Genomic DNA, 144,179 nt, shown 5'->3' with positions numbered 1-144,179 from the left:
TGAAGAGCAGAAGGAATAAGACCAAGTTTCTCATTTGTAATTTCAATTAAATTTTTGGGTCTGTAATATTAAATGGTCTATAATAATGCAATGCATGCATGATAAGACTTTATGCTCAAAGGTCATAGACTGACCATAGGAACCAATACCCTAAAACTAAAAGTCATAAGCTTCATCACACAGGGTTGAAAAAGCTCAAGGGCAATGCAGGACAAAAATCTTCATTTTTAAAGTGCCCCGATCGACCGACATTGCATGTTCGAAATGCCTCAGCCGATCGCGCTCAATATTTAATTGTTTTTAATATTGCTCGACCGACCGTCCTTTTTACTTTTACAAACCTCGATCACCCGAACTCATAATTGGCCTGTTTTCTAAAGCATCAGTAGACCGGCCTTCACGTTTTAAATTTGGCTAGCCGATCAAACTTGGTCTCTCAGCAAATCGGCAATTACTCATGGTCGACCGAACCTACAAAGGTTATGGAAATCGCCTTGCCCAGCCAACTGGACACCTTCCATGGCAAACCGAACCCAAAAGTAAATTCAAAATCTCTTAGTGAGGTCAGCCGACCAACCCTTGCTTCGGTCGACCGAACCTCTCGGGTTCCCCAATTTTTTACTGCATTAATTAGGGTTAATTTTTCATTAAACTTTTCCAAAAATATCGGTCATGTCCCCAACGGTAATATTTTTTGAGAAACTTATATAGACTCCTTCATTTCCCCTGATTAGCAAGGAGATTAGCAAAAAACTCTCTCTGAAATTATTTTTTGCTTTCATTGCTTAGATATTCAATTTTCAAATATCACATATACTCTCTCTCATTCTTACTTGCTCATTTTTTTTTTTTTTAAGAGAGCTTTAATTTTATACTCCTCATTTGCAAATCGATTGCAACTTGAAGAGAGTTTGTTGATCATTGTTGTAAACATATTCATATATCATCTCTTGGCTTATACTCTCACATATCCATATACATTTGAAAATCCTTCTTGAGAGTTAGCTATTGTGATTTTTCCCATTTTATTTCATATTGATAAATATTGATTGGGAAAGTTGCATTATCATTGCAAGACTCAAAAGCTTGCTTCGGGCTTTTTGCTAAATATTTTTTAAGGAAGATATCTGATATATCCTACACTTTCCTTTAAAATATTTTTGGAGATATTATTTGTGCATTAAGATCTTTGAAGAGTTCTTAAAATAAAATTTCTTTGAACTCAAAGATCTTTATCTGTCACATATCTCTTTTGAGAGATGATTCACATAGACTCTACTGAGCATAAATCTTTATCATAAAAAGTGCATTTGTGCTTAATGTTGTACAAATCTGCTTGTATTGAGAAGCATTTTAATTGTACAAAAATTGTTTCATGTACCGTTTGGCTCAACCTAGGATTGAGCTGGGGAGACTTCGTCTCATAAGGAGAAACCAGTTTGGCTCAACCAGTTGATTGAGCTAGGGTGTGTTGACTTTGGTGTATTCCCAAGAAGGGGGATGAATTGCATATTTAAAATTTATTCCTAGGTATGTCCAAATTAGAAACAGTAATACTCAACCTAAGGTCTATATATATACTCATAAACCCAAATACGCAGATAAATGTAAGATGTGAAAATTAAATCATGCGCAACATTCATAATATAACATATACGTGTAGTAAATAAATTGCATAAATGTAAAGTGCACACACGATATGTTATCGGGGTTCGGCCAATACTTCCTATGTCCCTGCCTCAACTCGCAAGTTAGATTATTACCACTATTGCTCACTTAATGGGTGGAGCGACACCGATTACAACCAAGTCACATTAAAGCAGGGTTGACCTCAACCTTTACAAACTCTCCTTGCGGGGCAGAGAAGGCTCTAGGTCAAAATCATAGGGCTGACCCCAACCTGATCCTTATGGGATAGATCAAACCCCCTCAGGCCACACCCAGAATACAATCAAATAAACTTTTTTGTACAATGAAAAGTGCTTCTAACACAAGAAGATTTGTACAAGATTTCAGCACAGTATAATCAATGCACACAAATAATGTAAGAACTATAAGCTCAATGGTGTATGTGTGCAATCAACACTCAAAGTAATGACTATCTCAATCTAAGCACAAGAGTGTATCAACATGCTAATCCTTGAAACAACGTATAGATGCAAATCTCAATAACGATTAGGGTTTCAAAGATATCTACCAAGAGTATTCAAAATATCTCAAAAAATATTTTCTCAATATCAAAGCACACATAGATATTCAAAGATGAGCTTGTAAAATGATTTTTGCACACATAAAAATACAAGCCCAATGAATCTTGCAATGAAGATGCAAAGACTCACTAGTTACAAGATTTTTTCCACACAGATTTATTAAATAAAATCGAGGAAAAAATCTATGCTTAAATCTCAATCCAAAATCAAACGAACAATGTATACAATGAGAGTTTCTAGCAAATGATAATGACAAATAACCACTCAAAGTACTCTCACAAAATTTGGTTTAGCAAATGAATGATAGTATGTAAGGGTATAGGGTTTGTATTTGGAAAAATCTCTCTCAAAAAATACGAAGGATATTTTGCTAATCAAAGTGCTAATCCCTCACTAATCTGAGTAAATGAGCCACTATATATAGAGAAAACCTAAATTATAACTGTTGGGGATACATAGGGTTTTATTAAATTTCTTTTAAAAATATTTAGGAAAATTAAATGGTTTAATGTCGAGACCAAACAGTCAATATAACACTGCATAATAGTCGACTGTTCTGACAAAACTATAGACAGTTTCAGGCAAACCATCGACGATTTAGTCTTGTAGACCAGCTTCTCTATTTTCCACCATGTTTTCTTTGTATATGTCTTCCACTCAACATATGAGCCACATATTACTATAGTTTGCTAGCTACCTAGCTTCACTTTGGAGTGAGAAAATAATACTTGTTTTGGGAAACATATACCAACTCAAACAAGTTAAGCATAGGAGACAACCTTGAATACATGATTTTTACCTAAAATCATATATTAGTCCTTTACTTGAATAGATGTACTCTTTTTACTAAAATAATAGGATTGTGTAATTTCTAATGCATAGACTAATGGTAGAGATTCTTAATGGTGGTGCATACATTTAATGACGTTAGGAGCTAATTGGCTTTGCCTATTTAGATTAAATATGATAGAGTTGACAAGTACGGGTGTTATAAAGACAAATAAGTCACTAGTATGTTTGTTATAGATTTAATGGAATGTGACCTTTTGTTGGATGCATAATATGACAAGTGGATTGCACACAAAAGGGTCATTGAGCACACAAACACCCCTACAACATAAATCACTTTGTGAAAAAAAAATTTATATATTGTATTTTTCCAATGAAAACTATCAAAAATTACAACCACCATATTTTTTGTTTACTTTACTAATAGGTAATTTTCTACTCACTTATAGGTAACTTATTTTACATACTTCCCAAATCAATATAGTGAATATACAATTAGATTCAAATTTTTTTAGAGTTTCATTTTATTGTCTTGTAAACATCCTTTAGCATTTGATTAGTTAGTGAACAGATAATAACAAGGTAAACCCAAAACCCATAGTAAACCAATGCTTAAATACTTAAATATTGTTGTCTTTTAAAGCAGTGGGCTATTTGTTTTTTATACTCTTTGGATCTTTGACCCAGAAGGTAACTAACATTAACCTATTAAGTTATCTTCCATGAAATACTCCCACAAGTTGGGATTTTCCACAAAATCTAGAAACTTGTTGAGGAAAAAATTCCAAATGTTGCTGACTCAACATTTACTAAATACGCAAAATTTTTAGATTCACAAATTTTTCCGTAATTTAGGCTTCTATTAGAAATGGTGCGGAATTAATTTCTTAGATCGTTATCATTTTTTTATTGATGGTTCTGTAAAAGATTTTAAGACAATAACTATTGAAACCATCGAACCAAATTTCAAGATGAAAATATAAGCTATAAAGTATGTACATAAACATAAGCAAGGGACTTGTAGTAGCTCAAATGGGAGGAAGGAAACTGGTCAATGGAAATTTTTTTTTTTTTTTGGAAGAATATGTAATTAAATTATAAGCGTATCTTACTAGACACTTAAATATATTTAGTTGTATATTTATTTTAGAACATCATCTCTTTTTTTTAATTGAACTATTCAAAAAAGTGTAAAGACAAAATTATGGTAGTCCTCAAATGACAAAAAATAAAATTCCAATCTCACCCTTTTTCGTGTGTTCATTTAAAATAGAAATATCATGTGTTTCAAAACCCAAATTTGAGCTCTCCACTTTAGAATTTTGTATGTTTGCTACAATAAGAATCAAAGGCTACTAAAATCAATTCAATATTCAGTGTTGTTACTTTGCTCCCTCAACCATTATCTCTCTTATATTTTTTATCAGTAAAGGTAAATATATTGATCAAATGAGTATGTACAAAATACCCCTGGGCATGCCCAGGCAAAAGGGAAACCAAGCCCCCATCATAGTTGCTAAGCAGTACAATCAAAAGGCAAGACCAAACGGCCTCCCAATCAAAGAAACAACATTACATCATAACAAAAAGACCATATGAAAGTAAGACATATCTCCACTTAATTATCTCGCTTATTTTGGTTTGAAGAAACTCTGCATTTGGAGCTTTCAGCAATCATTCCAATTAAAATTGTATTTGTAGTATTGTAGGTGTGAATACTAATTGTAATAATAGTATTGTGTGATAGAATATAAGCACGTCCCCAACAGTAATATTTAGGATTTAAGAATTTGATGCCATGGGCATATTGTTTTACTGGACCAAAGATGACTTGTGCATTTATGAAAAATATATGCATAAAAAGCACCATTTTTTTTTTTTTTTTTGGGTGTGTTATTTGGTGCTGCAATATTTCTTCTCCAATGTGTTTTGATGTATAGTGAGCAATACAAGGAATTGAAACAGCTGAAGGAATGGTGGGTGTAATTCTCATGTCACCCAATTCACCTCCACAAACTCTAAGTAGTGTTTTTGTTTAGGTATTTTTCCTTTTATTTTATTTTTTTATATTTTTAAATGGGATTTATCTATTGTTGGTGTGCATTGATCGAGCAATTCAAAGAATGGAAGTAACTAAAGAAATGGTGGATGTAAGTCCCATGTCACCCAATTTGCCTCCATTAACTTTAAGGTAATGTTTGTATTCAAAATTTTTACTTATATATATATAATGGGATTTTGTTTAATGTCAATTTTGTGCAGTTGATGAACTAAGCTAGGGGATGACTATGGAATAGACTTCAACGTTAACTTCCTTATTTGCCTTTTTATGCCATTAAAGAATGGTAATAATTTTGTGCCATTTTTTTACCTACATTGGATTCAGTTTATCCACCTTTTTTATTGTCGTATTTAGTGTCTTTAACTTATCTTTCAGCTCAACTCCCTTGATCTGTTAGCATCTATAATTGAACGAGGTAGTTTAACTTCTCTTATTCTCAATATATTCAACTATTTTAGTTTATTGTTCATAATGTTTAGTGGATTTTTCCATTTGAATTGAATAAATAATAATTAACTATACATAAAAATACTTTCCTACATATGAAAGTAGAGGTCCCACTATTTATGTAGTGACCCGAAAAATAATGGTATTTAAATAATAAAGAGGGAGGGAAATGGAAACAGAAACAGAAGGAGGTAGTAGACTTCATCGAAAAACGCGCTTTGGGTGTAATAATTCAGGAATTTAATCAAGGACTCGTCGACGAATACAGGGGATTCATCGACGAGGATAACATAGGGTCTCCTCGACGAGGGTATGTTTTGTGGATGAGAAGATACCGAGAGGCTGTTTTCTAAATTCTAAAATCTGTTGACGAGGAGATGGTGTTCATTGATAAACCTTCTTCGTGACCTCGTCGATGAGATGACGTGGCTCGTCGACGAAGGTCGCAGTATAAATAGTGTTAAACTCGGCTTTATCGCAGAAAGTTCACCGAAATTCTTCCCTTTCTTCTCCCTTATGGCTCCTCCTCCCTTTCTTCTCAATTTTGGCCCCGTCGACTGCCAGATCAATGATCTGAGGCCACCACGACGCTCCTGGGAAAGTTCTCTCTAAGTCTTCCGGAACGGATCGTCGGTGAGACGAAGTTGGATTTCATCCCAGATTCAGGGTAAGGTCTTTTTGTCAAAGTTTGGCTTTCCAGCAGTTGCAAAAAATATAGTTCGCAAGGAAATAGTGATATTTTGTTCTGGGATATATGATTTTTAGGGTGTTGAATGGGGAGCTCTGCGGGTGTAGGACCCGTCACAGTAGGGGATTTTAGCAAGAATCAGGTAAGGGAAATATGCCATGATAGGCAAACCTATTATGATTCAGTATAAATTATATGTTTTTAGCAAATTGTTATTTGGATTATCTATGTAGTTTCATAGCCTGAAAATGTTGATATTTAATTGTGTGGCATGAGTTAGTATTAGCAGTACAAGGTTTCCATAATTTTCAGAAGACCATGATTTTCAACATATATGCAAAAACTTGTATTTTGAAGTATTTTCAGAATATTATGATATATCTATTTCAAAACCATAACATTCAGTTCATACAGTAAATCGGATATTTTAGTTATTCAGTTGAGCAGATATCTCAGAAACTCAGTTATTACAGTTTACTCAGCAATTTATATGATGTTATGGTCATTTCAGATGTTACAAAATCATGATAAAAACAGTATTTTAGAAATATCAGTTACATATATAGTATCAGACCCCGATGGACCATATTCAATAGCAAAGCACGATACCGTAGCTATATTCAGTTCAGAGTGCAACCCCTATTCAGATAATAGGTGGTATTCAGAAGTCGATCATGCCTGTGTTGTGAACAGACTCCCCATCAGATATGGGTTAAGGGGGTCGATCTGGCTGTCGAAGTTCAGTTGACTTACCATGGTCGGCCATCTAGGCTAGGTCCCGCCCTCGAGCCTCACAACCCTGTCATGAGGGGTTAATTCATGACTTCAGTTATCCATCCACAAAATTTTCACAATTATTATTTATATATATTATGATCAGATTTACAGATGACAGTTATACTTATAAGTATTATCAGTATTATGAATAGAACATTCTGAATAATTAGTTTATGTTAAGTTTCATAAGCATGTTTTACATGATAATAGGTATTCAGGTTTTTCTCAATTTTGTTATATATAGTATCTTATTTCATATCAGATTTTTTCCAAGTATATGACTCACTTGCTACACCCTAGTAATAGCATGTTTCTTTTTATGGAGCGTCACCTCATCCCATTTAATTGATATTTTTCAGGTGATCCAGCGATGGGAGCATATCAAGCTCGCAGATAAAAGGGCTTCAGTGCTGCCTATTGCTAGAGTGAGTATTTTGGAGAAGGTTTTCCTTGTATAGTTCTAGTCTTAGATGAGGTATATTTTGGGAGATACAACTATGTATTTATATTGTGGGAGTATGTTAGCATTCTGGTATTGTACGTTATGGTATTATATTCGCATATGGTTGTGATTATATGATTTTAGTTTCTCACTGCTTAGGTTGATGGTTTTATATTAATTAGAAGATAACAAAGTAGTGGAATTTCATAGTATTTATTAGTAAAAAAAAAATTAGGTTGTTACAATCTAACCCCCCCCCCCCCCCCAAAAAAAAAAAAAAAAACTAAAGAAGATGAAGTTTTAAACCAAAGACAACAACATAGGCAAATGAATCAACATCATATGTACTGTGGAACTGAGTTGGTTTTTATTTTTGAAGTTGTGGTAGGTGTGGGGAGGGACATTTTTATATACTTGTAGCGCACTTCTGGTGAAAATCTTTAAAAGTTGATTACGTTTTTCTTTAACTGTTGTAAATTGGAATGAAGTTCTTTTTTTTCTTTTTTCTTTTTGTTAAAAAAAATAGACGATGATACTTGGTTAGATGGGATATGGAACTCTTTGCAAGCCTGAGTTTGAAAAGCATTATGTTCTCTCCATTTCACAAACAAAATTGAATAAATCACTTAGAAAACAAGCAAATTTTGTAATAATAATTTTTTTGGCCAATAAAACAAGGGGTATAAGAACAACTAGGAATTGATGTTTTTTGTTTTGTATTTGCTAAGGATACCAATATTAAGGAGTTTCTAACTCTTTATGGTTCTCCATAATTGTAACCTTATATCCGAAAAGTTGGAAAAATTGGTTAATTGGGAGAAGTTTCTTATGTATATATGTTCATTTTATTTCATTTGGGTTCGTCTTTGCCTTTTTCTATGCCTACTTTGATTCTTATTTTCCCCCTTTATTCTGCCGAATTTGAAGGTGAGAATTATAGCCTGAGATGGGTTTCTTCTTCTTCATCTTGGTTCTTGTTCTTATTGTTGTTGTTGGTGTTGCATTTTTCTTACTTTATAATTATCTCCCTTATATTCTCCTCTTGTATCATGTGATATTAGTTATTAGGACTTGTAGTCGAATTTAGAGCAAATTCACTATCAAAATTGTACCTCTCCACACAACTTATGCTTCTGCACCATTATCATTGAGGAGTCATTACAGGGGGCAAAAATTATAGTGGTGGAGGTTGCTCATATCCTCCACATGGCCTCCTATGGTTTGCTACATCATTGTCAATGAATAAAAATTTGAACTTAAAATCAATAGCTCTAAAGTTACTTTTTAATATTGTTCCATCAATTCTTTAATCCATCTAGTACTTAGTTTGCAACATACATGTTCCAATTGCCTACTATTCTTGTAAATCTATTGGCTGCAGCACTTGCTAACATCGCAAATATAGCTACGCATTACTTCCTAAATATTGCAAGGATCTCAGTATATTATCTATTGTAAGTCATGTTAGATCCACTCAAAGAATAGGGAAACATCAGTTTGTATGGTTTATTCTCATGTTTTTTTTTTTTTCCTCATCAAATCCCACTAAGTGAATCTAATTCTCTTAGTGTCTAATTCTTATTTAATGAAAATTGTACCATATATTTAGCCTCTCTCTCTCTCTCTCTCTCTCTCTCTCTCTCTCTCTCTCTCTCTCTCTCTCTCTCTCTCTCTCACACACACACACACACACACACACACACAATATATATATATATATATATATATTTATACAAAACAAATACAGACCATTTTACCTTGTGCCCCTTTTTTGGATACATCTATTGGACCTTTTTTTTTTTCTTGAGGTTTTAATGTAATAATTTTGTGTAGTAGTATATTGCAATTATTAAATATTTATCTTTCTTTATTTTTTTATTTAGCCTTTTGAAACTTTGTTATTATTAGTGTTGTTCAAATATTGTTTGGATAGCATTTGTCATCTTAGTTTTTAAATTTTCTATTCAAAGATTTGGAAAAGACAAAATGGGCTATAATTTTAACCTAATAATTTTGGTTTAATTAACATCAACTAGCAATATTGGATTCTATTTTCTTCAAACTTGATCCTACAATCATTAAAGTTTTAAATCTATAATACGTTATAAACTATTTAAAAGGGAACAAGAAACAACCATGGATTTCCTTTGGCAGAAGTGTCCTTGCCATCATATGTGATAATTGATTTCTCTCTCTCTCTCTTCAATCCCTTGTACAATCTCCTCCCCCAAAAGAAAACTTTGATAGGGCAAAGAAGGTAAAATCGTTATTGAGTTTGGTGCCAAAGGTAGGAACTGAAGCTATATTTTTTTTACCCTGGTCACTTCAGTATTCAATCCATACAAATAGACATATACAGTGTGACCTAACTGTTAGCTTTGGTGTAATCCCAAGAGGGGGAGGTGAATTGGAATTTAAAACTTTTTTCCTAGGTTTGACCTAAATAGCAGTAGTACATTCACAACTTAGGGTCTGTCTATGCAGTTCCAAATGCGCAGATAAATATAACGTAAGGAAATTAAAATCATGCGCAACATTCACCAACTATAATATATACGTGCGGGAATGTAAATTGCAGAAAGATAAACAGTGCACACAAGATATGTTATCGGGGTTCGGCCAATACTACCTACGTCCCCACTTTAGCTACACTAGCACAAGGATTGCCACTATAATGCTCACTTAAACGGGTGGAGCGGCACCTAAACAACCAGGTCAATTAGCACAGGACTGACCTCAACCTTTACACAATCCTTACCGAGCTGGATTACCGCCCCCTCAGGCTACACCTGGAAATACAATAGTATTCTCTCAATCAAATGGTACAGTGATTATGCTTTCATGTAAAGCATAAATGTACCCAATACGCACAGTCACATGCACATCAATGATATGGATATAGTGTAAGCTCAGTGATACAAATATTTGTGCTATCAACACTCAATATGGTATAATCAGTGAGATGCTCAAGAGTGTTCAATACAAGCAATATCTTGGAATTTAAACAAAGCACAGTTCAGTAGCAAATCAATATTCCAAAGATATGAATTAGATAATCAAACTAGTTCAAGAAGATTTTCCTCAATGAAATAAGCACAATATTAGTTTGAAAATATTTTGCTTGTTGAAAAATCTTTGCACAACAAAAATCAAAGCTATTGGACACTTGCAATAACAATGCAAATATCCTAAGCTCACTTAGTTTATCCCAACACAAGATTTATAATATGAAAATCTGTGGGATAAACCTAAGCTAAACTCCCCAAAAAATATCACAATCAACCACAAAAATGGGAGTTTCTAGCAAACTCTAGCACTCACAAGCACTCTAAATATGCTCTCACAATCTCAGAATGTATCAAGGAAGTGAAGATTTTAGAGTATTTGGACAAAGAGTGTATTTTGAAAAGAGAGGATTTTTTGGCTAATCAAATTGCTAATTATTGCTAATCCTCACAAATAAGCCTATATTTATAGGCAAGGCAAAAAATATAATCGTTTGGGACTTGTTGGGGATTATTAAAAAAGTTTTAAATAGTTAAAACACCATTAACCCAACTTAACCCAATTTTACCGCAGTTAAAATAATTTTAACCCGCTGAGGTTCGAGTGGCTGAACCGTAGTTTAGTCGCCCAAACAGGCATAGTTTTAAAAGTCTTTAAATTCAGTCCAGTAGCCCAAGTTTGAGTTTGGTGGCCCGAAACAAAGTCAGAAAGATTTCTTCGTAACTTCGAGTGCCCGGTCATAGGTTCGGTAGCCCGAACTTGTGTGTTCAGTTGCCCGGGGCTCAATTTGAACTACATCCCTCGGTAGCCCAATGTTGGCCTGACTAGGCTTGTCAATCAGTTTTGGTGATAACAAACAAAGGATATTTTAACTTGGAATGTTTAAGTTTTGATGTTTCAGGAAAATAAGGATCAAGTGTGAACCATCGAGATAATTAAACTAACAAGTGATCCAAAGAGAAGCTTAAAATAGCTTATTACTAGACAAAGCATTGGAAGATAAAGCTAGCTCAAGCAAAGATCCAAGCGACTGCAGAAGCAAATAGAATGAATATCTCAAACTTAGCATATAAAGTATTAAGAAATCCAATGTAAGTACTTCAAAGTTTAAATATCTACTGAAATATATTTTGAAGCTCCTTAAGAGATCTTAATGGACTTAGAGACCTATTCAAAATACCTCGGAATAAGTTTTATAAAGAATAAAAGAAAGAGAGCTAATCACTTTTTATTATTGAAAAAGAAAATTCAGAAAGCAATCTGTTTAGATGACTGAAGTTCTGATCAGATGTCTGAAGTAACAACTTCAGATGACTAAACCTTATGTTCAGATGACTGGAGAATTACTTCAGAAGTCTGAAGATTTTCTGGTGAGAAACAGAAACTGGCAGTAGCAGTTCAGATGGCTGAACTTGGACCTCGGTCATCTAAACCCGACTCTTCGGTCATCTCAACCTCATCTTCGATCATCTGACCTTGTATCAAGTGTAATTTTTTAACATGCTCAGGAACTTCAGATGACTGACCTCGAGTGTTCAGCCATCTGAACACTGTTAACGGGTAGAAATTTCAAAAAATTTATTTTTTAAATAACCGTTGCTTGGGCTCCAAACTTTCTAAAATCTTGGGAAACACTCCAAGGAAACTTTAGTAACAAGGAAACAAGTTTGATTGCCTATAAATACATGGTTTTCTAATGCAAAACACACTAAGTTCAGAAAATTGATCATAAGCTCTCTTGCTCTAAAAGTCTCATCTTGTTCATCTCTTGCAAACTGAGAGTGTTGTGATTCTAAGATTGTTATTCATCAATCCCTAAAGTTATACTGCTGATTTCTCATCTAGAGAAAAGGGAGTTTGGTGAAATTCATTCCTAAGCTTCAAAAGGGTATATCATTCTTGATGTTTATCTTTTGAAGTACATAGTTTTGAATTATACTAACTTGCTCTTTGTGTGAGCGTTCTTTGTACACAATATTCTTATTGTTTTGCTTGTAGATTTTGGACAATTTCAGGTTGTTGGATCGTTGACCTAACAAGGGTATATTGTTTGGAGAAGGTAGGCTCTAGCCTTAACAAAGGAGTGATTGTAATCGGTGTTGTTCTGCCTGATAAAGGAACTACTATAGTGGAACCCTTTGGTATTTTGCCAAAGGCTAGGACGTAGGCTGTGTTGAAGCCGAACCTCGTAAAATATTTGTGTCTTTCTTTCTTCTTCACTTATTACTTTCTGCTCAATATATTTTTTTATGTACTAAAGTGCAGACAGCAGGGCTTGAAATTAAAATCAAAGTAAGACTCTTGATATTAAAAAGTACGTTTTGATTAATCGTTTGCAAAAATTCAAAAGGGAGTACGTTGGTTAATCTGCAAAAATCTTGGTCAAGAGAAGTGCAAACAAAGATTTCATTCAAAGAAGGTTGCAAATTTCCACAGGGCAGCTGATAAAAGTTATAAAACTCTTGCATGTTTGTTTAAATTGTTTACTTTAATTGGTTGGATTGTTTATTTAAATATCAGTATCTTGTTGTGTATTTATTAGTTGATTACTTTATTTTCTTGTTGTCATACTAATACAAGTAAGTAAAAAAAAAGGGGGAATAAAAATTCTAAAAGAACCCAATTCACCCCTCCCCCCTCTTGGGAAGCTATTCCCAATTTCACCCGAGTTGGTGGAAAGTCCCTTTCAAGGGGTTCGGGCGCCCGTGGACAGTATGCACAAAATGAGTCGGTCGCCCAAGAGCCTAAGTCAACTATTGACTTCTCAACAGTTTAGGCGCTCGAGGAGTTTTAAACTCCTGGGCTTCGGTCGCCTGAACTCTCTCAAATTTTCCCGTATTATTCAATTTTATTCATTTTTAACACTCCTCAATTTTGTATGATATATGCGCATGAGTGTTGGGACCTAAAGTCATACTAAGGTCTTATTGAGGTCATTTTGAGATAGTCCCAAACATCCGACGTCGGTCGATCTTCGATTGACCAAAGGGTGCCCTAAAGTCATTCGGTCCATGTGGTCATTCTACGGTCATTTTGAGCTTACCATATATCTTATATGCATGATATGCAGGTAAGTAATACAAACCATATTCCCAATTACTATTACAGACTCATATTACATTAATTGAATTGGTAATACAAATTAAAATCTTCTGGGTCTTCATGTTGCTTCAAGTGTCATTCCTTGAGATGTTCATCTAAGCCTGCACAAACACTTGAAAACCATCAAATACCTAAGTATTTGTCATTATCAAAATCGAGTGTGACTTATAAGGTCAACACTAACGAGCTCTCATGTTAGCATATTTTGGATAGACCTTTTTTCTTTACAAGTACCAAGATGCATGATGTTTTAGACAACTTTTAAAAGAATATTCCTTTTAGATGTTCAAAACAACCTCTCCCCTAGAGTTTCTCGTCTCTCATTTATATCTCAAATCCCCTTCTCATTTAATTTTTTTTTCTTATCTCACTTCTTTTTCCTTTTTAGATTTCCATTTTGGTGTAATGAAGTTTTGACCATGAATATATAGTTTCTTTGTCAGGTGTCTACTAGTAGTATACATCAAATATTGCATTTTGTTAAATATGTTTTAGTTAAAAGTATATGAGAAATATATTTTTTAATTGATTTAGAATTCAAATGGATTAAAGGTTTATTTATTGGGCAAAATTTTGCTACGTAATTTTTTATTTTGGTGTAGTCCCACTTAGCCTTTTATGTTTTAAGCACACAACCATTATTGTGCAAAAATGCTTATGAATAAAAAAATTAAGAGACATTAATTCCTTATTGATGGTCTTCCAAATAATCTTTGATAAGTGAAAATGCTCATGAAAAATATTGTGATCCCAAAAATAATAATTAATTAATTAATTAATTATTAATTAAGTAATAGAATATAATAATATTATATATATATATATATATAAACAATCCTTCCTCAAGATTGAATTTGATTTCAATTTGAGATACCCCCCAAATTGCTGCACGTTGACTCTCTCTCTCAAACGTCTCTCTCTCTCTCTCTCTCTCTCTCTCTCTCTCTCTCTCTCTCTCTCTCTCTCTCTCTCTCTCTCTCGTCTCTCTCTCGTCTCTCTCTCCTCAAACTCTTTCTCTCCTCAATTTTTTTGGCGAATCTTGCGCCAATTGAAGAATAGAAAATATCCCTGGATTCCAAATTCGACCACCAACATTTAACCGAAGTGAATTCATCATTTGGGCATTGTAGGCACCACTCCTAGGATAAGGTAAGGGGAATGAATTATGTCATTTATTTTAGAAATTCATTCGGTTAAATCATGGTATGTGATTACTTGATTATTGTAATTGGTTTTCTGAGTAATTTTATGGTATGAAAATTATGGTTTATTTATTAAATTGTTGTATTTGATTAAATTAGATTTTTGGGAATATTTTGGAATTAAGTTAAACTGTAGGGATTTGATTAAATTAGATTTTTGGGAATATTTTGGAATTAAGTTAAACTGTAGGGATTTGATTAAATTAGAATTTTAGGAAAAAACCTAGTATTATGAGTTTGAGAAAACCCTAGAAAAGGTTGTATATTATTTTTCAGCAAAACCAATATTTTTCTTGGGTAATTATAGTATTAAGAACTATTACTCAAATTGTGTGGCATGAGAAATGACTATACAATTATAATTAGAATATTTTATGACGATAACGATATAGAGCAGATTATGATTTTATATTGAGCACAAGAAATGTCATGTACATGATTTTATACTGATTTTAGAATTTTATGAATATGATGAAAATATGATATGGCAGCTTTATGCAGTAATATGGCACAACAGATTTATGCTAAGTTAGGGAATGACGGCTCTAAGCCGAGTATGATATGTTATGCTAGTTTTATACCGAGACAGATATGTTATGACAGTGAAAACATGATTTATACAGATTTATGAAATGATGATTATGAAATGAGATCACGTTTACATATACATTATATAAACTGTACTATATGATATCAGAACCCTGATGGACTAGGTATGTTCAGAGCACAGTGTCGTACCTAGTTAGCAAGATCCAAAACAGTGTATTTCCCCTATGTGCCGACCCGAGAAGTGTTGAGAAGAGTAGGATGGGTGGACCAAGTTGGGTGTATAGCCGACAGTGCTGCCACACTATTCAGAAAGTGTTGGTGTCAGAGCCGATTAGCCCCGAAGTGTTAAGAAGCATAGGATACTCACTGTGTGCCGACCTGAGAAGTGTTGAGAAGCATAGGATGGGCGGACCATGTTGGGTGGGTAATCGTGCATAGTTATGTTATATTTGACTTAGCCTAGTAGGCCAACCATGGTTAAGTCCAGCACTCGAGCCGCACAACCTGATCATGCGGGGTTAATTCATGATGTTATGCTAGAACCATCAAGGGAAAGAAAAGGAAGTATCTTATGTATATATGTAGTTTTATGAAAACAAAATTATCTACTACGTTAAAATATGTTTTAGTAGAAAATATGTACCTTGAAATGTATAGGTGTGAGTTACGATTGTTATACAGATACTTTTTCAATTACAGTTTAATTAATAGTTAGCTATGTTTAAATATGCAAAACTCAACACACTGACAATAATTTATTCCATCTTATTGAAGAGGTGTCTCACACCAATAAATATTTCAACATTTCAGGACCACGAGGGGATCGAGCCTAGAGCTTTAGGATAGGATATAGATAGTATTATTTAAAGTAAGTGTTGGTGAGATCGATTATGTATATAGTGATATTTTTGATACATCTGGGGGTTGTATTGTAGTATTATTTTTGGAGATTAACATATATAATTATGATGACATTAGTGCTCTAGTATTGTATCTGGGATATTATGTTTTTGATTCCGCTGCATGGTAGATATATGTGATGAACAGGTTAACCCGGTACCCACTTAGGGTTTGTGATATTATAGCATGGTATCAGAGTTTAATATGTGGAAAAAAAATATAGCAGAATTTTTGAGTCATCACAGTTTGGTATTAGAGCCTAGGTTGCTAGGTTTTGTAGAGTTCAGCGGATAACAATACCAAAGTATAGGAATGGATCTTCATAAGGGTAGGAAATGGGTAGATCAGGATTTTAGTAAGCCATCATTTAAGGATAAATAGGAATTTGAGGTTTCTTCTCACAGCCTGGAGACAAGAATTTCATGGTTGTTTCCGTGATTTTCCTGAGATGACGGTTTCAGGAAAGCCATGGTAAACTATCGTCGGGTTTTGTTTCTAAGGTGCAGCACTAAATCTTAAATTGAGATCATGGATATAAGTTGAATGGTTATATGAGGATATTTTATGGATTCTTAGTTAGATAAGTATACATATCGTGTTATGATATAGGATTCTAAAATTTTTTTATGCCTCAATTTTAGGATGGACCCTGGAGGTAAGAACATGAATGCTGAAGGTAGTGGCGACATGGAGGCATCCAGTATGGGTGGCAGTGACTCTGATCACGTATTGCATAGTGTGGCTCAGCAAGTTATGGTAGAAATAGCACGAAATTCTAAGGAACATGATTGCCCACCAGCTGATCAGGGCTGCACAATCAGACAATTTACTCGTATGAATCTTCCTGCTTTCTTAGAGGGAACCTACCTAGCTATAGTAAAGAATTGGATCCAAGAGATTGAGAAAATACTGAAAATGCTGCATTGCACTGATAAACAGAGAGTTCTCTATGCCACATTCAAGTTGACAAGTGAGGCCAAGCAATGGTGGACAGCTGTGAAATTACTGGAGGAGTAGAGACCAGTACCAATAGCCATGACCTGGAGCCGATTTAAGGAAATATTCTTTGATCGATACTTCCCCACTACCTCTAGAGAAGCTGAGGTGGAGGAGTTTCTAAATTTGACCCAAGGACACTTGACGGTTCAATAGTACGCGGCAAAGTTTGTTGAGTTGTCCCGCTTTGCCTCGTACATGGTTCTAGATGAGGCAGAAAAGGCAAGGAAATTTGAGAGAGGCTTGAGACATGAAATTTATGAGCAGGTAGCCGTTTTATAGGTGCATGATTTTTAAGAACTAGTGGATAAGGCCACCGTAGCAGAGACGAGTAGGTAAAGGAGTGCTGGGGTGCAGAGTCAGAGGAAGAGACCCATGCCTCCTGGATTTCAGGAAGGTACTAGTCAGGGTCCATGGAGGAGAGATAGAAACAACAGAGAGCAGAGACAAGAGGTGAGGGGTCGAGTATGTGACGCCCCAATTTTTCATGAATTAGTAACCTAACCCGTCTCTATATCATGCAAAACACCAATGATACAATAATGAATGAGGGTCCAACCCCGTGGGGTTCCCATACACCCTATACACATTCACATACATAACATATACACAGCGGTAAATGTTCTTTCTATACATACATTGTACCATACCAGAGTCGATACAAAAGGAGTCTAAGCTCCATAATACAAAACATAAACCCAGGTGCCAGCCAAAACCCAAAACGACAACCTGATATAGTCTTAGTACTTACACAAGTACTTCACGCAATACATCGACCACTACGCTCCCAACACAAGGACGCTAGTTCTGGTTACTCAAAGGACCTGAAAATATGTACGTACGATAGGGGTGAGACACCTCTCAGTAAGGCAGATCTAGGCTATATCGGTGTGTGGCATTTAAGTGTTATTATGACATAAAACATACACAGTTCAATACAGTTCCAGTATTTTCACAAAACAGTTCCAGTATAGTGCTAATCACACACACACATGATCGGGTAACCTGATGTCGTCACACCCTTTGGCCTGAAGCCAGCCCGCATTACATGGCGTCCTCGACACATGGCGTAGCCCCAGGCTCCCATGGCATCATACTGGTACATCTGGTGGATCCACACCCTTCGGTGATCAGCCGAAAAAGGCAATATTTCATGCCCTCGGATATAGAGCCAGACACTCTTGCCACTGGCAGGTGGTATTTCACACCCCCGGATATAGAGCCAAGCACTCTTTCACAACCTAGAACAATTCGGAACCCTGTTCCTATATCTCATTTCAGAAATCACAACTCATGCATGTTCATATAACAATTCATTCCACACTCGTTTGGTAATCTCAAAATCATGATTTTCAAAAATACAATTTAAACAAGTCAAGGCACGGCCACATCCATAACACATATATATAACACAATATATCCACGGTTTTCCAATGAAACCAGAGATGCAACCCAATGCCCCCTTTTTTCCCAAAATTGTAATATGAAAATCCCATAATTTTACCCGTTAGATTTCCAAAAATAAGTAGTCAAAACATACGCAGGACCATGAACCATAGTTCTACCAAATCTGATTTCGAAAATAGCTGATATAAACAGAATCCCTTTACCTTTCCCCAAAAATCCAAACCCAGACTCTACGGCTCCTAAACAGCGAACTGACTTCCCAAAAACTATAAATCACAATATAAAACATACTTACAATTCCATTCTCTATAGTACTACCAAAACGAAAATTAAACCGAGCCTTACCTCGATTTTGGGTCAAATCCCAAAAACGCTCAAAACGAAGATTCGTTCCACAAATCTCGAAGAGAATCCTTTCCTAATCCTTGTAGTAACATCGGATCGTCGATTCTAACAACATATGACGAAAAATCTTGAGAGAGAGAGTGGAGTTCAAGTTCTTAGAGGGAGGGAGAGAGAGAGAGAGAGAGAGCATCTTGATATCTTAGCCATGAAGCAATAGAAAATGATATTTATAGCACCTTTGACTCGGCCAACCTCGTCGACGAGGCGGCGTCTTCGTCGACGAGTCCACAAAGGGAGTTCGTCAACGTAGTGGTGACCTCGTCGATGAGCCTGAGATTTTCGGATTTCCTGAAACCTCTCGACTTCTCCTCATCGACGAGCACCTGTATTTCGTCGCCAAACAGTAGAAGGGCCTTCGTCGACGAACTCTAGTTTCGTCGATGAAGCCTGCTCAATTTACTGTTTTATCCTTTCCTTATTTATTTATTCCAGATCTCACGGATCGGGTTCTTACAACCTCCCCTCCTTACAAAAAATTTGTCCTCGAAATTTGTAATATCTCATTCACGAACTCATTCACACCACCAAACACAGACTCGACTCTAGAAAGAACCGGCGGCCACTTACACATAGCACCATCACCATACATACATATCCTCACTTCTAGCGGAGGAATATCGTGGTTACATACATAAACTGTCTTAGGAGTTTACAGTAATACACACTCCCAACGACTAATAAGTTTCAAGTAAAATATCATATTTTCATTTCTCATATATCTCAACCAATAATTTTTAGAAAATACTGTTATAATTTATTCCCCTTACCTGACTTATTGAGGGGTCCACTAACACCCTAAAACATACACTTCTCGGCGTTCATAGTTTAAAATCCTAAAAATCACATTTTTCCCAAGTTAAACAACTCATTTTCCAAAACAACTTTTGTTTAATACTTCCTAGGTTTCAAATACTCCAAACATTAAACCCTAAAATATCTTACTTACCCTAATTTTGGGATGATGCCCCGGAACCCCAAACTGAAAATCTGTTTCTCCTAAGTTGTAGAAAATCTTCCTAGGAACCTCGTGGTGGTTCCTGATTGTTAATTCGGGCTTTAATGGAGTTGGAATCGAAAAGAGAGAGAGAGAGAGAGAGAAAACCATAGGTTTAGAGAGAGTGAGTGAGAGGAGAGAGAATTACATACTGAAAATAAGGGTTTCAATATTTATAGCCCAACATTCGTCAATGAGCTCAAGTGATTCGTCAACAAACCCATGAAGGCACTTCGTCGACAAGAAGGCTAGTTCGTTGACGAACCTGAAATTTCCCAAAATTTCCCAAACTCTCGGTATCTTCTCATCGATGAGACACGTGTACTTCATCGACGAAGACTCTGGGTTCGTCGACGAACCCCTATGCTCTATTTCCCTTTTTCCTTCTCTTTCATTTATTTTATTTTCCTCTCTCTTTCTTTTATTACTTTTATTAATTTAATTTTTCGGGTCTCTACAGAGTGTACCTTACTTGCCCTAGATGTAACAAGAAGCATGTTGGGGAATGTCAAGCTGGGATGAACAACTGCTATTAGTGCGCTAGGCCCAGACACGTGGAACAAGACTGTCGTGTGCCACCCAGTATTATGTATGCTCCTAGAAAATTCTGGGGAAACAACCAAGCACCCCTGAGACAGCCAGAAGAGGAATACCGGCCAAGCACGGGTTTATGCACTAATACCAAGAAAGGCTGTAAAGACCCAAAATAATAATAATAATAAATAAATAAATAAATAAGAGAGAGGAAGGAAAATTTTAAAAGGGTCAAAGCAAGGTTCGTCAACAATTGCCCTGGTCTCTTCAACGAACTACTTGTAGGATTCGTCGAGGAAGTTCAGTATTTCGTCGACGAAGATATACTAAGAGGGTGTATTTCAGACCCAATGGTTCGTCGATGAGTTCTTTACCTTTGTCGATGAATTGCCTTCTTCACCTCGTCGATGATGCCACGTGGCAACAGTTTATATATATGCAAAAATCACGTTTTAGCGTGAAATTCTTTTCATATTTCACTTTCTCTCTCTAGAAATTAGGTCCCTCTGCCTTCTCTCTAAAAATTCGGCCTCGTTTCCCCCCGATTCGACGATTAGAAGCAACCACGATGATCCTAGAGAGATTCTCTACAACTCAATCGGAGCAGAATTTCGATTTGAGAAATTTGGGAACCATCCCAAAATCAGGGTAAGTAGGTTATTTAAGGGTTATTTGGCTTGTAGGTTTTTTTGAAACTAGATTTGGTTTTAGATGTTGTTATACTAGTGTTTGGGATGATTAAATTTGGGTATTGTGAATTCAAAGTTTTTAGGCTTATACTGTAGGCAAGTTAGAGAACCTAGTGGGTGTTCTCAAGAATCCAGGTAAAGGATAAATAGTTTATAAATTTAGGAAATGTGAGTATGGAAATTATTCTGAAAATTTAGTTGATTAACAGGGAAATATGTGTGTGTGTAATTTCGGGATTGTGAAATTATGAATGCTATGGGCGTAAGTTAGAAATCAGTAAACGAGCCTAATTTGTCTAGTAAGGGAAATATGCTATGCTAGGAATTTAAAAAATTTTATTAGTAATATATATGTGTTTCGGGGTAAAGTATAAATTATCTCTATTATCAGAAAATACAGATTTTAGTACAGGGATTTTTAGTTATTTAGTTGTGTGGCATGAGTTAATATTAAAACAGTTCAGAATTTATACAGTTTTTCAGAATATCATGATTTACAGTATTTTTGCACATAAATATGCTTTATCAAATTTTACAAAATTATGAATTACAGTGTGTATACATAAAGATATTTTACAGACAAATATTTTACAGTATTTACAGAATATCATGATTTCCAGAATTTCAAAACCATAACACTCAGATATTACAGTTTATTTAGTTTATATATTACATATAAGATATTACATTTAATTCAGTCTGATATTATAGTATTTTCATATCAGTTTTACAGCGTTATGGTTATTTTGGAATCATGATGAAACAGTAAGATAATTATATATACTAGTATTATATAATACTAGACCCTAATAAATTATTTAAATCGAATTCAGTTAGCAAAGCACGATTCCATTGCTATTTCAGATCAAATTGCAACCACATATCTCAGATAGTGTGTGGATTTTTGTCAACTGTGCCTTAGAGGGATTGCAAGCTCCCCAGAAATCTGCATTAAGGTGGCTGGTTTGACGAGGGAGAGGCTAGTTACCGAGCCTTTTGAGGGATTGCAGTAAGGCCAGTCTGAGGATTGATAAAGTATCAGTTGATTTATCTTGGTGGGTCAACTAGAGTTAAGTCCCGCCAATGAGCCGCACAATCCTGTCATGAGAGGTTAAATCATGACATATAGTTTTTCAAGGTAGTTTTCACACATACATACATACATATATATACGGATTTATAGGATAACAACAGATATATTATAATATTAGTAGTATGAATAAATAGAAAGCTCAAAATAATCCAGTTGTATTTTAAGCCACACAGGTGTGAGTTATTATAAAGACCCGAAAATTTAAAATGATTAAAATAATTAGGAAAAAAATAAATAAAGTTAATTAATTAATTAAAATTATTAATCAATTAATTAGTTAAATATTATTAAATTGATGTATTAAATAAATAAATAAAAAGAAATAGTATGAAAGAATTAAAAAAAAAACTAATTGAAATAAGATATATATATATATATATATATGTAAAAGTTATCTTCCTGAAGCTTTTGTTTTTTTTTATAGAGGAAGTCGCCCCTCCTGCGTCAGTTGCCACTCTCTCTCTCTCTCTCTCTCTCTCTCTCTCAATTTCTCGACGGGTTTGTGGCGGATCGAGAAACGAAAGGTGTCGTTGGATTCCTGGTTCCACTACCGATATTTCTACTGAAGCAAGTTTGTCGTGGGAACGGCTTAGGTACTACTCTTGGGGAAAGGTAACTTTTTCTGATTTTCCCAATTTCGCTTTAAATCTATCTCTAAATTGACGATCGGGTACCACCACGTAGTCCTAGTCGCAGCTGTCGTCATGTTGGCGTGGGTAAATTTTTAATTAGGGTTTTATAGGGCCCACTCCAAAGCGAGAGTAGGATTTGGGGAAATTTGGCAAATTGGGTATATTTGCGGGTATAACTATTTATTTGGAAATTATGGTCCTACGAAATATTTAAATATTATTTTATTTAGGAATATTTTAATTGAACTAGGGTTTTTGAATCAGGGTCCGGGTGAGCGCTGCAGGCATCTGTGTGGGATTCCTCTCGGTGTAGTTCGAGAATTCAGGTAAGGGGAAATTATATATTAAATAAGATTTTATGAAATTAAAGGTAATAATTTATGTTATATTATATGTATGTTTTGGTGTGAATTATTAAAATGTCAGCCATGTAAAACTATGATTTTTGAGCCTAGGACCACTTATTTAGTTATGTATTTGTGGAAACGAACTAAAGAAAGTGGAAAGAATTTTCTGGATAATTATGCAAGAAATGGAAATTGTGTTTTCAGTAGTAAATGCTAAATGTGGGTTGGCATATTTTACAGGAATATGTATGAATTTTACTGCTAAATTGTGTGACATGAGATTCTGTGCAAATATATGTTAAATATATGAGATACAGGCTAAGTAAGTAAAACATTGAGAATAAAATATGAAATGGACTATGTTGCTTGTGTATGTTAAATGCAACTATGTAAACGTAAGACAACTGAAAGACAACCATGTTAGCAGATCTAGTACACTTCTGTTTAGACTAACTTATGACAGCTAAAAGGAGCTGTAGACTAACTGATGATGGCTAAAGACCAGCTGTAGTACGAAGGAAATGAAATGAAAATGTTATGTAATGACTATGAAATGGCCATAATATGAAATGACAAATGTGAACGATGAAATGTTGAAATCACGTAAAGTGAAATGCAATGAAATGTAGACGTTATGAACATGAATATATGTGTATGATTGAATAATGACAAAAAGGATAATGTATTATGATACTAGAAGTACCTATGTATGTAGAACATGTTATGATTGGGCGGGGTGTACTCTTTGCTTGAGGGCTTGCTGAGAAAGGCGAGTGCACTAGTTGCTTTAGATGTGGCAGTAGCTGCATAACGCACTAGGGTAAAGGGAACCTACTTGTATGGGCCGGTAGATTTTCCTATCCTTAGGGCCTTTGCCGGAAAGCTATTGTTGAACGGTGTGAGTATGAGATCAATTGGACACTTGAGGGCTTACTGAGTAAGGTGAGTGCTCTGGTATGCTTTAGTAGTGTGTAACATCCTCAAAATTTCTCCATTTTTTTTTTACAAATTACTCTAATATTTAAATATAATGGGCACCCCTATGGAGCAAAAAACATAAATCACATAACCACATATACATGTATATACAATACCAAAATTTAGTATTTTCAACCATAGCTACATAATACATCTCTCTTTCCAGTGTTAACTACCCAAAAATACAAAACCTTACACAAAACTTACCCTATAACTAAGGTGACCAAGTGATCACTATCCGCGAGCCTGATCTACTCGCCTAGCTGGCTTACCTGAAAAATGTTAACGTAATGGGGTGAGTCAACGCTCAGTAAGTGGAAATATGTTATTACTAGTGTGTGGCGACCAAGTCATAAAATTATAATAATAATATTTAAAACTGCATGATCTGGCAAATCTATAAAACATATGTATAAAAGCTTAAAACATTTGTATCATCTGAGCTTTCTATCATTCATACTGCTATAACATACTACATACAATAAAAACTATAAAACTGTATACATATACATAACTATGTTCTTTCCCTGGGACTTTGTATGTCATGATTTGACCCCTCATGACAGGGTTGTGCGGCCCGTAGGTGGTACTTAACCTGGTCAGCTCTCTAAGTAAGTCATCATACTTTACACTACCTCAGCCTAGCCAAACTGCATCCACTCCTAAGCGCGGGACTGGCTACTACCTCGTCTAACCGACCCCCTTTACCCAGTGTACTGGGGAGCTACATCCTCTCTTAGTACAGTTAGACGGTACCCACACACTATTTGAGATATGTGGTTGCACTCTATCTGTATATAGCAATGGTACCGTGCTCTGTAAACTGTATCTGTCTGTAATAACTCCATAAGGATCTGATACTATATAAGTACATCTATATATATATATATATATAGATATACCTTTGCTGTTTTCATTATGTTTCCAAAAGAACCATAATGCTATAATTCTGTACTGTAAATACTGTAAAAATCTGAGTAACTGTAGCATCTCGATGCTATAACTATATAATCTGTCTTTATAAACTGTGTGTTATGGTATTCAGGAAAACATAGTGTTGACTCTACGAGTCCAATCCTGTTTTGATAATGACAAATCACTTGGTATTTGATCTGTGCATTGAGTTTGTGAACATAAATTATATTAAGCATGTAAGGAAAGATAACGAGTTATGGAAGCCTTCAAGTAAAACTTACAAATCTTGGAAAGCATCATAGAACTCAAAGAGTGCGAGAATCAAGATGCAAGCGGCAAAGTTCAAGAATATCTTGGGAATGGGTATTTCGAACTCATGTACTTACATTTACGTATGATTTAATTTGAGGCTCAACATAACTTAGAATGATTTTAGGATTCATCCATTTCATGTACATCATTAGGAAACTTACATGGGCTTAGAAAAGTTTTTAAAATCATGGAAAACTTGTTTTATAAAAGACCCAAGCAAAGAAGCAAAGAAAAATTTTTAAATTGGAAATGAATAATTGAGAAAAAGGGGACTTCGGTAGTCTGAACTCAACCTCAGTCGCCTGAAGATTTTCTTCGGTTGCTTGAAGATTAAGTTCGGTAGCCTGAAAAATTAAATGGAAAAAACAAAACCTGGCAGAGGTACCTCGTTCGCTAGATCTTGGAACCTCAGGCGCCTGAAGTTGTCACTTTAGGAGCCTGAACCCCACTTCGATTGCCTGAACCTACAGGAAACTTACAAAATTAGATTTTTATTAAAAGGACTTGCGAGCCTTTTTATTGATCCAATGGCTGAGATCAATCCTAAGGATAATATACTATATATTCTGAATATATAAACCCTAGAACACATGTTAGACACACAAGAAAGAGAAGAACACACGTTGTTGAAAGAAGATCGATAATTTGCTTCTAGTGCTATACGATTGCCTATACTTCAATCTCCTATATTCAAGCTTAGGCAAATCAACTCAGATTTTCAAAGGGCATTCATTCATTCAACTATACTTCAATCTAGTATTGAGGTTTGATCTTTCAAGTTATTATTCTTACGAACTTCTCATCTCATCTCATTGCGTGTTCTTGACTATCATTAGAAAAGTTTTGATCTTGAGTGTACATAGTCATATAAAAATTGTTTGTGAAGAGATCATTACTTGAGAAAGTTTATTCAACTTGGTTGATTTATCTTTGATTTAAGGGTATATAAATATACATATATTTTTACATAGAGCTTATTATTGAAAAACCTAGTTTGATTAAAAGATTGATCTTGAAAGTACCTATACATATACATAGCTATTTTAAACAAGATAACCAAGAACCCTTGTTGACTCCAAAGCATTTCAAATATTTCATTATTTGGGAGTTTTGATTAAAGAGGAATTTGTGTGTTGAAGCATATCATACATTAAAACGATTGTATCGTTTTCATACATTCATAAGCTTCAAGTTATATCATATGTTAATGTATTAGGATTTTGAATTGTACTCTCCAGCTTTTGTTAGAAGCATTGTTTTGAGTGTTAATTTTCAGATTCTATTGTATACACGGTTCAGTGTGTGAACCGGTGTGAGAGGAGAGAGTTGTATCTCTTGTAAGCAGCGGAGTAGGAGGAAGTTGTGCCTCTTGTAAGCAGCGGATTGTAAGGGAAGCTCCGTCCCACTTTAAGGAGCAGGGTTTTAGTGAATCCTTGAGTGGTTGCTTAAGGCGAGGACATAGGCCAAGTCGGCTGAACCTCGTAAAACTGTGTTTGCCTTCTCTCTTCCCTTTACTTTTTATTTTCAGCATTGCATTTAAATTTGGGTATATTGCATGTATAGGTTGGATAGCCTTACACATACATAATTGAGTAACAAGAAGTTGTTAGTAAATTTATAAGAAGGGTTTAAGAGGTAAATTAGTGTCAAATAATTTTTAAATACCCAATTCACCCCCCCTTGGGATTACACCTGATTCAACACATAACAATCTGTAAAAACTATGATATACTGAACTGTATAAAATATATATAAATCTGTTTATTAATCATTTTTTGAATAACTGTATGTACATGCTATATAACATGATATGCTGAAATATTGTATAAATTTTACATCAGGTAAATATCTACTCAGGCCACACAACATTAAAACATTCGTTCTGTAAAAACTGCATAATAACTGGTATATATGTATCTATGAAAACTCTGTTAATATTCTTAAAACCCTAGCATAGCATATTTCCTTTACTTTATCTCTGAAAATCCCCTACTGTACTCTAACCCGATACCCGTACGGTTCTCCATTCAACACCCTGAAAATTAATTCCCCCAGAACAAAACATCAGTATTTTTTCGTGTATTGTATTTCTTATAACTGAGGGAAAGACAAATACCTAATAAAATGTCTTACCCTGAGACTGGGACAAAATCCAAACCAACTCCACCAACGATCAGCTCCAGCAGACTTGTAGAGAACTTCTCCAGGAGCATCGTGGTGGCTTCAGATCATCAATCCGGCGTGAATCAGGGTCGGAATCAAAGAGAGAAGGAGAGGGGAGCGTTTTAGAGAGAGAGAGGGTTAATTTGCGCTGAAATATGATAAAAAATTGAGTTTTTCACTATTTATAGGGCCAGATTCGTCGACGAGACACGTCACCTTGTCAACGAGTCCTTCAATAATTTCATCGACGAACTTCCTCCCTCGTCAACGAATTTCAGACTGTCCAAAAACCCCTCTTGGCATCTTCTCATCGACAAGGCGTGGCTTCATCTATGAGGCCTACTTATGAGCTCGTCGATGAACTCCCTGTGTTCGTCGACGAGGCCCCGTGTAAATTTTTCGAGTTATTCCATCCAAAATGCAATGTCGTCGACGAACGCGAAGCCTGCTGCCTCCTTCCGTTTCTGTTTCCATTTCTCTCTCTCTTTAATATTTAAATATCATTATTTTTTGGGTGGTTACATAGTGACCTTTGGGTTACCTAAGTATCAGAGCAGAGGGGTGCTACTTGTATGGGCAGGTAATCACCCCTATCCTTGGGTAATCTCATGAGTTAAACCTTTACATGTGATTGTTTAGATGCAGAGAATGATTTCAATGTTTATGAAAATGCTTTACAAATGTTATTAAAATGATATTTATATGTCTCATGTTAGCCACACGCTGTGTTTAATATATTGTTTCTTCCTTTACTAAGATGTGTCTCACCTGAGTATGATGATTTCTTTTCAAGACATCCTCGGGGTTGAGCTTAAAGAGCTCGAGGGTATTTAGCATTTTTTAGGAACATAAAGATAAAGGGTATATGTTTGTTAATACTTGGGGATGTATATATTTTATGTTTTATGTCGTTATGTTTTAAGTCTGTTGAGAACAGAATGGTTGTGAATATACTGAAATGTTTTGGAGATTTGTGTATTTATGGAAATACATGTGATGGATGGATATGGTGAAATTTAGATAGGGTTAGTAAACTCTGGTACTACGAAATTATGGTATTATAGGATTATGTTGTATGGAGATTTTGTTTATGTTCTCCGCTGCGTATATATTGACTTATGGATTATAAGGGATTTTATCAGGTATAATGCACCGGACCCGGGTTTAAGGGTTCGGGGCGTTACAATTATACTGTGTATAATTTTATAGGCTATCTCAGTTTTAGTTATTTATCAATAAATTATTTATGTAAACTCAGTTACCACACACTGGTAATAGCATATTTCGTCTTACTGAGCATTGTCTCATCCTAGTAATTTAACATTTTTCAGGTAATCCAACTAGACGAGCAGATCAGGCTCAGAGATAGGGAGGTTGGTTGCACTGCCGTGTTTGTAGGGTAAGTGTTTCGAGGAGAAAATTATTTTTGGGTAGATATCATGAGTTTTGATAGATGATACTGGAGAATTATGTTTTTGTGTATGTATATTTTGGGGAGATACTGAATTCTGGTATTGTGTATGTCGCGACTTCCCGGGGACGCTTGAACCCCGGGCGGCGAAATTAAAATCAATTTGAATTTTCAATTAAAAAGATGAAAGTGTCGGAGTCGCCACTAACCTTTTAGTGTGGTTAGAACACATGATTACTACCCCGTTAGGGGTAGAATCGGTTTACATTGCCAGAGTTGGGGTCGGGAGTTCGGTTACGCAAGAGGAAGGTACAAGCACCCCCTACGCGCCCGTTCTTACGAACGGTACCTAAATAATTTGAAATTATCCCTAAGTTAATCTAATAAGTCTTTAAATTACTCCTTTTTATGAACTTATAAATATATAGGAAAAATAAATAAATATATACATATATATATATTCCCTCAGAGCTTAGGGTACGTGATGCCCGAAAGCTCATACCCCTGCAATAAAATCATAGGGATTAAAAATCAAAAATACTTTATAAAATACGCTCCCAAATTTTAGAAATTTTATGGGTTTTCCTAAGTATGAAAATACTAGTTTTGGAGGTTTTGGATAATAGATATAATAATTTAAACATGATAAATAAATAAATAAATAAATGAAATAATAATAAACTAGAGTATTAGGATACCATAATATGTACTAATCAACGTATATAATAGAAGCTAAAATATCTAACATACCAATAATAATAGAATATAAACATATAATATAGACTAAGATAATGAGCATACCATAATATTAAAATACTACATATGTGTTATAAACAAAAATACTTAAACATACCATAATAAACATAAACACGATGATAACAATAATAAATATCCACAAATAATATAATATGTAATAAATTACTATAATACTATATATACTAAACATACCATATAATAGCATGATACCAAAACACCAAAAATATTACCTAAAATATTAAACTTACCATAATAATTAACATACTAAAAGTATTATAATAATAATAAATATATAGTATTACTCAAGATGCTATATTAAAAATTACCTAAAATACTAAATTATATGCACGATGTTACTTATAAATCCTAAGTTATTAAATACCTAATATTACTAACTTTCTAGAATATTAAAAACACATACAACTATAGTTCTAAAATACCACATATACTGCAACTAATTTACTAAAAATTCTAACATGACCAAAATTATAAAATACTAATGATATAATATAAAGTTAACACACAATATAAGTATGAATAAAATATCTTACACATAAGAACCACAACAAGATGTCAATCCAAACCCTAAGAATACATATTAAGACAATACAAATTTTACAATATAAATGCCATCATGATAAAATCTTATAATATAAACCTTACCTCAATAAATACAACGAATAACGAACACACCCTAAAAATACATATTAAACATTAAATTATATGCCCCATCAATATAACCCTTACCATGCGAATATTCTATGCATTATCACACTAAATATAATAGTAACTTACCTAATATATACCAAAATGTCAAACTCGACCTAATAATCGATACCCTTGTATGTGAATATGTCAAAGTTCTAAAATACTGATACTAAATGTGTTAAAATACTAATATGAGTATGCATATATTAAATATAACAACAATAACAAAAGCGAAAGAAAACCCATATATGTTAGATATTAAAATATATACGACATGTTATACAACAACAATAATAATAATAATAAATAAAAACTATACATGTAAAATGATAATACCATATGATAATAATAGCCCCATAAACAATGATAAAATATATACACAAAATTAACAAAACAAAAACTAACGAGCATAATATAATAACCCCGCAATATGTATATGACAGCAGAAATAATATAGAATGTAAATCTATATACATAATAATAATACAGCTACTCCCCTGATAATCACATGAAAATTTCACCTTGGAGAGCACTGTGACTACAACCGTGAGGAACTGATGGCCGGAGATCCACGGGGGTACCACCGGGAGACGCCGACGGCGACGGGAGCGAGCGACGGCGACGGTGGCGGGAGTGAGTGGGCTGCTGGGTGGTTGCTCCTGCGGGGACGGCCAGAGGAAACAGTGGCCGTGAGCGGTGTCGCTGGAGGTTGCAGGGAATGCCGATGGTGGGAGGTTTCGCCGCTGGAACTCGCCGCTAGAGTCGCTGCTGCTGGGGGTCTTGCCAGAGGGACCAGTAGCCAGAGCTGGGCTGTGACAGTGTTCGGGGTTGTAGAGTCGGGAGCGGCGGCGGCAACTGTTGCTGGTTATGGGCTCTAGTGACTGCAGGGGTAGCCGGAGTTCAGTTGGGGAGAGGATAGAAGATGGGAGAGAATGGATGGTGGCTGGAGCGTGGACTGGAGCTGCTGGTACTGGCTCGCCGGCAAGGGAGTCTGCAGGAGGAAGGAGAAGAAGACGAAGTTGTGGCGGCTGTGTGCGTGTATCGGCGAAGTTGGGTGTCGGCCGGGGGCTGGGTGTGCAAGAGAGAGTGATGGGAGATGAAGGAGATGGAGAGAATTGGGAGAGTTTTTTTTTATTTGTTTTTCCGGCCTCCCCTTGTGTGAACCCTTATTGCCATTATATAAAAAAAAAATTCCAAAACCCTAAAACAACTTTCCTTTTTTTATTTTTCTTATTTTATGGTATTTTTTCTTTTGGAAATAATATTATGAGTATAACTACTATTATGGTAATAAAGAAATAATAATAATAATAATAATAATAATAATAAGGTAATAGAAATAAATAAAATAATAACAAAAATAAATAATAACAATAATAATAATAGTAATAGAATAATAATAATAGTAATAATAATATAAGATACTAAAAATAATAATGATAGCAAAATAATAATAATAATAATAATAATAACAATAATAATAATAATAATAATAATAATAATAATAGTAATAATAATAAGACTAATGAAAATTAATAATAATAATAGTAAGAATAAATAAACTAATAAAAATACTAATAATAATAATAATAAAAAGGGAACCCCTTGTTCTATTTGGTTAGGGCAAAAATAGGGTGTCTACAGTGTATATGGTTGTATAATATTATGTTTTCCACTGCATAGGCTTTCCCAGTAGTCGTTACAGGGGTATCAGAGTAAATGATTATCAGTCTATTTATATATTATTATTATTTTTTTAAAAACAATGGTATGAAATTTTGAGGTCGTTATAGAGGCGGAGGCTGCAGGTGACGTGGTGACAGGTACTATAGCTATATTTTCAGTTAAAATTGTTGTTTTGTTTGATTCAAAAGCAACACACTCGTTTATTTCTCAGGAGTATATCAGACTATGTGGGATGGAAGTTCAATTATTAGACACCGAATTATCTGTAGCTACACCAACAGGAACAATCGTAAAATGTAGAAAGGTGCTTAAGGATTATCTAGTGGATATTCAGGGAAAGATATTGCCCACTGATCTTGTAGTGTTTGATATGCATGGGTTTGATGTAATTTTGGGAATGGACTGGCTAGCTGCCAATTATGCCAATATAGATTGCTATAAGAAAGAGGTAGTGTTCTGACCTCCTAGGGAGCAGGAGTACAGGTTTGTTGGGTCAAGTGTGCGCTCCTTACCACAGATATTGTCAGTTATTCAGGTGAGAAGGTTACTCCTAGAGGGATATCAAAGGTACTTAGCTTATGTGAAGGTAGCATCAAAGGAGGAACTAAAGTTGGAAGATATCCCAATAGTGAGGGATTTTCTTGATGTGTTCCCGGAGGATCTACCGGGGTTGCCTCCCGATCGTGAAGTTGAGTTTGCTATTAACCTATCTACGGGAACAACGTCAATTTATAAGGTTCCTTACAGAATGGCTCTAGCAAAATTGAAAGAACTAAAGGAATAGATATAGGAACTATTAGACAAGGGGTTTATCAGGCCTAGTGTGTCACCCTGGAGAGCACCAATGCTTTTTGTTAAAAAGAAAGACGGGTTGATGAGGATGTGTATAGATTATAGGGAGATAAACAAAGTGACGATCAAGAATAGTTATCCTCTTCCCCGTATTGATGATTTGCTTGACCAGCTTCGGGGGATATATGTTTACTCTAAGATTGATCTCTAATCAAGGTATCATCAAGTGAAAATCAAGGCAAAGGATGTTCCAACGGTTGTTTTCCGAACTAGGTATGACCATTATGAGTTCTTGGTTATACTGTTCGGACTGACAAATGCTCTTATTGCATTTATGGATCTGATGAACAGGGTTTTTCATGAATACCTGGATCAGTTTGTGATAGTATTCATAGATAATATTCTAGTTTATTCGAGGAGTTTTGAGGAGCACAGAAATCATTTGAGGCTAGTACTTTAGTTGTTAAGGGAAAAGAAGCTTTATGCTAAATTTAAGAAATGTGAATTATGATTAGAGAAAGTTGCATTACTTGGACACGTGATATCCAGGGATGGTGTCTCAGTGGACCCTAGAAAAATAGAGGCAGTAGTTGATTGGGCGAGACCAAGAAATGTTCAGGAGGTTAGGAGTTTCTTGGGTTTGGCAGGGTACTATCTCCGGTTTGTGGAAGGATTTTTGAAACTAACAGGTCCTCTGGCACAATTGACGAGGAAGAATGTAAAGTTTGAGTGGAATGACGATTGTGAGCAGAGCTTCTAGGAATTGAAGCAGTGAATTGTCACTACACTAATTTTGACTATTCTATTAGGAGATGGTGGATTTGTGATCTATAGTGACGTGTCTTTAAGAGGACTTGGGTGTGTTTTGATGCAACAAGGGAAGGTTGTGGCGAGAAGAACTATCCTACGCATGATTTGGAGTTGGCTGTGGTGGTTTTTGCACTAAAATTTTGGAGGCACTACTTATATGGTGAAAGATGAGAGATATTTACATAACACAAAAGCTTGAAGTACTTCTTCACACAAAAGGAGTTGAATATGAGATAGAGAAGATGACTTGAGCTGATTAAAGATTATGACTATACCATCAATTACCACCTAGGGAAAGCTAATGTGGTAACTGATGCGCTGAGTCGTAAGTCAGAAAGTGCATCAGTATCAGCAATAGTAATTCAACATTAGATCACGATGGATTTAGAAAGATTGGGTATGGAATTAGCAGAAGGAGATCACTAGGCACTCATCCCCAATCTAGTAATTCAACCCACTTTATAGGAAATAATTAAAATTGCTCAGATGAAAGATGTGGAATTGGTAAAGATTGTGGATAAGGTGCGGAGTGGACAGAGGACAGATTTTAATATCTCAGATGATGGAGTGTTGAGATTCTGTACCAGACTATGTGTACCTGCTGATGTTGAGATTAAAAGAACTATCCTAGAGGAAGCACATTGTTTCCTTTTATACAGTGCATCAAGGAAACACTAAAATGTATGGGGATTTACGGGAATCTTTTTGGTGGAGTAATATGAAGAAAGAAATTGCTTGATATGTAGATTAGTGCTTGACATGCCAACAGGTGAAGGTTGAGCATCAGAGACCGGCGGGACCGTTGCAACTGCTTCACATTCCCGAGTGGAAGTGGGAGAATATTTCTATGGATTTCGTTACGGTATTATCACTGGCACTTCATAGACAAGACGTTATCTAGGTAGTCATTGACTGATTGATGAAGATTACCCATTTTTTTCCAATAAGAGTTAACTACTCCATGAATAGATTGGCATAATTGTATATGTAGGAGATAGTTAGATTATATGGCGTACTAGTGTCCATCATATCGAATTGGGACCCACGGTTCACATATCAATTCTGGAAGAGTTTGTAAGGTTTCTTGGGTTCTCAATTGACATTCAGTACATCATTTCATCCTTAAACCAATGGATAGACAGAGAGGACCATACATATACTAGAGGATATGTTGTGGACCTGTGTGCTGGACTTTAGAGGTAGTTGGGTCTAGTATTTGCCACTGGTTGAGTTTGCTTATAACAACAGCTATCAAGCTAGCATCAGAATGGCACCGTATGAAGCATTGTATGGTTGAAGGTGCCGACCTCCACTGTTTTGGGATGAGGTTGGTGAATGGTGGATTTTGGGGCCAGAAATTATACAGCATATTTCTGAGAAAATTAGACTCATTAGGGAAAGAATTAAAACAGTCCAGAGTCGACAGAAAAGTTATGTTGACACCCGTAGACGAGAGCTGGAGTTTGGTGCGGGGGATCATGTATTCTTGAGAATTGCACTAATGAAAGAAGTGATGAGATTTGGGAAGAAGGTTAAATTATGCCCTAGGTATATTGGGCCATTTGAGATACTGGAAAGAATTGGTCTAGTTGCCTATAGGTTAGCGCTACCCCCGACACTATCTAGGATCCATGATGTGTTCCATGTATCTATGTTGAAAATGTACATCCCGAATCCTTCACACGTGATAAGCTATGAGTCCTTGGAGCTTAGAAATACTCTATCTTATGATGAAGTGCCAGTTCAGACCTTATACTAGAAGGATAGGAATTATGCACCAAGAAGATCCCGCTAGTAAAAGTGCTCTAGAGTAACCATGCAGTCGAGGAAGCCTCATGGGAACTAGAGGAGGAAATGTGCCAAAGGTACCCACACTTGTTCAGCGAGGCCCAAAGTTAGACAGATAATGTAATCGTTTAGGTAAGTACTAGTTTGTATGTAAACAAGTTTTGTGCAAGTTAGGTAGTTGAGTGTAATTAATTGTAAATCTAAATGTCAAAGTTTTTATGTTGAATGGTTTTAAGAGAGTTTTTATTTAGGCTATTTGTAATCTCCAAAAGGCAGTTTATGTAACCACGGTATTCCTCTACCATAAGTGAGTGTTATTAATAAATTTGGGATGAGACCGCTATGTGGTTGGCCGCTAGCTCTTTCTAGAGTTTGGTAAACAATTCTGTAATTTCTATAGAAGATTGCAATAAGTAATGGTTAGCAAATTTAGGAGGCGAAATTTTTATAAGGTGGGGAGAATGTAGTGATCAAAAAATAAAATAAAAAAAATTAAAAATTAAATAAATAATATAATATAATAATATATTAATATAATATAATATAATAATATTCTAATATAATATAATATATATAAACAATCCCTTTTAAAGAATCAAGAAGGATTGAATTTGATTTCAATTTGAGATAACCCCCCCAAATTGTTGCATGCTCAGTCTCTCTCTCTCAAACGTCTCTCCATCAACTCTCTCTCTCTCTCTCTCTCTCTCCTCAAACTCTTTCTCTCTCCTCAATTTCTTCGGCGAATCCTGTGCTGATTGAAGAATGGGAATTATCCGTGGGTTCCAAATTCGACCACCAACATTTTAACCAGAGTGGCTTCGTCACTTGGGCATCGTAGGCACCACTCCTGGGATAAGGTAAGGGGAATAAATTATGTCAGTTATTTTATAAATTCACCTGGTTAAATCATGGTATGTGATTACTGGATTATTGTATATGGTTTTCTGAGTAATTTTATGTGTATGAAAATTATGGTTTATTTATTAAATTGTAGCATTTGATTAAATTAGATTTTTGGGAATATTTTGGAATTAAGTTAAACTGCAGGGATTTGATTAAATTAGATTTTTTAGGGTATTTTAGAATTAAGTTAAACTGCAGAGATTTGATTAAATTAGAATTTTGGGAAAAACCTGATATTGTGAGTTTGAGAAAACCCTTGAAAAGGTTATATATTATTTTTCAGCAAAACCTATATTTTTCCTAGGTAATTATTGTATTAAGAATTATTACTCAAATTGTGTGGCATGAGAAATGACTATACGATTACAATTAGAATATTTTATGACAACATATAGCAGATTATGATTTTATATTGAGTACAAGAAATGTTATGTACATGATTCTATACTGATTTTAGAATTTTATGAATATGACGAAAATATGATATGACAACTTTATGCAGTAATATGACATGACAAATTTATGCTGAGTTAGGGAATGACAGCTTTAAGCCGAGTATGATATGTTATGTCAGTTTTATACCGAGACAGATATGATATGACAGTGAAAACATGATTTATATCGATTTATGAAATGATGACTATGAAATGAGATCACGTTTATAGATAAATTATATAAATTGTACTATATGATATCAGAACCCTGATGGACTAGGTATGTTCAGAGCACGATACTGTAGCTAGTTAGCAAAATCAGACAATGTATTTCCCTTGTGTGTAAATCGGAGAAGTGTTGAGAAGAGTAGGATGGGCGGACCAGGCTGGGTGTATAGCCGACAGTGCTGCCACGTTATTCAGGAAGTCTCGCGCGTCAGAGCCAGTTAGCCCCGAAGTGTTGAGAAGTGTAGGATACCCACTGTGTGCCGACCCGAGAAGTGATGAGAAACATAGGATGGGCGGACCAGGTTGGGTGGGCAATCGTGCGTAGTTATGTTATATTTGACTTAACCTAGTAGGCCAGCCATGGTTAAGTCCAGCACTCGGGCCGCACAACCTGATTATGCGGAGTTAATTCATGATGTTATGTAGAACCATCAAGGGAAAGAAAAGAAAGTATCTTATGTATATACGTAATTTTATGAAAATAAAATTATCTACTACGTTAAAATATGTTTGAGTAGAAAATATGTACCTTGAAATGTATAAGTGTAAGTTACGATTGTTATACAGATACTTTTTCAGTTACAGTTTAATTAATAGCCAGCTAAGTTTAAATATGTAAAACTCATCTGCCACACACTGACAATAATTTATTCCGTTTTATTGAGAGGTGTCACACCCTAATAAATATTTCAACATTTCAGGACCACGAGGGGTTTGAGCCTAGAGCTATAGGACATGATATATATAGTATTATTTAAAGTAAGTGTTGGTGAGATAGGTTATGTATATAGTGATATTTTTGATACATATGCGGGTCGTATTGTAGTATTATTTTTTGAGAGTAACCTATATAATTATGATGACATTAGTGCTCTGGTATTGTTTCTGAGATATTATGTGTATGATTCTGTTGCATGGTAGATATATGTGATGAACAGGTCAGTCTGGTACCCACTTAGGGTTCGAAATATTATAGTATGATATCAGAGTTTAATATGTGGGAAAAAAAATATAGCAGAATTTTCGGGTCGTCACAAGAAAAGCAAAACCATTGTACACTAAAAGTTCATAAACATCTTTTTATCATTTTCAAATTACTGATCACGAGGCATGGATGACATATGTTTTTCTTCCTAATACTAAGAAATTGAATAAAAACACAGTACATCTCAAAACCCATCTCACGTCATTGTTGTGTCCTGCTATAATACGATATGTCTAAGTTAGTTTAGTTTACCTTTTCTATTTTTATCTATTGATAAGGAGAGAAAAAAAATTATACTGAAAGCATCAAACTCAATACTTCCAACAAAATCATTAGTATTATGTAAACCTACTTAACTAACTTTTAAGTAAGATTTTTTATAATGTCCTAAAAGTTAAATCATCAAAATTTTCTTTTGGTGTTTGGAAAAATGGATTTTGGGGCTTGAATTTGACTTTGTGGATTTAGAAGAAATTTAATTTAATTTTACATTATATTTTATTCAAATTAATAATAATTCAAATCTAAGATCTTAATTCCATGTGATGAGATGTAGTGCAAAGTTTTTTTTTTTTTTTTTGAAGATGCCATTGGTTCTATAGAAAAAAATATTACTATTAGTCAACACTCTATCATGTATCAAATGATAATTTTGACTATTAGTTTTCACAATGAAATGAAGAATTTACTCTCTTATTTACTGCTTTATCACTTGTGAAAATTTCACAAACCTTTCCTCAATTTTGTCAAAAAAATTGTGGAATTTTTCTAATATCAAGCATGTCATAATTTGCTTGACATTTGATTTTTAGAACATTTATACTATTTTTGAGCTATTGTTTTTGTCAAAGCTCAAGTGAGCCAATGCTTTTGCCAATAATGAACAATATTAGTTGTATAATTTTATTTTATAGTTTACAACATAATTAAATTTTGCACCTTATCGTATTAATAATAATATTAGATAGTCTTTAAAGTGTATGATTCTTTTTATCCCAAAAAAAATAGTTTATTAAAATTAGGTTATATATATATATATATTAGTATTATTATTTGCATATAAACTAAAATTTGTGCCACGAGCCGCGCCCGTGCTACCATGACAAAATAAAATATAAAATACAAACTCTATCATTAGTGATGAATCTCTAAATATTGTTGTGCTAATTTATTTGCATTAAAGGTAAAAGTAGTAGAATTAATTTGACGGTTTATAAATATTTTAAAGCTGTCATTTTTGGTTTTTATTCATTATTTTAAGGGCAAAAACCTTTTCCTAAGATTTGATAAAAGGACTAATCTTTCATGAGGTTTTAAAAATTCTAAGTTATGAGATATTTTATGAAATTTATTAAAAAGATATAAATTTCTTATTATATTTTGTGAAAAAGTAAGGTTTTTTTGATAAAAGATTTATATTTTTTTTGATAAATTTTTGGAAAAGATTATGATATTTTTCAAATTTCGGAGAAGATTGTAACATTTATTTTTAAAACCTCAAAAAATTTTCATGTCTTTTTAAACGCGAGAGTTTTGCTCTTATTATTATTATTATTATTATTATTATTATTATTATTATCATTTTTTTTTTAAAGTGCTATTAACAATTTAACGTGAAGCCAGAAGCTAAGAACCACAAATTCATCATAAACAGATGACAGGAAAAGGCTGCAGTCAGCTGATCCCTCCACATTTCGGAGCTTCTTGTCCAAGGTCTCTGTGGGGTTTCAATTGCATAATTCTTCTCCCGCCAAAACAGATGCTTCACCTCCCCACTGCAACGTCCACTCCACTCCCACCTCTTATTCCATCTCTTCCACACCTACCCAGAAGGGCCGCTTCTTCTAATCCCCCTTCTTTCTCACCACACCCATGTCCTCACAGAAACATTCTCGCCGAAAAAACATCTGGGTATCGGAGAATTTTCGTGGGTAGAAGTTCTTCTTCTTTGGGTTCGCATGGTTCTCCTTTGGCGCACGACGAGTTCGGTGACGAATTGGGCCGCCTCTTGGCGCTGTTGCCCGACGGGATGCGGCGGCGGCTTACCGAGCACCCGGAACTTCACCGGTTGACTGAAGTAGTAATGGATTTGGGTCGGAAGCCATTGGCTCGGTTTCCTTCGGGCGACTTTGTTTTGTTGGATTGTCCGATTACGTTCCAGGATCTTGAACATGCTATTTCCAGGGTAGGCACGATTCTTGCGTAAACTAAATTTATAAATTCCTTTTCCGAAACGCGATGTGGGTGGGTGTTATATGCATGTCTGTTATTACTTTTTTGTTTGTCATTATGTTGGAATTATAACTGATTTGATTAACTGGATCGGCTGTATATGTGCTTGAGCAGTCCCATAAAGGGACAAAACACGTCGCACTATCATTAGTTGGGGTTATTCAGGTTTATTTACATTTATGAACAATTTGATGTCTAGTATGAGTTTTTTGTGCCACTACTCGCTACTACAGTTGCCAGTTGGTTTGGGCTTTGGGGACTCAGTTCTGTGTTTCTATTTTTCTAATTTGACCCATGACTATAAGAAGTGGAAAGCTTTGAAATCTAAATAAAATTCTGCTGTTGGGATGAGACACTGTTGTTTAATTCTACTTTCAATTGGAGTTGGGTGCAATATTGAAGTTATGGTGGTGTCTTTGGCAAATGGTGATGGTGGTGAGAATAACGTGCTGGAAGGTATAGTTGGAATAAGTTGCTAAAATGGTGGTAGGCTAAGGGTGGTGGGGGCCTTCTTCTCTAAGGCAAATCAAAGAAGAAGGCCCTATAAGGCTGTCAGTCCTGACATGTGCATCATGTGTTGTGAATACAATGGAACGACATGCATTTTTTGTGCATTGCAGGGTGGCATTGCAGCCTTGGAAGTTGGAATGCCCTCTTTTCATAGGCATGGGAAGAGTGGGTGGCACTAGGAAAGGTCTGTTTATTGAATACCTTTTCTTGGAAAGAATAGAAATGGTAGAGTTTTTTGGAGTGGGGCTGTTTTTGCCATTCTTTAGATTGGGTCGCAGCTATTGTGGGATAGAGTGACTTTTTCTAGTCATTGTTTGACCTCATAAGAGACTGGAAGGCAGCGCTTTTGTAATTATACTCGTATTATTTTTATTTGTTGGTGCATTTTTGCTTTTTCTCTGGTCTGAATCTTTGGGGACGACTCCTTGTCATCCAAGGCTTTTATCTAGTTGGTTGCAGTTGATAGAATTAATACCAATAACTTGCTGTAGGTTATGAGGTCTTTGAAGGCTATATCTACAGACATCTGCATTCTTTGTTTTAGTTGTTCAGAATCTGCATCGCATTTGTTCATTCATTTGATTATGCTTGGAGGGTATGGAATAAGCTATTTGGTATTTTAGGCAAATGTTGGGTGACTTTAGATGCAGTGGAGGACTTTTTGGCAATTTCTTTCGTTGGGTTTGACAGAAAAAGGGAAAGGGAAGCACTCTGGAAATGTGTTTTTTTGGCAGTCTTTTGAGGGTTGTGGATAGGGTTGCAAACAAACCAAGCCGCTCACGAGCATCTCACGAGCTCTGCTTTATAAGGGCTTGTTTGGGCTCATTTGTTGTCTAAATGAATGAGTCCCAAACCCGATTTTTAGGTTTGATTTGTAAACGAGCTGAGCGTGAGCACAGGCAGGCTTGACTCATTTTAGCTTGTGAGTCGGTGAGCGGCTCGATAACTGGATCGAATGGGCTCGTTTATTAGGCTCATTAAGGAGCTCAATAATGAGCTTGTTAAAAGATTCGTTAAGTTGGCCCAATCCCAAGAATCCAATACTGGGCCAACCACTCAAGGACAAAGGCACAAAGCTTGGTCCAAAGTAAAAAAACCCTAGAAAGTGAATCTAGAGTTGTTCAATGTTCACACTGCCTTCTACGCTATGTGGCTACGCCTTCTGCTCTAGTGCCTCTTCTCTTCAGAGTTGTCTAGTCTGTCTGTCTTCCACTCCTTAGAGTTGCCTTCTATGCCTTCTGGTTTCTGCCCCTTCTCCCTATTCAGCCTTCCACTCTTCTGCTTCACTGTTGCACGACCATTACTCCACAGCTTGACCACAAAGGGAGATCGGTGTTGGTAATCAGTCGACCATGAAGGAGATTAGCGACCTCAAAGGAGATCAATAATCAGCCATAGATCTCTTGGCCATTGGAGTCTTGGGATATAGATCAGTAGTCGGAATCATGCTTTCCTCCACTGCTGCATCTCTTGGCCTCAAACAAAGAGCTAGGGCATTGATTTGTGGTCATCGCTGCTAATCATTTCATTCATTTTTGGTAGAAGGCCGATGCTCTGATTTCGTAGTAGAAGGCTCTAATTTATTAGAATGCTTTGATTATTTATGGTATATCTTTGTTTTTTCTACTTCCCCTTTTCTTTAGGTTTTCATTTTGAAACAAAATATTCTTTTGGTTGTGTTCCCCAGGTGATGGAGCTATTAGGGCCAGTGATAACGATATTTTTATTTCAAACAAAATAGGTATATATAATTGTTATTTATTAGGCCATGTATAAAACTCTCGCCCAAGCCTGAGCCTGAGCTTTAGCCTGAGCCAATAATTTTAATCTCGAGCTGAGCTCAAGCCCAAATTTCTGAGCTCAAGTCGTGGCGAGCCGAGCCCGAGCCAAAGCCGAGCTCCCACTCTACTAAGCTGAGCCTGAGCATGCTAAAGCTTGGCTTCTTTGCAGCCCTACTTGTGGATGGAGCGTAATGTGCGTATTTTTCTAGGGAAGAAGTCGTCTCATTTGTTGATTTGGGAAAAGATGCGTTATTTGGCTTCTCTTTGGTGTGTGGGGCAGGGGAATTTTAAGGGGGTGAGCTTATCTTATGTTTAGTGCGATTGGCGTTATGTGTTAAGAGTGATAATTCGCATTAGTTTTTTCTCTTTTGTTTTTTAGTTTTCAGGTTGTTTCTTTGTGTTTTTTATTTGGATTTTCTAGACTACGTTATGTCGTTAAGTAAATGTCTTATTCTCCTAGCATTATATTCTTATTCTATTAATGAAATTTTTCTTTAATTTTTCCAAAAAAAAACTATTGCATTTTATCCAAAATGATGGTGGTGGTTGTGTCTATGATGTAATTCTAAGGGTAGTTTGATGGTGGCTCAAGTGAGGATGGTGGTAACTACTAGTGCAATTTTTAGTATGTCGGAATGGAATAGAATGGATTTGTTCACTTTGCATGTTCATCATATAATTTTTTATTCCATTCTAGACTACCAATTTGTGTAATGGTTGCGGATATAGGGCAATGGTGTGGTGGTGAATGATTGCCAATTAAGTGATATTAGTGATAATGTACGTCTGTGGGCTCAGTGTTTTTGACGTTCTCCTGGTTCAATTGGCAAAAGCATGGTGGAAATAGTGACGCATCAGGCATTTTAAGGATTTCATGGGTGTTTTAATTGGGGTTCTAGTAAAAGGTTTTAGGTGCTAAAGGTTGGAATTTTTGTTAGGATAAAGGAGTAGGACCATCAAAGCTTGATAAGTGAAATGGATAAATTGTTGGGTAATGCTGGACTCTCTAGTTAGCAATATGCAAAAGACTTATTTTATATGCAGATCATGGTAGCTGTTGATGACGACTTTAAGATATTTTAATGTCAAATGCCAGTGAATGTGTCAAAATATGGAGTACAGACTGCACTGCCATTCCTAAAGATAATAAGAGTGGGCAATCAATCATCTACTCTTCCTATGTTTTCTTTTCATTCCTTCCGTATTTTAATTGCTCTTTTTCTCAATGTCATTACTTGTAACAACCTCGGTTTGGGTATATTTTCTGATACTAACAATTCACATATCTAGCAGACAGCCTTTCAAACATCAGGGATGCTTGGTGGCAGAAAGACAGGGACATTGGTTGTTGTTCACCAGGCACTGTTTGCATCTGCATTTATTTATTTTGTACTCTTCCCATTTTCTCGTTTTCCTATCATGTTATAGGGTTAGCTTTTGATGTATAATCACTCTATTTAAATTTAGGTGTTAATTCCATACAATAGACGAAGGCCTGTATATCTAGTACTTTTAAGTAATTACTATAGCCCAATTATTTGGACTCCTTTGGTATCTTCCAAAAGTTGTCTCTTTTCCTCCTTCGCTTGAAATTTGGAAGCAGCAAACTTCTGGCCCTATTCCATGATGTTGCATTGCATCCAACAACTATAGTCATCTTTCTCATTCAATATCATGATTTATTTTTCTCGTACTCGTCTTCTCTCTATGCCTATACCAACAACTATAGTCATATTTCTCATTCAAAATCATGATTTATTTTTCTAGTACTTAGTATTCCCTCTATACCTATATGGATATATTTGTTTGTTTACTGTTGCAAACCTGAGAGATCTTAGTTGATTGGCAAAAAAAATAACAAGATTAGGGTCAAGGCGATAGGTAGAAAGAGAAAAAAATGAGACTATAGAGAGAATTGTTGGCTTGAGGAGAGAATCCTTGCTTACTCTCCAAATGCAACCTACTTAACTAAAGTATTTCTATAACACGAGTACCTACCACACAATAAAGACATAAGTACTCAAAATAGACCTATGCCACTTCAACCCCCCCTTCGCTGGAGGCATGTAAATGTCGCCTAATCGGCTTCTTACAACAATTAGACAAGGCAGGTTTAAGTAAAGAATTTCTAAATAAATTCTCTAGCTAATCAGAACTCTTCACAAATGAAGTGCTGACAACCTTCCTCACAACAAGCCTCATGAAGTGACCTTTAACTTCGTTAGGCTTTGCCCTCTCATGGAACACACAATTGCTGGCAATGCAAATGGCAGGTTGATTATCGTGCTCTAACATGGTATTAGAGCATGATCCTATCTAAACCCTATTTCCCTCAGCCGTTGCCGCAAAACACTATTCCTGCTGTTCTTCCCTAATCCACCTCCATCCCATACTAAACTAGAAAACCAACCATATACCCATAATCAGTCTGAAAGTTGAATTATCTCACTGTTACTCGGCCGAATATATATTTTGCAACAAGTGTTGCCAGTCAATTTCTAGATTCTCGGAGGATAAGTCATTGGGACGTAGTAATTTGCATCTTGAGGTATCTCAAAGGCGCACTTGGCGGAAGTCTTTTATATCTTGATCAGGGTCACACTTATATCTATGCATATACAGATGCATATTGGGCTAGATCACCTTCCGATCGGAGATCCACCACTGGGTACTGTATCTTGGTTGGTGGTAATTTGGTTTCTTGGAAAATAAGAAACAAATTGTGATGGCAAGGTCAAGTGCTGAATTAGAATATAGAGCTATGACTCACAGTACTTGTGAACTTGTCTGATTGAAGAACATGTTGGAAGAATTGGGTTTTCCGCATTCTCAGTCCATAAAGTTGATGTGTGATAATTAAGTTGCTCTTCATATTGCCTCCAACCTGGTCTTTCATGAGTGGATGAAGCGTATTGAAGTTGATTGCCACTTTGTTTGGGAGAAATTTGTGCAGAAGCTCTGATACCATGTTTGATTACCACTTTACCTTGAGCCTTTAGGTAAAGTGGTAATCTAACAATCACAAAGCATATTAATAGGCTTTGTTATTCAAAGAAAAAAAATCTTCGACATAAAAGACTACAACCGTACTAACTCATTGACCAAATGGGACATCTTGGTTCTTGATTCAGTGCTAGCTTCCTATAGACTATTTCTTGTTACACCAGGTAAAAGGATTACACAAATGAGACATTTGATCTTCAAGAGAGCTAGTCCAAAATTTCAAAGCTTTCGTTACACCTGTGTGCTGACCCTTTTCTTGGAAAGTTCGAAGAATCCTACACACTGCGTCCAACTATATCTACTTAGAATCATGGTTTAAATTTTAAAATAACAGCTGTTACATAGCGTAATGATCATTAAGTAATGGAAAAATTGCCCACCAATATTGATTTGTATTGCATTTGTGGTTCAAAAACAAAGAATGAAGCTGTAATGGCTGTTACTCCTTCACAACAATACTGTTGCCGAGGAGTAACGGCTATTATGGCTTGTCACTGCTCCTAAGGCTGCTGACATGATTTGTATGCGCAATTTTCGACCTTTCTTCCATTCTTTTGCGCAATCACGGTTATCTAGGCTGTTTTCCATCCTTCTATAGCACATCTCTACCATTTTGAAGCCTCAAAACTTAGATTTTGGCTTTCAAATTTGAATCAAAGCATTGTCTAGGTTTTGGACTGGATGTAATTTCCCAGAATCTTGGTTTGCATCCAATTCCTCTTTCTCAAAGTTGGATTTCACAGATCCAACTCCCAAGTATTTTGTGTCATACGCAAGAAATTAAAACACTTCTTGATCTTGGAGGATGTAGGGGTCTTAGCTTAGGTTTTTTTGCACTTAGTTTTTCTTCCTATTTTTCATTGGGCTTATGTTCAAATCAATCAATGCCCATTTTTGACCGGGTGTTTTTTAACTTATGAAAATTCAATTCTTACATTTAATTGCATAATTGAGCGAGTTAGAGACATTAATTAGCATTTATCCTTGTTTTTTTTTGTTTTTATTGATAAGGATAGAGTTATTTGGGTTTTCAAGCACCTTAAAGGACAAGGAAGTGATTTTCCTTGCCTTCAAGGGCACTCTTGGAAAGAAGAAGTTTTTAGGCAAACCCTAAGAGGCTAAGGGAGAGGCTTCAAGGAGGTCCATCTTGGAAGCACGCACACAATGGGAAAGAAAGAGGGCTTACATGTTCAACAAGGAGAGAGGAGGAGACTCTATGTTCAAGAAGAGAAGGAGAGCACATGTATGCAAGTGGAATTGGATTGATTCTATTCTTGCTGGCTCTATTGTTTGATGGATTATCTCGTGAATCGAAAGCACTGTTTTTTCGGATTTCTCTACTTTTATTGATGCTTAATCTATGCAAGATAGATCTTTTACTCTCACCTCATGTTTCTTGCAAGTCTCATCACCATGGTTCTTTGTATAAGCATGTTTTCTTGACATAAAAATTGAATTTTATCATTAAGAATGCATGTTTTTTGTTAAATATATTCTAAAGATGTATGCATGTTTTGAGTCCATGAGTCTATGTTTGCCAACATGTTTGAAAAGGTTTTAGGGTTTGATATGTTTTCTTGGTGTTTGGAATGTTAGGTTTTTGAGTTCTCATTACAATGAATCCTTCTTGGTAGGATTAGGATTTTTTTTTGAGATTTGTATGTTGTATTTTATCTCCTTGTAAATGTTTGGATGATTTTTAATTCTTTTTTTTTTGTTAGTTTTCTTTATTTTGCTTTTCATTATGGAAATTTTTGTATGGGTTTATATAATTGGATAGTAAGAGCATAAGTAGGTTTTATAAGCATAAGTAAGTTCTTGTCATTAGTATTATTGTTGTTGTTGTTGTTATTATTATTATCACTATTATTATTATCCTTATTATTATTATGATTATGATTATGATTATTATTGTTATTATTATTATTATTATTATTATTATTTTGATAATAGCTTAGTTCTTTATTTTTTTCCTATTTATTAAAAAAATGCTAGAAAAATCTAAAAATTACATATGTATTAAAAAATTTTAAAAAAAGGAAAAATTTAGAAAATTTCAAAAAAATATAAAAGTGAAAAAATAAAAAACTAATTGCTTAGGACTTCTTTTTTAGGATCATGATTTCCTTTTAGGTGTCTGTGAGGTATTTTCCCTGCATTCCCTTCTTTGATTTTGCTCTTTCTATTCATCTGGCCAATGATATTACCCTAGCTTAGAAATTTGTATTTGATTTCCAAAATCATGAATTTCCTTCTCATTTAAAAAATCTCAAATTCAAAATTTTCTAATCATATCTCAAATTTCTTTTTGAAATACAATTTAAATTTCTTTCCAAACCACCTTTTAACTTTCCTTCTACTTCAAAATTCAAAAATTAAAGATTCAAAGCTACAAAATTAGATTCTTGCCTTCTCTCTTTGGGATTCTGAAGCCACATTTTATTCCTTTTTCAATCTTTCCTTTTTAGAAACCACAAGATTTCAAAATATTATGTGTTGTCCATTCTGTCTTGAATCACATCATCATTGATGTTTGATTTGGCCGATCATAGGAAAACAAATCCTTTCAACCCTCCCTTTTAATGATTTCTATTTTAAACCTTTGGGCTAACAAGGAATGCCTCTTTGGCTGTCCTTTTTCGTCCCAAAACTACACCATCATTGGTGTTTGGCTTAGGCGCACAAGGGGGATTTTCCATCTCTTCACCCTTTTATTCCTTTCTTATTTTAGCAACATAGGACCAACATTTGATCAATGAAAACAACTGTTCTTAGAACAGATGTTGTTAGGTGCATAACACCTTCCTTATGCATAACTAGACTCCTACGACCATCTCTTAGTTCGTACATCATTGGGGTTTTGTTCGTAGACTATTACGGTTTCTCTCATTTGATCTCTTCCTCAAAAGATTAGGTGGCGACTCTGTTTTGTTACAAATTCTGTCCATTTCTTCTTCGCCACATCACATGGCGGACGAAATCTGGCATCGACAAAATCACATTGTCTACAAAGGGAACCAATCATTTTAGTAGTCATTGAATGATTTTAGTTTGTTATTACATATTCTTTATTTATTTTTAAGCTGAAATGAAAATTTTAATTATTTTCTATTGCCTAATATTGAAAAAATTAATTGTTTGACTAACTAATATGTACTCTATGTATGATTTAATAGTAAATCAAATTAGTCATTGAATATTTTTGAAAATAAAACTTCAACTCGCTATAGTAATTGTTTTTTTAATAATATGCAGTTAATAATTAATGCTTTTTAAATTAGTAATTAGTAAATTATTCTGTTTATTAAATAATATTTAGTTAGTTATAAGTTACTAAATAATAAATATTATTTGCTTATTTTTTAGCATATATACTTGTATTAAAAAATTAATCTGCTCTAGCTATTAAATATTATTAAAAACTAAATAATATTTATGTTATATAATATTGGTAGTCATTACTATTAATTATTGTAGTATATTGTAGTTACTTACTAACTTGGTTACTTGTTTTGTTTTCCTTCTTTTAAGATGTCATGCGACAAGAAAGGGAATGAAGAAGGTCCTATATTGGTTGGCATTTTATTGCTCCCATCGAGGGTATTAGGCATGTTGTAGTTTGCAAATTATTCGGGTAGACTATTATAGGAGGTATTAAACAAGTCAAACAACGCTTGACACATAAAAAAAGTCAAATTGTTCGTTGTGCAAATAATATATAACACTAGTTAGGAACAAGTGATGAAACCCAAATTATAGGAGATGATGAGAATTTGAGTGAAGAGGATGAATTGACGAAGAAAGAATGAGGCTTGCCTTACAAGAGAGCTTACATTTTCACTAGAAGGTAAGAGATAGAGATTTAGGGCAATAATTAGAGGAGGGAGCAATACTTATGAAGAGTTTACCTTAGCAGCAATAGTGCGTCAGTCTTGATGCCCCTAACTATGGAATAAGGGCAATGAATCTTACTTAGGAAAGAAGCAAGAGTGCCAAATAACCAAAAAATCAATATTAAGCTCTTGAAAAGTTTGGAAAGAAAGTTAGGCAAAGGGAATCTAATGTTAGTATGTTAATGAGCATTTATGCAGTCTATGTTTTAAAAGGTGAAGGCATAAGGTGAGGTGTTTTAACCCTTGAGGCAATGCGTAAGCCATAAGGTGGTGTTGGGGCATAAGCCTTTTGAGAATTTTATTTTTAGATGAAAATATGAAAAAAAAAAAAAAATTACATATATCTTGAAAAAAAAGAAAAAAAAAAAAAGAAATCACAAATACAATTTAAAAAAAAATCAAATATAATTTGTGAACCACTTGATGGGCATTCAAAAATTGCTAATTTGAATTCATTTTCGTAAATCATGACAAGATATAGCCATAACATTACAAAGTTCGTTAGATCTAAGGTACAACTCTCAATAATTTTGGAAAGGTTGAGGTTCAAGAGTTTTAGAAATCAACTCATATTATGACTCTTTTTATATAAACATGGAGTTAGAATTTTGTAGCAAATTCTAACTTATGAATCGCACACCCAGGATGTAAGCCTCAACTAAAAGGCGCAAAAGGCATGCTTTTTGTACAAATGCGTAAGCCTCAACATGTAATGTGCTAGCTTTTTTGGGATTTGGTATTTTAGATTGAGCCCTAAGGTGTTCTAGGCAAGGCATACCTCAATTGAGCCATTTAAAAACATTGGTGCAATCTATGCATGATATTGTTGTAAAGGTTTGAAAGGGAGTGAAAGGCTCTACCTTGTAGAAGGTCCTTGATATTTATTTGGAGTAAGAGTGCTGGGATACGAAGGGGTATGTATCCTCCCATACTGGCATATGGATGGAGAAAGGTGTCACCAAATGTGTGATGGATGGGCAAGGCTGTTGAAAAAATTGTTGAATAATTGGGTAAAATGGAAGACCTAAACTCTGATAGGTTTCTCCATCTATTTATAATATATGTCTAGTACATAGGAATGACTATAATACCCTTATTAACTCACACTTAATACTAACAAAATTCTAACACATAATAATAATGCTAAATGACTAAATAACCATTAACACTCCCCCTCAAGTTGTAGCATATATATCATACGCTCTTTGCTTGTTACAAATGAATTTCACATGTGCATCTCCCAAGGCTTTAGTGAACAAATTAGCAAGCTGAAACTTAGACTTCACATGAGTGGTTGTAATGAGCTTCTGTACAAGTTTCTCCTGAATAAAGTGGCAATCAACTTCAATGTGCTTTGTTCGCTCATGGAAGACTAGGTTGGAAGCAATATCAATAGTAGCTTGATTATCATACACCAACTCCATAGGCTAAGAATGTGGGAAAACCTATTTCTTTCAACACGTTCTTCAACCAAATAAGTTCACATGTAGTGTGTGCCATTGCCCTAAAACCTTGTTCTTACAACATGCTCTTCAATCAAATAAGTTCACATGTAGTGTGTGCCATAGCCCTATACTCTGACTTAGCACTCGACTTGGCCACCACAATTTGTTTCCTACTTTTCCAAGACACCAAATTAATACCGACAAAGATACAATACTCGGTTGTGGATCTTTGCTCGGAAGGTGATTCGACCCAATCTGCATTTTTCTATCCTTGAATATGAGTGTGACCCCCAATCTTGATATAAAAGACCTCTCCTTGGTGCACCTTTCAGATTTTTCAAAATGCAAATTACTGCATCCTAGTGACTTGTTCTTGTGGAATCGAGAAACTGACTCACAACACTTGTTGCGTAGGATATATATGGTCGAGTGACTATGAGATAATTAAACTTTCCAACAAGTCTCCGGTATCGACCTGGTTTAGGCAACAAATCACCCATATCTGGAACTTGCTATTGGGGTCTAGGGGTGTATCAACAGGTTTGGATCCCAATAGTGTTGTCTCATTTAAAAGATCAAGAACATACTTCCTTTGTGACGAGATCTCGATACTTCTATACACAAGAAGCACTTCAATGGTCCCAAGTCCTTGATTTGAAACTTAATTTGTAGGAAAAGATTTAGGTCCTGGATGCCTTGATCATCATCACAAGTGATCACAATGTCATCCACATACACAATAAGCAAAATCCTGCCAGATGGAGTATGATGGTAAGACAGAGTGATCTATTGCACACTGATGAAGGCCAAACTCAAGTACTACAACACTGAAACGGCCAAACCATTCTCTTGAAGTTTGTTTTGTATGGAAGTTTGTTTTAATCCATACAAACCTAACTTCCTCTAAGCAACAAACCCAGGTGGTTGTTCCATATATACCTCCTCATGAAGATCATCATGTAGGAAAGCATCAAGCATTCTTTGAATCTAACTGATGTAGAGGCCAATAAAAAGTGGTGGCTAAAGTAATGAACAAACGTATTGAGGCAAGTTTAGTGACCGGAGAGAATGTGTTTGAATAATCCAAACCATATACCTGAGTATATGCCTTAGCAACAAGGCAGGCCTTCAAATGAGCCACAGAAACCATTAGGATTTACTTTCACATTACACACCTAGAGACAACCAATCATAGACTTATCAAGCGGAAGAGGTACCAAATCCCAAGTATCATTATCATGTAGTGTAGGCATCTCTTTAATCATTGCCGTCCTCCACCCAGAATGGGATAGGGCTTTAGAAATAGATTTTGGAAGAGCAACAGAAGATAGAGGACTAACAAAACAATGATAATAGGGTGACAAGAAATCATAACAAACAAAATTAGAGATTGGATGTTGGGTACAAATGCGTTTACCTTTTTGAATGGCTACAAGAGGATCAACATCATAGAAAATAAGATCATCCGGTGAGGGAACTAGAGGCATAGTAATAGAAGATGCTAGAGGAGGCACTTTACCCTTAAGTTTCCGTGTGTATACTTGCAAATTGGGATGATCCAAGCAACAAGAAGGACTTAAACTGGATGAAGATGTAGGAGAATTGGGCATAGATAATAGGTTTGGATCTGGAAGGCAAGGTAGAGGAAGGGACTCATCAAGGTCAACTGAACTCAATGAATCAGAGTAATATGGTGTAAACTCAAAAAGGTTGACATCAGCAGAGACAAAGAATCGATGTAAAGTAGGACTATAACATCGATATCCCTTTTGAATATAGGAATAGCCCAAGAAAATATATTTGATAGCATGGGGATCCATCTTATCCATTCTTGGAGTTCACTAATGGACAAGGGACACAAAACCGAATATACGAGGAGGAAGGGGGAACAAAGGAGCCTTAGGGAAGAAAATTGAATATGGGATTTTACCACCAAGGACAGAGGATGACATTTTATTGATGAGGGAGCAAGCTATGAGCACAACATCACTCCAAAAAACTTTAGGGACATTCATTTGATGCAATAGGGTACGAATGACTTCAAGAATATGTCTGTTTTTCTACTTTGCAACTCCATTTTGCTGTCGAGTGTGGGCACAAGAGGATTGATGGATCGTAACAAAGTTAGTCATATAAGTATTGAATTGGGTGCTGAAGTACTCCTTAGAATTATCACTACAAAGTATCATGATTGGCATATCAAATTGAGTCTTTATTTGGTAACAGAAGGCACAAAAGATTTCAAACAACCCAGAACGATCTTTCATTAAATATGACCAAGTCATCCTAGAGTAGTCATCAACAAATGTAACAAAGTACCGAAACCCCAACTTTGATGTGACACGACTAGGGCCCCAAATATTAGAATGTACTAGCATGAAAGGACTAACCACCTGTTTGTTGACCCAGGAAGCAAAGGGAACACGATGATGTTTGCGCAATTGACAAGACTCACACTCAAGATTAGACACAAAATTCAATGTAGGAACTAGCTGTTTCAACTTGTCCAAGGATGGATGACTAGGTGACAATGGATTTGAAGTGGTGTAGCTGCCACCGTGTAGGCAATGGGTGGAGAAGGCAACTCAATGTAGTAAAGTCCACAAGCCTTATGTCCTGTGCCAATTGTCTTTCTCATCTTCAAATCTTGATAACCAAGAATCATGAAAGAATGTGATAGAACAATTTAGTGACTTTTTAAGCTTATTAACTGACATAAGATTTAAAGGAGATTTAGGAATGTATAAAGCAGAAGAAAGAGAGATGGAAGGAGTAGGATTTACTGTTCCTATCCCCTTAACAACAACGGTGGACCCATTAGCAAGGGTAATTTGAGGTAGTCTTTTAGGATGCTGCAGGTTAGAAAAGAAGTTGGTTGCACCTGTTATATGGTTAGTGGCAACAAAATTGATAACCCAAGGACTAGTAGGAAGGATACCGGATGACATACATATTGTAGGATTACTTTTCTGGGCAAAAGACTCAACGTGAGAAGATGCTTGTTGTGACGGTTGATACTGTAGAGACCTTGAATACTCCTTTGATATAATCACAATACGCGGTTCACTAACAAGTGACTAACAAGGGAACCATACTTTTGAGATTTGCAAACTCCATCCCAACATTCCCAATGATCACAAGATTAATTGCTGGAACAATCGAAACAACCACAAACAAGTCACAAATAAATCAGTACAGGGCTACCACAGTACCAAGAAACTCTGACGCAACCCCAAGAAAGCAACACAAAGCACTGGAACGATTGGAGAGGTGAACCATTGAAACTACCATGGATAAATCACCAATAAACTTATATAACACTGCCACAGCCTCACAAAAAACAGCTTATGAGCACAGCCACTGCTCCAAGAGAGTCACCAATGACTGTTACTAACACCGAACAACTAACAAATTACCACGAGTGCATGGTCACATCAAAGATTGGATCTTTGAGTAAAAACCATGCCCCAACAGGCTAATATTTTGTTATAAGGAAGGAGTTAGAACATTGAATCAAAAAACACAGCAAAACCCACTGTTTCAGACCCAATAAAGTCAATAACCATTGATAAACAGCTTCATGAGGCATCAAACAACCACTCCTTGGGTGCCACACATGGGCAATTAAAAAAGGTGAGATCTTTGGATAAAAAACATCATGAAAAACTACAATAACTTGCTAATAGAGGGATTGGATCATTGCTGGATGATTTCAGGTCACAAACATGTCTGAAAGTAGCTTTATCTGCCGGCACGTGGGGTTGGCCCTGGCAGCCTTCGGCTGGCGCGTGGAACACTGTTTGGAGATGGGATATCAGTGGGGGGCAGATTGGCAGTGTCTCTGGGTGACTATGGTGTTGTTTTTGCACAATCTATAGTAGATTTGGTGTTCTTGAATTGGCAGCGTCACCAATAAAATTTCCATCAATTGGTCTGACTTTCGGTTGCTGCTGGTTGTTTTCTAAGGCTATAATGTTGCTGGAAATTCGTCTATGATGGTAGACATGCAGCAGATTTTGGGGTTTTAGGTTTCGGTTTTGATGGTGGTGGTAACAATTAGGGTTTAGGTTTCAAAATCATGCTCTAATACCATGTTGAATAATTGGGTAAAATGGAAGACCTAAACTTAATTATAGGTCTCTCCCTCTATTTATAATATATGTCAAGTGTTGGCGTGAGCTGTAAATTAGAGAGATAAATGAGAGAGATTATAGATACAAATCCCTTCAATAAATGGTCAAAGAATCCCAGCCATAATCCTAGCCTTAAGTTTTGTAAATTATTGAAAATAGAGAGTAAAATATCTCTATTTATACTTGTAATATTTCTGAGGTAAATATATTGAAAAATGGCTGTTTTTAACATGGTATCATAGCCAAACCTAAACCCTAGCCCCCATAGTTGCTCACCGACAGCCGTCTGAATCTCCTTGGAGGTGATGGTGGGCTTCTTGTTGTAACGAACGAGAGCCCTGCCTCCAGCTCTACGCCCGCCGTCGCCTTCCTATCCTTCAACGGTGACAGCCTGATCCTCTCGGCACACAGCGTAAAGCTTGTGCGTTCCCGACAACTGCCTCCACCCTCTGTAACCGTCACTGACCTCCAACGCCATTATCTTCGACGTCATCTCCAGCACTCCTTCACTGCCGTTTGCACTGACGCTGATCCCTGCTCTCTTGCAACTCGTCATTCTGTTGCCTCAACGCCCAAGCACCTGAGGTCATCCTTCGGCGTCATCTCCGTCGTCTTCATCCTTAGTCGTTGTTCCACCTTCACCACTTACAGCAGATCTGCACGTGGCCTAAACACTCAGATGGGAGACCCGAATACCCCTTCCAAATCTGGTGATGTCCCCCTTGACCCAAATACTATTCTTTCTGACCTTTTTACAACCAAGATGGCCGAAGCCTTGACCAAGGCTCACACACCTACTAGTTTTCCAGAACCTGCCGCCGTCCCAATTGGAATTAAGTTAGATGGTTCCAACTTTGCTCTTTGGTCCCAGGTGGTGGAGATGTATATCTCAGAGAAGGACAAACTGGGCTACATTAATGGAGAATTACCCCTCCATCTCCGACTGATATATCTTATTGGAAGTGGCGAACGGACAATGCAATCGTCAAAGGATGGTTGATTAACTCCATGGACCGGGCTCTAATTGGCAATTTCATCGATTTCCTACTGCTAAACAGGTATGGGATTCGGTTGCTACAACTTATTATGATGGAGGTATATGAGCTAAGGCGGCATGTCTCTCGTCTCCGGCAAGGTGGTGGATCCTTGGAAAAATACTATACCGACTTACAAGGATTATGGCGTGAAATTGACTTCCGCTGACCAAATCCAATGGAGTGCCCAACTGACATACAAAGGTACAATAATATGCTTCTAGAGGATCGAGTGTATGTTTTTTTGGATGGTCTGGACAATAAACTAGACAACATTCGGAGTGATGTACTGCAGCTGCACCCGTTCCCTGTCGTGGAGCAAGCCTATGCCCATGTTCGGTGAGAAGCTCTCTGCCAGGTGGTGATGAATACGGTGGAGCATGCAGTCCCTGGTGGAGCCGTGCTTGCCTCCCGGAGCCTTAAGCTTGGTCAAGGACATCCTACACATAGCCAAACGGTTTCAGGTTCCTTTAAAACCTCTCGGTCTTCTTCCAATATTGTTTTCAATTGCACGGGTATCCTGATTGGTGGCCCGAATTTCAAGAAAAAAAGAAAAAGGAAGCAATGCAGGTTAATGGTGGCACAGGAAAAGTTGTTGTGGCTACAGTTGACCCGTGCCTTTCTCTCATTCCTTCTAGTGACTTGACTCACGTGACAGCCTCTCCTCCAGACTCAGGTATCTCTTGTCATGCCCTACTTAGTCATGGTAATGAACTGGATAGTGCTGCATGGCTCTTGGATTCTGGGGCCACAGACCATATGACCTTTGATCCTGCAGATTTTACCTCCCGCTCACCTCCCCGACGCACTAGTATTGCTAATGCCAATGGAATTATTTCACCTGTCACAAAGGCAGGCTCAGTAACTCTATCACCTTCATTACAGTTGACAAATACTCTCCTCATTCCTTCCTTATCTCACAAACTCTTATCTGTGAGCCAAGTTACTAGATATTTAAACTGTATGGTTTTAATGTATCCTAATTCTTGTTTTGTTCAAGATATTGGGCGTGGTACTAGGAAGGGGGGATTATACTACATGGAAGACTTCAGCTTGGGTCGTGCACATCAGGTGTCCTCTCGGGAGTTCAAGATTCAACAGATATGGTTGTGGCATCGTCGTTTAGGTCATCCCTGATTTGGGTATTTACAACATTTATTTCCTGATTTATTCTCGACTATGGATCTGTCTACGTTTCATTGTGATGCTTGTATTTTGGCAAAAAGTCATCTGGCCAATTATCCATTACGCTTGAATAAAAGTGATACTCCATTTACTTTAATTCACTCTGATGTATGGGGTCCCTCTCCTTTACCTATTGTCTCTGGAGTGCGTTGGTTTGTGCTGTTTATTGATAATTGCACTAGAATGACTGGCTTTATTTGATGAAAAGTAAGGATGAAGTGTTTAGTATTTTTCAATCCTTTCATGTTATGGTTCAGACACAATTTGCCTCCTCAATTCGAGTCCTTCGCTCGGATAATGGTGGGGAATATGTAAATCATCAGTTCAAGTCTTACTTTCAAAAACATGGTCTCATCCATGAGATGTCATGCCCTCAAACTCCGCAGCACAATGGGGTTGCCGAACGGAAAAATCGACACGTCCTTGAAACTGCTCGGGCTCTCCTTTTGAGTGCCCATGTTCCTACTCACCATTGGTCAGATGCTGTGACCACTGTGCATTGCATCTCACCAACTGCCTTTCCTCTAAACTCTTGAAGTTTAAGACTCCTCTTCAAGTTCTGTCAGGTTTCGTTTCACTACCATCTATCCTAATGCTACCTCCTCGGATCTTTGGTTGCGTGGCTTATGTTCACCTTCCAAAGAATCAACGTACCAAATTGGATCTGTGTGCCCTTCGATGTTTGTTTCTAGGGTATGGTACACACCAAAAGGGATACCGATGTTATGATTCCACTACTCGGAGGTTTCATACTACCATGGATATTACCTTCATGGAATCTGAACTCTTCTATTCTTCATCCTCCTCCACTCCTTCACTTCAGGGGGAGACACCAAGTGAAGAGATGAAGTGGTTAAGTTTTGATTGGCTTGAAGACTAGAATAATCAGAATGACGATTCTATGGCAACACCATACATGATCACAAGGTCTACACCAAATGAGGAATCCCCCTTGCCTATAGTATTCACGGACTTATCTCCTGAGAATATTCCTGAGGTAAGCCATACTATTACACCCTCCTTTACAGATAATATAGAGTCCTCTGTTGGATATATCTTACCTTTTAGGCACAATCGTGGTAAACCACCAAGTAGATACTCACTAGACAGAGAGGAAAGGAAATCAAGGTACCCAGTTACCAACTATGTGTCCCCGGAAAAGCTACTTGAACCTCTCAAGACTTTTTTGAAAGACCTATCCACATGCCAGATTCCCACGATTGTTCAGGAAGCACTAGCCGATCCTAAATGGACATAGGCTATAGAAGAAGAAATGGGAGTATTGTTAAAGAATCAAACATGAAGGTTGGCTCCACTACCCAAGTGGAAGAGAACCGTTGGATGCAGGTGGGTTTTCTCTGTAAAACACAAGGCAGATGGATCTATAGAGAGATACAAGGCGAGATTAGTCGCAAAGGAATACACCTAGACGTACGGAGTAGATTATCAAGAAACATTTTCACCCGTAGCAAAATTGAATAGAGTCAGGGTTTTGCTATCTCTTGCTGCTAACTTGGACTGGCCTTTACATCAAATGTAAAGAATGCATTTCTTCCTGATGATCTCGAAGAGGAAGTCTACATGGATATACCTCCAGGATATACAACCTCCTCAAAAACTGAGGTTGTGTGCAAATTGCAATGGGCATTATATGGATTAAAGCAGTCACCTCGGGCATGTTTTGGACGATTTAGTTTGGCAATGAAGAAATATGGGTTTTGTCAGAGTAACTCAAACCATACACTATTCTTGAAATATCAACAAGGCAAGGTAACAACATTAATTGTTTATGTTGATGATATGATTATTATAGGGGATGACAAGTAGGAAATTGCCAGACTACAAGAGCAATTGGCCATTGAATTTGAGATGAAAAATCTAGGAGGGCTGAAATATTTTTTGGGAATAGAAGTTGCTAGATCAAAACGAGGTATATTTCTTTCCCAACGAAAATATATTCTAGATCTATTATGTGAAGTTGGAATGTTGGAATGTAAGCCAGTAGACACTCCGATTATTCAAAACCATAAACTTGAAGAACACCCAATTCAAGTTCCAACAGACAAAGGACAATACTAGAGATTGGTTGGCAAGCTTATTTATCTCTCACATACTCACCTGGATATTGCCTATGCAGTAAGCGTAGTAAGTCAATTCATGCATCAACCCAGTAAAGACCATATGGAAGTAGTAATTCGGATCTTATGATACTTAAAATCATCTCCAGGAAAGGGACTGTTCTCAAAAAATAATCATCTTAGGATTAGTGGCTATATAGATCCAGACTAGACAGGAAATGCTACAGATAGACGATCTACCTCAGGACACTTTACATTTGTTGGAGGAAATTTGGTCACTTGGAGAAGTAAGAAGCAAAAAGTGGTGACACTATCAAGTGCCGAAGCAAAATTCCGTGGGATGTCCAAAGGACTATGTGAACTTTTGTGGCTAAAAAGACTTATGTCTAAAATAGGTTTCGCCCCTACCTCTAAGATGGATCTTTTCTATAATAACAAATCTGCCATTGCTATTGCTCATAATCCCATACAACATGACTGGACCAAACACGTGGAGATTGGAAGGCACTTTATCAAGGAAAATTTAGAAGCTAAAATAATTCGGTTTGCATTTGTGAAGTCCGAAGACCAACTGGCAGACATTCTAACAAAGGCAGTATCAAGCAAAGAATTCTACAATTCACTAGACAAGTTGCACGTTGAAGATTCGTTCACTTGAGGGGGAGTGTTGGCGTGAGCTGTAAATTAGAGAGATAAATGAGAGAGATTATAGATACAAATCCCTTCAATAAAGGGTCAAAGAATCCCAGCCATAATCCTAGCCTTAAGTTTTGTAAATTACCGAAAATAGAGAGTAAAATATCTCTATTTATACTTGTAATATTTCTGAGGTAAATATATTAAAAAATGGCTGTTTTTAACATCAAGTACAATAGGAATGATCATAATACCCTTACTAACTCACACTTATTACTAACAAAACTCTTAACACATAATAATAATGCTAAATGACTAAATAACCATTAACAAACACATTTTGTCAGAGGAAAATTTGGCAAAAAACCTTTTTTATGCCTTATGTGTGTCTTTGGGCCTAGTCTAGATGTGCTATATGAGACCCTTGCAAGAGTATGTAAATGATTTTGTTGTCATTAGTAAATGTTGGGGCAGTAATTGAGGGAATGGATTGAGAAATTTTTTTAAATTAATTGTATTTTATCCATGTATTTTGGGAAATGAAGATTGAGGAGTCATCTAAAATCAAAGGGATTATTACATTTATTACTTGCCCCTCAACCTTCGCACTATATATAGTGTGTGTAGGGAACGTAGGGACCCACACAAATCCACAGAGTGTTCAGAGGGGTGAAATCTTGAGGAAAGACCACTTGGAAAACGTTTGGGTTTTGTGGGTGAACAAAAAAAGGAAGAAAGAAAAGGAGTTAAAAAGTTTTTTATTAGATGATTATTGTTGAAGAATTGGGTAAATTGGAAGACCTCATCGCAGTGATAGGTCTCTCCCTCAATTTATAATATATGGCAAGTACATAACAATGACCATATTATCTTACTAACTCATACACTTGCTCACGCTTATTAAGACGACAATAATATAACAATAACAATAAATAACTACAGAAACTAGTAACAATCTCCCTTAAGTTGGAGCATAAAAATTATGGCTTGTTATGAATGAATTTAATGTGAGTACCTCCCAAGTCTTTAGTCTTAGTGAATAATCAGCAAGTTGGAATCATGTGTCTTTGTAATGAGCTTCATTACAAGTTTCTCTTGATCAAAGTGATAATCAAATTCAATGTGTTTCATCTACTCATGGAAGAGTGGTTTGGAATAGCAGCTTGATTATCACATCATCTTTATAGGCCAAAAATGTGGAAAACCAAGTTCTTATGACATGTTCTTTAGCCAAATAAGCTCACATGTAGTGTGGGCCATAGCTCGATTCTCTAATTGCACTTGATCTGGTTACCACACTTTGTGTTTTACTTTTCCAGGATACCTAGTTACCACCAACAAAAACACAATATCTAGTTCTAATCTTCTGTTGGGAGGCGGCCCAACCCAATTTGTATCTATGTATCCTTGGAAATAAGTGTGACCTTGATCGTGATATCTCCAAGGTCCATTTTTGAGGTATATCAATATACGAATGATTGCATCCACTTTTTCTCGAAGAATCGAGAAATTGGCTTATAGATATATTGTGTCGAGTGATCGTGAGGTAGTTCAACTTCCAACAAATCTCTGGTATCTTTCAGGGTCAACTAATAAATCGCCACATGTGGCACTAACTTGTTTTTAGGATCCATGGGTGTATGTTTGGATCCCAAAAGATTAGTCTCATCTAAAAAGTCTAAAACATACTTTCTTTGCAGGAAAACGATCCTTATAAGATATTTGGATACTTCTATACTCAAGAAGTATTCCAATGGTCTCAAGTCCTTAGTTTGAAATTTAGTTTGTAGAAAATGCTCTAGGGATACCTTGATTATCATCCCAAGTAATCAAAATATCATCCAAATACACAAGTGAATAGTTAAAGGCTTGAAGCAGTATGACTATAAAATATAAAGTGATCTATCGTGCATTGCTAATGACCAAACCCTAGTACTAGGCACTAAATTGACCAAACTATGCTTTAAAGGATTGCTTCAGGCCATATAGTGAGTCGACAAATTAATCATGACTTTCTTTAAGCAACAAACCCAGGTGGTTGCTCTATATAGATCTCCTTGTGAAGATCACCATGTAGGAATACATTCTTCACATTAAAAGGACATGTAGAGGCCAATGACATGTGGTGGCTAAGGAGATAAATGAAGGAATTGGTGCAAGTTTCGGGAAAATGTGTTACAATAATCCAAACCATACACCTCAGTGTATCCCTTAGCAACAAGATGAGCCTTCAAACGAGCCACAAAACCATTTGGATTGACTTTCACGGTATACACCAAGCGTCAACCAACCATAGAATTGTCAAGAGGAAGAGGCACTGGTTCTAAGTATTATTATCTTGTAACGCACACACCTCTTCATCCATTTCAATCTTCCCCTCAGACGGGATAGGGCTTCAAAAAGAGTTTGGAAAAGCAATAGAAGGCTAAATAGTAACCAAAAAAAAAAATAGTCAGAGGGTGACAAGTAATTATAGAAAACAAAATTAGTGATTGGATGTTGGGCACAAGTGCGTTTACCTTTCTGAGCAGCCATAGGAAGATCAGCATCTTGGGAAATAAGAGTAGCAGAAGCTGGAGGAGGCTGTCTTCCTTTGAGTCTCCGCCGTGTGTACACCTTGCAAATTCAGATGATCCAATTGACGAGGATGACTCAAACTTGATGAAGATGTAGGGGACTTTGCAAAAATAATAGGTTAAAGTAAGGCTTGGTAGAAGAAGTGACTCATCATGATCGACTCAATGGATCAAAATAATATGGTGTAGATTCAAAGAAGGTGATATCAACAAAGACAAAGAAACAAAGAATTGAGGTAAAGAACGGCTGTAACATCGATGTTCTTTTTGAGTACAAAAATAGCCTATAAAAATACATTTGATATCATGACGATCCAACTTATCCATTCTTGGACTGATCTAATGGACAAAGGACACAAAGCCAAGTATACTAGGAGCAAGTGAGAACAAAGGAGCTTTTGGTAGAGGAAGGGACTCATCATGATCGACTCAATGGATCAAAATAATACAGTGTAGATTCAAAGTAGGTGATATCAACAAAGACAAAGAAACAAAGAATTGAGGTAAAGTAGGGCTGTAACATCGATGTCCTTTTTGAGTACAAAAATAGCCTAGAAAAATGCATTTGATAGCACGAGGATCCAATTTATCCATTCTTGGATTGATCTAATGGACAAAGGACACAAAGCCAAGTATACTAGGAACAAGTGAGAATTAGGGAATTAGAGGCCTTGACTGGTTTTATGGATACCATATATGGTGCATCGGTGAAGGGGTTCGGTGAGGATAAGATGTGCTGGAAATCTGATAGAGAGAAGGGCTTCTTGGTTAAAAGGTTATTATGGTATTTTAATGGGCTCCAAAGATTGTGGCTTTCCTTGGAAAAGTATTTGGAAACAGAAAATTCCATCTAGAGTAGCTTTTTTCATTTGGACTGCTGCTTTAGGGAACTGCTTAACAATTGGCAATTTACGAAAAAGAAAGGTTTGGATATTGGATTGGTGCTACATGTGCAAGTGTAATAATGAGACGGTTGATCATCTTTTTATTCATTGTCCGGTTGCAATGGATTTGTCGGTTATGGTGTTGGGTTCGTTTGGAGTGAGCTGGGTTATGCTGCAATCTGTAGTGGGACTTCTAGCATGTTGGCAAGGCAGATTTGGTCGTTATTGAAATGGGTTTATTTGGTTCATAGTTCCTCATTGTTTATTGTGGTGTCTTTGGAGGGAGAGAAATAGTAGGTGTTTTGAAGATAAGGAAAGATCCATTTCGGACCAGAAGCTATTTTTCTTTACAACTTTGATGGATTGGTTGGCTGCTTTGCGAAACCAATCATTTTCTTCTGTTTTTGATTTACTAGATTCTTGTAATTTCTGTTTTTGATTTGTTTACCCCATGTACACTCCTTGTGTACTTGGTTTTCATTTTTGATATCGATAAACTTATTACTCATAAAAAAAAAAAAAAAAAGTGAGAACAAAGGAGCTTTTGAGAAGATGATTGAATATGGAATTTTGGCAACAACCATAGTGAATGGCATTCTATTGTTGAGAGAGCAAGAAGTCAGCACCACATTACTCCAGAAAAATTTGGGAACTTTCATTTGATACAATAGGGTACTTCAAGAATATGCCTGTTTTTCCGCTATGTAACTCTATTTTATTATGAAATGTGGGCACAAGATGACTAATGGATCATACAGAGTTTTGGTGGGTACTAAAGCATTCTTTTTCATTATCACTACGAAGGGTACATTAAACTGAGTCCTTATTCGAGAACAAAAGGCACAAAAGATATTAAACAACTAGAATAGTCATCCTAGAGTGGTCATCGACTAATGTAACAAAGTACCAGAAACCCTTCTTTGATGTGACACAATTAGAAACCTCAAACATTGGAATTGACTAACATGAAAGGGCTGACTGCCTGTTTATGGACTCAGGAATCTAAGGGAGCACTGGTGTTTTTCAAGTTGACAAGACCCACACTTGAGAATAGAGAAAGAACTTAAAGTAGGAACTTCTTGTTGTTGTTGTTTTTTGTAAAAAGGATGACCAACGTCACACTGGACTTGGAAGTGGCATAGTAGCAATACTGCAGGCAATAGGAGGAGAGAGCAACTAAAAGTAGTGAAGTTAGCCTCATGCCTTGTGTCAATTGCCTTCCTCATATTTAGATCCTAAATAAAAGCAAAAACAAGGAAGAAGTTTACAGAATAATATAATGACTGTAGTCTTACTCATAGACATGAGATTGAAGGAGGATTTAGGAATGTAGAAAACAGAAAGAGAAAGATTGAGGGAGTAGGATTTACTGTTCCCATAACTGTGGCAGTGAACCCATCATCAAGGATAACTCAAGGTAGTTTTTTAGAATTCTGCAGGGCAGAAAAGAAGTTGGTTAACTTTCTGAGCAACAGAAGCGATGTGATGTGCCTGTAGGGATGCCTGATACAGCATGAACCTTGAATACTCTGGAGACAGTTATAGTATGCTATTTATCAATGGCTGAACAAGTAACTGACGAGGGAAACATAGTTTTGGGATTTGGCAAATCAGAAACACAGAGTGAGCAATGTACTTTTGTGACTCATGGTCTTCCCTTTGACAGCCGGAGCAAATACAAACACATGACGATCAATATAAACAACTGAAGGAATCACAAACACGCAAATATTTTCGAGCCCCAGTTACCTCAGCAAACATTGACAGACAGCATCAGGCATTACCAAACAATCATTCCTGGAGTGCTAAACATCAGCAACTAAAAAGGTGGGATCTTTGGACAAAAAACCATTGCCAAAAAACTCAATAATATGTTTATGGAGGGATTCGAACTGTGTAGTATAAACTCAGGCCACAAACATGCTTGTATGAAGCTTCATACAAGCTTTGATGTAGACCTACTGCTTGAGGCATAACAAGTAATTGTAAGAACCAGACAACTTAATGGCTGTGATTTTTTACATTTACAATATCAGCCAAGATTTTCTCTATGGATGTCATAGGGACTACCCTCAAAATAGCACAAACCACAAAGAGGATGCTGAATAAAAGCAACTGGATTCTGCTACTACTGAAAGGTGATCTTAGCTAAAAATAAATAAAAATCAATTTGGTAGGAACTGCTCAGGCAGATGAGAAAAACAAACAGAAAACAGATCCCTTTCAAGTCAAACCAGTGCAGTGTTGTCCAACCTAACCACTACAAAGATCTGGGACGAAGCATATGCTGATCACAACAGCTAGCAGGAACCTAAAAGAACAGAAACCATCACAAGTCAGCAATTAAGCTGCCTGAGAGGAGTTGTAGGCATGAAGCCACCCACTCAACACTTGGGAGAAGTTGCAGAGATGGAAAAATTCCATCTGGGGCTTCAAGAAGTGGTCTTGACCTCAAAAAACGACAGCCTATTGCAGCCTGTGAGGAATCACAGACTTGAAGAAAACATACTAGAAGTCCAAAGAAAAAAGAGAAAAGAAAAAGAAAAAATCAAAACCAGCCAGAATCACAACCAAAACCAAAACAGAAGCACATCACAGACACAATCAGTCTTTCAATGATAAGGAAGGACTTCCTTCATAGCTATATTTTGTCACAAACAAACAATGGATTCAACACAGGATGCTTGTGGCTAGACAGCTGGGAGAATTATACACCGGAATGACTCAACATAGAAAGGAATTTGTTAGGTTACCACTTTATCTAAAAGCTTAAGCTATTAAGTTGTGGGCCAACAATGTGTATCAAGCTTTAACACTGGCACACGTGCAGCCAGATAGCATGTGGAGAGATAAACACATGATAAATTACACACACTACAGGGGATATAATAATTTTTAAACACTACATAATAAATGCAGGCAATGAGACTAAATCCAGGACCTCCTGCTAACCAGCTCTGATATACCATGTTAGACAAGCACTTTACCTAAAAGCTTAAGCTATTAGGTTTTGGGCCAACAATGTATATCAAGTTTTAACAGAAATTAAGAAAAAAATAGGCTGAAGGACAGGAAAATGAGTTTATTGCTCTGATACCATGTTAAACAATTACTTTACCTAAAAGTGTAAGCCGTTACTTTGTGGGTCAACAACATCAAGCTATTAATCACTTCCTCTCATATGCGATCCTGTCTTGCATTTGAAGAGGCAAACAGATGAACTTGATCAGGTGCACAAACACAAACAGAATGATGCACTAACTGATGTAACAGGTGAAAAAGCTGATAACATGATTTGAACCTAGGATCTCCTGGAACCAAAGCTTTGATATCGTGTTACAAACTTGAGAGACCTAAGTTGATTGGCAAAAGACTCACAAGATTAGTGTTGGGGCAGCAGATAGAAGAAGAAGAGGGATAGTGGAGAAAGGAATGTCCCTCTAGAACTTACCTATTTAATTAAAATATTTTCTTATGGCATATATACACCTATCCTCCCCCACCCAAAAACCACATGCGTGCACACACACGCACATGCAAAATAAACATAAATACTCTAAATATTCCTGTTGCCACTTTTAATGTTAACGATATGAATATATGCTGATTTCTGATAAGAGTTTCTTCTAGTGGAATGCTTCTCTTAGAGAGGATTGATGAATTGAGAGTTTGTAGGATTATACCAAGGTTGGTTTTATTGGATCCTAGACATTTTTTCGTTTTCAAGAGTATTTTCCTATTTTTTTGAGTATGTCATTGTGAAATGATGTGAAAATAGAGTTAAACCTTTTCATAGTATAAGATATAGCTAAATTCTAGAAATGGTATGTGATGCCATTTGACTTATATTTGACAGACTTACATCTTCAACAATTGGACTTTGTTATATAAACACTTTACCTAAAAGCTTAAACTATTAGGTTTTGGGCCAACAATGCATATCAGGGCCTTAACACTCCCCTGCACGTGCAGTCTGACAACACATGGAGATAAACAAATGATAAACACCAATTATAGGGAATAATCTAGTTCTTAACAAACTAATAATAAACGTGGGCAACAAGACTAGAACCTAGGACCTCCCGAGTCTTGGCAACCAACTTTGATACCATGTTAGATAAACACTTTACCTAAAAGCATAAGCTATTAGGTTGTGGGCCAACAGTGTATATCAATCCTTAATAGACTCAAATTCAAACTTTCATACTCATGCCTCATAAAGATATCTCCGATCTTCTATGTTAGATTTGTATATTGTTGTCCAAATGAAGGCTCTCGGTATCATATATGTCTTGAAAAGATAGGAATTCATAAAATATAATCTGGTCGAGCTTATTTTTCTTAGTAGTCAAATTTGAAGGCGAGCTCAAGCACATGCTCAAAGTGTTCAAGCCTAATGAATTTGAGCACTTCTTTAAAGTGATGAGGGAAAGTCAAAGGAATAGCATAGACTTAATTTCAAATAAATCTATTCTATGCATGTTCCTAAGCTAACTTGAGCTTGAATGCCTCTAATCAATAGTTAGGTCTTAACAACCTTTTTACAAAATAAAACTTAAGGGTACAGCTGCTCCTTACTTCTATTTAACCTGAGCTTGAATGCCTCTTATAATTTGTTAGGTCTTAATAGTTACAAAATAAAACTTATAGGTACACTTGATCCTTACTCCTATCTCTCACCCCCAACAAGAAAGTATCTTTTTTAAAAATTTGATTTTTCAATTTTTTTTTTCAGTCATACTCAAGCTATATGCCTCTCTACTGTGAATCAAATTTCTTTAATGACATTTGATGCTAAAAGTGAATAAATCATGCTTAACGTTGGAACATCATTTGTAGGTTGGTGACTTTGCAATTGACAATCGGGCAGGCATTAGTAGGACTTTACATCGCATTAGTGCCATCCGAAATCGGAAGGGTGCAATTATTGGCTTAACTTGTCGAGTTGGTCGGGCAATATCAGGAAGTGCTAACTTGTTGCGAGATATGGTTCGATCTGGGGTTTCATTATTGTTAATTGGACCTCCAGGAGTAGGAAAAACCACAATAATCAGGTTAGTTATTACTGCATCAAAGACATTTTATATGCTTTCTAGGTCAGAAAAAATTTTCCTTTTTATTTTTGGCTAACTTTGAGGTCAATGACATGTTCTAAGGGCATAGTTTTGTTCTCACGTTATTACAAAAACTTATATAAAAGGATGAGCTAAATCTTTATTGTCCTTGCCATTATCTTTTGTTTGTTGCACTAGCATTTGTTTGGTGACAATTTTGTTGCCCTTGTTCCTGTGAAAGAGAAGGAGAATTGGAGAAGTAAAAATGGGGTTATTTTCTTCTTGTTAATTGTCATATTTGATATTTCTTTTCTTTTTTATGATTGGAACAATTGACAATTTTATTCATGCAATATTTCTTTGATGATGCGTTCTCATTGTCTTTTCGAAAATGACTCTAAGAAATAGAAATAAAAAGTGGAGATTATATCTTATCATTATTTCATTGTGACCTAAACTAGTAAATTAGTAAATTGTTGGAGAAAAGGCTCTCTGATTTAAAACTAAAGCATGCGGAGGTGGCAAGGCTCTACAAATGGAAGTTTGCTTGATATTACGGATTAACTACCGTATATAAATTTTTGGGCAAAAAACACTCACCTCCCCTAAGGTTTGGTAAAAAGACAGATACCTTCCTTGAAGTTTCAAAAATGCCACAAATGTCCTCGAGGTTTCAAAAATGCCATAAACCTCCCTTAAGGTTTGCCAAAAAGACATAGGTCTCCCCTAAGAAAACTTTTCTTTTTTACAAAATACAAGGGGAGATTTATGTCATTTTGACAAACCTTAGGGGAGATCCTTGGTAATTTAAAAACCTTAGGGGAGGTCTCTGGAATTGTTAAAACCTCAGAGGAGGTCATTGTCTTTTTGCCAAATCTCAGGAGAGGTTAGTGTCTTTTACCCTAAATTTTTCAGATTCCCATTCAATATAATCTTATCTAGTTATTATTATTTTTAAATATAGATATTTTCTCTATTCAAACTCCGCATGTGATGCACTTAATGTCCTAATTTTTTCACACATAGCCGGTCCCAAGCCCGGGTAAAGGAGGAGGTTGCGTTAGGTAGCTGACAGCCAATGTAAAATTTGTCAAATCACTATGATATGAATCCTTACCGAATATTTGCTGGGGCGTCTCCTACAAGTGACGTGTTGCACTTGAACTACTTGGGTGTAGCGAAAAGTGGGTTAGGTCGTCGCCTTGAAGTGATGCGTCGTGTCAGCGCCTGGGTACGGTGTCAAATATGCGAGGGTTCCTGCATTATTTTTGACGTGGATAGGTAAAGACGTTAGTTTAGGAAACTAGGATTAGATTAGCATCTTGGAATATAGGGACACTTACGGGTAAAAACATGGAAACTGTGGATACAATGATTAGAAGAAGAATTAATATAATTTGCCTTCAAGAAACTAAGTGGGTGGGGGAGAAAGCTAGAGAAAAAGATAACGTTGTGGATGTAACTAGAGTAAGAGATTAAATTATAAAAATCAAGATGGTATTAGGAGAAGAGATAATAGATATCATTAGTACTTATGCTCCTCAATTTGGCTTAGCAGAAAATCTTAAGAGACAATTTTGGGAAGATATGAATTGTATTATACAAGGCATACCAGGGACTGAGAAAATATTTATTAGAGGAGATCTGAATGGACACGTTAGAAGAGATAATAAAAATTATGAGAGGATACATAGAGGATATGGATATGGAGACAAAAATGAGTATGGGGAGATGATCTTAGACTTTGCTATGTCATATGATTTTAATATAATGAATACTTGCTTTAAGAAGAGAGAAGAACACTTAATAACCTTTGAAAGTGGACAAAATAGAAGTTAAATAGATTTTTTTTTTTTAACTGGGAGGGTAGATCGTTTATTATGCAAGGATTGTAAAGTTATTCCAGGTGAAAGCTTGACCACACAACATAGAGTCTCAGTGTTAGATATATGGATTAAAAAATGGAAGAAAAAGTATAAAATAAACCAGTGCAAGAGAATTAGATGGTGGAACCTAAAAGGAGAAAATATAATAAAATTTAAAGATAAAATGATCAAAGATGGGGATTGGACCATAGAGGATGGGATAGATACAAATACTCTTTGGAATAGATTAGCTAGCTCTTTTAAAAAGATAGCAAAAGAGATTTTAGGTGAATCAAGGGGAAGATTCTCGAATAGCAAAGAGAGTTGGTGGTGGGATAAAGATGTACAAAAAATCATAAAGAAAAAAGGAATTTGGTATAAAATGTGGCAAAAATGTAGAAACAGAGATAACTTTAAAAAATATAAGGAGGCAAGAAAAGATGCAAAAAAGGCAGTTAGTGAAGTTAAATATAGATCATTTAATAGTTTGTATGATAGATTAGGTATAAAAGAAGGGGGAAGAGATATATTTAAACTTGCTAAAGCTAGAGAAAGGAAGAGTAAGGACTTAGGAAATGTAAAATGTATAAAAAGTGAGGATGATATTGTCTTGGTTAAAGATGAAGATATTAAGGAAAGATGACGAAGTTATTTTAGTAAGTTGTTTAACGAAAACCAAATAGAAGGCTTAAACTTAGAATTGTCAAATGAGGAAAAGACAAAATATAAGATTTATTCACAAAATTAGAGTTAACGAAGTTAAGTTTGCACTAAAAAAGATGAAAAATGGGAAAGCTATGAGATCAAATAACATCCCAATTGAAGTTTGGAAATGCTTGGGTGATAACGGAATTATATGGTTAACTAATTTATTTAATACAATTGTAAAAACTAAGAAAATGCCAGATGAATGAAGGAAAAACACTTTAATACCCATATACAAAAATAAAGGAGATATTCAAAATTGTAATAACTATCGTGGAATTAAACTTATGAGTCATACGATGAAACTATGGGACAGCGTAGTTGAACAAAGATTAAGGTTAGAAACGAAGATCTCAAAAAATCAATTTGGTTTTATGCTTGGGAGATCTACAACAGAAGCTATTTATCTTTTAAGAAGATTAATGGAAAAGTTTAGGGAAAAGAAGAGGGACTTGCGTATGATATTTATTGACCTTGAGCAAGCATATGATAGGATACCTAGGGAAGTTCTATGGTGAGTTTTAGAAAAAAAGGGTGTATGTTGTAGGTATACCAATGTCATTAAGGATATGTACGATGGAGTAATGACTAGTGTAAGGACTATAGATGGAAAAACTAGAGAATTTCCAATTACCATAGGTGTACATCAAAGATCTATTTTGAGTCCTTATCTTTTTGTTTTAGTGATGGACCAATTGACTAAGAGTATTCAAAAGAAGGTTCCATGGTGTATATTGTTTGCAGATGATATTGTGTTAATTGACGAAATTATGGATGGAGTAGAGGCTGAGTTAGAATTATAGAGAGAAGCTTTGGAATCTAGAGGTTTTAGGATAAGTAGAAATAAAACAGAACATATGAAATGTAATTTTAGTAATGATTGGAAGAATATTGGAGACAAAGTTAAACTTGATGATGAAGAAATAAATAACACTTGTAGATTTTGTTACCTTGGATTTATTATGCAAGCTGAAGAAGAAATTGAAGATGATGTAATGCATAGAGTTAAAGCAGGTTGGGTAAAATGGAGAAGTGCTTCAAGTGTGCTATGTGATCATAGAATACCTTTAAAATTAAAAGGGAAGTTTTGTAGGACAACTATAAGACCAGTTATGCTATATGGATCGGAATGTTGGGCGACAAAGAAACATAATATCCAAAAAGTAAAAGTTGCCGAGATGAGAATGCTTAGATGGATGAGTGGTATAACATTGAAAGATAAATTAAGGAATGAACATATTCGTGGTAAGTTAGGTGTAGCTCCTATAGAAGATAAGATAAGAGAGGGACGACTCAGATGGTATGGACACTTGTAACGTAAGTCACATAGTGCACCTGTGAAGAAGAGTGACTTAGTTACTGTAGGGGGCAGTAGAAGGGGTAGGGGTAGACTTAAAATAACTTGGGAGGAGATAGTGATAAAGATTTAATATCCTTGAATCTTTTAAAAGAAATGGTTCATGATTGCATAAATTGGCAGAAAATGATTTATATAGCCGACCCCACTTAGTGGGACTAAGGCTTGATTTTGTTGTTGTTGTTGTAGATATTTTCTCTATTCAACAACAACAGCAAGCCTTAAGTTATGAAAGTTATAAGTGGTGTTTAGTTGTGTTGAAAATAAGTGGTATTTGGATACTTATTTTTATTATAGGCTACTATATGATTATTTTTAAACATATTTTAAATTACAAATGTCAATATTATTTGATTAACAATTTCATTAATAATTATTTTATATGTATAATTAAAATTTGAATATTATCTATCAAAAAAAGAATATAAGATTATTATTTTTTATTAATAATAATCTTGTTATTAATGTATATTTGTAACATATTAATATCATATTAAATTACGATAAGAACAACATTATTAATTAGATTTAAAAATTTAATTTATTTAATGTTAATTTAAATTAATAAATAGTTCTTGTTCAATCCATAATTGAATTATAATAAATAATGTGTTTTTAAATATATTTTAAATAAAAATATTAATATTTTATAATTAAAAATTGAACTGATAATTATATTAAATTATAATTAAAATTTAAATATTTTCTACTAACTAAAATAATATAATAATTTATTAATTAACAATAATCTTGTTATTAATTTATATTTATAACATATGATTATCACATTATTTATGTTAAAAATGGTACTAATAACTAAATTAAAAATTTTAGTTTATTCAACGTTAATTTAAATTTATTGATGGTTCTTTTCATTCATTCCAGATTTTAGTTATTTTAAATTAATAACTAATAGGTTATAATGCATAATAAAATAATATATGAGTAATTTTTAATTAACATTTTAATTAAGAATTATGTTTTCTATTATTTTAATTAACATTTAAATATTATTATTAAGTAAAAATAATATAATATTTTTTTTATTAACAATAATCTTGTTCTTAATTTATAGTTATAACATGTGATTATCATATTACTTTATGTTAAAATAATATTATTAATTAAATTTATATTTTTAATTTTTAATATTAATTTAATTCGATAGATGGTTTTTTTTTCTTCACTCCAGAATTAAATTATGTTTGATTAATAATTAATATATTATAATACATAATAAAATAATATAGGATTATCTTCTAATGTATTTTTTAAATTATAAAATAGCCACTAAATTTTCTTATATTTACAAAATGGCCCCTCCTATGAATAATGCCACTTATAAGTGGCCAAAAAGCTATCTTAGATTGTTTCTCAAAATTTACTTAAGTAGTTCTCAGAAAATGGTTCTTGAAAAGCACTTTTTGCATTAAGTGTTTTTTTAGTACAAGCCAAGCCAAATGCTACTTTTTTTTTTGTTAGAGTGCTTATTTTAAGTGATAAGTGCTATAGGCACTTTTTTTAAGTGCTCCCAAATAGGGGGCTAAGACCTTTTTCATATTACTTTTCTTACCAATGTTTTCAAGAATAAGGTTTATTCAATGAGCTACACATGTTGTTCAATAGAGATTGGGTTTCTTTTGCATTAACAATTTCTCTCTCGCCTTCATTGCGGCTTAATTATGAGTCACTATTTGGACAATATTTTCTTCTCCAATCTCTTTAACAACCTCGTCTATTAATCTGAAATGAAATTACAAGTTTAATAACTATTATTACTATTACCTAAATTAAAAATATGCAAGTCTATAAAACTATTTACACAAACAATCAAAATTAGAAAATTATTTGAAATAATATTTAACTATTTGGCTCGACACATCAAGGGCATTAATTGACTTATGGATAACCTCCTGGTAACTAGTTTTGATACCATGTTAGATTATCACTTCACCTAAAAGCTTAAGTTGTTAAGTTGTGGGCCAACAATGTATATCAAGCTTTAATAGCACTCTTGCTTCTTTCTAAAATAGGATACGTTGCCCTTAGTCTAGCATTAGGGATATTGGGATTGATCCATTGTTGTACACTACCTCCAACTTCTCGAGCACTATGTGACCGAACTCGATTGAAACCATTAGCACCACGGCTACCAGAACCACCCCCCTCTTCATAAATATCACTCCTTCCTTTAGTTCTTGCTTGAAAGCTCTATCTCTCTTCTCATTGTTGTTGTGACTGTTTGCTTTCTTGTTGGGCAAATATTATTATTTCTTCTCTGAGTCCTCATTATCACTCAAAATTCTCAAAATCTGCTCTAATTTAAGCTTCCACTTGCCTTTTTTGTTTATCTCTTTTCTTCTCAGCATATTGTTGTAAATGTTTCATCATTTGTTCTCTTACTTGTGCAGTTACATTTGGACATCCAGCCACTTGACCCTTTTTATGTGCCAAGTGTTGTTTCAAGTGTGTAATACCTCATTTAATAGTCTTTCCACACAGCTTGCACATAATAACCTAACAACATATCTTTTATACAGCATGCACATAATAACATATCTTTTACCTCTTCAGTTACTTTCTTTTCATGTGACATCTTGATAGACTTGATTTGAAGGTCGCTACACAAAACACATAATAAATGCAAAGTTATAGTCCTTATGGAAATGAAGATATAATATAATTAGAAAATACTAAATAATCATTCAATTTTTATATAATCTTACATAAAAAATAAAATAAAATCTTTGGTTTAAAAAATAAATAGTGTAGTAGCACTCAATTACTCAGTATTTTTTAGCTTGCTTAAATAAAATAAACTGACTAACTAAATAAATAGATAAAGTTAAATACCTTATGGTTTAAATATATATTTTTTTACATAATATAAAATAAAATCTTTGGTTAAGAGAATAAGTAGTTAGAAGTTACTAAGTTAGAATTACAAATCTACATTTTGTATTTAAATATTTAATATTTTTTGAATTTCTTAAATAAAATGGTACTCAATTACTTATATTATTTTTTAACTTGCTTAAATAAAATAAAGCAAGTTAATGGCTAAATAAATAGATAAAATTTTAAAATACCTTATAATTTTAACTATTTTTTACATGAGATGTAAAATATACTTATATTTAATTTTTGGTTAAAAAGAATAAATAATTTGCAACTAGACATGAGATATAAAATATAATTATATAATTTTTTATTAAAGAGAATAAATAATTTACAACTAGAATACTACTTGGTCTTGGTATTTAAATATTTAATATTTTTAACTTGCTTAATAAAATAAAAGATTCAAAATCTTTGAATAATTAAAAATTTAAAATATTAGATCTTTCACCTATTAATAAAATAAGAGTCATATGATAAGACAAAATGTTAATTATTTATATATAATATATTTAGAAGGTGTTTGATGAGATGAGGGAAAATTCTGGTGCGACAGGGACAAATCTTTTAAGGAGAGACTCTAGAGGAGAACTTAGCATAGTGGAAGATTCTTTTACAAACAAGGAGGTTGGGTGCTGCAATGGGGAAAGGAAAGAAGAGGAGGTTAAGAAATGGGGGGATATTTTGGATTTAGAAAGTTATGGTTTGAGTGAATTTGATTGTGGTGGGGGGTTATTGTTCTATGAGAGTCAGAAACAATATGTGTACGCTTTTGATTCTTGCAGCAAGGTAGGGGATTTATCTAATGTTCATCCTGCCCAGTTGGAAGGTTTGGAGGGAGCGTCTATTTTTGAAATGATGGTTTAGTCAACAATTCACAGCATAGGGATAGAATATTGCCTACTCCTGTCGAGGAAATTCCCAAGGAGGATATAGAAGCTCAAGATCTTTTGGATAAGTTGGATTTAAAGTTGAGTGATATTGGAGGAAATGAGGTTCACTTGGGTGGTGGCCAAAGTTGTAAATTGAAGGGTCAAAGAGAATTAGAAAATTTGAAGCATTCGGTTAATTATGATGGAAAGGGCATGAAAAGCGGTTTTCTTGGTTAATTTTATCTAGTTTCTTGGTGTGATCTTTGCTTTCCTTTGATTTTTTTTCTTTCTTTCTTTTCTGTTTTTTTCTTTTTTTGGAGAACTCCTTGTCCCTGCATGCTGTACCTTCTTTTTTCCCTATCTAATGTACCTTCTTTTATTATATAAAAAGATATATTTATTTTAAGGTCAGCAACTCAGCATTCTCATTTCTCAGCAATCAGCACTCAGCCTATCTGCTTTAGTCCCTAAAATAATATAAATAAATACTCGACAGTAAAACAAAATTTAAAAAAAAAAGAAAGGAAAGAAGCATACCTAAAGAGGAAGGACCGACGGAGGACTCTGGTGGAGTCTCAAAGACCATAGGAGAGCTGGCGAGCTGCTGCAGTGCTGTTCTGCCGCTGCCTCTGCTGAACAGCTGAGGAGATTCTAACAAGGGGTTAGAGTGCTCAAGGGGTAAGATTGGAGCCTCCTAACTCGATTTCTTCCCAAAATAAGCAATGATGGCTGGAGATTTGCAAGGAAATTGGGGAAACAGAGGGGAAAAATTGCTGGCCTGCTGGAAACTGAAGGGTTCTTCTTCTTCTTCAGCTTCAAACAGCAAATCAAAGGTAGAATTCTTTGTCTTGAAGCTTTGGGCTGGTGGATCTAGCAAGGACGAGTTTTTGGGAGAGGGAGAAGGAAGGGAATCATGAGAAACATGTGGGAATTGGACAGGCATGAGCCAAAACCCACTATTGGCACAGTAACAGTGCATAACGGGATGCTATGGTCTGTAATGGGACTGTAACAGCCATTACTGACAGTTATGGATGCATTTCAACTGTCACAGTCGTGAATTTTATCCTTGCTGCAATGTTAGTTTGTAATGGTTTTGGTAGCTCAAAATAACATTATATAATGGCCGCTATGCTATGTAATGGTTGTTATTTAAAACCATGCTCCCAAAACCAAACCGTATTACTGTTACCTGCATTGAAACGAGTAAGAGAAAAAGAAATGAGTGGCTTGGGAAACAAACTTCCATGGGCTTGCATGCAAAATGGTGCTGCTTCCTTCGGTATCCCACCCATTCTGATAAACTCCATACTTTTAATCACCTTGTGCCACATGGGTTTAACCTCCACAGGAAATCTCCATAACCAATATTCAATTAAAGAGATGTCTCTATTACTAAGTTCTAGAACCCACTTAGGTCTCCTAACTAAATCCTAGCCAATAATTCAATCCTTCTTATTCTCCCATGTACTGATCCATAGAAAACAGATATGCCTCTCTAAAACGTATTACTATAATTAGTGTCTCTCTTTCTAACCTCCGCTATGCTTGTAGGAACTTTAAAAATGGTTAAAAAATTATATGGGAATGTTAGAAAGAGAAGCATTAATTACAGTAATACGAACTCCTTAAGATAAGTAAGCCCTCTTCCACCCCTAGAATCTCCTACGCACTCTCGACCATTGGATCCCAAAAGCAGCGGACAGAGGGTTGTCGCGATGTCTCAGAGGGCTAACTCTCGAAAAATATGAGTTGAATCTCCAAATTACCTTGATCATATGGCAAACTTGAAATACGATGAGGGGGTAATGCATATGGATGAGAAATCGGTCAATACATGGTCCAATGGAGTTGCCATTATCTTGTTTTCTCTAGGTGAGGTTAGAACACCTATTTAATATACTACCAGTTCATTGGTCTATAAGCTACACCTAGGTCCAAGTAAATTGATAGTCAATGGTTTGCGCTACGAAGTAGGATTTGGGTGTACAGTTATGCAAAAGGAATGTACTAGCACCCCTTCATACCCATACAATGGATGGTACCTGATTAGCCTAAGTTTACCTTTGAAATCAACCATTCAAGACTTTGATTCTTCCATTTTATTCAATTGCCAGATTTTTAAATGTTGGATAGACCTGCAAAAGACGGAGAGACGAAGACTATGCTCACCTCAGGATCCCCAAAGGCGTGTGAAAGGCACAACTCACAACGATCCCCACAAGGATTAGTTGTTTATTATGTTTTTTCCATCTTAAATGTCTTATTTACCTGAAATTTAGATGTTGGGAGGCCTTGCACAAGACAAAAACCTCCCTTACCTTCAGTTTCTCCAAGGCATGTGAAGACATAACCCCCTAGTCCAAAGGAAGGTTTTATATGGAAGTTGATTTTTTAATATCCAAACAACACATCTACACATGCAAAGATAAAAGAGACATGCAAGCAAACAAGCTAAGCAACACACGCAAAATAAACATACAAAACATATAAGAAAAAATGCTCACCAAGTTACATGGAAACATGCGCAAAAGGTGTGCATCGAAATCAAAGAATCTAATAGAATCCCCATCGAGCAAGCTCAAAGTGATTTTGTTAGATTCTTTGCCCCTCAGGAGATGATTGAGGACGACATAACCTCGTTTTATTGATTTCCTCTTCATAGGGGTGTGCACACACACAATCACATGAGCATAAAAAAAACCGGCGGGTCAACCCAATAAAACTGAGTCAACTCAATCAAAAGAGCATTCAGCTCAACCCAATCAAATTGGGTCAACCTGGTCCCTGGTCAAATTGAGTCAAAGATAGGTCAGCCTGGTCAAACTGAGTCAGAGATGGGTCAGCCCTGTCAAATTGGGTCAACCCAAGTCAGACCAGGTTAACTTGGTCAAATCGAGTCAAATTATTATTTAAAAAAAGGGAGGTGGGAACAGGGTTTTTTAATGGCCAAATGGACCGTTGGTGTAGAGACCCGAACCTTCATAAACTGGGTTCGTCGACGAAGGATCACATTCGTCGACGAATTTCTTCAGAGCCTCGTCGACGAAATTCAGAGCCTCGTCGACGAGAAAATGCCGAGAGGTTTTGGGGGTTCTCGGGAAATCCTCATCGACGAAATTTAGAGCCTTGTCGACGAATTTTGTGGTGGATTCGTCGACGAAGACGCTGCCTCGTTGACGAAGTGGACCAGGTCAAAAGCCCTATAAATATCCTATTTGGTTGCTTAGAGGCTAAGTTTCATCCAAAAAGCTCTCTTTCTCTCTCTCTAAGCTGCGAATCTTTCTCTCTCTCTAGGATTCTTCGCCGTTCATCGTCCGTTTCCAAAAACGGAGGGTACTGCGTGGATCAGAAGAGAAAACTCTACACTTTTAGTGGATCGGATCGTTGTTTCGAAGAGTTTCGGGTTTTCCCAAAAATCGAGGTAGGAATCTGATCCTAGTTTTGATTGGATATTTGGATAGTAGTAGAAAACATAGTAAGGTTATGTTCTGTGGTTTTAGGTTTTCGAGATCCCGGGTTGTTGATTTGGACCGTGTTCGTACGAAGTTTCATTTTGAGTATAAGGTAAGGAGAATTTGATTACAATAACATATTTGAAAAACTATACCGCTAAAAAGCTAGTTTATGTTATTATGTATGATTTAACTGCTTATTTGTGAAATTCTACCGAGTAGAAATGCCGGTTTGACGATTTTACGGTTTTTGGTAAAAACGAGGATTTCGACGTGTGATCTCCAAATTTTACAAACATCGTTTATTTGTGTTTATATTATAGTAGGAGAGGCTCGAATCCTTTATTTATTCAATTAAACTATGTATATTGAATTTCTATCATTTAGTGGGTTTTTGAAGTAAACTTGTGTGATATATGTTGAAATGGAAATGAATGGAAATTTCTATACTATTGATATAGAATATGAGAACGAAGTTCCAAATTTGTTATACTGAGAATGTGATAAACGGAGGCTGGTGATACACCGAGCCGCATCAGTAAACAAAGAGGGGTAAATTGAGTGGAAAGACGCCGGTTTGAACCCAATGCTATTATTTGAAATTGTGAAAAATACTAGAATTGCGCAGGTTATCATATTTGTATAAATTGAATTTATGATACACGAAACCATAGCTTGAGAGTCCCGGGAGGGTTGAAAGATACCTTCTTTGCAGGATTGAAATAAACTACTGCCATATGATACGGCGCGATATCGTAGCTAGATGTACACGTGCAACCACACGTATTAAACGATGTGGGTACCAAGATGGTCGGCTAGCAGGGTGAAACCATTGGCTGATATTGGGCCAATGGAGGTAGTCGGATCGTAAGTAGGTACTCGACAGTGTCTGCACGAATAGGGTGTTGGATGAGTATCAACGCACAACCCGAGCCATAGGGTAAAACTCGTTATAGGGATATTTTGCTGTTGGTCATCTGATAAATCATTAAATGGTCGAAAGACAGATGTGTGAATTTTGTAATATGAATAATGATATACCTGATGCATAACTGTATTAAAAATATTTGATTTATATTCCAGATGTTGAATGAAAATATGCATGTATGCAGTCACACACTGTTGTAACTCCTTCTTCCTTACTGAGAGGTGTCTCACCCTATCATACAACCTATATTTTCAGGTCCATAGTACATTGGTTCTAGTAGCTAAAGGGACCGGGGAGATCATATTTTGGGTTAGCTTACGTAAGCATATGAATCTTGTATTAAACTTGATGAAAGTCCTTTTTGGAGGGTTGTAATATGACGATTATTCTAAGTCCGAATTTATGTAAATTATGGATGTATTAGTGAACTCTGGTATAAGACTAGTAGAAATCCCAATGGATGTTTATGTTTTTCCGCGACATTTACATCAAGATTATGTATGTTTTACACCCTTATTTCCCTGTTAAGGGCGGGTTGTTTCCATATCTTGAACTGGTATAGGTATTATGTATGAATGAGTGACACCTGGGTCCGTATAAAGGGCCGGGTTGTTACAGCTGACATGCGGCATACTCCATCTATGAGTTAAAACACATGCACCCTTCTCTATTTTTTTCTCTTTCATCCATGCATGTGCGCGAGAATGGGGGCGGCCATTGCCGCTGCCTCTGGAGCTGGTGCCACTGCTGCCAGCCACCAGAGACCTCTCTAGTCACCGCCAATGCCTCGCCTAGAGCTCCAGTTGAAATTTTAAAAAAAATAATTTTCTCCTCTCTCTCTCTCATTCTTTTGCTACTCTCTCTTCTCTGTAACCCCTCGCCCTCCGGCCACTCTACTCACTCTCTTCTTGTGGTTTTCTCTCTCCTTGACTCTCTCTCTACTCTCTCTTCTGTGGCTTTCTCTCTCTCTCTCATCTCTTTCTCTCTCTGCATTTCTTTCTCTCTCTGGTTTTTTATTCTTGATTTCAGTTTCTCTCACTTGACTCTCGTGTCTCTCTCTCTCCTCCACTCTCATTTCCTCTGAACTCGCATCTCTCTCTCTCTGCTCTCTCTCACTTTTCTCCTCTTCATGCTCTGTTTCTCTGTTTTCTTCATTCTGTTCTCCTTCTTCAGCCTGATTTTCAGTTTCTCTCATCATTCTCTCTCTTTTTCTGTTAATTATTTCATCTTTTCCTGCAAACATACACAGTGCAATGCCTAACATTAGTTTCCTCTATACTGATTCCACCATTGCTCATGCTTAGATCCTAGCATGCAGGCAAACTTGATAGATTCTGCTAAATTAAACTAGACAGTAAATCATACCTGATTTCAGTTCCGCGTTGAGAATTATAGCACCAGAAATCCAGATAAGGTCTTAAGAATCTCCAGGAAAAGTGCTTATGGAGACCCATCTATTCTCTGTTGCCTCACTTCCTAAGACAAAGCTGCAGTGTTTTATCAACGGAGGAACTCCAATGCCACAGAAGCTATTTCCAGTGAGCTAATGATGCCCAATTCAATCAAAACATATCTAAATTGAGCCTGGAGAATGTCATAACGAACCAAGACCTGGAGAATTCACGAAGCTTTGAAGAACTCCTTGAGAAATAGCCACCACCATGTGATCTTCTTCCCCTTCTCGTTTACTGCTTCCCCCTTTTTCTCCTCACAAGCTGCCTTAAATAGGCCAGCTCCACTCAATTTGTCCCAATATTCTCGCCTGGCCATTTTGGGGAGGACCTGCCTGCATTTTTATTTTAATTTTATTCTCTCTTCTTGATTTGTTGGTCCAATGACAAGCATCCAGGTGGATTAAGGGTTGAGAGAATAATTGGTGTTTTGATTAGGGGTTGATAGAATAATGGGTGTTGAGTGGGAATGCTTAGGGTGACCTATAGGCGAGTCAATGAAGGGGAAATCTGTGTGTGCTGTGAGTGTATGTGAGGAATGTTGGGGGAGACAAAATGGCACATGTGCAGATATATGTGTGTGAGGATTGGTCTTGATGAGAAGGGTTCAATTTCAAAAACTTTAAAGGTCCAAATGGACTCGAATTGGGAAAAGAAGTTAGATTCTAGTCTAAGTTGGACATCTGGGTTGGGTTGAAGTATTCCGGATTTCAATTCACGATCAGAAATGGGTATCTACAGGGGTTAACCCCCTAAAGTTAGACCTAGATAAGACAAGGGCGACCCTGAAGAGAACAGCCAGCTAAACCTTGAAGTCCTCTAAGGCACTGCAATCCATATTAACCACTGCACTTTTGGACACGTTGATCCTCAAACCTGAAATCTTAAAAAATTCTCAAGAAGTAAGGACCTTTTGGAGTTTCTCAGCTACTCATTAAACTCTTTCAATCAATGATATGCATCAGCACTTAGTTCATGCTTTATATTCATTATTACTGAAAGCAATCTTCTTTCTTACATGAGCATAGCCACCATGGATGTGTTGGGCGAAGAACTCAGCAAACTCTGATTGGTGAGCTTTAAACTTTAGGGGGTGAAGAAATAAGATCAATGGGCTGATGAGGCGTACAACCATGAATAGACTTTGAAGGACTATTATTGATATACTAATTGATTGAACTGTAGTTGGCAGACTTTGTAGCTGGCAAGACTCAGTGCCAAATGTTTACCTGTTCACCCTCAATACACAGGTTCCAGGGGCCATGCTTAACAACCTTAGTTTGACCATTGATTTGTGGATGAAAGGCAGAGGGAGACTGTAAATGGCTGCCAAAAAGTTTCCAAAATGTCTTTCAAAAATAGCACATGAATATAATATGATTAATTTCCTGAACAGAATATGGGGGAAGGCAGACGATGGGAGTGTACTACTTCAGTGAAGACTAGCTTAGCAACATGGGAAGCATCGGCACTCTTGCTACAAGTGGTAGATCGTACGACTTGCCCACCACAAGAAGTGTAGAATCCTGTCAGCTCTTTTGGAAGGAAAATGTGGTTTGGTGGAGCAACGTTTGCCCTTTAGTTTTTGACCTATCGCATGTAATTTCTCAAGAAAACAGAGTTGGCCAAGGCCTGCAGGTTTTTCCTCTGCCATCGTTCTATAATGTGCTTGAATGAAAGTTTAACTTGTCTTTTATTTTACAGTCCAGTCAAGTCTATACTCTGAATGACAGGAATCTGAAGTTTTGTTGGTTGTCATAATTATTTTAATTATTGAAATCGCATTTTTATTAGAGGTTCGGATGCAGGTCATGTTTAGGTGATTCCATAAAGATTAAAGTGGGATCTTATTTTTGAATTTGAAATGTGTCTTGGTCATTGTTCATGAATCTTGTATTTAAATATATCTAAGGAAATTTATTCAGTCCCCATGTTTGCTTAGTGAATAATCCATAATCTCATTAGCATAGTTGATCCCCAAGTTGGCCATGGAGTTAAAAGTTATGATAAACATTAAAAAATTAAAATTTATAGGACATCAGATACACCCAATGATAGAGACTATATTAATTTTAAAAAAGAAAAAGGTAAGCTGAATTACCTTTGTAGACAGCTCATGGTTCTCATACATAAGCATGAACAAAAGAAAAAAATATTGAAGTAGAAACAGATTGATTTTTATTGAAAAGTACTGCAGGTGCTTTTTTTTTTGGATAAGTAAAGGAATTGTGTTTTACTGGGCACCAAGGGGGTGTCAACCCATATACAAAAAGGGGAGCTCTAGACATAAAGTCATTCACTGAGTCCTCATATGAAAATTTTCTGAGTTCCTGAAAAAAAGTGTTTATCAAAATATCTTTTAATTTCTGAAAACAGATAACTCCTTCCCCCTAAGAACCTTCTGTTGCACCTAACATAAGTAATCCCGAGTTTTCATCTACTGCAGGAGGGATGTCACTCAGATACATTTCCTGAAACAACAGAATGAACCAAACTCTTCAAATACTAGCAAATAATTACCTAATGTAGACTCTAGAGTGCCATTAAGAGAGCTGGGGAATTCTTATCCAAACGGAAACTGATAATGCTCATGATAAAACTCCAGTTTTGACTTAAATTGTTGCATTCAGTTATTTGTAGTGATAACCTGTGTATGTAAAATTTACAGGGAAATTGCACGGATGCTTGCCAATGATTACAAGAAACGGGTTATGATCGTTGACACCTCAAATGAGATAGGTGGGGATGGTGATATTCCTCATGCAGGAATAGGTACTGCTCGTCGGATGCAAGTCCCTAACTCTGATATGCAGCATAAGGTATTAGCTGGAGCACCCCTCAGGATATTCATCCTCCATATATCCAATAAAATTGCAAAAACTGAAATTATTTTGGAAGGGAAAATGCATGCCCACAGCTCAAAGTAGTAAAAAGGAACATTGTTTATATATATATATAATATATCTTCCTATCAATCTCCATGATTTTTGCCCATTATGGAGATAAATGGATTAGATGGATGAAACTGCTACAATAAGTGAAATGTCTGAATAACATGCCAGTTAGAAAGCCTTCTGTAGTATGTTTCTCCAATGAGCTAATATTTGCTAGTGATCTCGAGAAACTATATCCCCTTAAAATGATACCTTTTCAATAATCTGAGAATCTCGGGATTTAAAAATTTCATCATTTATGAAATTCTGTTATTTAGAAAATTTCTTATCTAAGCTAACCCTAATCTGTTCCGGTTTTAGTTGAGCCCGTTCTATTAATTTTCATTTTTATCGAATTCTTTCTAGGTAGATGAAGATACATAAATGGTCATGGGGACCATGAGATACAAAATTTTGATTGGGATCTACCCAGTGGTTGATACTGTTTAATAATGTATTGTTTCATTAAATGGCCATTTGAGGCTTATTTTGATCCCTATTTCTAGGAAGCTTTTCCATCCCATCTAGATTCTTAGAATGTTGCCCAGTGGTTACTTGATTGCAAGGCTCATGGTGTCTTATTCAATCAGGCATGCCAATAATGGATTGGATTCTGATCGTGATCCAATCTGATAGGTTGATATGGTTTTTGGATTATGATTTGTTAACCCAATAACGATCTGACTTTAAAAATCTGTTAAGCATGCAAGGCTCATGGTGTCTTATTCGATCAGGCATGTCAATAATGGATTGGATCTGATCGTGATCTAATTTGATAGGTTGATATGGTTTTTGGATTATTATTTGTTAACCCAATAATGATCTGACTTTAAAAATCTGTTAAGCATGGAAACAGATGTAGATAGTGCCAAATCTAATCTATTCAGGCTTGGTTTTTAAAATGATTTATTGAATTTGGCTCCATGGCAGTTGCTGCTCGTGACTTCACTGCCTAACTTTCAGCCACTGCTCAATCTCATCAATGATAGTCCTTTTTTATCTTAACTTTTAAAGAGCCATGCTTTTCAAAATAAAGCTCTCTCTCTCTCTCGCCAACACTGCCCTCACCCATGGACACTCACATGAATGACTTACTTATCCACTCAAAATAGACACATCTTTGTGTTGTGAGTTTCATTATTCTTTTTAGTTTATAGTTTCCTCTTCTAAAAATAGAATTTTACGCAGCTATTAGATATGATTGGGTTTTCAATTTGGATATTTGGACAGTGACAATTTTTTACATGACTAGATTCAGGGGAGCCAAGGTTTTCAGGTTCTGACAATTCATAATCTTGGTTGAGGACGATTCAATATAGGATAGAGGTGAATCAAGGCAAAGGTGGTTTTATTTCTGTTCATTAAGGGTAGGCATCTTCGTTGATTCTGGGGGCTTGTTTTCCAAAATTGATGAAGGCAGCTGATGAGGCTGCTTTGCACATGCGGCCAGACTTTGGGATTGGGAAGATGGTTCAGGAAGGTCACACTGAAAATATGTGTCTTGAATTTATATGAATAGGAAGGCTCTTTTGTTAGGATCAGGTAAGGACAATTCCTGAATGAGGGTGATACGGTTGGATTCTGAGTTGTGCAAAAGTTCTCAACCAGAGTTGTGCACAATATTTTTTTTAAAGAGAAACATTGCTGGGAGCCTTATGCATGTGTAGAGCCAGGCAGATATTATGATGAGTGATTTTAGGAATTAGGGTTCTAAAGGTGGAGATTTTAAGGAGATTAAGAATTGGGGTGATGTGCTGGATGAGGGGAGTGAGTTTGACACTATATGTGAGCATGATGATGGATTATGATATGAGAAATGTGGTTATATTTAGATAATTACTTAGATGTTCGCATGAGTCAAAGATTCCCAAGGTTTCTTTGGAATGAGTACCTATTTTTAGAGACGAAGATATAATTTAGATGCAGATGATGATCAAGCAAAGGAGGAAAATGTTCCCAAAGGGATTGTATTTTTCCAACCATCACCTCTTTAGAGATAAAGGTTAATGAAAAGGACATAGAAGCTCAAAGATGGGATGAATGGGATTGTTGCTTTCTTTCCTAGGGGAAAAAAATAGGTTGGAATGTTGGATTGTGGTAAAATTTGTGAAGGCTCAAGGGATTTTGAGAGCTTAAAGTGCTCTATAAACTATATGAGAGGAAGAGTTTTAAGATGTTCTTCTTTAAAAAGTTCTTAATTTTAATTAATTAATTTTTGTTTCTTTCTTTAGTCTTGAGGATGTCTTGCCCTAATTTTGTTGTACTCGCGTTCTCTCTCTCTTTTTTTTTTCCTAAAAATTTCCTTTTGCTACATAAACAAATTGAATAGATTTGAGGAATTATTTATTTATTTTACTGTTGGATTGGACCAATGATTTTTGTTGTTGGATTCTACTAGGATATAGCTTGATATATTATGAACGTGTTATGTTGGTTGTGGGATTTCAATACCATCAAACATATCTGGAAATCAGTTTTGAGTTGAAGCATCCTATTTTTTCCTGCTTTAGGTTCACCTAGAGATAGGATCATTGAGGGCTGTTTGGTTGTGGAAAACATTTTCCATTTTCCAATTTTTAGTTTTCCTCAAAGAACTATAAAAATTTTAACTTATTTTTAAATTTTAAAAATTCCTATTAAAAATGTAGAAAATAAAGAATTTGTTTAAATGGACAAAATAGTTTTCCATTTATTCATGTTTTAATTTTAGAATAATCACAAAAAAAAAACGACAACTTGTTTTCCCATTATCCTAATTCTATGTAAGGTAATATTTAGAATCATGAAATTTGGGGCTTTAATTTGGATTTGTGTGGACTTAGAATAAATTTTATACATAATCTTCACAAATTAAAGTTCAAGATCAGAATTCCATGCTCCAATATGCAACGTAAGAGTTTGAAATCTAGAAAAATAATGAAAAGATGTTTTCCAACTTTTCTATATAAATTTGGAAAATTGGAAAACAAGGTGGCATGTTTGTAATTATTTGAGAAATTAGAAATTAAAAATAAAACTATTTTCAAGCAAAAAGTGCCAAAAATGTTTATTGTTATTTATTTATTTCATACAAATGTCGTAAAAATGAAAAATTAGCTAACTTTTTTGTAATTTTTTTGAAAAGTAAAATGAAAAATGAGAACTATTTTCCAAAACTAAAGGGGCCCTAAGTATTTTTTTCGAAAGGAGGGTAGATGGTGCCAATTTTAGTTACACTGCATATCTTTTATTTTTAAATATTAGATTTTCCCACTCATTGACTTTCGCTCATAATACTCTTCCTTTTCTCTTGCATTCTTGTATTTTGCAAATTTAGAATCCTTCTAAAATGAAGACTTTCACTTGGATTGAAATCCTTAATAGGATCAATTCTGGTGATTTGCTTTGTGAGCAGACACGTTCTGGTTTTTTCTTTTTCATTGCTTGGTACTTTGATGCGAGACATGTTTGATTTTTTTTGTTTTTACTCAGTGCTGTTAGACTACCACTTTACTTAAAAGTTTAAGCTGTTAGGTTGTAGGCTAACAATGTATATCAAGCTTTAACACTCCCGCGTGCGTGCAGCCCGAAAGCACGTGGAGAGATGACAAATGATTATAACACCCATTACTGGGAATACAGTAATTGTATTTTTTAAGTGACACACAGTAAATGCAGACAACAAGACTAGAACCTAGGACCTCATGGCAATCTAACTTTGATACCATGTTAGATCATCACTTTACTTGAAAGCTTATGCTGCTAGGTTGTGGGCCAACAATATATATCAAGCTTTAACAATTCTTTTTCCTTGGGTATTTGGAAAAATTTGTTTGTTATTATTGGAGAGCATTGGATTGTTCACATACTTTTGGAAAATTAATGTCTTCTTTGTTTTAGGGTATTTGGGAAAGAGGGGAGGGCTATTTGGAAATGTTTTGTTTCATAGTTATTTGATGTGTTTGGTTGGAATGTAATGCTATAATCCCTCATTTTGCTGCTAGCCTAGAAAAATGAAAAAGACCATCCTACTTCAAACCAAACTACCAAGGAATGTAGGAAGCACTTATAGAAAAGTTCTTTTCTGGAAAAGTATTTATCTGGAAAAGTACTTGTCTAAAAGTAGTCTGAGAATCTGAGATTATTTATAATTACTTTTTCAGATAAGTACTTTTTTCAGAAAATGCTTTTTCAAATAACTTATTTTTATTTAGGAAAAAAAAAAGAGTAGTTTAGAAAAGTGGTTTTTAAAAAGTAGTACTCATTTAAGTGTGAACCAAATGCTAGTTGTTAATCGTCCCATCTGGGATAGAGTCCAAAGGGGGGGGGGGTGAATGGACTCTTTTCACATATTTGAGCTTTCTCTACAAAATAAAACTCTTGGCAAGATTGCAAGCAATTATATCACAATATATAATGAAAATCAAGTACAAGACAAAAATTAAAGAGTGAAGGGAGAGAAAGCTTAACACCGGTATTTTAATGTGGTTTGGCACCAAGCCTACGTCCAAGCCTTAGCATCAAGTCAAGGATTTTACAATCCACTAAGATACTCCTTCGCCAGCGGAGCAAGCCTTACAACTCGGGTACCAAAGCCTACACTCGGGAACAAATCCCTACCCACTCACAAAGAGCCTTCGGTTCACAAAGAACCTTTTACAAGATGATGGATAATACAAAGCAATGCTCCTCACAACAAGCTGATATCAAATACAATCAAATCTCACACTACTCTCTCAAGGAATGATTCAAACAAGATAAGTGAGCAATAGAGATTGAGCACTTGGAATGAATAACTAAAATGCAAAGTGTTAGGTTTTGAATAAAATGATATTTTTCACTATGGACTTGTATAAACACCAAAACCATGCTAAACAAGTCTATGAACTTGTATTTATAGCCAAAAACCCTTACTAGCTGTTATTGGACTCTTGATAGCAATTCCCAAAAGAAACTAGCTGTTTTCTAGCCGTTGGTGCGTTGTTCACGATGCATCTCATCGACTAGTCTACCCTACTCGTCAACTAGTGGCCCCCACTTGTTGACTAGTGTCCCAAATCAGAAAAAGTAATCAACATGAAAGTTGTGGGATTTTTTCTTAGCTTTTCATAGACACCAAGATCGTCCTTTTTGAACTTTCCTAGCAAAAGTTATGCCCCAAATATCGAAGAGTGTTCAGGAAATTTGATAGGTGCATAACTGAGGTTTTAAACCTAACCAGAACCAAGTTTGTAAAATATTATAGCACTAATATAATTTAAAACTTGTCCTTATGAAATTTATTTTGAATATAAGATACCTTATTTATGAAAACATATTTGAAAGCTTATTTTGATATCTTATATGCTAAGTATGTCCTTTATAAAAGCATGCTTGACTTTCTTGAGGCTTTAGGACATAAAACATGTTCTGTCAAACCTGGGACTAAGTATGAAAATGTTCTTAAAACTAGGATGTTGAAAACTTGTCCCTTATAAAAACATATTTTGAGTTAAGGATTCTTTTGACAAACTCTTAAATTTAACTTTGAAAACTATGAAGGTTGAATTTGTGACTTAAGTGAAATCCTATAAACTTATGTGTCCTAGTATGCATGTGCATTGCTCAACTCTTTGCTCAACTCTTGCTCAGAAATCGTGCATGAAACAAAACGCAAGGGTTACATAAATTACTTCCTCAACCACAATCTCTATTACATATAATTTCTACATTATGCTTCCATGGATGTGCTTGAGTCCTTTCCAAGTGAGTGTCCTTTTGATCTTTCCTGCTTGACGTCTACTCGGTCCGATCTTTGCCTTTGATCCAATGCTTCATGTATTTGTCACTGGAACCTGTACTAAACATGATCTGCAAAGATAGGAAATACTAGGAACATATAGGTTAATATCATCAAAACATATAAACCAAGATTATGTAGCCCCCAAGACTAACAATCTCCCTCTTTTTGATGATGTAGAACCTATCACTATTTTACTTAATCTTTGCATTCGTGTTTATATTTATCATAGCTTATTATGCAAAGATAAGTTTACCTAGAACCACTAATGGGTTGTTATCATCAAAGCAAGACAATGAAGTTCATGTAGCCACTAAGGCTAACACTAGTTATTGACACAAGTACTTAAAAATAAGTACTTATGTAAGTGTGAACCAATGCTAGTTATTGACGTCACACAAGTACTTAAAATAAGTACTTTTCTAAAAAAAATACTTATTTTTTAAGTTGTTCCAAACAGGGGCTAACTTGTAGAGAGATTGGAGAGAATTGCTTTATTTGTCTTGAATAGTATTTAGTTTTTGGTATTTTGTTTCTTTATGCATTTTGCTTGGAGAGTGCATTGTCCTCCTTTTAATATCTTCTCTTCTTATAATTTTTTTTTATTATTTAATGACCTATAGTCAAGGTCTTAAATTTCAATTTTGACTCAAATTTCGAAGCTCCAAAAGTACGGAAATTTCGATTTCGATTTGAAAAAATAACGTAAATCAGTAGTAAAGCATGGAATTCTTTGTGAAACTTTAGAAATGGTTAACAAACATAATAATATAAGTTTTAGGACTAATATATTACATATTAAATACATATATGTTTTATATGAGGTGGAAAAGTTGTAAAATAGCATGTGTATCAAACATATTTGTAAGATAATGTACATTAAACATGTTCAGTTAATAGAAATGAAATTTATAAATCATTTAAATATGATTTATTATACAAATAATGATAATTTAGAAATGAATGGTTGAATAAAATGTTACCATAAGGTTATTTTTTCATATAATTTCAAAGCACTTGTAATAGTGTTTTGTTTCAATAAAATAAATAAACTAAATTAAGATAGAATCCATTTCACTCCTAAATTTCTCATTTGAATTCTGACGGAACTTCATCATATAGTTAAAATTTCGATAAGTTTCGCTAAAATTTTCGAGATTTCGATAAATTTTGGATGATTCGATGAGATTTCGATGGAAATTATGCAAGACAGAAATTGACTGTCATTTCGATTTCGAGGGTGACGGAAATCGGAAATTTTCGATGGAAATTTCGACAATTTCATGGAAATTTAAAACCATGCCTATAGTGTAGTACTTCATGCACCTAATTTGGTTATGAATGAAGTTACACTTGATATTTCTGTTGACTTGATAGGGTTAATTACTTGGGAACTTGATTACAAAATTTTCTCTGTATTAAGGCTGTTAATTTAAATGATACATTTAAGATTGTTTCACTGAAAAGAGTTCCACGATGAGGCTCCATCTTCTGTCTTAATTCTTATTCAGGTTTTGATAGAAGCAGTTGAAAATCATATGCCTCAAGTGATAGTAATTGATGAAATTGGCACAAAACTCGAAGCAATGGCTGCAAGCACAATTGCACAACGCGGAATTCAGCTGGTTGCCACTGCGCATGGAGTAACAATAGAGAATTTAGTAATGAACCCTTCACTAGATATACTTATTGGAGGAATACAGGTGAGACAGTTAATTGATATTGATTTCTAATTGGCCAGTGCAATTTAGTGTATGTGGTCGTTATAACCTCTTTGCAAAAACGGACTTTGAGACAGTTTTGAGTACTTGGATTAATATTTTGTGGCAGCACAACCCCAAAGTAACATTTTTTTGTTGATACTCAAATGGTTTTTAAGAAGAATATGCTTGGATCTTTCCAACTTGAAAAAAATTGCCGAACTAGGATCGACTTTTCTTAGTACTTATTGAATGATATGTGGTTATTATGGTTGATTGACCAGTTAATGTGTTCAAACCTTTTTTGTTTTAGTGTCTCAAAACTCTCACTGGTATGACACTTGAAGCATGTGGAAGGTTGCACAGCATGAAGTGCAGCTAATTGCTGCTGCTTTTGGATTAACATATAGCAATCTGAGACTGTCATGGAGTCAACATGCATGCATAATTTTTTATACAATTTTGATCCCTAAGTGACACTCAAGAAGTTAGAAAAAGGAAAGAGGATAGAATGAAACAAAACAGAAGGATTTTTCTTTTATCAAGAAGTTTGACATATAGAGGTAGCTTTCTTATTGGAGGAGTTACTCAAAACAATTATATTTATAACTGTTCCAGCAGCCTACCTCAGGCTGTGGCTGTGAATTGTGATGCAGCTTTAAGCATCCTTCATTTTGGCAATATCCTGTTGTCTACATTTCTTGCCTAAACTTGTGTTACAAAACTAAATATGTTATTACTATGTTGCTATTTATATAAAACACTTACCTTTGAAACACTAATCTAACTTCCTATGATGCACATTGATCTGACCTAACTAATTTGGTTGGGAATTTCCTTTGTCTCTCACCCTCATTATGGATAATGGTGCTTAAATATCATAAGAAATTGCTTTGCAATCTTTTTGTTGTCAATCTTAGCTGCCCCTAAATCTTGATTCGCCGGTCATTCTTTAGTTTCTTGTATCTAATATTACTTCATATTTTGAATTTAGTATGTTTTAAATTAGCCATTCATATTATTAAGGCTTGATATGCATTGTAAACCTAACAACTTAAGCTGCTAATTGAACTGGTAATCTAACATGATGTCAAAGACATGCTTGCTAAGATCCTAGGATCTTGTTTATTGTCAAACTATTAAAATTTCCTTGTCCCATAATGAGCTATATTTATTCTTACCTCTCCACTTGCAACTGGGATGCATAATTGGGGTTTGATATACATTTTTGGCCCATGATCTAAGCTTTAGATAAACTGGTAATCGAACCCATACATCAAATTTTGCATTTCTTGGTTGCCCATTTATGAGAATTTCATTGGTTGGCAATATTCTATCATAAATATGAGTTATTTATTTATCTTGACCTATACTTGTTTTATGTGAGAAGCAAAACAAATTGGGGTAGACTAATTTTTCCTTGGACAACCTATCGTTTTATCATGTGAAATAGAATATATGTTACCTTGGCTAGTACTTAGTCAACTTCCACTCTGGATGTGTAATTAGAAAGTCTTTTCTAGGCTTAACATGAAGATGAAAACATCTTGGATTTCAACGATATTTGTATCAATTTATCATGTGAAATAGAATATACGTTACCTTGTCCAATACTCCAGTGACCAAGTCAACTTCCATTTTGGATGTGCAATTAGGAAGTCTTTTCTAGGCTTGACATGAAGATGAAAACATCTTGGATTTCAACGATATTTGTATCTTAGGGTTCCACAAGTACTATGGTGATGGTTTACTTCGTGTATTATTTGTCTACTTTTAAGATTCCAGTAGGGGATTGCTAATATAGAAAATATTATGAGAGATTCTTGTGTCTGAAGTTGGGGGGTAATCGGGATCATTCAGTAAGTTGGGAAGGGGTTTGCACGTCTAAATTGGAGGGAGGGGTGGCTGTTGTAAAATTTGTGTCTAATAACATGGTCTCGTAGGTAAATGGTCTATGGTGTTATCCCCTAGAAATTATTCTGTTTGGCATAAAGTGATTAGAAGTAAGTTTGGGTTGGGTGGAATAGGTGGGTACCAATATTAGTTTGTGATATTCTTTAGAGAGTCCATGGAGGTCTATCTCTTAGATTTATCCTTTATTCACTCCTCACACTAAATTTGTGATGGTGGTAGGGTTCTCATATTTGTTTTTGGAAAGACCTGTGGTTGGGAAATGATGTTTTATCCACATATTTTCCTTGTCTCATCCAGTTGAGCTTAGGGCAGAATAATGTGATTTCCTTCTTTGCAGTTGATTTGTTTAACCCTCTGATCTCTTACGATAAAGTGCTAATGGAATTTTCTTCCTTGTTGTCTTTATTGAATATTTGTCATCTTTCTTCAAATAGGGGTGTTTGTTCTTGGTTTTTGGATCATTTGGAGGTTTATTCTTGTAAATCTTTTTTTTTTTTTTTTGAGTTCTTGATCCACTCCAACTCTTCCTCTATCTTCATTTATTTGGAAGGCCAAAGCTCCTCCAAAAATTAAAGCTTCCATTTGATTGATTATGCTCCATAAATCGATACCAATAACTTCTTGCAAATCACCAGACCTTTGAAGGCTATATCTCCATATGTTTGTGTGCTTTGCTATTTAAATTTTGAAATAACATCTCATATTTTTTTAACATTGTGATTTTGCTTGGATGATTTGGAATAAGTTATTTTGTGTTTTGGGAGAAAAATGGTTATGCTTAGTATTGGTGGAGGAACTATTGGCTACTTTTTTTGAGGGATTTGGAAGAAGAAAGGAGAGGGCTGTACTTTGGAAATGTGGTATTTTTGCAATATTGTGGGGATTATGGTTGGAGCTAATGCATTGATCTTATCAAAGAAAAAAATTTGAATTGGCAGCTAGTTTGGGAAAAGATTCATTACTTGGCTTCTTTTGGCATGTTAGTTTGTGGTGTTACAAGGGAGTTAGCTTTATGGAAGTTCAATGAGATTGAAGAAATTTTTTTGAATTGATATTCCTCATCTTTCTTTGTTATTATTAGTTTATTTTATTTTATTTTGATTTTGATTTGTTCCAAAATTTTGGCGGGAGATGTCTTATTCTCCTCTTTGTAAAGTCTTCTCATATTAATCAAATCTCTTCTTTTGATATTGTCGCAACATTCGGACCTCGGGATGGTGAGGGATGTGAAATTTGTGTCTTTTAGGTTCAATAGAGTTGCCACTAATTTGTTATTTACCAACACGTGGTTAGTTCACCTACTTACTACTTATTAATTGGTCTTTAGATTAATCCTAAGGTCAAGGAATCAATAGTTTCGGTCTGCTCTCACCAGAGTTTGGTTAGGGAGTAGGTTATGTAAGGGGAAGGTCCTAGCGCCCGATACACATTCATTCCACAAATAGTACCTAATTAACTATGGTTTATCTAAAGTTGACTCGAATGACTTTACATTAACACCAAAACTGTTATTCGAAAAATACAAAACGCTGTGCGATTTCAGAAATGTCTAATAAGACCTCCAAAAAAGAAGGGGTCTTGCTAGAAAACCTTTCCTTTTATCCTTTTTTTAATCATAGGATCGTACACTCACACAAACGCAAATATGAATTAACCATGCAATGCAAACATATTAAATAGGCAAAAGTGAACCAAAAATACATCCCTGGTCTTCAAAAGTTCATGGTGAATTTTTGAGAACTTTTTGAGATTGTTTAGACAATTTTTGAATATTAGGGGTATTTTGATCATTTTGAAAAGTTGCGAGTATTTTGCAATTTTCAATTTTTTTTGTTTAGATTTTTGTTAAAGTGACGTCATCATACACTAAATACCTACAAGTGTACACATTCATAACAACACATTTTTTGAGTTCTCCTTTATAATCAACTACATTAAAAATGAAATATTAAGTAATTTATCACACTTTTTTTTTCTTGCACCCAATAATGATAAAAATGGAATGCTAAATAATATATTACTCACACACACAAACATTTTTTCATAAGCAATAAGACATTTTTTATTTTCTTGTACAAACAATAAAAATGATACAAGACACATAAATACACAAGTGGCACATAGATATGCTTCTCTATGGCCAAAAATGCATTTTGTTTTGGATTTTCTTTTATAAATATCCACAATGATATGCCAATATTCACACACACACACACACATACATATCTTTACATGACCAAAAACACATTTTTTTGGATTTTCCTTGCAAATAACTACAACAACAATGAAATAATATACCTGTACACATGCATATATTTTGCACACAACCAACAAGACATCTTCTTGGAATTTCTTTATAAGCAATAATATAATGAAGAAGAACAAATCCATGCATACACATTTTTTTTATTTTTTTTATAAATAGCAATTGCAATGAAATACCAACAACAATAAAAGCACCCAATATGCATATATGCTCCATTTTTTATTTGTTCTATAACAACAATCAATAAACACATGCATACACCCACAAATGCATACACTTATATAACCATGTACATACACATTAAAACATCATGAATACATGCATGAATGTTATCATAGACATAAGCATACAAATCATATACTTACCCAAATACAATCATGCACCTATATTTACATGCATATACATGTTCATACTTACACATGCATGGATTCAAATATACACTGTTAAAGGTTATTTTAGTCTTTTAGTACTATTATTGTGTTAGTATGTTAATTGGTGAGATTTAGTAAGGGTATTATGGTCATTAGAATGTATTTTATTTTTATTGTAAGTGGAGGGAGAGACCTATCTTCAAGTTGTCATTCATTTAATCAAAATCTCAACATGGTATCAAAGCGTGATCTGACCTAAACCCTATCACACTCAGTTGTTGCTGAAAAACACCTTCCTATCACTGTTGTTCTCTAATCCACCTCCACCCTTCAGTATTTCACGAAACCAACCATATAGCCTAAAATTGAACCCTCTGAAGCCTAACCTTGCAAAACCCCATCAGTAGAGTGTGCTTCATGCGCCCCCACACGTCGGCAAACTACTGGTAGTCCCGACTCCAAGCACCGACACATGAGAGAGATTCTAGCCACCTCTTTCTAATTTTTTCCTCCACAATGATCAGTCCCTAGACTATATTATCAAATGTTGGGCTTGTGTTTTGCTCAAAGATACAACCTTTTTCAACCATGCTCTTGTGGTAATTTGTTAATTAGTGTTCGATGTTTGTAAAGGTTCTTTTGTGAATTCTTGGAGCAGTTGTAGTGTTCGTAAGTTGAGTTGTGAGACTGTGACAGTGTATATCAATTGGTAAGTGGTTCACCTCGTTTGTGGTTGTTTTAGTGCTTCAAATCGCTTTGGTTGTCCCGATCAGTTTTGATTATTCTCCTTGTTTGATATTGGTGTGGCTGCTGGTTTGTGAGTGTTGGAATGGAGTCTATGAATCCCAAAAGCATGTTTCCTTCATCATTGCCACAGATAACAACTCAAAAGTTGGATGAAAAGAATTATGTTCAATGATATAAGGTTGTTCAGGTTTATTTAGCCCAATTAGGAAAATCTGACCATTGGCTCTAATTTGATCCTTCTGATGAGAAGAGAAAAGAAGTGTGAATTCAGGTTTATGCTTTGATTGTTTCCCCCTTGTGGAATTTGATGGAGCTCCAGATTGTTTGGATGTGGATGCATCTAGACACATGCAAGGAGATTTAAGATTATGCCAAGCTTCTATGCTCTTGTAACATTACATGTATATATGATTTATCCTAGGAATACTTTCAACTACAATAAGGAGACGAGTATTGCAAATTATTTTGGAGAGATGAAATATATCCATGAGGAGCTTAACTTCGTGCAACCTATAACTGCCGACGTTCATGAGATGCAGAAGTAGAGGGAGCAAATGACAAATCTTCGGGTTCTAGCTAGCTTGAGACTCGAGTTTGGGGCAGTCTTGTCTCGGGTACTTAGTAGTGCAGAGTTGCCTGAAAGTTAAGGTGTAATTCCAAGAGGGGGGTGAATTGGGTATTTTTAAATTTTATGTGTGGGAGCTTAATCAATTTTAAAACTTATTTAACACATGCTCTAAATATTTTAATCACCACGGAGTATTTTCTATAATCAATATTCCTAAATATGAGAAAGCTTAAACTTATATATCAATATGTAATCAATCACAAACTATGGATAGTACTTGTAGCAGGTCAATATTAATAATGAATACACTCAACCACACTAAGATTTATGTTAGAGCTTGAGTGAGTAATGAACCAATACAATACAATATCAACAGATTTAATCAAACTTAAATTAGTAACTTTAGCAGAGTTTGATTGATATGGATGTTCGAATCATTCACAACATTCGCAAATCTAAACAAATCATTCACAGCATACACAGCAGATATACTTCAATATAATTATGCTTGAAAAGTAAAAAGAGATAAACGAAAGAGTGACACCGGATTTTTTTACATGGTTTAGCAACCGTGTCTACGTCCTTGCCTTAAGCAACTTGCTATGAGAATTTTACTAATCCATTCGTTCAGTAGGTGGAGCACCTCTCTCCTTCAGTAGGCAGAGACACCTCCCAAGCAAGAACAACCCTCTTGCTTGTCAACGATTCACATCCAGAACCATCAGTTCACAAATAAATCAATAGCTGATTTTGTACAACAAGAAAACTCTCTTAACATATCAGATTTGTACATGATTAAATCACTATGATACTCTCAAAAGAATATTTGCTACGAAGCTCAAGAGATTGACTTGGTTTTCTGGGTTTCAAAGCTTAAAATTTGAATTATAAAACCAGAAAAATATTTTCAGAGAAAGGAACGACGCAAAGCATATTTTCTATGTAAAAATCAATGTATTCTCTTGCCCTAACACGATTAGGATTAGACTTTTATAGCTAGGTTTGAAATTTGACCGTTTATGCAAGTTTTGGTAAAAATATATTTCAAAATCGGAAAGATATCTTGCTGTTCGCGAAAGTCATCACGAGCTTCGGTCGACTAAACTGGTAGTTTGGTTGCCCGAACCAATTAAAATTATGAATTTCGAAGCAGGCAGTAGCTTTTTAGTCGACTAAACATGACGTTCGGTCGCCCGAACCAACACTGTCTGGAACTTTAACAATGGCAGTAGCCATTCGGTCGAATGAACCATAGGTTTGGTCGCCCGAATTCTATGATGCTAGACCAGTTTGTTCAGACTTCTGCATTCGGTCGACTGAGCATAAGCCTCAGGCTCTCGAACACCCTGACATTCAATGTTCTTTTTATTTTTGATTTCAAAACTTATTTGTATCCTTTTGAAATGATATTTGGACTTTGTAAAAATATTTTCTAAGTCATTAAAAAGGTCTCTAGGTCCAATAATTAATCCTAAAAGTTTCACAACAAACATAAATTTGAGAAGTACTTATGTGAGACTTATTATACAATACACATGGAATACTATCTAAGTTTTCATGTCTTTAAGCTTTATCTTCATCCAAACTCTTCTTCAATATCGATAGTCATTTTTCATTTTACTTGTATTCTTCATGGCTTTACACTTAAACATCATTCATTGTGCATGTAAGTTATAATACCTGTAAAAGCACTTGATAGCACAATCAGATGCCTTGGTTTGTCATTATCAAAACAAGATTAAGCCTTGTTAGGCCAACATTGCCATCATTTTCCAATGGTTATTCTCGTATCCTTTGCGTTTTTTAGCACACAGTCCTCTGCTCTTGTATGTAGCTTTGAGAGAATAGCCTTTGCTACACGTGGTGATTCTAGTTCTCTACTAAACAATTGCTGAAGTTATCAAGGTGGTTGGAGCGGTGTGGTGGTAGATATGGATGAGGTGGAGGCTCTCCTCGCAAGTGCACTCATTGTGGACGAGGTAATCATACTTTTGAGTAGTGTTGGGATCTCCATGGTAGACCTTTATGTGTTGCCAATGTAGCAACCACCGACTCCACACCTTTGGGGCCAAGTGGGGGCAACTTACTGTATCTATGTCAGAGGAAGAGTATTCTAAGTTCCAACAGTATCAAGCGTCACACAAGCTTATTTTCCCATTTCTTCTCGTCCCAAATAGGTAATCCCACAACATGCCTGTCATCTAGTACTTCTTATCCTAGTCCTTACTAGGTTATTGACTCAGCTGGCACTGATCATATCATAGGTATACCTAATTTCTTCTCTACTCTTCAGTATCTTGCAAATTTAGCTTGTGTTACTCTTGCTGATGGATCCACCACTACCGTCAAGGGAATTGGGCCTGTAAATCCCACTTCTTCTATTTCTCTTCCTTCGATTTTATATATTCCCAAGTTTCCTTTCAATCTTATGCCCGTTAGCAAGAATACTAAATCCATGAATTGTTTAGTAACATTGTCCCTTGATTCTGTGGTTATTCAAGATTTGAAGATGAGGAAGATGATTGGCGGAGGGCATGAAGCTGGTGGACTTTATCACTTTGAGCCGCTATCTCCTTCCACTGTCTACACTACTGCTGCCACACCTCACCAAATTCATTGTCACCTTGGTTATCCTTCATTGGAAAAGTTGAAACGTCTAGTTCCTGATTTGAGTTCTGTGTTTAGTCTTGATTGTGAGTCTTGTCAATTGAGAAAGCATCTTTGTGCCCCTTTTGCTTCTAGAGTCAATAAGCAGGCTGCAAGCTCTTTCATGTTAGTCCATTATGATATTTGTAACCTTTGTGGATGATTATTCAAGGATGACTTGGTTATATTTAATAAAAGATCATTCTAAGTTATACCATATATTTTGTGCCTTATGTTATGAAATAAAGACTCAATTTGATTTGCCAATTCACGTACTTCAAAGTGATAATGCTGAAGAGTATTTTAGTACATAATTCACTACTTATATTACTTAGTTTGGTATTGTTTATCATTCATCTTGTGCCCACACTCCTCAACAAAATGGGGTTGCAGAGTGGAAGGCATATCACATATCCTTGAAATCACTCACACCTTACTTTATCAAGTGCATGTACCTAAAGCGTTTTGGAGTGATGTTGTACTTATTGTTTTCTATTTGATCAACAGGATGTCATCCTTTATTCTTAGTGGTAAAATTATTTACTCCATTCTCTTTCCTAGTTCACCTTTATTCTCTCTACTTCCTCGTGTATTCGGGTGTCTATCCCTTGTTCATCAACTAACTCTTGGGGTGGATAAGTTGGATCCTGGTGCTATAAAATGTGTATTTCTAGGCTATTTATATACTCAAAAGGGATATCGTTGTTATAGTCCTATCCTACATTGCTTCTTTGTTTCTACAAATGTTACCTTCTTTGAGTCTACACCTTACTAAATTCAATCCTCCAGTTCTTCTAATATCAATGAGTCTTTTCCTTTACCTAATCTTCTAGATTCTAGTTTGTTGTCCTTACCCAATCAACCACCTGTGTCTCCATGTAGTTTGAGTCTTTCTCATCATCTTGATCAGCCTAATTTGCAAGTATATTCACGACAATGGCTCCAAGGAAGAGACTCCCTCTAGCTTCTACTACCACACCTTTGGTTTCCTTGTTTGATGATCATATTTCCCACAATGTTGATCCTCCCCTTGCTGTCCAGGAAGGTAAATGCACATGTACACGGCATCCCATTTCCAACTATGTTTGCTATGACTTCTTATCCCCCTCCTATTATTGTTTTGCTACTACTCTGTCATCTGCTACCCTGCCTAAATCTATTTCAGATGCCTTTGCCACTCTAGGTGGAGGAATACCATGGTTGAAGAGATGAATACTTTACAGGAAAGTGATACTTGGGACTTGATATCTCTTCCTCTTGACAAGTTTGTGGTTAGTTATCGCTGGGTATACACTATTAAAGTTAACCGTGATGGTTCTATGGCTTGTTTGAAGGAACGTCTTGTTGCTAAAGGGTACGCTTAGGTGTATAGTTTGGATTATTTCGACACTTTTTTGTTGATTATCAAACTTACATTAGTACATTTGTTCATCTCCTTGGCTACCACTTGTCACTGGCCTCTATATCAGTTAGATGTGAAGAATATCTTCTTGCATGGTGATCTTGAGGAGAATGTCTATATGGAGCAACCACCTGGTTTTTTTGCTCAAGGCAAGTCAGGCTTAGTGTGTCGGCTAAAAAATTATCTGGTTTAAAACAATCTCCCAGAGCACGGTTTGGTCGATTCAGTGCTGTAGTACTTGAGTTTGGCCTTCGACGGTGTGCAATGGATCACTCTGTGTTTTATCATCATACTTCATTAGGTAGGACCCTTCTTATTGTGTGTGTGGATGATATTGTTATTACAAGTGATGATGATAAAGGTATTCAGAGTCTTAAATGTTTTCTACAAACTAAGTTTCAAACCAAAGATTTGGGATTGTTGAAATACTTCTTGGGTATAGAAGTATCTATCTTGTATAGGAATTGTTTTGTCATAAGGGAAGTATGTTCTTGATCTTTTGGATGAGAATAGACTATTGGGCTCCAAACCTATTGATACACCCATGGATCCTAACAGCAAGTTAGTGTTGGACATGGGTGATTTGTTGCCTAATCCTAGACAATACTAGAGACTTGTTGGAAATTTGAATTATCTCATAGTCACTCGTCCAGACATATCTTCTGCAACAAGTGTTATGAGTCAATTTCTAGATTCTTCGAGGAGAAGTAACTGGGACATAATAATTCGCATCTTAAGATATTTCAAAGAGTGCACTTGGGTGAGGTCTTTTATATCGAGATCAAGGTCACACTTATATTCAGGGATATACAAATGCAGATTGGGCCGAGTCGCTTTCTGACTAAAGATCCACAACCTGGTACAATATCTTGGTTGGTGGTAATTTGGTGTTTTAGAAGAGTAAGAAACAAACTATAGTGGCCAAGTCAAGTGCAGAATCAGAGTATAAGGTTGTGGCTCACATTACTTGTTAACTTATTTGGTTGAAAAACATGGAAGTATTGGGTATTCCACATTCTTAGTCTATGGAGTTGATGTGTGATAATCAAGTTGCTCTTCATATTGCCTCCAACCCAGTCTTTCACGAGCAAACGAAACACATTGAAGTTGATTGCCATTTTGTTCGAGAGAAACTTGTGCAGAGGCTCATACGTATGTGAAATCTGATATGTAGCTTGCTGATTTGTTTACCAAAGCTTTGGGGGGTGTTCGTGTTAAAGTTTATTTGTAACATGGTAGGAGCATATGATATTGATGCTCTAGCATAAGGGGGAGTGTTAAAGGTTATTGTAGTCATTTAGTATTGTTATGAAAGTGTGTTAGAATGTTAACTAGTGAGAGTTGGTAAAGGTATTATGGTCATTAGATTGTATTTGATTTGTATTATAAATAGAGGGAAAGACCTATCTTTGAGTTAGGTCATTTATTTAATCAAAATCTCAACAACTCTGGACACTGTAGTTTTACACTTTAGCTATGTGCTTCGTATTCGATGATTAACAGGCACAATAGTGCTTCCTAGCTTCACAAAGTTTCATTCACTCATCATTTGTTTGTTCTTCATGAAGATTATCTTTATCTCTCTTAATACATCTTATGGAGTCTAGGACATGGTTTTTGCTCTTTATGATTTTGAAAGATTTAGCTTAATTTTTTTCATCATCATTCAAAATGTTCCTATGTCTTAAGTTGTGTATCCTCTTGGGCATCATCATTCTCTTTTTCATTATCATCATTGTCCAACTCCTTCTTAATTCTTTTTAGAACTATAGTCCATTTAGATCACCACTTTATGTAAGAGCTTATTAGCTTAAGCTGTTAGATCGTTGACCAACCACATATATCAAGCATTCAAGCCTTAACAGTGATATTCTTATATGATAATTTAATTTGTGACATTGAATGGAATTATAAATATTGACAATTTTCATTTGATCTTGTCAGTGCTGAATATCTTTTATTGTTGTCTTCTTTCTTATTTTCCTTTTGTATTAGTTCATGCTCGATCAATTTTGAGCTAATTTTCAATTAGGTATCTCATATTGCCTATTAGATTATTGTGGTGGATGTGTTTGTGTCCATTTTTCTATTCTTTTGTATCCTAGACTCATAAATCATAATGTGCTTCCTTCAGCAGAAGTGTTCTTCCAATTCATTTGAGATTTTTAAGAAATGAACTTGACTCATATGGTCTGGGTAACATTGCATGCCTTTTGATTTTGATTTGTCACATTGATGTGTTCATTTTTCAGAGTGTGACTCTTGGGGATGACGAAGCAAGTAGGCGAGGTGTTCAGAAGACAGTGTTAGAGCGGAAGGGACCATCAACATTTTGTTGTGGTGTGGAGATAGTCTCAAAAAATGAGTTGCGAGTTCATCATAGCTTAGAAGCAACAGTGGATGCAATTCTTTCAGGCAAGTTTCGTTCTTATTTAATTTGTGTGTGTGTGTGCGTGTATGTGGTGTATGTTTGCTAATTTTCTTTTGTTTCATTTATTAATTAAGTGGTGTTGATAGTAAATTGGTGATTTTATTGTTTGACTTGTTCTTGCTGGCATAGGTCGATACCCATTTGTTGAAGTTCGCAAGATAAAGTCGGAAGGACTGGAAGAAACTGTACAAAGGAAACCTCTCATACAGAGTCCTTTAGAACAAAAAAATGAAAAAATTACGGCTAATGGCATGCAAGAGACTGTTAATGAAAAGACTGACCCCGATAAATTGATGTCTGAGTTTCCTTCATCCACGGGGGAGAGTTCTTGTGAAAATGGGGCACCTCTACACCTATTTGTTTATGGGGTAAGACATCACTTCCTATTATCTGATAAACAAATGCTATCAAGATTGTCTATACACCCTCTGGAAGGATTCCTGTTGATGATCAAGGGGAGAGAGTGACCCTGAAAGTTAATTTATCAGTTGCTGCATGAAAATATTAAAATTATCTTATTATTTCAAAGATGCTTAGAGCCCAACTATAACTGCCCTGTCCCTTGCTCCTGTTTTACTTATCAAATGAGTCTCTTCTCAGCCAAAATTTTCTTTTACTTATCAAATGAGTCTCTTCGCAGCCAAAGTTTTCTGTATTACTAACCATAGTAAAATTGTGTATGCTTTATGTATTTTTTGTTTTATGATCATATTAAATTACGTATTGAATTTTAAAATAATTGAAAAAAAAAAACTGGGAATATATTTGACAGTCTTGATATGTTAACCTTGTAACTGCTTCTCAGTTCGCCCTAGTTAGTTCTAATCACCAGATGTTGTAGTATTAAGGTATCACGGTATTTTTCATATGGAACTTATAAAGTGAGCAGTTATTCTAGATCCTCGAGGCAAGTGTGATACAGGGCCTTAAACAGTTGAAATTGGATGCTGCGGTTCAATTAACTAATAATATCAGTGAAGCAGATGCACTACTAGCCTTACAAGCCAGGCTCAAGAAGAATTCTGGCATCCAAGCCGCTGCTAAGTCTCATGACATACCCATTTACGTGACAAAGGTAAATAAAGATCAATTTTTTTCTTATCCTCAACTTGTCAGTTTTGTGTATGTGTGTGTGTGTGAAATCCTTTGGTTTTCCTTGTAGACAAGCTCATTGGTCCAGATAATGAAGGCTGTACAATCATTTGTGAGTGATCACGCTGATGAGTTGAAGGATCCCAAATCAGAAGATAAGTTGAATTTATCAGAGAAGATTGATGCTCTAGAGGTAAAAACGAATATTCTGACAATTTTTTTTAAAAGAAAATTCATAATATTAAAAATAAAGAAAAAAAAAAAAAACCTAGACGAATTGAAATTAGCAAATTATATCAACCCTCACTGCGACCCTTTACAGGGATGAAAATGGGATCAGCTAGCCCTAGCCCAATATTCGCAAGCTTGTTTATAAACCCTACTGAAGCTAAATCCTTTTTTTTTCTAGGATGGAAAATAAGATATTGAAACTGAACTGGAAACCTGGTAATATAGTTGGAAGTTTAGAAAATATTGCTTCACAGTGTTTGCTCTGCCCATTCTTTTAAACTTCTCAGGCTTCCTTAAAATTTAACACTTGCCCAGCTCATGAGACCTGATGTTGAGCTCAGGCTTGAGGCATGATAAGTTGGTGATTATGGTTGGTCTGTTAACAGCCCCAGTCTAACAATTTCCTTGTAATGATTCTGAGTTGTCTCAACATAGGTGTTCATGTGGTTGTCTGATAAAATCTTGCCAATGCATTATCCTTGAAATATTTATCATGAAATATATAGAGGTTGAAGGCCTGAATTTTACTTTTGAGGAACTAGATTACAAGTTGGAATAGATTACAATGATGATTAGTAGATTTCTCAGAGTGACCACTTTTGGTACCTCAGGTCGGTTATCTAAAGTAGAGTGAGATCAAATAGAAAGTTCTCCACGGGTGCATTGCTGAATTTTAACTGTGATTTTGGGTTTTTGATCATCTCTCTCAGAAATAAAATAAGCACGAGTACAATGGTCAAAATGTCAGTACAGTTTCCGGTATATCTATTATGCTTTGTTTTTGGAGGGATGTCTATTGCTAATGAACAATGATACACTTGTAGAAGGTCTTTTTTTTGGGGTTGGGATTGGGTTGTGGGCGGTGGGCGGTGGGGGGGGGGGGGGGTGTGGGAGGGGGTGTTTGTTGAATATTTGCATGAGCTGGAAATGGCCTCTACCTTTTTAGAGAAACTGAGTACCAGTTCATAGGGGTGAGGAAGATTATGGGGTTTGGAAGGGATGCTTGTATTGAGCTTTTGTGGAGATCTTCGTGAAGGGTGGAGAGGGCTTATCTCAAGTGATGATCTGAGTTCTTTGCTGCAGTTTTCACTAAATAAATTATGTGCACCCAAATAGTTGCTTCATGTTCAAGGGAGATGCAAATTTACTCATTCATTTCACAGTTGCTCCATAGTTTTGCTATTCGTTGCCATTTTTGGTTGAAATCTTTTGGGTTTGCCTGCTTCAGATGTCAGTGCTGAACCTTTTCTTGGCTGGTGGTTAGTTGTATATTATGAGCATTGTGTTCTAGTTTGGGGGGCTATCTTCTCATTGTATAATGTGAAGTTTATAGAAGCATTTCCAGAAAAAAAAAATGGTTTATAGAATTAGTTCAGTAAAAATATATATATAAAAATGAAAACTTAATGAAAAAAATTCTATGCGGCACCAACAATGTTATATCGATGTTGTGTCCTTGTTGTGTATATGTTGGATACTGACACCCCAACACGAATCTGACACTTCAAAATTGTGTTTTTTAATCTTGTACTTTCTCGGACACTTTTGGATACTATTGAACACCACTCTTAGGACACTCATAATTTTTCAAGAATACTTGGGATAAATAGTGACACTCTGTAATATAATTTTCTTTTACAGTTTACTCATAAAACAAATAATTGTTGAAGGATAACATCTAAAATATTAGTTTTTTTGCAAAACAAAAACTTAACTAGTAAGCTTGCCAGCATCTTTTGAGAAAGTGATATATTGACCCTGTGTTTGAGGCCTTGGATTTGGATGTGTGGATTTAAACCTATGCAATACAAAATTGTGTTGAGTTTTGTCCAAATTCACACAAATCCAATTGCAAGGATCAAAATCCAGGCCCCCAATCTAAATGCAAGGCTCAAAATTCAGGCTCTTAAATGCAGCGTGAGAGTTTTTATAAAATAAAGAAATAAAAAGATGCATATGTATTTATATTGGATTGATTGTTTAAATATATTAATTAGCCCTGTCAGTCATGTGCTGCATCTTATATTTTTAGGATTCATTGTATTTTCATATCCGTGTTGTGTTGTACCCATATGATCCAATGGCCTTGAATAGTACCAACCTTGTATGATTAACTTTATGATTTGGGGAATCTGGAAATTACTTTTGTGACATATTGGATTCTCAAATACTACTACTGTTTGGCACTTGCGCCGCTCTTGGTTTTAGTGAAAGCACTTTCTAGTTTTTATGGAGAGCGATTGTATTGTCTCATTTAACACCAAAAAGGTAGAGAAAATGGCATAGGCAGATATAAATTTTGTACTGTACTGAGTCATAATTTTCCTAAAGCATTTATTTATGTCTGTCTTATGATGTAGTTTTGAGTTTATTTGAACATTGTACTGACTTAAATTTATAAGGCAGGGTTCAATTCAAAATAATGAAAAAAGAAATCACGTGAAAAATATATGAGGTCATGTATGATTCTAATATATACATTTAATAAATATTTGAACTCATGGCATACATCATAAATGAGAGTTCTATTGAAGAATTTTAAATTTTTATAGCATTGGTAAGATGATACATATTTACCTAAAAACTATAATTGAATTTGCCAATTGCTAGTGATACATATTTTTATAAAGGCCATTTTCTTGTTATGAAGAAAAATGTGCCTATTGCTACAATTTTACCCTAGGATGTGTCTAAGTGAGGTAGCAGGCGCTTCCTCGAGGGGGTTAAGCAATAGTCTGACCCCAACCCCACTTGACTGTACAATGTTATTGAGCCAAAGGCTTGAGATCAAAGGTCAGTACTGTCCCCAGGATTATCCCATACTCCAAACACATGGGTGCAGGCCCTGACTACTAAATTTAATGCCCACACACTGCTTGTTGCTGCACTTTTGCATCTAAATATAGATTGCTGAATTTGATTAAGTTGAATGCCTTCCCTCAAACTTGTTCCCCATTATTGTATAGGAGGCAAGAATAGCTATTGAGCAAGCAGTGATTCCGAAAGGAGAACCTGTGGAGCTTCTTCCAAGGCCACCCCATCTTCTATCCCTTCAGATGGACCTCATTCAGAAGTATCAGCTACATTCAGAGATAATTGGTAGAGAGCTGGACACACGGATATGCATCCTCCCGTTCCAGACTAGAGCTGATAAGGACCAGCCTGCTACTGAAACATTTGAGGCAAACCATGGGATTGTTGACACAAGAAGCCTCAATGGTGGCACAACTGGTTTGCCCTACAGTGTCAACAGATTGCCTCTCCTCCCTGAGTGACCAGTGTGTGTATGTGTGTGTATGGAGCAGCCTCATGGATCATTGTTATATTGGAGTTGCATGCTGTCCTCCATTGATTTTGTAAGCTTCCCAGATGAGTAATGCCTGTAACCTTACGATGGCAAGCTGGTAGCTGCTAATTGAGATGTTACTACAAGCCAAGCAAGTGGAACATGATCGAGTTGCCATTCAACCATCCTCTGAGGTATGTAAAAATTTACATCCTGTGGGTTTGTTGGCTGCAAAATGGAAATGCAGAAATGTAGTTTGGTGAAAGATGAATAATTTCCCTTAATTTTCTCACTTGTAACAGCAGTTTGGCGAAGCAGTACTGGAAATAATGCAAATCAGCACTTCCACAATGCACATGGGCTGCGCCACCATTTATATGAATGTTCTGTGAAGAGAAACTTTTTTTCTTTATTAAATCCGAAGAAATTGCGTTTGTGCATCCCTGCGTGTTTGCATGAATGAGATTTTTTCTTTTTCACTTGTGGGTTGAGTCCCATTTGGTAGCAGAGCCAAAACTTTATGGGATGAGAGGCCAAAAAAAATTATGAAACTTCTGTAAGGCATAATGTTTTGTACTATCACTCTTTTTTTTTTGGCAACTTGATGTGCCAATTAGCTTATATTTTTAGATTAAGACCAATTTCGTGTTAAAAATTTCAATCTTACAATATTTATGTGATAAGAAATTTCAGTAGTATTGGTTTTTATATTTATCTGTTCTATTTCATCTTTAATATATTGCGAACTCTCTATTCATTTTTATATTTTTGGTTTTTTATTTTATTTTATTTATGATTAAGCAACTCAAGATGGTTTGTGTCACATTATCACTTTTTGTTAGTGTTACCGATCTTAATATATAAGCAAACTCGTAATTTTAATAAATTATATAATTGAATTTCATAGACATATTTAATGAATTTTCAAAATATTAATAATTTTTATCACAATTCAAAATTTTATAATTTACTTATTTGATTCTTATACTGTTATATATATTTATTGTATTATTAAGAATATTTATTTATAAATTCAATATATTAAACATATAACTCTCTCATTTTTTGTAAGCATATGAACTTATATACCTTTTAAATTTGAAAGTATTATTTTGATAATTATAGTGTGTGTGCCTGTGTATGGATTTGTCCACAATTATAATCTTCCTATCATAGGATATGTTGGGATACAAGGGCTACTCAAAATGCAATTTGTAAGAGATAACAGAATTAATTACAAGAAACAAAAGAACACAAGAAATTTAAGTGGTTCAACACTGAAACTATGTTCATGAGCAATTCGACAAATTTACAATCAATGTGTAATAAAAAAATAAATTAAAGTGTCATTCTCTCCCCAATTTTAAAGAAATCACGATCATTTTCAAATAGAAGAAAAGAAATGTGTGTAGGGGACAGAATTCAGGGTGAATCATTTTTTACGATTCACTCTCACTTACACTCGAATAGACTGCATTTCTTACATGAATCCTACATGAATATAATGTCCAAGAACTTTTTTTATGGCCCCTAGGGTAGCCTCTAGACTTTGATTGTGTGCATTTGTGGGCATAGGTGATACTACATCCAAGTAAATAAAAGTAGTTTTTGAGTCCAAATTATTTATAACCCAAATAATAATAATAATAATAATATAAAAATTAAAAATTAAAAAATGATAAATGAGATCACATAAATGAAGCAAAATGGGGATGTTTTCCACAAACAAGATGTGGCCATCATAGAGGCTACCATGTAAGATAGTAGGGCATCTTATTCTTTTCTCTCTCTAGGTAAGAGGGCATTAGTGGCCCTTTATTCAATAAAACAATAACAACAACAACAACAACAAGCCTTAAGTCTCACTAGGTAGGTAAGTTACATGAATTCTTTTCCGCCAATTCAATCGATTGAAACCTCTAATAGATTAAGAGTTATTAAATCCTTTCTTATTATCTCATTCTAAGTCATTTTATACCTAACCTTACTCCTTTTATGTTAGAGATGATAACTAACTCACTTCTTCTCAAAGTGCTCTTACAGGCTTACGTTTCTCAAATGTCCAAATCATCTAAATTACCCCTCCCTTATCTTGTATTCAACAGGTGCTATGCCTAAATTATTGCTTATATGCTCGTTTCTTGCTTTATCTTTTAATGGTATGCCACTCATTCACCTTAAAATTTGCATTTCAACAACTACTTTTTGTATATGTTATTTCTTAGTTGTCCAACAATCTGAATCATAAAGTACAACCGAGTTTATAGCTGTTTTATACATCAAACACACTCCTCCATTTTACCAAACTTTATTTAATTTAATGTACTACATCTTCAATTTTCCCTTTCGCTCGATATATTCAAGATATCTAAATTTATTAATGGTGTTAATCACTTGATTATCAAATTTAATCTTTTCTCCACTACTACTCCTTACATTACTGAAATTTCATTTCATATACTTTGTCTTATTCCAGCTTATCCTAAATCCTTTAAACTCTAATGTCGCTTTCCATAGTTCTAACTTAGATTCAACTCCGTTCCTACTATAATCAATCAACACAATATCATCTACAAACAAAGAGATCTCATTTTGGATATGTCTAATAAGTTCATCAATCACTAAACTAAAAAAGATAAGGACTCAAAGTAGAACTTTTGTAGAGACCTGAAAATTATAATAATTAAATAATGAAGAGAAAGGAAAATTTAAAGGAGGTAAAACAGGATTCATCAACGAACGCTCCGGCTTCATCGATGAATGCTCTGACTTCGTCGACGAACTCCCTTGTATGGCTCGACGACAAGATGCAGTGTCTCATCGACGAAAAGATGCCGAGAGGGGGTAATTTAGGTCTATTGGTTCTTCGACGAGCTCTTCACCTTTGTCGACGAACTGTCTTCTTCGGTTCGTCAACAAGGCCACATGGCCAGCCACCTATAAATATGCAAAAATCACATTTTCAGCAAGAAATTTTGTCCCTTTTCTGTTTCTCTCTCTAGAAAACAACTGCTTTGACTTCTCTCTACAAATCCGGCATCGTTTCTCCCCGGTTCGACGATCAAAAGCTACCACGATAATCCTGGGGAGATTCTCTACAACTTAGCCGGAGTAAAATTTGAGGATTTGGGCACCATCCCAAAATCAGGATAAGTAGGGTATTTTTAAGTTATATTATTAATATGGAATAAATAGGGCCTAGGGAATGATAAAATAGCATTGTATTAATGTTTGGGTTGATGAACTTGGGTTTTTGAATTAGGGTTCAGTGAGTGCTACAGACGACGTTTCAGGGTTTCTGCGGTCATAATCTAGGAAACTAGGTAAGGGGAATTAATTATAGTAGGGCTTTTATTAAAGTTTAAACCGGTTAATTTGGGAATATAAAATATATATTTAGGTATGATGTATTTTAACAGTTGATCATTTGGGAAAAATATTGACCTTTGGTATAATATATATATATATATATATATATATATATATATATATATATATATATATGGAAAAGAAATTGTATCCAAGTGATCGAGCTTAGGTAGCTCCAAGGCAGGGTAGTTTTGTGAGTGGAATTGGAACGGATCTGTTTTAGTTTTTATGTTTCTTTATATTTCTTTCAGGTTTGTAATATGGTAAATATGGATACATGGTATAAGTTTGTTGATGTACAAATATAGAACTCTGGTATATTATGTTCGAGGTTGCTTTATTATTATCCGCTGTGTGAATGGTATCAAAGACGCATGTCAGTCTCTTAACACTCCGGGCCCCACGTGGCGAGTCAGGGGCGTTACACACGAGCACACAAAAGGTGATTTGACTCTAACAAGTCCCTAGTGGAGCCATCAATGCTATTGATATCAAGCCTAGGTGGTCTATTTGGTTGCCAACAAGGTTGATGACGGTTTGAAAATCAAACAAGTATCAAAATACTAAATCATTGGTTATCTAACTTACTTTAAAAAAAAATAGTCACCACTTTATTTTAGTTTTGAAAGGCAGAATAAAACCATTTCTTAAAAAGAGATTTAGGTATGGATTGAATTCAAAGAACTAGCACTCTATAACACCCATGCTATGAATGGTTGTTGTGCTTACCTTATGTGTTTGTGTGTCTCCCTTTGAAAGAGCAATTTTTCAAAAAATATGAAGGATAGACTACAACAATGGCCAATTGACTGCCTGCCCGCAAAGGCTAGTCTACCACCAGCTGCAACATTCCACCCTTTATTTTTATTTTATTTTGTTTCCAAAATGCTTACACCCGAAAACCCTTTTTAAAAATTCGTAGGGTCCATACAGAGGACTTAACCTCATGGAGATCCTACTATTTTATGCTATTTCAAAATGAAGCTTACATTATTGCATAAAAAGACGATAACAAGAAGAAGAAACTAAGGAATTTTTTTTTTTTTTTTTTTGGTTTTTTGGTTGATATGGCTGAGTCTACAATTGTAGATTACCTAGATATCTTTTGAGAATAATCAAGTCATTTGTAGCTCATAATTTTTTATTTTTTTTTTCAAATTTAAGCTTAGAAAACATTTTGATGACTTTTGAAATCCTTAAAAAAAACACTTGAAACCTTTGAAGATATTTGAAACCTTAATTGAAATATCTCCATGCTTTAAAAAATTTTGACTTTCCAATGAACTTTCTAAAAAAGCAGAGCTTTGAAACCAAGTTTAAGTTAAAAAATGAGACATTTTTCCACCCTTAAATCACTTTATAGATGATTACTTTGAAAAATGTTATTTTTACTTAAACATTGAAAAAGTTTGGTTTTTTGGTGGGAGAACCCTAAACCTGCTTTGAAAACTTGTTTTTGAAAGACTAGAAGTCTCTTAAAAATGTCCAAAAGTCAAATCATGAGCACTCATTCTAGAATTTTGGTTGAAAACTTGAAAATACTTGAAATCCCCTGAAAACTTTTTAGAAAACACAATTTTGGTTTTTCATGGAAAATTTGTGAAACCATATCATGAATACAACATGTGAATTCAACCATATACTCCAAGGAGTGTTTAGACTCACTAATTTCATAAAAAATCAAAGAACGTCTAGAAAATATGACCAAATACATGGCCTTTGAATAGGTTAGTCGACTATTGGCTACCACTTTTTTAAATAGACTAGGGGTAGTTAACTTGCAGGACGGTCGACCGTATGCATATCCCCTTCTTGAAAAATGCAAATTTGATGTAATTTCATGCAATTTTTTCACAAATTAGTTTATAATTTCACTTAAGATAGGTCAGAGATGACACCTTTTACCAAGCATTACATGAATTCGTGCAACAATAATAACAAAACAAATTACATGGCATCATACATGCTTTCATGTAAAAATCAAGATGACACTTAAAAACAAGAAAAATATGTCAATAGGAGTAACCTTATAATGATGCACTAGAGGCATGCAAGTGGGGGAATACACTCTTTCTAATGCATACACTCAAAAAATTCAAAGATTAGAAGAATAAATAAATGTAAACTCTTCTAAATTTCCAAAAAGAAATAAACATTCTTCCTAATCCAAATGCACTTGAGTTCCCTTGTGTTTTTATCTACAATTTCCTTTCTTATCACCACTTGAACATTCCACAAAATATCCCCCCTTTCATATATTAATATACTACTCAAATATAGAGGGAGACAACTGTCAAAATTTAAATTTTTCAAAAAAAAAATTATCAACTAATAACTATCAATTGCCTCGATCGTTGTCTAACACGTGACCAAAGCTTGGAGTTCAAGTTTAAGGGGACTAGGCCAGGGGATTTGTTGTTGCATGTCTTGAACAAGGACTCGTTATTCACAATTTCTCTAAGTTTTAATGACTTATAATTATTGCATGCTTTTTTTAGCGAGTGTGAATCCAAAATAATCCACTTGAAAACAACACCCATTATTAGAAGAAAAAAATATGCATAAAATAAATAATAATTAAAAGTTTGTTTTGATTTAGGCATATGGATCTTATGAGAATAGTTTATTTTGCTAGTGTTGGTGTTGACTATTGAAGTCAAAGGTTTGTCATGCAAAAGAAGCAAGTTGAGAAAAAGAAGAGGAAGAGAGGTAGTGTAATGACCTGCCTATTTTACAATAATAATTTTTTTCCTTAATATCATTTAATATAATAATCATGTTGTCATGTTCAACTGTTAAAACATAATCAACCTGGACTCATGGAAACTAGGGATATACCTAAAATACACTTCTGATACCTAAGCAACAGGAAACGTAATTTACAAACATATCATACAACCAACCACAATACCAAAGTCCTACTAAAACTGTTATATATATATATATATATATATATATATATATATACAAACATCCATCAAAAGATCAAAAAGTAAACTAGGGTCACTTTTCAAAAATAAATCTAAACATCAGTTTGTGGTAACATGAGTGTTTTCGTGTTATGCATAATATCAGTACAAACATCATATCTGGTAAAAATCATTGATATTGTATTCGAATAAAACATGATTCCTCATAACATAATATAACGTACTAAATTACTAATCATGAAAATAATCTTACATAACTATACAATATTGAAATAACACCTAGGATGGATAGTTAGCTGATGTCATGTCTTACCCCCACATGACTAGGTTGTGCAGCCCGAAGGCGGGACCTAGCAATGGTTGGCCGACCATGTTAGATCAATCATAGGTCTGTAAGTATGATGGGCCTGTCCCACCTGGTCCCAGACTCCTAGGGGGACGACTCCACTCTACATTGAAGCCACATCGACTGCCATCTCCTACACTATTGGTCGTGTGGTAGCACTATCATAATTCTAAACATATAGCTACGGTACCGTGCTCCTAAAACTGAACTAAATCATACCATCCGGGTTCTGATATCATATAATAAGTTTCATATACTGAACATAGTTGTTTTGTATTTCATAATAATATCTGACATGATAATATTTCATGAATTCTTTCTTATCATACATGATTATGACATCTGCGCTAACATGAATCACGACATCTGTGACGGCATAACATGACATGAATCATAGCATCTACGCCAGCATAACATAACATGAATCACGGCATCTGCGCATATCATAACATATTGAACATAATTTCTCTGTACTGTTTAATATTAAAATCATAAAATCATGGTTCCTGTATTATTTTATAATTGCTCTAAAAACTATCATATCATGCTTGATTTGGGAAAACATATTATTCTGATGTACATAATTACATGAAAATTTAGACTCATACCACACAGAAATGGGTAACTTCCTGAAATGTAAAATTTGTTCTAAAATCATAATTTCTGGCAAAACACATTTAAATCATATCCCTGTTCACAACAGTATTTCCCAAACATAATTATATAATATACATATTTTCCTAAAATTTAATGCTGTAAAATAATAATTAATTTCATAAAAATTTTTGACTTAGTTTATCCCCTTACCTGACTTACTGAGAGCCCACAAAACCCCCAATTCCTACACCTGTAGTGTTTCCAACACAACACCCTGAAATTAATATTTTTCCCAACAAAACTTCGGTATTATCTTTCCTAACATATTCTCCTTAGTTCATAAACACCAAATACCCAATAAAATTGAAATTACCTAACTTACCCAAATTTTGGGATGGTTCCCAAGTTGGTCTAACCAACAAATCACTCCAGCAGATTTGTAGAAAATCTTCCCAGGAATAATATGGTGGCTTTGGATCATTGAACCAGCGAAGGACAGATTCAAAAACGAAGAGAGAAGAGAGAGAGTCATAGGAGAGGGAGAGAGAGTGAGAGAGTGCGCGCGTGAGAGAGAGAGAGAGAGAGAGAGAGAGAGAGAGAGAGAGAGAGGGAGGGAGGGAGGGTTTCTGAAATTTTTCCTCGCAAGCAAATGCGTTCTTGGCCTTTTATAGCTTTATTGTCCACATGACCTTGTCGACGAGTCGCAACCTCTCGTTGACGAGTCCAAGCAATAGTCTCGTTGACGAGTCCAAGCAATAGTCTCGTCGACGAACACCTTCTTCTCGTCGATGAGTTTTAGGCTCTAAAAGAAACTCTCTATAATTTCTCGTCGACGAGATGCATGTCCCCATCGATGAGCCCAAGAACCCTGCTCGTCGATGAGCACTTCCTCACTCGTCGACGAGACCCTGCTGAAATCCCTTTTTGAAAAATCATCTTCTCTCCTTTCTTTTATTATTTAATTACCATAATTCTTCAGGTCTTTACATTCTCCCCTCCTTATCTGTATTGACACCATCCTTAAAAAAAAAATGGCTACTTATTTACTTACCCTCATTTGTGGCGGAGGAACACCATGGTTACATTCAGGGTCCTGGGAGAGTACAATACATAAACAAAAATTCTCCCAAAACCAAAATACTACCTATTCTATAACCTACAATACTACCCACACATATATCATCTTGCTTTTCATAAAATTAAACCATACTACATTACTTTACTTGCATACCTAGTGCTGATCTCCACTGATTAAGTGCGGGTATTTCTATCATATCTGCTCTTTGAGCTCCCATGAGGCTTCCTCTACCGCATAATTTCTGCATAGGACTTTCACTAATGGAATTTTCTTACTGCATAATTCCTATTCCTTCCTGTCCATAGTCTGCACTGGAGTTTCTTCATAAGCCAAAGTATCACTGAGTTCTAATAGGGATCTGGGACGTATTTCCTTAACATGGAAACATGAAATACATCATGAATTCTAAATAAAGCTTGTGATAAAGCCAACCAGTAGGCAACTGACCCTACTCTTTCAAGAATCTCAAAAGGGCTAATGAACCTAGGGCTCAACTTACCCTTCCTCACAAACCTCATAACTCTCTTCAATGGTGCTATCTTCAAAAACACATGGTTCCCAACTTCAAATTCCAACTCTCGGTGGTGCGTATCGACGTAACTTTTCTCTGAACTGCACTGATTCTTTCTTTAATGAGCTAGACTTTTTCATAAGCTTGCTACATTATTTCTGGTCCTAGCACTCACCTCTCACTTATCTCCTCCCAATATAAAGGAGAACAACACCTCCTACCATAGAGCGCCTCATAAGGTGTCATGCCAATGCTGGCCTAATAGCGGTTATTATATGCAAACTCTACCAGCGACATATACTAGGTCTAACTACCCCTAAAATCCAGCACACACACCCGCAGCATATCCTCTAATATCTAAATCACCCTCTCAGTCTAGTCATCTGTCTGAGGATAAAACGATGTGCTGAAAGATAATTGAGACCCCAGAGCCTCCTACAAGCTCCTCTAAAATCATAACATGAAACGTGGGTCTCGGTTTGATACTATAGACACCGGCACACCATGTTATCATACTATCTCCTGAATATATAATTCTACCAGTCTATCCATGTAGTAGTTGACTTTAATAGGAATGAAATGAGCGGTCTTTGTCAATCTATCAACGACCACCCAAATAGCATTCTAACCATGCGCTATCGACGGTAAACCTGTCATGAAATCCATAGATACATGATCTCACTTCCATTATAGGATGTAAAGAGGTTGTAACTGGCCTGCTAGCCTTTGGTGCTCAGTCTTTACCTGATGGCACATCAGACACTGCTGCACAAACTCGGCAATTTCCCTATTCATGCCGCTCTACATTAAGACTCCCGCATATCCTTATACATTTTAGTACTACATGGATGAACCTTTTAAAGGACCTATAAGCCTCCTCTAAAATCGTCCTTTTGATATCAAGATTTGTAGGCACACATAATCTGGTACGGAACCACAGAGTTCTATCACCTGAAATACGGAACTCCTCCCCCTGTCCATCCTGCACCTTAGTTATCAGCTCCGCTAATTCTGCATCATCCCTTTGAGCGGTCTTAATCCTTTCCTGAAGAGTAAGCTACACTACCAGGTTGGCAATAAATGTCTGAGAATCACTCTCTACCAATTCTACATCGAGTCTCTCCAGATCCATCTAGATCGGATGCTGAACCTCTATAGCTGCCAGTGCTGGTCCCACTAATTTCCTGCTCAGAGCATCAGCTACCACATTTACTTTCCCTAGGTGGTAACCAATAGTGCAGTTATAGTCTTTAATAAATTCCAACCACCTCCTCTGTCTCATGTTCAACTCCTTTTGAGTGAAAAAGTACTTCAAACTTTTGTGATCGGAGAATATCTCGCATCTCTCACCGTACAAGTAATGCCTCCAAATCTTTAACGCGTGTACCACTGCAATCAATTCCAGATCGTGAGTAGGGTAGTTCTTTTTATACCCTTTCAACTGTTGAGAGACATAAGCTACAACCCTACCATGCTGCATCAATATACAATTGAGCCCTTGCAAAGATGCGTCACTGTAAATTACATAACCATCACCCCCTGACGGAATTATCAACACTGGTGCAGTGACAAGCCTCTGTTTCAATTATTGAAAACTCTATTCACAACTGTCATCCCATTCAAACTTGACATTCTTCCTGGTCAGGCGCATTAGAGGCCATGATCATGTTGAGAATCCCTCAACAAACCGATGGTAATAACCTGTCAGCCCTAAGAAACTTCTAATTTCCTAAACATTCTTTGGCTTGGCCCAATTCATTACTGCTTCAATCTTGCCGAGATCCACAGAAATTTCATCCCCTGATATAACATGCCCCAAAAATGTCACTTTCTCCAACCAAAATTCACATTTACTGAACTTGGCATACAATCTCTTTTCCCTAAGCGTCTAAAGTACCAGTTGTAAGTGTGCCTCATACTCCTCAAAACTCCTCGAATAGACCGCATCTGAAGTACCAGTTGTAAGTGTGCCTCATACTCCTCAAAACTCCTCGAATAAACCGATATATTATTAATGAAAACCACAACAAACCGGTTTAAATACTGATGGAAGATTCTATTAATCAAGTCCATGAATACAGCGGGAGCATTCGTCAGACCAAAAGGCATAACGAGAAATTCACAATGCCCATATCTGGTCCTGAAGGCTATCTTTGAGACATCTTTTGCTTTTACTTTCACCTGGTGGTAGCCTGATCTGAGGTCAATCTTGGAATAGACCCACATACCCTAAAGCTAGTCAAATAGATCGTCTATACGAGATAAAGGATACCTGTTCTTGATTGTCACCTTATCAATTTCCCTATAATATATACACATCCTCATAGACTCGTCCTTCTTCTTTACAAATAACATTATAGCTCCCCATGGTGATACACTGGGCCAAATAAATCCTTTATTCAATAAGTCTAGTAGTTGGTCCTTTAATTCCCCTAATTCTACTAAAGTCATCCGGTGAGGAGCTTTAGAGATCAGTGTCATCCCGGGAAATAAATCGATAAGGAAATCTACCCCACAGTCGGGAGGCAATTTTTGCAATTCTTTTGGAAAAATATCTGGAAACTCCTTAACCACTGGTGTCTTGCCAAGCTTCAATTCATTTCATGACACCTCCTTTACAAAAGCCTTAAACCCCTAACAACCATCTAGGAGTAGCCTTCTCATTTGCATAGCTGACACTAACTAAGGTGGAGAACACACTTGCGACCCCACAAACTTGAATTCTTGCTTGCCTGGTCGTTTGAAGATCTCCTCTTTCAAATGACAGTCAATATTAGCATAATTAGCTGTCAGCCAATCTATACCTAGTATTACATCGAACCCATGTATGTCAAGTACAATTAGATCAGCAAGTAGTACTCTCCCCTTGAATTTCTATGAGATAACCTCTGAACACCCTACGACACTTTACCACTGAACCAGTCGGTGAAGCTACTGACATTTCTACATCTAATAATTGGGTCTCGCCTCTAGACAATTTAATGAAATTCACAGACACAAAAGAATGAGTAGCACACGAATCAAATAAAACAATAGCATGACATGACAAAACTGTAAGGGTACCTGTCACAACGTCTACGACAGTCTCAGTGTCTCCTGGTGTTAGAGCATAAACCCTCGCTGGGGCTGCATTCCTCTGTTGACCTCCATGAGGTGGCTGATAACCTCCCCTAAATTGCTTGGGAGCAGGAGTAGTACCAATAGGTGTAGTACAATCTCATGCCAGATGCCCCGATCCTCCACATTGATAACATACACCTCTCCCTGCTCGGCACTCCCCCAGATGCCTTTTTCCATATATCTGACATACAGGCTAGGTATGAGCACCCTGAACCTCATGGCCCCCAATCTCCTACCTCTGATCTCTGCCATAATTTCATCTCCTCCACTGACCCTAACCAAAGCCCTGCTGAAAGCCCAAAGGTGTGGACATCTTCTTCTGTCCCTGCTCATCTGCAGTCAACCGCTCACCGGCCTCAGCCAAAGCTGCTCTTTCAACTAATTCAGTAAAGTCTTGTATTTTCAACACCATAAATTTCCTATAGATCTCATGCCTCAAACCCCTTTCAAACTGTCTTGCTTTCTTTGCCTCGTCGGGTATGATAAACGAGGCGAAGCGGGAAAACTTGATAAATCTCACCGCGTACTGTTGGACCGACTGCTATCCATACTTCAAATTCAGGAACTCTTCCACTTTAGCTTCCCTAACAGTGACTGGAAAATATTTGTCAAAGAATAATTCTTTAAATCGGTCCCATGTCATAACTATCGGCGTCGTCCTCTGCTGCTCTAGAAGTTTCACCGCAGTCCACCACCTCTCGGCCTCACCTATTAGTTTATAGGTGGCGAAGAGGACCCTCTGCTCCTTCGTACACTGCAATACTTTCAAAACCTTCTCGATCTCCTGAATCCAATTCTTGGTAGCTGCAGGATCAACTCCTCCTAAAAATTTTGGAGGATTCATCTTGGTAAATTTCTTTATCGTACACCCATGACATGCAAACGGGCCTCCCTGCTCTCTAGATCTCCTAGCGATCTCAGCCATAACCTGCAGAGCCACACTGCGTAATACCACATCAGAATCAGCCCCGCCTACACTCGAGGGCCCTGCACCATCACTGCTGCTTACATGGGCACTACCCCCTCTAGGGTCCATCCTAAAAAGACCATAAACATAACTCAAGGACCCTATCCTTATAACTTATGCATCTAACCAAAATCCCCTATCCTGACATCCTTATCTTATCTCAAGATTGAGTCCCACATTTCATAGAAACCAGCACGGAAGTCCTGCCTCTAAACTGCAAAACAAAATCTCAAATCCTTTTCCTATACTATAGTATTGTTTCCGCTGCACTCTAGAGTCTACAGAATCTAGCAACTTAGGCTCTGATACCAAACTGTAACGACCTGCCTGTTTTACCATAATAAAAAAAATTCCATAATATCATTTAATATAATAATCCTGTTGTCATGTTCAGATGTTAAAACATAATCAACCTGGACTCATGGAAACTAGGGATATACCTGAAATACACCTTTAATACCTAAGTAGCAGGAAATGTAAATTACAAACATATCATACAACCAACCACAATACTAGAGTCCTACTAAAACTATTATATATATATATATATATATAGACACACACACACACACACACAAACATCCATCAAAAGATCAAAAAGTAACCTAGGGCCACTTTCCAAAAATAAATCTAACCCTAACTCAACAACTCACCCTCCTGACAGGGTAGCTCAGTTGGACTTTACTGTCGCGGAGCTTTATCTGCTCCTCTACTTGGATTTCCTGAAATGTTTATATAGTTTGGGTGAGACACCTCTCAGTAAGGGAAATAAACTAACATCATTGTGTGGCAACATGAGTGTTTTCGTGTTATACGGAATATTAGTACAAACATCATATCTGGTAAAAACCATTGATATCATATCTGAATAAAACATGATTCCTCATAACATAATATAACGTACTAAATTACTAATCATGAAAATCATCTTATATAATTGTAAATCTTATATAATTGTACAATATTAAAATAACACCTAGGATGGATAGTTAGCTAATGTCATGTCTTACCCCCACATGACTAAATTGTGCAGCCCGAAGGAGGGACCTAGCGATGGTTGGCCAACTATGCTAGATCAATCATAAGTTTGTAAGTACAATGGGTCTGTCCTACCTGGTCTCAGACTGTCAGGGGGAAAACTCCACTATACACTGAAGCGACGTCGACTGTCATCTCCCACACTACTGGTCGTATGGTAGCACAATCATAATTTTGAATATATAGTTACGGTACCGTGCTCCTGAAACTGAACTAAACTATACCATCCAGGTTCTAATATCATATAATAAGTTTCATATACTGAACATAGCTATTTTGTATTTCATAATAATATCTAACATGATAATATTTCATGAATTATGTCTTATCATACATGATTATGACATTTGCACCAACATGAATCACGGCATCTGCGCCGGCATAACATGACATGAATCACGATATCTGCACCGGCATAACATAACATGAATCACGACATTTGCGCCGTCATATCATAACATACCAAACATAATTTCTCTATACTGTTTAATATTAAAATCATAAAATCATGGTTCCTATATTGTTTTATAATTGCTCCAAAAACTATCATATCATGTTTGATCTGGGAAAACATATTATTCTAATGTACATAATTACATGGAAATTTAGACTCATGCCACACAGAAATGGGTAACCTCCTGAAATGTAAAATCTGTTCTAAAATCATAATTTCTGACAAAACACGTTTAAATCATATCCCTGTTCATAATAGTATCTCCCAAACATAATTCTATAATATACATATTTTTCTAAAATTTAATGCTATAAAATAATAAATAATTTCATAAAAATTTCAAACTTAATTTATCCCCTTACTTGACTTACTGAGAAGCCCACAAAACCCCTAATTCCTACTCCTACAATGTTTTCAGCACAACACCCTGAAATTAATATTTTTCCCAACAAAACTTCAGTATTATCTTTCCTGACATATTCTCCTCAGTCCACAAACACCAAATACCCAATAAAACTGAAATTAACTAACTTACCCAAAATTTGGGACGGCTCCCAAGTTGGCCTAACCAACAAATCACTCCAGCAGATTTGTAGAGAATCTTTCCAAGAGTAACATGACGGTTTCGGATCATCAAACCGGCGAAGGACGGAGCCGTAAACGAAGAGAGAAGGAGAGAGAGTTGTAGGAGAGAGAGAGAGAGAGAGAGAGAGAGAGAGAGAGAGAGAGAAGAAAGAGAGAGAAAGAAGGTTTCTGAAATTTTTCCTCGCAAGCAAATGCGCTCTTGGCCTTTTATAGCGTTATTGTCCATGTGGCCTCGTTGACGAGTCGCAATCTCTCGTTGACGAGTCTAAGCAATAGTCTCATCGATGAACACCTTCTTCTCTTCAACGAGTTTCAGGCTCTAAAAGAAGCTCTCTCTGTAATTTCTCGTTGACGAGCCCAAGAACCCTGTTCGTCGACGAGACCATGCTAAAATCCCTTTTTGAAAAATCATTTTCTCTCATTTCTTTTATTATTTAATTACTATAATTCTTCGGGTCTCTACAGGCAATGTTGGTGATGAGACGTTGGACACCGAGCAAAGATTTTTATAGTATTTTGTGTCAACCTGCAGAGAATGGTCCCTTGAACTTAATATAAAGTGGTTTTTTATTGGTTCGAGGTATAGACCAGGGCTATCTAAGTTTTTTTAGAATGAGAATATAATTATAAAATATGAATAAAATGTGGAAATTATTAGAAATTAATAAATATTCTAAAATATTATCAGTTTATTATACAAATCAAATATCACATAAAAGAGTTGGAGGAGAGACAAAGATAGTTTTTTAGAATGAAAAAACCAATTTTAGGGGTTGGCATAGGCTTGAAAGAAAAGAAATTTTACATTTTTGGATCCATTTCAAAAATATTAATGACTTTTAAGAAATTATTTTCAATTAAAAATTTTATTATTTATAAATTAGTACAATCAATAAAACTTAAAATAATTAATCAATTAACCAATAAAAATCTAAGACAATTAATTTTAGAAAATAAAATTATAAAATTTTATGGTTCAATGTTGAAACTTCAAAACAATTTTTTTTTTTTTTTTCAATAAAGGGCTTGTCTGAGAACAACTGCTTCAGTCTCATTACTTGAAATTCTCAATTGGACGTTTCATGTCCTCTTGATCTCTTGTGCAGTTCATTCAAGCTCGACTGTTATGATTATGATATAATTAAATATATATGGATGCAATAAAAGGATTCTTATGTTTAGATGAAAACTCTTTTTTATTTTTTATTTAAGGGGAAAAAAAAAAAAAAAACTCGGCTGCAATTGATCCGGCACTCTTCGGAAACCAAACCTGTGCCTAGACAAGATTCAAAATACCAATACTTTTTCCTTCCTTTCTCGAAGTTTCTCCCCAACCAAACAGATGAAAACCTAGGGCTTTGACGTTGTCATCAGTGAAGCTGCTCAACCCACTCTTTTCGTGAGCGCGTGATCAACACTTACCTATCTGACGGTGTCTCGGGCCTCGTTACTCATGCCCGACGAGTAGCATCATCCCAAACCGAAAGAGCGCGTGGAATAGGGTGGAGGAGAGAGAAAAAGCGTAAGAGAGGAGAGAGAAACGTCCGGATCTGTTCGTGCATCAGAGTGTCACTTTCTAGGGTTTTTCTGTCCAGGATCGAAACCCTAATTCGGATCATCCTCTAATCACCGATTTTCCCTATAGCTCCGCCAGTAAACTGCTTCTTTGCACCATTTCGATCCGAAACTATAGTGCCGTACATGTTCGGATCCGCATACCGGAGATATCTGGGGTTTTTTAGCCGTCTTTAATACGTCTGTCTCTGGGGCGCCGGTGATCCGAAATCCTTGCTGTGTGGAGAAAGCTAGGGTTTTGCTGGAGCTCCAGCATTTGATTCGTTGCATGTATGTATGGCTTCGAGACCATTAGGTACGGATGATTCTAGGGAGAAGCATCGGTGGGCTGAGAGTAACAAGGTCTATACGCGGAAGCTCCACAACAAAGGCCTGAAGAACACAAACAATGTCAACACCTCAACCGCCGTCACTGCCAACACCGCCAACAATAACAAGAACAGCAACATCAACGCTGCCCAGCAGTCTTCGCAAACCTTAGCGACGACTGAAGATGGAAATTCATCACAGCCACAGATCTTATCACAGTTCGATGCAGCCTCTGACGATTCATCGAGCCTTAATCGGCCCCACGCTGGGCCACCAAACGGCCGTGAGCTACCCAATGGAAATGGAGTGATGGGTTTAGTGAAGGTGGATAATAGGGTCAAGATTAATAATTTGTTGGTGAGGTCGAAGAGTGAGATTAGGGATATAAGGAGGAAGCTGGTTGGAGAGCTTGATCAGGTGAGGAGCTGGGTGAAGAAACTTGAAGCTAGGGAGGTTCAGCTTAGTGGCTATTCTGGTGTTGGAGGGTACAGTCATTCTCAGGTGTCGGCAAATGATCTGATAGAGAAGGGAGGAAGTGGGTTGAGGGGGAACTCTGAGGTGGGTTCTGTGGGACCGCGCAATTCGCGACCATTTCGAGAGCTTAGTGTTTCAGTAATGGAGAACAGCCATGGGGTTAGTGAATCTGCTGAGAAAGAGAAGAGAACACCAAAGGCTAATCAATATTATCGGAATTCAGAATTCTTGTTGGGGAAGGATAAATTCCCACCACCAGAGAGCAACAAGAAGTTGAAGTCTAAGAAACATGGGGGAGAAGGGGCGCATTGGTTTGGGATGGATAAGAATATGAATCAAGTGTTTAAGAGTTGTAACACTTTGCTCACAAAATTGATGAAGCATAAGCATGGTTGGGTATTTAATTCACCGGTGGATGTGAAGGGGCTAGGTTTACATGACTATTACACGATCATTAAACACCCAATGGATTTAGGTACGGTTAAGAGTAAGCTTAGCAAGAATTGGTATAAGTCACCTAGGGAGTTCGCAGAGGATGTGAGACTTACGTTCCGCAATGCCATGACATATAATCCAAGAGGGCAAGATGTTCACATCATGGCAGAGGCTTTATTGAATATGTTTGAAGAGAAGTGGGCAGCCATCGAAGCAGAATATAATCTTAATTGGAGATATGGAGTGGGTCGTGAAGCAAGTTTACCAACTCCCACCTCAAGGAAGGCTCCCCCTCATCTACCACCACAGCCTCCTCCAGAAACAAGAACACTGGATAGGTTGGAATCTATGACAATGCTTGTTGATTCGAAGTTGAAACCTGTGAATTATGCTTCAGTAGGAAGGACACCTGTCCCAAAAAAACCTAAAGCCAATGATCCCCATAAAAGGGACATGACCTATGAAGAGAAGCAGAGGCTCAGCATGAACCTTCAGAGTTTACCCTCAGAGAAGCTTGACAACATTGTACAGATCATTAAGAAGAGAAATTCAGCACTTTCGCAACATGATGATGAGATCGAAGTTGATATTGATAGTGTTGATGCAGAAACACTTTGGGAACTCGATAGGTTTGTGACCAATTACAAGAAGAGTTTAAGCAAGAACAAGAGGAAAGCTGAACTAGCTCTTCAAGCCAGAGCCGAAACTGGCCACACCCGTGAAACTGTAGGACTTCAAGTTATTATATTAGTAGTTTTTGTTTTCAATCCCATGCTACCTTCTGAGATTGAATTGTTGCTCGCTAATATTGTTTTCACTCATCTAAAAATATTTGCAGAATCCAGCCCCAGCCATGGTGGACCTACCAAAAGAAACTAAAACAGGTAAACCTTTTGGAAACAAAAAATTGTTGCCTTTTCTTTTGAATTTTAGTATTGGATTCTGATGGCAACATAGTCACCTCTTGTCCTGTGCAGATGAAAAGACAATTTCCACTTCTCCTAGCCAAAAAGAAAAACAGGGGGATAATGCAAGTCTTTCAAGTAGTTCAACCAGTTCCAGCAGTGATTCTGGGTCGTCTTCAAGTGGTAAACATTTGGGGTTCGTTCAATATGGCTGCATGCATATATCAGTTTATATATGGCCATTGTGTTGAAGATGAAATAAATTTATTAATTCATGGGTACCTTATGTGCAGACTCTGATAGTGACAGTTCCTCTGCATATGGATCAGATGCAGGTCATTCACCTAGGTCTCAAAGGAGTTAGTAAGGTTGGGAACCTTCACTTGACTAATGAATTTTTGTTCCTTTCTTTCTTGTAAGACCTGTTCTAGTTTTGGTTGATATATTGTTTATTTGTATTTTTTTCACCAATTTTAGTTGTTGCACTAGCACTCTCCAGCGTGTTTTTTTTTTTTTTTTATAATTTTCATCCTGCTATGATGATGACATGCCTTGTAAAAATGATGTTATATGCACAGTTTATTGAGGTGCATGATGTAAAGTTCAACTGTAAGACAAATTACATGGAGACATGGCGACATGCCCTTCATGGCAGCAAGGATTTTAAATCATACTTTCCAGGCCTAAACATGACAGACCTTTTAAAGAATGAGTGGGAAGACCTAGTAAAGGGTTGGGCAGTAAAAAAACTTGCTCTTTTGCGACTGCCTTGTTTTTTTATTTTATTTTTTCCCCTCTAGGTGCAGTTTGGAGGTTGGCCATTACTGGGAAAGCTTATCATGATTGGGAACTGTCTTTGCAGATGCATAAAATTCTCTCAATTGGACCATTATCACTACAAAACCTCATCCCAAATGGGAAGTGCTTTACTGGATGACTAAGAAGTTTCACAAAACCTTCAGGAAAATTTCACAATTTAAAGCTGCACTTGTTTCTGGAACACTTAGATACTGCACTTTTTCTATTAAATTTTAAGTTTTGTTTTTCTGCAGTTTAAATCTGCATAGCTTTTCTGTAATGCTTCACTAACATTTTTGACGGTTGAATCTTTGTAAATAGGATTCCTATTCTTTTATTCAGGCTTAATCTTTTCTGTCAGAGCTTCTCTTTTTAGTTCCAATCTATGATTTGACTCAAAACATAGTGGCGTGCTTTTGCCATAACTTCCCTTTTATCTTGTCAACTCGTGTTGCTATTTTGATTTGTCCAACCAATTACAACTTTTATTCTAGTATTACATCTGGGTTCATGCTCCTTGCTGTCTTATCCCCTCTTTTTCCTGTTTCTCTAGTTGGTGGATGATGATATTTAAATATCCTGGAAAAGTTATCTAAAATCCAGTGTGATTCGTACTTGTAAATTAGAGCCTATCCCATAATTTGGTCAACACCTCTAAGTGAAACTAACTGAACTATTAGTTGGTGCACATTCAGTTGTTTGATCTGACCGAGAGTACCAATGGGAACGATCTATACAGTGTTAATAAAAATAGTTCTAAGCTAGTAACCTAACATTAAAATGGTAGATACTTGCTACTATGAGGATGTGGTGTTGCTTTATTTGTTTGTTTGGGACAGTTAAATAGGACTCCGTGGAAAAAAAGGTGGGGTGAGGTGGGGTGGGGTGTGGTGGGGGGGTTGGGGGAGGGAACGAGGTATAAAGAGTTTTGCTAATTTTTTTATTGAGGCCGCTTTTAGGCCTGTGTGTGAGGGGCTGGATTGGAGTCCTATTTGTAGTGATCAGATGAGGTGGTTGGAGCAGCGAGCAGCCTTTTGAGGAAAGTGAGGTTAAGGCAGTTGTATTTAGGATGGAGATTGGAGAGGGATAGGGCTCTGGATCTGGATGGGTTCAGTATGGCTTTCTTCCAAGACTCTTGGGATTTTGTTAAGAGGGGATTTAATGAAGATCTTCAATGAATTTTATTTTTTAATTTGATTTGGGGAAAAAGCATCAATTCAACTTTTATCCTTTTGGCGCCAAGAAGATTAGGTCTCCGATGGTTGCAGATTTTCGGCTTATTAGTTTAGTGACTAGTATGTAAGATTTTAGCTGAAAAGCTGAGTTTTGTCATAGGGGATACTATTTTAGAGGCTGAAAGTGCATTTGTGGGAAATAGGCAGACTATGAATGCTATTTTAGCCCCCGTTTGGAATGTCCTTGTTGCCTAAGAAGAGTAGGTCTATTACAGCTGCAGATTTTCAGCTTATCAGTTTAGTAACTGGTGTAAGGTCATTGCTAAGATTTTCGCTGAAAGGCTGAGTTTTTTGGTTGTAGGTACTATTTTAGAGGCTCAAAGTGACTTTGAATTCTATTTTAGCTCATGTTTGGAATATCTTAAAAAATAAGTACGAATTATGAAAAATACTTAAATTAAGTACTTTATCAATAGGTAGTGTTTGGTTTACACTTAAAATAAGTACTTCTTTCGAAAAGTACTTTACGAAACTACTTATTTTTTTAAGAAAAATTTTTTTTTTTTTTGAAAAGTATTTTTCTAAAAAAAGTACTTATAATGAGTAATCTCAGACTACTTTTAGATGAGTATTTTTTTCCAGAAAAATACTTTTGTATAAGTGGTTCTAAATGATCCATTGTTGAGGATGTTCATAGATGGAGAAATAAAGGGGTGGTTTCTAAGGTAGGTTTTGAAAAGGTTTAGATTGAGTTGGGCTTAGAATATAAAGTTTTTAAAAAATATATATTAAAAGGAGAAAAAGGGATAAAGCAACCAAAAGCCATCGCAACATTAATAGAACTTAGAGGGGATACATATACAAAAAAGTAAAATAAACAAAGCATGGAGAGAAAAATATTACCATAATATGAATTATTGTGTTGGATTGTTGATAGATATAAGGGGTATATGTGTTCTATTGAACTCTCAGTCTCCTGCTTCACAATTATACAATAGTTATAATAAAAAATAAAAATGAAGTATTTGAAAATGTATTGATCATATGCACAATTATAATAATTCATGGGTGTGTTTATAAATCTAAATATAATTTAACTGATTATGTGAAGCTTCTATTGAAGTGAATAGTTCAAAGTTTTGTTTCTTATTTCTTTCATCCATATATGTTTTTTTTCTTTTAAAAAAAATTATTGCATGGAAAGAGAGTATGCGTACATGTGTGCATGTGTGGTGTGGTGTGGTGTGGGGTGTGTGTGTGTGTGTGTGAGAGAGAGAGAGAGAGAGTACAAAATAAGTCCAAAAGGAAAAACATAAACCTATACATCGCTACTTTGACGTGCTCGGAATCTCTATGTTCTTCCTTAAACTCATGACTTCGTCGATTTGAAGCACCACAAACTCTGCTTGAAGCCAACCTATTTGTGATTGGATCCACAGTCCCACTTTGCAAATTCACCCTCTATAGAGGGTCCCAGCTCTGAACCAACATAGTATTGCTCCATTCACCAAGATCTTAGAAATATAAATCAAAATTAACAGATCGCCATAAAGGCAATTGTCTAACAAGCCAAGTCAATAAGCCATAAATTTGGGATGCTTGGAATTCCAACGGCAAAACTCTAAATACCACATAATTATAGGATTTAACTAAATGGTCGCGAGAGGTCATCAATTACTGGAGAAAAACATGAATAGTCAGTAAAGAAGACGAATGGTCAAAAAAAAAAGAAGAATGAACTTTACATTATAGAACTTGGGACATTGATGGAATTTTAATTTTTTTTTTTGGTAAATTAAACATAAAGTGTAAATTTGATATTTTGATTTTTGTCACCTAGGACCACAAAAATTCGACCTTTTGTACAGAAGTACTATTTTGGCTTTCAGAAGGATTGGATGACTATGATTTTCTGTTCTTTGCCTTGCATGCATGCAAGGTGAGTGGTTTTATGTTTTGAGGGGGTATACATAAGAAAGAAAGAGGCAAAGGCATTGTGATGGTGAAATTTTGACTAGTTGACCTTTGTTTCAAAAATGTGAACTGGATTGTAAATTTTGGGCTTTACTTTGATGCTTTTGAAATTAAAAACCAGCCCCAAAGGGCTTTAAAACCACCTAAGTCCATGTTGGGCTTCATTTAAAAAAGATAGCCCATATTGGGCTTCAACAGCACAAGCCCACGTTGGGCTTTTTTTCACAGCTAAGGCCCAATGAGGGCCCTCAAATTGATTTCAAACAAGACATCACTCCCACTTTAAATCTAAAATTGCTTTTTTTTTTTTTTCCTTTTTTTGTGCGTGCTAGTAACTAGTAAGGATGACAAAAAAATGAAAGCATAAAAAAAAATTTTCCATTTTTGTATTTTTTTTTTTTTTTTTGTGTTTTGCTTCTTCTTTTTTTGTATTTGGTGGAAATGATGTAAATGAATTTTTTAATGATGCATTAATGAAAAAAGATTCCTTATTTTTGGTAGTGAGATGAAAGAAAAAAGAAAGAGGCACACACGATAGGAAAAAGTCTTAGACAGTAACTAAAAAAAAAAAAACTAAAAAACGGATCTTTTGAACACTTTGAATGTTTTGAGTCAAACATCTTTTTTTGGGACCCCTTTTTTTATAGATTCATGTGTCTTAGCATGTTGTTCATCTCCCAAATATTGGGTAAGCCTCTATCATAAAGTGGAGGATAAAGTTTTCTAGTGCATGATTAGGCTATGCACGTCATATAATTTCTAAAGGGTTTTGAATTGTCTTGAAAGAGAATAAATCAAGTGAGGGCCAAGATTTTCCATGAAACCTATAAGGACAAAGTCTCATGGAGGTCTCACTACTTCTTCCCTCTCCTATATCCTAAAGGGTAGGACCATTAGTATGCTCATGTAAGGTAGTGTAAAGTGTGTGAATTGGAGCATAATGAAAACTATGTATGAATATGGCAAAACATACAAGACATGTCATGGCATAACTTTACATATGATATAAAATATGAACAAGCACATGAAACTATACTACAAACACACACAAGCACACAAAAGGTGATTCAACTCTCACAAGTCCCCAGTGGAGCCATCAATGTTGTTGATACCAAGCTTAGGTGGCCTATTTGGTTGCCACCAAGTTTGGTGATAGTTTGAAAATCAAACAAGTATTGGAATGCTAAATCAGTGATTATCTAACCTATATTTTTTTTTTTTTTTTAAAAAAAAAAAGGAGTTACCACTTTATTTTAGTTTTGAAAGGCAAAATAAAACCATTTCTTAAAAAAAAAAAAAAAAATTGGTTTTGGATTGAATTCAAAGAATTAGCACTCTATAACACGCATTGTAATAACTCCAAAAATATATATACAAGTAGAGCATAATAATAATAATAATAATAATAATAATAATAATAATAATAAAGTCAGTCATTAATACAAAAGTGTTTCCTTGTTAGGAACATTGATTTCATGTTTGATGTCTAAGAAAGACATTGTCTAAACGAGTGCTCAGAGACCATTGCGGTTCAGTTGTTCTCTAGAGGTCGATTTGGTCAAAGTGAAATTTTATAGGATAAAACACATAGAATGTAATGAATTTTTTTAATTAAATAAATAAATAAAAATTAAAAATTAAATTAAAATTAAAAGGGGGTTTCGGCAGAAGCTACCAGCCACCACCTCCATTTTAATTCCACTCATTCAAAGCAAACAAAAAAAATAATTAATAAATAAAAAAAGGGTGTCGTCAGCTCCAACACCCCAATTGTAATCCTATCTCTCCATATCTCATTCTCCCCACATGCCATCCCATAACCCCCCATCCCATCTCCATCTCTGTTTTTTTTTTAAAAAAAAATTAAAATTTCACCTCCCTCTCCACACTCTTGTAAAATCAATTTTTCTCCCCAAAATTTTCCTATAAATAGTAAGCTTTCAACCTTCATTTTCACAAAAAAATTCCAAAGAAAAAGAAAGATTAGTGAGTGAAAGAATTAGTGGTGGAGGAAAAAATTTTGTTATAGTTAAAATTCTCACTAACCAACTCTTTCCAATCTCACTTTGATAAAGATAAAAATTTAGTGTGACCGCTTCACAGGACTAAGTCAGGTAAGTAAGTCTGATTATGTTAGTTATTTTTAATAAAATATAACTTAGTTTATAAGTAAATAAGTTTATGTTAGTTATTTTGAAAACATTCCTGAGTTTATTTTAATATTTTATAATATTTTGTTAAAAATAAAAATAAATATTTTTGGCACCAAAATCATGTGTCATGAGCTCATTAAATTACGTTACATGTTTTATAATACAATCAAGATATGGTAAAATTTTATAGTGTTATTCATTTTATTGCATAAATTATATATTAAATTTTTATGATATTGTTCAAAGTATATATACAATCTTTTTTATGATATTGTTTATTTTATTGCATAAATTATATATAAAATTTTTATAATGTTATTCAAATTATATATATAATCTTTTTTATGATATTGTTTATTTTATTACATAAATTATATATAAAATTCTTATGATGTTCAAATCATATATATAACTTTTATGATGTTATTAATTTTATTGCGTAAATTATATATAAAATTCTTATGATGTTGTTTAAATTATATATATAATTTTTATGATGTTATTTATTTTATTGCGTAAATTATATATAAATTTTTTATAATGTAAATTATATAAATTATATAGTAGTATGTTTTTAAAACCTTTTATGGCTCAAAAATCATAGAATTACAGATGCTTGGCACCGTAGCATAGTATACAGTTTATAGAGTGCACTCATACTGTTTATAGAGTGGTTTTATATAGCAATGGATTTCTACTAAATGGACACCTAGTTTCAGACTATAACTTAAGAGGGAAAATCTCATTTATAGCTTCAGTTTGATTTAGTTTGGTCGGTCAGTCAAGTAAGTATAGTTTTCGGACCACACAACCTTGTCATGGAGGTAAACATGTCTTACAATTAACAAACCTATGGGAAATTTTTATAGTATAAGTATATATATTTATTTGTTTATTTATGTGAATAGAGCCATTTTTAATAGACCTAAATGATAATTTGAAGGAAAAACACAAAGGAAAGTGTATATATATAGTTTACAAGTTTAATTTACCAGTTACAATATATGATTATAAAATTTTACTGTTATAATTGATGGTAAAAATTTTGTACAATAATTTTTAAATTTATTTTTATTTTTAAATGCGGTCTTGAAGTTACAATATTAAATGCTATTTTACAAAATTATAATACCGTGAAAGCTCATCTTGGCCACACACTAATAATAATCTTTCTTACTTACTGATTGTCATCTCGTCTCAAATATTATTTTACATTACAGATGATTTTGGAGAACATACTAGAAATAAGGCGTAATAAGTGCACGAGTGAGAATAGAAAAAAAAATAAAAATAAAAATTTGATTAAAAATTAGTTTAATACCAGTTGGTTATGCTTGTATATTTTTATATTTTTAAGAATGCTAATTTTAATATTCGAAATACATTTCTAATGTAAGTAATTAGTACTCTGGTAATAAAAAATATTTGAAGTTTATTTACTTTCGCTGTAAATTATTTATAGAAAGTAACGCTTCAGATCCTACCGGATTCGGAGTGTTACAACTTGATATCAGAGCATAGGATATAGGTTTTGTAAACTCTAACAAATAATTTTTACCAAAACTTAGACATAAATCATTATGTGAATTGGACTAAGTAGTTTAGGATGTTTTCTTTTAACCTATTATATTGTTATGCGTTAACTATAGATTTATGATTTTAAAATAACATTTAGTTATTATTTAAGAATAAACCCTAAAGATAGTAACGTGAATATTGGGGGAAATGAGATTTTAATGTGGAGGCTCCAATGATAGGTAACAATCCATATTTTCTAAGAAAAATAATAGTATTATTGTGAAGACACGTTAATTAATTTTAAAATATATTATTTAGGTTTGTAGAAACACATACATACACTTTATATGCACTCAACTGCATGCTTACTAAAAAAAAAAATGAAAAGTCCACAATTTCGACTACCAGTGCTTGTAAACTATACATTAACATAAAATAATATTATATATATATATATATATATATACATTATAATATTATTATTATATGTTTTTTTTTTAAAACAAAACAAAAATTAATAAAAGGGGCAAGGAAGAGAAGAAAGAGAAGAAGATTTTTAATATATACATATATATATATATATACATATATAATTATTATAATATTTTAATAATTTTTTTTTAAAAAAAAAAGGTCAATTATTGTGGCTCATCTACAAATTGCTTATGATATTATAATAATGATAATAAATAAATAAAATAAAAAATTTCGATTGTTGCTCTCTTAAGATAATTAATAATATAATAATAATAATAATAATAATAATAAAATGATAATAATAATAATAATAATAATAGAATAAAAAAAATAGTAGTATAATTTGATTCTAGAGTCACACATTCCTTTATATCTATGGCTTATGGTGAAATGTGTGAAGTTGCTACCCAACCATTAGATACTGAGTTATCTATTGTTACACTATCAGGAATCTCAATAGAATGTAGAAAATACTTAAGGATTACTCAATTGATATTAAGGAAATAATACTACCTACTAATTTGGTAGTAATTGATATACATGGGTTTGATATACTTATAGGGTCTGACTAACGTCTAGCTACGCTAGTATAAATTGATACAATAAAGAGGTGATGCTTAGACCTCTTGGACTAACTAGAAGTCATTGTACAGGCAATGACTTTAGCGGTACGCGCCACTCTCCTTGACTTTCGTAGCATGCGTCGATCTTTGTAGAAATCCTTTGTATTTTGGAGAGATTTAGGGGGTATTTATGGTATATTGTTGAGTAAGATCCTTTTAGGTGATTGTTTCCATATTTAGAGTAGATATTGTATTATAAGTAGTTTGTATTGGGTTGTACAAATTTATTCAAGAAATACAGAAAAGCACTTCTAGGGTGCGAGGTAATTTTTCCACACGACGGGCTAACTGAGAGACGAGGCGAATCGCAGACTGAGAACCTTGTGAAACTCTATTGGAGTTATTATAGAGCTTCATCTTCCACATAGCCCAAAGAGGCAATTTTTTGCAAGCCTTCAGTATAATTTCTAAATCTAAAAGCCGTTGGATTATTGATTCTGGTGCTTCTGACCATATGACTGATGCTTATCATCTTTTCTCATCATATTCATCATGTGCTAGAAATTTGAGAATTAAAATTGCAGATGGATCACTCTCATCTGTCGCAGGCAAAGGGAATATCCAACTCTCTCACTCCATCACACTAGAGTCCGTTCTTCATGTTCCTAATTCATCCTACAACTAGTAATCCATTAGCTAGTTGACTAAGAATTCCAATTATTCTGCCAAATTTCTTCTCTCTCGTTGTGTTTTTCAACACCTATCATCGGGGAAGACGATTGACAGTGCTAAGGAATGTGAGGGACTCTACTACTTTGAGAAGGCAAATGTGAGTGAACAATGCAAAACTTCTATTTGTGATTCTGCATCTATTTCTAGGGATAGTGAATTTTTGTTATGACATTTTAGGATGGGTCATCCAAATTTTCAATATGTAAGACGTTTATTTCCTTCCATTTGTTCAAATAAAACGTCTTCTGAATTTCAGTATGAGATTTGTGAACTTGCAAAACACCAGCAAAATTTCTTTCCAAAATCCACATACAAACCATCAGACCCTTTACTATGATTCACAGTGATCTATGGGGGCCCTTACGCTCTCTTAATCGCACTCACACGAGATGATTTGTTACTTTTATTGATGATCATACTCGTATCTTTTGGGTTTACTTGTTGAAAGATAAAACTGAAGTCCGTTCTATTTTTGCCAGTTTCCACTCCATGATTCAAACACAATTCCAAACTCACATTCAAATTTTACGTACTGATAATGGTACGGAATATTTCAAAAATATCTTGGGACATTATCTTTAAGAAAATGGAATTGTTCATCAAAGTTCCTGTGTGGATACCCTTCAATAAAATGGGGTTACTGAACGTAAAAATAGACATATTCTTGAAGTAACTCGGGCATTAATGTTCACTACAAATATGAAAAAATATTTTGGGGCGATGCCATTTTAACAGCTACATATCTTATTAATCGAATACCTAGTCGGGTTATTTCTTTTGCCACCCCTCTCCAGAAATTCCAATAATGTTTTCCCAACTCTCAGCTCCACTCCAATCTCTGAAAATCTTTGGGTGTACTGCATTTATTCATGTCCATGCTCACAATCGGGACAAATTGAAACCTCGTGCCATTAAGTGCGTTTTTATTGGTTACTCTCAAACTCAGAAAGGCTACAAATGTTATGATCCTGTTACAAAAAAAAAAATTATTTGGTAGCCTTGTTATCACGCTCTTTGAAACCACTCCTTACTTTCTCAAGTCCTCTCTTTAGGGGGAGAAATGGAGTGAAGATCGGTTCTTTGATATCTCTATTGATGAATCGGTGCCATACACTGAGTCTACTATTGCATCATTTCCTAACCTGTCATGTACAAAAGACCACTTAAACTCAAGGGGAGATGCAAAAAAACAAAACAACACAGAAATACTTGTTTACTCATGAAAGCCAAACATAAAGAACATGGAGAATCTCATACCCAAGGCACCAAGAGAGTTGGAACCAGTGATAGCTTCGAGCAACCATGAGTCCACGCCCAATCCCGATCAGGTAATAGATGACCATGAACTCCTTTCTGATAAGCCTGTACCTGATGACATCAATTTACCTATTGCAGTCGGAAAACAAACTTGGTCATGTACTCAATATCCTTGGTCAAAAAACATGTCTTATAAAAGCCTATCTACAAAGTATCGTGTTTTTACTTCTAACCTTGACAAGATGAAAATTCCAAAGAATATCCAGGAAACCTTGGAGATTCCTGAATGGAGGGAAGCTGTCATGGAGGAAATGTTGGCTTTGGAAAAGAATGGAACTTGAGATGTTATGAATTTGTCGAGAGGGAAGAAGCTAGTAGGTTGTAAATGAGTCTTCACAGTGAAATATAGAGTTGATGGGACAGTTGAACGGAATAAAGCCCAACTTGTTGCAAAAGGGTTTACACAAACCTATGACATTGACTATACAGAGACATTTGCACAAGTGGCAAAATTGAATACAGTTTGGGTCCTCCTGTCCTTGGCAGTCAACTTGGATTGGCCACTACAGCAACTCAAAATTAAGAATGTGTTCTAAATAGCGAGTTAGAAGAAGAAGTCTACATGATGATACCTCTAGGTTTCAGTAAGAGAGGTGAAGAAAACAGAGTATGTAAACTCAAGAAGTCCCTATATGGACTCAAGCAATCTCCTAGAGCATGGTTCGACATATTTGCGAAGGTGATAAAAAACCAAGGATATCGATAAGGGCAATCAGATCACACTATGTTTTTTCATCAGTCTCAAAATGGTAAGAAAACAAATCTGATTGTGTATGTTGATGATATAATCCTAACTGGAGATAATACAGTGGAGATGGAAAGATTGAAGAAAGCCCTAGCTGCTGAGTTTGAAGTTAAAGACCTGGGACAAATGCGATACTTCTTAGGAATGGAAGTTGCCAGATCAAAAAAGGGTATTAGTGTCTCTCAGCGAAAGTATATCCTTAATCTTCTAATTGAAACTGGCATGCTTAGATGCAAACCTAGTGAAACCCCTATTGATGCAGCAAAGAGAGTTGAAGACTACGGAATATCAGTTGAAAATGAGAGGTATCAGAGATTGGTTGGTAAACTCATCTATCTATCACATACTAGACTTGACATTGCATTTGCAGTTAGTGTGGTAAGTCAACACAAGCATTCACCCAAAAAGACTCACCTAGATGCCGTGTACAAGATCTTTAGGTATCTCAAGGGCTCTCCAGGCAAAGGACTCTTCTTCAAGAAGTGTGAAAGCAAGGAAGTAGAAGTTTTCACAGATGCAGATTAGGTAGGATCAAAAGAAGATAGAAGGTCTACCACCGGATATTGCACCTTTGTATGCGGAAATTTGATGACTTGGAGGAGTAAAAAACAGAATGTAGTGGCTCAAAGTAATGCCGAGGTTGAATTCAGGGCAACTGCACAAGGGATATGTGAAGTACTGTGGTTACGAAAACTCTTAAAAGAATTACAAATTCCTATGAAATTCCCTATCAAACTCTACTATGACAACAAAGCAGCCATCAGTATCTCTCTCAATCCAATTCAACATGACAGGACTAAGCAGGTAGAAGTGGACCGACACTTTATCAAAGAAAAGGTTGAATAAAGAACCATTTCTATGACGTATGTACCTACCAAGGAACAAACCATATACATCTTTACCAAAGGATTAGCCTGACAGAGTTTCGATGATTTCATTTGCAAGTTGGACGTGATTAATATCTATAATCCAACTTGAAGGGGAGTGCATTTAAAGTAGAGATTGTATTATAAGTAGTTTGTATTGGCTTGTACAAATATATTCAAGAAATACAGAAAATTCCATTCTGTTTTCACTCTCCTTGAATTTTGTGACACGCGTCGCTCTCTTGACTTCCGCGGCATGCGTCACTTTCTTGAGTTTTGCAACACGTGTCATTCTCTTGACTTCCGCGGCACGTATTGTTCTCTTGATTTACGCAACACGCGTCGCTCTTTTAACTTTCACAGCACACGTCACTTTCTTCAGCTTCGCAACACGCATCACTCTCTTTACTTCTGTGGCACGCGACACTCTCTTGATTTCCGCGACACGTCCTCTCGATTTCTACAGCATGCGGTAGCCACCTACCACCATAACTTAGGCAGCAACAGAAGGCCCTTACCTTTAAAAAGAATCTGCCCTCCTCAAGCTCTAAGCATCACACCTTTGCTTATCAACCTTCTTCCATCTTAAACAACCGCATCTCGGTATGTAAAGGTTTGCTCTTTTCAACTTTCCTTTTTGGTTGTCTCCTTGTTCGCTTCATTCAACTGAAGATGTTGCCAAATCACCCAACTCCCCAAGTTGCTGAAAGCAGCACTAGATCACCAATCCACAAGTGGAAGCCGAGCAAAGAGCAGCTGGAAATTCTAGAGGAGGCCTTCCACAGCAATAAAGGGGAACTCCCTCATGTGGAGCTAGCTTCCTTGCTCGCATAATGACTTCGGCAGTATGGTCCGATCGAACCAAAAAATGTACGCTTCTGGTTCGAAAATCGTAGGCGTAGGTGGGGATCAGTTGAGGAGGCCACCATTTCAACTACTACCCCACCAAACCTCGATCTTACCTCTTCTGCCACTACCACCTCGAGTAGTGCTCGTACTAATATCTCGACTGCTCGTATCAGCACCCTTATCCCCATTAGCAATGCTCCAACTATAAAGCTTACCACTGTTATCACTCCAATGGGCCCTAACCCTTACAATGTCAGCACCACAGTCACCACAATGGGGATTTTTGAAGATGTTGGTCTATTCACCCACTTCCAACAGCTCCAATATGCGTTGAGACACACGTACTGACACTCGATGGTCCATTAGGAGCATCCCCACTTGAGGCCACAAGGAGAAGCGGGTAGCCCTTCCTCTCCTGCCAAGCAAACATGCATTCTCCCCCCTTTTCCAACCTATGCCAGCGACGTTGTAAGAGTCCAACGATGTCAAAAAAGACCCCAGGCAGACAATGACACCGCCAACACTTCAATAAAATGTTGATGTTGACTTAAGACTCTAATTTAAGCCCACGCAAGTTCATTAAAGATGGGGGAGTAAGGCCGAATTTTTTAAAAAATATATTTCTATAGGATATATATAAATATATACCCAAAAAAATTCAATTTTGCCCATATTTTTTGGGTTCTTCCACTTCAACCCTTATAAAACCAACGATTTTCACTTTAGTTCCTAGACAAGATATTTCGCTGAATTGGTCCTCAGTATATCATAAGACTTAGTTAAACCTCCTACCAAATTACCCCTTCCAAACCAAGAGCGCAACATATTATAAGGTACTCATTTTAAATTAGCAAATTTTGATCATAAAAATTTTATAAGGAAAGGAGGATGTGATGACTCAAAATATATATATACGAGTAGAGCATAATAATCATAATAAAAAAATAAAGATAGTCATTAATACGAAGATGTTTCTTTGTTAGAATCCTTAATTTCATATTTGATGTTTAATAAAGACCTTGTTTAAGCGAGTGTTTAAAGACCATTGCGACTCAGTCACTCCTTGGAGGTCGACCTGATCAAAGTGGAATTTCATATGATAAATAGAGTAAACACAGAAGATGTAATGATTTAAAATGAATAAATTAATTAATTAAAATTAAAAATTAAAATTAAAATTAAAATTAAAAGGGGGTTTCGGTAGAAGCTACCAACCACCCCCTCCATTTTAATTTCACTCATTCAAAGCAAACCAAAAAAGAAAAAAAATTAATTAAAAAATAATTAATAAATAAAAAAAGGAGTGTCAACAGCTGCCAACATCCCAAATGCAACCCTTAATTTTTCTCGTCAAAATTTTCCTATAAATAGGAAACTCTCACCTTTCATTTTTACAAAAATTTTCCAAAGGAAGAGAAGAATTAGTGAGTGAAAGAGTTAGTGATGGAGAGAGAATTTTTGTTCTACTTAAAATTCTCACTTGTCCACTCTTTCCAATCTCACTTTGATAAAGATAAAAATTTAGGGTGATTGCTTCATAGGAATAAGTCAAGGTAAGTAAGTTTGATTATGTTAGTTATTTTTCATAAAATATAACTGAGTTTATAAGTAAGTAAGTTTATGTTAGTTATTTTGAAAATAATCCTAAGTTTATTTTAATGCATTATTATATTCTGTTAAAAATAAAAATAAATATTTTTAGCACAAAAATCGTGTTACATGAGCTCAGTAAATTACGTTGCTTGTTTTATAATGCAATAAAGATTTGGTAAAATTTTTATGTTGTTGTTCATTTTATTGCGTAAATTATATATAAATTTTTTATGATATTGTTCAAATTATATATACAATCTTTTTTATTATATTGTTCATTTTATTGTATAAATTATATATAAAATTTTTATGATATTGTTCATTTTATTGCGTAAATTATATATAAAACTTTTATGATGTAAATTATATGAATTATATAGTAGCATGTTTTTAAAACCCTTTATAACTCAAAGATCACAGAATTACAGATGTTCGGTACCGTAACTTACAGTTTACAGTTTATAGAGTGCACCCACACTGTTTACAGAGTGGTTTTACAGAACAGTGAATTTCTCCTGAGTGCACACTTGGTTCCAGACTAGAACTTAATAGGAAAAATCTCGCTTACAGTTTACAGTTTGATTTAATTTGGTAGATCAATCAGTTAAGTCCAGTTTTCGGACTGTACAATGACTTATGCACTAATAATAATATTTCTTACTTACTGAGCGTCGTCTCACCTCAAATATTATTTCACATTATAGATGATTTTGGAGAATGTACCAGAAATCAGGTGTAGCAAGTACGCGGACAAGAAAAGAAAAAAAAAATAAATAAAAAATTTAATTAAAAATTAGTATAATACTAGTTGGTTATGTTTGTATATTTTTATATTTTTAAGAATATTAATTTTAATATTCGAGATACATTTGTAATGCAATTAATTAGTACTCTGACATAAAAAATATTTGAAATTTATTTTCTTCTGCTATAAATTATTTATAGAAAGTAACACCTCAGACCCTGCCGGGTTCGGGGCATTACACCCATCCTATGAATGATTATTGTACTTATCTTTTGTATTTGTGTGTCTCCCTTTGAAGCAATATTTTTTAATAAAAAATGTCATTTTAAAATATGAAGGATAGACTGCAACACTGGCCAATTGACCACTTGCAGAGGCAAGACTCTTCGAGTAGACCAGTATATCATCAATGAACACCACAACAAACTGGTCTAAGTATTGATGGAACACCTGATTCATTAAATCCATGAACACTGCTAGTGCGTTTGTCAATTCGAACGACATTACCAGGAACTCGT

At 35.4% G+C, this 144,179-nt stretch overlaps 2 protein-coding genes across 9 annotated transcripts in view; both read left to right on the top strand.

Moving 5' to 3' along the window:
* Positions 1-39,781: 39,781 nt before the first annotated feature.
* Positions 39,782-110,158, top strand: LOC131168650 (protein SEEDLING PLASTID DEVELOPMENT 1). Of its 5 annotated transcripts, none has more exons than XR_009140379.1 (10): positions 39,782-40,328; positions 68,373-68,587; positions 84,787-84,937; positions 92,321-92,512; positions 104,676-104,838; positions 104,984-105,222; positions 105,753-105,929; positions 106,017-106,139; positions 109,144-109,657; positions 109,769-110,158. XR_009140379.1 is itself a non-coding variant. In XM_058128261.1 (9 exons), the coding sequence occupies exons 1-9, from the start codon at positions 39,798-39,800 to the stop codon at positions 109,450-109,452; spliced, it is 2,100 nt and encodes a 699-aa protein (XP_057984244.1). In that variant the 5' UTR covers positions 39,787-39,797; the 3' UTR covers positions 109,453-110,158. The 5 variants fall into 5 exon arrangements, 1 of the variants encoding a protein (XP_057984244.1); XR_009140373.1 differs by having other exon boundaries at positions 39,787-40,328; positions 109,766-110,158; XR_009140380.1 differs by lacking the exon at positions 92,321-92,512 and having other exon boundaries at positions 39,787-40,328.
* A 15,346-nt stretch (positions 110,159-125,504) lies between these two features.
* Positions 125,505-144,179, top strand: part of LOC131146719 (transcription factor GTE4-like) — a 22,136-nt gene continuing 3,461 nt past the window's right edge. The window contains exons 1-5 of one of the 4 annotated variants that reach the window (XM_058096497.1): positions 125,505-127,977; positions 128,090-128,135; positions 128,229-128,339; positions 128,450-128,524; positions 129,019-129,314. In XM_058096497.1, coding sequence (XP_057952480.1) covers positions 126,310-127,977; positions 128,090-128,135; positions 128,229-128,339; positions 128,450-128,520 — 1,896 coding nt within the window. In that variant the 5' untranslated portion in view covers positions 125,505-126,309 and the 3' untranslated portion in view covers positions 128,521-128,524; positions 129,019-129,314. Of the gene's footprint in view, positions 127,978-128,089; positions 128,136-128,228; positions 128,340-128,449; positions 128,525-128,734; positions 129,315-144,179 lie in introns of those variants that run through there. The other 3 variants (XM_058096483.1, XM_058096488.1, XM_058096479.1) reach the window with 3 other exon arrangements.

The sequence above is a fragment of the Malania oleifera genome, chromosome 1 (assembly GCF_029873635.1).
Source record: "Malania oleifera isolate guangnan ecotype guangnan chromosome 1, ASM2987363v1, whole genome shotgun sequence".
In the NCBI taxonomy this organism is placed as follows: domain Eukaryota; kingdom Viridiplantae; phylum Streptophyta; class Magnoliopsida; order Santalales; family Ximeniaceae; genus Malania; species Malania oleifera.
This window is presented reverse-complemented; position numbering and strand designations above follow the sequence as displayed.

Excerpts from the sequence above, each read along its gene's own strand:
- LOC131168650 (XM_058128261.1), top strand. The coding sequence starts at position 39,798 with ATGACAGGAAAAGGCTGCAGTCAGCTGATCCCTCCACATTTCGGAGCT. Across the intron at positions 84,938-92,320 it reads ACTCTGATATGCAGCATAAG|GTTTTGATAGAAGCAGTTGA; the intron begins GTATTAGCTGGA and ends ATTCTTATTCAG. Across the intron at positions 104,839-104,983 it reads AGTGGATGCAATTCTTTCAG|GTCGATACCCATTTGTTGAA; the intron begins GCAAGTTTCGTT and ends TTGCTGGCATAG.